Genomic DNA, 144,179 nt, shown 5'->3' on the forward strand with positions numbered 1-144,179 from the left:
TAAGGTTGTTTTCTGCCCTAATTTCAGGATGGACCTTGGAGGTAACAATGTGAACGCTAGAGATAGTGGCGACGTAGGGGCCTCCAGTATAGGTGGCAGTGACTCTGATCAAATGCTACACAGTGTGGCTTAGTAAGTTATGGCAGAAATAGCATGGAATTTTAAAGAACAGGACTGCCCACCAGATAATCAGGGCTGCACAATCAGAAAGTTTACTTGTATTAATCCCCCATCATTTTTAGGAGGAGCTAGCCCGTTCATGGTAGAGAATTGTGTCTAGGAAATTAAAAAAATACTGACAGTACTGCACTGCACTAATGAATAGTGAGTTCTTTATGCCACAGTCAAGTTGATAGGAGAGGCCGAGGAGTGGTGGACAACTGTGAAATTACTGGAGGAGCAGAGACCAGTACCAGTAACCATGACCTGGAGCCAATTTAAGGAAATATTCTTCGACCGATACTTTCCTGCCACCACTAGAAAAATGAAGGTGGAGGAGTTTCTGAATTTGACCCAAGGGCACCTTACGGTTTAACAGTATGCAATGAAGTTTATTGAGGTGTCTCGCTTTGCCTTGTACATGGTTCTAGATGAGGCTAAAAAGGCAAGAAAATTTAAGAGAGGTTTGAGACAGGAAATATATGAGCAGGTGGAAGTTTTAAAGGTGTAAGATTTCTCAGAATTAGTGGATAGGGCCACCGTGGTAGAAGAGAGCAAGTAGAGGAGTGTTAGGGTGCAAAGTCACAGGAAAATACCCACGCCTTCTAGATTTCAGGCAGGTACTAGTCGAGGTCCATGGAGGAGAGATAGATACAGGGGGGTCAAAGATAGAAGATAGGAAACCGTGGGTATCAGGGTGATCAGGCCTACCTTATTTGCCCTAGATATAGCATGAGGCAGGTGGGAGAGTGCCGATCGGGAAGGAATGTATGCTATTAGTATAGTAGACCAGGTCACATGGCACGATACTATCATGCGCAGCTAGGCAATGCTCCCACTCCTAGACAATTCTGAGAAAATAACCAAGCATCCCAAGGCGGCCAGTAGAGGAATACTGAGTAGGTGCAGGTTCATGCACTGACGTCAGGAGACGCAGAGGTGGCAGGTGAAGTGGTGATAGGTACTATTATTATGTATTCAATTAAAGATATTGTTTTATTTGATTCAGGGGCCACACATTCATTTATTTCTCAAGAGTATATTAAACTGTGTGGGATATAACCTCAAGTATTGGATGTCAAATTTCTTGTGGCCACACTGACAAGAGTAGTGGTGGTTTGTAGAAAGGTTCTTAAAGGCTATCCAGTGGATATTCAGGGAAGAGTGCTACCAGTCAATCTCATAGTGTCATATATGCATAGGTTCGACATGATTTTGGGAATGTATTGGCAAGCCGCCAATTATGCTAGCATCGATTTTCATTAGAAGAAGATGTTATTTAGACTTATTGGGGAGCAGGAGTATAGATTTGTGGGGTCATGTGTGCACTCCTCACCACAGCTAGTGTCAGCTATTCAAGCAAGGAGGTTACTTTTCGATGGATGTCAAAGATACATAGCTTGTATAAAGGAGGTGCTAGGGGGAGAATTGAAACATGCAGATATTCTAGTAGTCAAGGAATTTTTATATGTCTTTCCAAAGGATTTACCTGGACTACCTCCCAATCTTGAAATTGAATTTAACTTTGACTTACTTCCACGGATGGCACCGAAATCTAAAGCTCCTTATAGAATGGCTCCAACTGAATTGAAAGAATTAAAAGAGCAGTTGCAGGAACTACTGGATAAGGAATTTATCAGACCTAGAGTATCACCTTGGGCAGCACCAGTTATGTTTGTAAAGAAGAAAGATGGGATGATGAGGGTGTGTATTGACTGCAGGGAGATAAATAAAGTGACAATTAAAAATAAGTATCCTCTTCCCCATATTGATGATTTGTTCGATCAGTTTGAGGGAACATGAGTCTATTTCAAGATTGATCTTCGATTTGGATACCATCAGGTGAAAATTAAATTAGAAGATGTTCCAAATACGACTTTTCGAACTAGGTATGGCCACTATGAGTTATTGGTTATGCCTTTCAGACTGTCCAATACTCTTGTAGCATCTATGGATCTAATGAAAAAAATTTTCCATGAATACCTAGACAAGTTTGTTGTGGTTTTAATTGATGATATTCTGGTCTATTCGAAGAGTTTTGAGGAGCACGAAAATCATTTGAGGATGGTGTTACACGTGTTGAGGGAAAGGAAGTTGTACGCTAAATTCGGGAAGTGTGAATTCTGGTTAGAGAAAGTTACTTTCCTTGGACATGTGATATCCGGGGATGGTATCTCTGTAGATGCGAGTAAGGTAGAAGCGGTAGTGAATTGGGCAAAACCGAGGTAGTATCTCTGGTAGGATACTACCGGCGATTTGTGGAAGGTTTTTCTAGATTATCGGGTCCTCTAACACGGTTAATGAAGAAAAATGTGAAATTTAAGTGGACTGATAATTGTGAACAAAGTTTTCAGAAACTGAAACAACGACTCATCACTGCTCCAGTTTTGACCATTCCATCAGGAAATGATGGTTTTTTGATTTATAGTGACGGGTCTTAGAAAGGGTTGGGGTCTGTTCTGATGCAATAGGGAAAAGTTGTGGCTTACGCTTCTAGAATACTTAAAAGTTTAAAGTATTTTTTCACACAGAAGGAGTTGAATATGAGGCAGAGGAGGAGGCTGGAATTAATAAAGGATTACGACTGCACCATTAGTTACCACCTAGGAAGGGCTAATGTGGTAGGATGCCTTGAGCTAGAAATCAGGAAGTGTCTCAGTATCAGCAGTGGTTACGCAACATCATATTAGAAAGGATTTAGAAAAATTTGATGTGGAGCTTGTAGAGGGAAATCACTAGACATTTATTGCTAATCTGGTACTTCAGCCGACTTTGCTGGTGAGAATTAAGATTGCTCGGATGAAATATACAGAATTAGTAAAGATTGTAGATAAAGTACAAAATAACTTGGAGACATATTTTAATATCTTAGATAATGGAACTTTGAGGTATCGTACCAGACTGTGTGTACTTGATAATGCTGAAATTAAAAAGACCATTTTGGAAGAGGCGCATCATTCTCTATATACGGTACATCTAGGAAGTATAAAAATGTATAGAGATTTGCAAGTATCTTTCTAGTGGGGCAATATGAAAAGAGGAATTATCTTATAAGTAGAGTAGTGTTTGACCTGTCAGCAGATAAAGGCTGAACACCAAAGGCCAGTAGGATCATTGCAACCACTTCATATTCCAGAATGGAAGTAGGAGCATATTTCCATGGACTTTGTCATATGATTGCCACCAGCACAACATAGGCAAAATACCAAATGGGTAGTTATGGACCATTTGACAAAGACTCCCCATTTTCTTCCAATCAGGCTAACTACTCCATGAGTATATTGGAAGAGTTATATATCTAGGAGATAATTAGACTCTATGGAGTACCAGTGTCCATCGTATCAGACCGAGACCTACGATTCATGTCTTAGTTTTGGAAGAACTTAGAGAGAGATTTGGAATCCCAATTGACTTTTAGCATGACTTTTCACCCCCAGACTGATGGACAGATAGAAATGACCATTTAGATACTGGAAAATATGCTGCGAGTTTGTGTGTTAGATTTTGGAGGTAGCTGGATTTAGTATCTGCCACTAGTGAAGTTTGCTTATAATAATAGCTATCAAACGAGTATTGAAATGGCACCGTATGAAGCATTATATGGTAGGAGGTGTCAAACTCCAATATATTGGGATGAAATGGGTGAATGACAGATTTTGGGGCCAGAGATTGTACAGCAGACTTTTAAGAAAATCAAGCTTATCCAGGAAAGAATTAAAATAGCTTAGAGTCAATAGAAAAGCTATGCAGATACTCGCCAATGAGCGTTGGAATTTGGTGTAGGGGATCATGTGTTTTTTAGAGTTGCACCAATGAAAGGAGTGATAACATTTGGTAAGATAGGTAAGCTAAGCCCTAGGTATATTGGGCCGCTTAAGGTATTGGAAAGAATCGGTCCAATTGCCTATAGGTTAACATTACCGCCGACATTATCCAAAATCCATGACGTATTTCATGTGTCTATGTTGAATAAATGTATCCTAAATCCATCACATATAATAAGTTATGAGGCATCAAAGATTGGAGATACTCTGTCATATGATGAAGTGCCAGTTCAAATCCTAGATCGTAAAGAGCAAGAATTGCACACCAAAAAGATTCCACTGGTGAAAGTACTTTGGAGGAACCATGCAGTTGAGGAAGCCTCATGGGAGCTAGAAGAGGAAATGCGTTAGAAGTACCCACATTTATTTAGTGGCGCCCAGCATTACTGCGAAAAAAGTAAGGGTTCAGGTAAGGATTTGCTATATGTAAGCAAATTTTTATGCAGGTTAATTAATTGAATGTAATTATATGTAAATTAGAATGTAATGGTTTTTTTTTTATGTCAAGTGGTTTTGGGAGAGTTTTGATTTGATTATTGTAATCTCCTAGAACCGTATATGTAACCAAGGTATTCCTCCACCACAAGTGAGGGTGATTAATAAAGATTTAGTGGTTTGTTTTTCAGTTGATGGTGTAAGTGTCGATTAGCAAATTTTGAGAACGAAATTTTTATAAGGAGGAGAGAATGTAGAGATCCAGAAAATAGTGATAGTAAAAATAATAAAGAAAAGAGAAAATTTGGTTTAACACAGGCCAAACCATCGACGGTTTTGGATGAGCTTAGAAAACCGTTGATGGTTTTGAATTACCGCGGCCAGGTAAGGGTAAAACAGTGAAAAAGGATTTGGTTAAAAACTAAACTGTCAACGGTTTCATTCGGGTACAACCATCTATAAATAGTCATAAGCTCATTTTTCTTTTGTGAAATTTAGAATCCTCTCCTTCTCTCTCTCTCTAGGGTTGTGGCCTCCTCTCTCTCTCTCTCTCCTTAATTTTTGACCCAATTTCAGCTTGAATTGAAGGATAAACGTTATTATGGGATCCCGACGACGATTCTCTGTAGTTTAACTGGAGCAGTTCATAGTTTAAGCATTCCAAGCACCACTCCAAAACTAGGGTAAGGAAACTGTTTTTCAAGTTTAATTGGTTATTTGGAATGTGTGGGCCTAGAGAATGTTAAAATGGTTATTATTATGGGATTGAGCTGATTAAATTAGGGTTTATAGATATAGGGTTTTGTGTGAATGCCGCAGGCATGGTTTTAGGATCCCTGTAGGCATTTCTTCAGGAATCAAGTAAAGGGATAAATATGTCAAGAATTTTTAGAAAATTTACCAGTTAAAATGCATTATTTAATTACAGAAATTATATGTATGATTTTTGTGAATATTTAGGAATATGGGAATGAAATTTATGAATTAATGCATGTTTTTGGGAAATTAGATGTTTGAACTGAGTAAACATTAGAAGCGGTTTTAATATTATTTTTCAGCTATATATATGTTTTCTCGAGACAGTTAGTATATTATAGTGTAACCCTCACTTGCGTGGCATGAGTATGATTATTTTACAGTATGTATATACAGACCAGAATATTTTATGATTGTACACAACAAGAGTAGGTTGATAATGATTTTCTTAAATAATATAAACATTATAGAAAATATGATATTATACAGTATATTATCACAATTCAGTCGGCCTAGTGTCGTGACAGTTCAACCGACCTAGTTTCGTAACAGTTCAGTCGGCCTAGTATCGTGATATATCAATCGGCCTAGTACCGTGATATTTTAGCCGGCTTAGTACCGTGATAATTTAGCTAGCCCAGTACCGTGATAGTTCTGCCAGCCTCGTGTCGTGATCAGATATATATGTATATCAGTTTATTCAAAAATTATGATATGATAGATTTTACACAAAAACATGAAATGAGATATGTTACAGTTATATTATAAAATATACTATATGATAGCAGAACCCTGATGGATTAGTTTAGTTTCAGAGCACATTACCGTAGGTATTATATCAGATTAGTGCGACCACATGTCTTAGATAGAGTGTTGGTGCTTGGATAGTCGATTGAGCTCAGAGGAGAGTAATGTGCCCCCCTGGTAGTCTGAACTAGGCTGGGTAGGCCAATCGTATTTACAGACGAGTTAGTTTTGGCTTAACGTGGTAGGCCAACCATTGTTAGGTCCCGCCTACGGGCTGCACAACCCAATCATGTGAGGGTAATTATTAATTAATTAATATATATATAATATTATAATATCATATTATATTAATATATTATATTATATAATTAATTATTATTATTAATAAATTAATTAATAACAGTTACTTATTACAATCTGCGCTGGGAATTACTGAATTATTTACCCAACTCTAGGAAAAGTCGACGGCCACCCACATAGCGGCCCCATCCCAATTTGATTAATACCCTCACTTATGGCAGAGGAATACTGTGGTTACATATATGGGTTCTAGGAGATTACAAATAGTCAAATTAAAACTCCCCCAAAACTTCTCAAAACTTAACCAAAACAGAAGCATAAAAACTATACAACTAACTATATAAACTACAATAACCCAAAATTTTAACTGGACTATCATACTCATCTGGTTAATATTGTGCCCCACCAAACAAGTGTGGGTATCTCTGACGCATTTTATCCTTTAGCTCCCATGAAGACTCCTCAACTGCGTGGTTATGCAAGAGTATTTTTACCAATGGAATCTTTTTAGTGCGCAGTTCCTATTCCTTCCAATCTAAAATCCGCACTGGCACTTCTTCGTATGATAGGGTATCTCTAAGCTTCAGTGCCTCATAATTGATTACATGTGAAGGATTTGGGATGTATTTCCTCAACATTGATACATGGAATACGTCATGGATCTTAGACAACACCAAAGGTAATGCTAACCTATAGGCAACTGGACCCACTCTTTCCAAAATCTCAAATGATCCAATATACCTAGCGGTCAGTTTACCATTTTCCCCAAACCTCATAATTCCTTTCATTGGTGCAACTTTCAAGAATATTTGATCTCCCACACCAAACTCTAGCTCTCATCAACGAGTGTCTACATAACTTTTCAGTTGACTTTGAGCTGTTTTGATTCGGTTTCGGATGAGTATGATCTTCTCTGAAGTCTACTGAACCATCTCTGGCCCCAAAACCTATTTTTCACCAATTTCATCTCAATATAATGGTGATCGGTACCTCCTACCATATAATGCTTCATATGGTGTCATCCCAATATTGGCCTGGTAGTTGTTGTTACAAGCAAATTCAACTAATGACATAAATTGTATCCAACTACCCCCAAAGTTTAGCACACAAGCTCACAGCATATCCTCTAGTATCTGTATGGTCCTCTCTATTTTTCCATCAGTTTGAGGATGAAATGTTGTGCTAAACATCAATTGAGAACCCATGGCTCCTTGTAAACTCCTCTAGAAACGAGATGTGAACCGTGGGTCTTGGTCCAAAACCATGGACACTGGCATGCCATGCAATCTAACTATCTCCTGTGTGTAAAACTCTGACAATCTACTCATGGAGTAGTTAATTTTTATAGGAAGGAAATAGGTAGTCTTCGTCAATCAATCAACGACTACCTAGATGGCATCTTGTCCATGTAATGCCAATAGTAACCCTATGACAAAATCCATGGAAATATGTTCCCACTTCCATTCAAGGATGTGAAGTGGTTGTAACGTTCCCACCGGTCTCTGATGCTCGGCTTTCACCTGCTGCTGGCATGTCAAACACTGCTCTACAAATTTAGCGATTTCTTTCTTCATATTACTCCACCAAAAAGACTCCCGTAGATTCTTGTACATTTTGGTGCTTCTCAGGTGCACTGTATAAAGGGATCAGTGCGCCTCCTCCAAGATGGTCCTTTTAATCTTAGCATCTACTGGCACACAAAGTCTAGTATGGAACCTCAAAACTCCGTCATCTGAAATACTGAATTCTGCTCCCTAACCACTCAGCACTTTATCAATAATCTTCATTAACTCCATATCTTTCACCTGAGCAGCTTTAATTCTTTCTTGTAAAGTGAGCTGAAGTACCAGATTAGAAATGAGTGCTTGATGATTTCCCTCTACTAACTCCATACCAAGCCTTTCTAAATCCATCTTGATCGGATGCTGAGTCACTATTACTAAACTTGAAGCATTCCCTAATTTCCAGCTCAAAGCATCAGCGACCACATTAGCCTTTCTTGGGTGGTAACTGATGGAGCAGTCATAATCTTTGATTAACTCCAACCACCTCCTCTGCCTCATATTTAACTCTTTTTGTGTGAAGAAATACTTCAAACTCTTGTGACCGGTGAAGATCTCACACCTACCCCCATATAAATGATGTCTCCAAATTTTCAACGTGTAAACTGCTGCTGCTAACTCTAGATCATGGGTAGGGTAATGCTTTTCATATTATTTGAGCTATTGTGAAGCATATGCTACAACTCTCCCCCGCTGCATTAGAACACACCCGAACCCTTTATGTGACGCATCATTGAAAATTACAAAAACCTTCTTCTCCCGAAATAATCGTCAGAACCGGTGTAGTGAAGAGTCATTGCGTCAACTCCTAAAAACTTTATTCATATTCCTTAGTCCATTCAAACCTTGCATTCTTCCGGGTCAATCAATTCAAAAGGTCTGATAGTTTAGAGAATCCATCTACAAATTGGCGATAGTATCCTGAAAGTCCCAAGAAACTTCTAACTTCCTGCAAATTTTTTTGTCGTGGTTAGTCCACTGCCACCTCAATCTTGCTTAGATCCACATAAATACCATCCCTAGATATCATGTGCCCTAGGAATGCCACCTGTTCCAACCATAACTCACATTTCTTGAATTTGGCATATAGCCTCCTTTCCCTCAACACCTGAAGCACTATCCTTAGATGATCCTTGTGCTCTTCGGGGCTCTTTGAATACACCAATATGTCATCAATAAATACCACTACGAACTGATCCAGGTACTGATGAAAGACCCTATTCATCAAGTCCATGAATACAAGCGAAGCATTGGTTAGTATGAATGGCATAACTAGGAACTCATAATGGCCATACTGAGTTTGGAATGTTGTCTTTGGAACATCCTCTGCCTTGACCTTTACTTGATGGTACCCAGATCGTAGATCAATCTTCCAGAAAGTCTGTAACCCCTAAAGCTAGTTAAACAAATCATCAATGAGGGAAGCAGGTACTAATGAAAGACCCTATTCATCAAGTCCATGAATATAGCCAGAGCATTGGTTAGTCTGAATGGTATAACTAGGAACTCATAATGGCTATACCAAGTCTAGAATGCCATCTTTGGAACATCCTCCACCCTGACCTTTATTTGATGGTACCTAGATTGTAGATCAATCTTGGAGAAAGTCTGTGTCCCCTAAAGTTGGTCAAACAAATCATCAATGTGGGGAAGCAGGTATTTATTTTTAATTGTCACTTTATTTATCTTTCTATAATCAATACACATTTTCATCAACCCATCCTTCTTTTTCACAAACAATACTGGCACTCCCCAGGGTGACATGCTGAGCCTGATGAACCCCTTGTCCGGCAATTCCTATATCCACCCTTCCAACTTTTTCAATTCCGCTGGAGTCATTCTATATAGCGCTTTAGAAATCGGCACTGTTTTTGAAGATAGTTCGATAGTAAACTCGACCTCACGATCAAGAGGCAGTCTTGGCAAATCCTCCGAAAAGACATCAAGAAAATCTTTCACTGTCGGAATATCTTCCAACCTGGATTCCCCTTTTAGCGATTCCTTTACACAGGTCAGGTACCCTTGGCATCCCTCCAACAGCAACCTCTTTTCCTGAAAAGTTAATAATATCTATGGTGGGGAGCACAAGTATGTTCCCAAAAATTGGTACTCTTGCTCTCTTAGAGGTCTAAATACTACTTCTTTCTTATGGCAGTCGATACTGGCATAATTAGCAACTAGCCAATCCATTCCCAGAATTACCTCAAAATCGTGCATGTCTGGGGCTACCAAGTTAGCTGGCAAAAACCTCCCTTGAATATTGATTGGATTATCCCTAAGTATTCTACTACACACCACTACGACTCCTGTCGGTGTAGCTATTGACAAACCGACATCCATTGGCTGAACTTCTATCCCACATAACTTAATAAACTCCAGCGTTATGAACGAATGTGTAACCCCTAAATCAAACAAAATAACAGCTTTATATGACAGAATAAAAATGTTACCTGTCACGACATCGCCTGCCGCCTCTACATCTTCCGGTGTTAGTGCATAAACCCGTGTTGGGGTGATATTCCTCTGCAGATTGCCTCAGGGTGCTTGGTTGTTTCCCCAGTATGGTCTAGGATCAGGTGCATTGCTCAGATGCACACGACAGTCTCATGCCACATGGTCAGGTCTATTGCATCAATAACAAACCACCGCTCTCACCTAGCATTCCCTTAAATGTCTTCTATAGCATCGAGGGCAAGTAGGGGGAGCTAGATTACCCTATGGAACTTGGTGTCCCTCTAACTGTCGATGGCCCATGTCGTATCTCCTCCACTGCCCTTGACTGGTACTCGCCTGAAATCCAGGAGGCATAGGTCCTTAACTCTGTCCTCCTATACCCCTCTGCCGACTAGTCTCTACCATGATGGCTCTATTCACCAGTTCTGAAAATTTCTCCACCTTCAACACTGCCACCTGCTCATATAGTTCCTGTCTCAACCCTCTCTCAAACCTCTATGCCTTTTTGAATTCATCTAGTATCATGAAGGGGGCAAAACATGACAGCTCCACAAATCTAACAGCATACTGTGGCACTGTCAGATGTCCCTGATTCAGATTTAAAAATTCCTCCATATTTGCATCTCTGATGGAGGCGGGAAAGTAGAGGTTGTAAAAGATTTCCTTAAATAGTCCCCAAGTCAACGCTACAGGCACTGGTCTTTGCTCCTCTCCTTACCGCTGACCACCATCGTTTGGCCTCCCTTGTGAACTTAAAAGTGGCATACAATACTTTCTGTTCATTGGTGCAATGTAATACTGTCAAGATTTTCTCAATCTCTTGCAGCCAATTTTCTACTATAATCGAATCAGCACTCCCAGGAAAATTCAGGGGATTTATTCAAGTGAATTGCTCAATCGTGTAGCCTTGATCTACCAGCAAAGAACCCTGCTCCCTTGAACTTCAAGCTATCTCAGTCATAACCTATTGAGTAACACTGCGCAGGACTGCATCAGAATCGCTTTCGCTCCTATTAGAGGGCCCCACATCACCACCACCAACATGAGCATTGCTATTTCCAAGGTTCATCTTGAGAACAAAAACAATTTTAGAATCCTATCGTCATAACATGTCTAATGCGTTTATCTATCTAAGAACCAAAACATATCCTCCTATACCAATCATATTTACATCCTCATTCCTAATTTAAGATTCAGTCTTACCACTTAAAAACAAGAATCGACAATAGTTTACTATGACTTTCTAGAAATCGTCACCCCAAGAAAATCATGGAAACCACTATGGAATTTCCTGCCTCTAGACTGCGAGACATAACCCTAAATTCTAATCTTAATCCTTACCAAAATCTATTCCTATACTTTGGTATTGTTATCCGCTGTACCCTAGAGTCTGTAGAACCTAGCCACCTAGGCTCTGAGACCACAATTGCAACGCCTCGAAAGTTCTACCATATATTTTTTTTATTTTCATATTTCTCTGATACCATAACTCAAATAAACACATGCGGCAGAAACATAGACATAACCCCGAATACAATACTAGAGTTCTAGAACCATCATATCATACACACACACATGTCTTCACAAAAACCAGGTAATATTACAACCCAAGGTACTACTAAGCAAATCCATATACATATACTTACTAGTGTCTCACTAGCACTATCTTCCAACCCAACTACTAATCCTGTCCGGAGCTCTCTAAGCTCATCTCTCTAGATCTCCTGAAATGTTGAAATATTAAGAAGTGAGACACCTCCTAGTAAGATGGAATAAATTATTGTCATTGTTTGGCAACATGAGTTTAAATGAATCAAACACGTTCATTTAATAAATAATATAGCCGAGTAATGATGAAATCTATACCCATATCCATATATATATACACACACATTTGTAACCATATATTTATCTCAAAAATCTCTACATGCTCAATACGTTATCCACACACACACACACACACACACACATATATATATATATATATATATATATATACACATTTGCAACCATATATTTTTCTAAAAAATATGTATGTGCTCAATACGTTTTCCAGGGTTTGAAACCCAAGATGTCTGTAAACGTAGTTCCATCATGTCTATAATGAGGAACCAATCTGAATAGACATTCATATATCATCATCATGTAATCACCCCACATGACCGGGTTATGTGGCCTGAAGGCGGAACTTAGCCATGGTTGGCCTACTAGGCTAAGTCAAAATATACCTCGTCTGTAGTTTGATTGGCCCACTGCAGCCTAGTCTGAACCTAGGGGCAGTCGACATCTCTCCACAGGCCCAATCGACTTCCAATACAAACACTCTTACTAAGCAGTGTGGTTGCACTGACTCATTTCCTAGTAATGGTACCGTGCTCTCAAATACATCACCGGTCCATTAGGGTTCTTATTTCCACAATTTTCACAGTATTCTTAATATTAAAAGTATCTTATCTGTATATACCACATTTCTCAATATCAAAAAAATATCAAGTCTGTATATATCACATTTCTCCTAAGCCAGTATAAATCATATTTTATTATTTCACAATATCTGCCAGTATAAATTATATATCATCATAAAATATTTCCATATGTTAAATATACGGTAACAAAACCAATACTCATGCCACACAAATTTTAAATAATATTTCATAAATTAGTAATTGCTCAGATATATATATAATATTCCAAAGCCAGTATTTTCAAATAATGAATATATTAGCAAATCCTTCACAACATTATCATTTTCTCATGCTTTAAATTAATTAACTAATTCCCAAAATGCCTGACATAATTTATTCCACTTACCTGATTACTGAAAATATACCCGCAAGAAACCTAACATGATGCTTGCGGCGTTCATACAAAACCCTGTATTCATAAACCCTAGTTTAATCAATTCAACCCCAGAACAATAATAATATTCACATTTCCGAAGCCCACACACTCCCAATAATTTATTAAATTTTAAAAATAATTAACTAATATAATTTCATTATCCTTACCCTAACCTTGGAGTGGTGCCTAGGAAGCCCAAACTTAAAATCCGCTTTGGTTAAATTGACGAGGATCAACCTTAGAACGCTATGGTGGTGCTCGTTTTTCAACCCGGCTTACCGATGGAGAGAAATCAAAGAGAGAGAGTAAGGTGGTTGGAGGAGAGAGAGAGAGAGAGAGAGAGAGAGAGAGAGAGAGAGAGAGAGAGAGAGAGAGAGAGAGAGAGAGAGAGACGTTGCACAGCATGGGGGGTCTCTTCTGCTTTCAAGAAATAATCCTAACTCGAATCCTTCAAGAATGTATATATATTATAATATAATATAATATTAATATATTATATTATATTATTTAAATAATAATAATTAATTAATTAATTGTATTTTTTTATTCTTTTTTATTTTTTATTTTTATTTTTGGAATCAATACATAAGATGAGATCCCTTGGTGTATGTTATTTGCAGATAATATCGTGTTGATTGATGATAGTAGGAGTAGAGTGAAATCTAAGTTAGAACTTTGGAGAGTCACATTAGAGTCTAAAGAGTTAGGATAAGTAGAAAAAAGATAATATATAAAATGTAATTTCAGTAATGTAAGTAATAGTAGTGGAGAGAAAATTAAATTTGATAATCTAGAGATTAATATCATTAATAGATTTAGATATCTTGGATCTATTACGCAAGTGGAAGGGAAAATTGAAGAAGACGTAGTACATAGAGTTAAAACAGGTTAGATGAAATGAAAGAGTGCATCAAGTGTATTGTATGATCGTAGAATACCCTTAAAATAAAAAGAAAGTTTTATAAAACGACTATAAGACCCACTATGTTTTATGGTTCAAAATTTTGGGTAACTAAGAAACAACATATATAAAAAGTAAAAGTTTTGAAATGTAAATATTAAGGTGGATGAGTGGTATAATATTAAAAGATAAAAAAAAAAGTATATACGTAATAATTTAGGCATAATACCAACTGAAGATAAGATAAGGGGGGTGACTTAAATGTTTTGAGCATTTGAAACACCGGTCTAGTAAAGCACCTATGAGGATGAGTGAGTTAGTTATTATTTTTTACATGAAAACATGCAGGGGTAAGCCTAAAATAACTTGAATAAGATAGTGAGAACAGATTTAATAACCCTTCATCTAATATAAGAAAACACTCTCAACCAGGTTAATTGTTCGAAAAAGATTTATGTAATCGAGCCCATTTAGTGAGAACGAAGACTTGCAAATGTTGTTGTTTGTACATTTTACATTCTAGTTTTGATTATTATTTTTCTTTTCTTTTGTTAGGTGGTCTAGAGTCTTCTCAACCCCAAAAACTAACTCTTGTGGTGAGATTTTCTCTCATACTTATTAATTGACCACCAGCTCGTTCCACAACTGATGTGGGATAACCTAACAATCTCTCCCTCACACATCGAGATCTCTCTCAGCAGGGCAACCATCGAGGTCTCCCTCGACATGGCACACTAGACGGCATATTAGGGAGAATGTTGATAAACTATACTTTGATACTAGTATTAGGTGATTTAAGGTCTCCTTAACTTCAAAAACTAGCTCATAACTAAGTCTTTTCCTTATATTTAATAACTGACCACCGCCCCTCCCTTGTTGCAACACCTTTTCATCTTTTTAAAAGTGGGCTTAAAAACTCATTGGCCTAGGCACCCTCCCGGGGTGTTTTTGGGGTAGGTGCGGAGGCCGAGCGCTCTATTTGAGAAGTAAAGAAAATGGAAACCCTTGTATATAATTTTCATTCAGTGCTCACAAACTCATTATTTCCGAAAAATTACCCATTATCAGGATTTCTTCATCACCAGGTACGCATCCGCTCTTCACGCGACCTGAACATCAGAAGAACTTGGAAGATGGCTCTGTCGAGTTCAACCCATGATGCACAAAACCCAGGTGAGAAAATTGAGCTGCTCAAATTCTTTTTATTTCCAAGAAATTTTTTTCGGGGAAATCATTTTCCTGTGAAAAAAGATAGAGAGTGGGATCAGTGAACAGCTAGAAATGGATTATTATCAATGCATGATTCATGATGGCTTTTTTCTTGCAAGATGCAATAATTTATTACTTCATGTGATTTTTCTTTATTTTAATTGTAGTGGTCATTTGGTGAAGGTGGAATTCGGTTTCATGGATGTTATCTAAAAATTTACTCTATTTCCTATTTGGTGCGTGGGCCTTTTGATGCTTAGGAGTTATTTGATCAGTCAATATGTTCTGTTTTGGAGGCTTGTCAAGATGAATCATCCAAGAGTATTTCTTTTCTTCCCTTTAAAAGTTCAATGTATAATTTTTAATGTCTCAACAGTCAAGTACAGATTGAATGTTGTTTACTTGATTTGTATGCGGTCTCATGCTTATCTACATCCTCCCTCAATTGCATCCTTTCATTGGTGACCGTTAAGCTCCTTCTTAAATAGGTAAGCTGTGTCATTGATTGCCTAGCTACATAATTAAAGTTTCTTGTGGCACTAATCCATTTGTATACCATAACATATTTACAGAACCTTTACAGCATTAAAAATGCTGATTCATTAATGGTAAATGACATACAAGGACAGTTGACATTTGAAAATGGAAAACTGTACATAACAATGTAGGCAAAAGAATTTTGGCGTGGGGAAAGTTTGGAGTTTGTTGTGTATGTTTGTTCAGCTTAAGTCTTCAGGAATGTTTATCCTTATGCAATTTTTAATCTCTGAACAAATGTCTTTTTTTTTAAGAGGTTTAATTTCGTGTGAATTTTAATGCTGCAGCGATTCAGCAGCAGAAAATCATTATACTGAACAAGCATGGTGAGAAACTTGTGGGGGTTTTACATGAAACCAGATCGATGGAGATTGTAATATTGTGCCATGGTTTTCGATCCTCCAAGGTTCATAGTTACGATATTTGCAGTGCCCCCTTTCCCTTTTCATTTCAATTTTCTTGTGGGCTTATTGTTGTAATGATAACACTGTATGATTTGTTAGAAGCTTGAGAAATAATGGTAAGAAGAACATTCTTGGCCCACAGGGTAATTTATTTTAAAAGCAAATGACAAATATATGGTTACACAATATGACTGATTTTTAACAACCCCCCCCCCGCGGTCCCTCAGAAATGAAAATATTCTATAGAAATCCTCACGTAATTTCACTTCTGATTTTAAAATGGAGCCAGTATTTGATAACTTGAACCGAACGCTTGTCATGTATTATGCAATAATTCCCTTATACATAAAAAAAAAAACCATGCCACAATGGGCCCACTGTTGACTGGCTTTGGATAGTCATATGCTTAGACCATTTTAAAATTCTCTACACATGCCTAAGCATGTCAGTACTCATTTTGTTAGGTATAGTGTTTGTTTTAGATGATTCCTCGCTAGTTAGCTAATTGGCTATTCTCCTTCACTCTTGAACTACAAAATCTATGCATTTCTTTTGCGTTCACATCAATGAGATTTGCGTTATATTGTTCTTTCGCAGGTATAAAATTGCTATTTTTTGGACCAGTGGTTTTGGTCTCATTAATTGAGTACTTCTTTATTTCCAGGAAAACAATACTATGGTTAACCTTGCTGTTGCTTTGGAAAATGAAGGAATCAGTTCATTCCGCTTTGACTTTTCTGGAAATGGGTAAGCAACTAAAATTTGAAGATTGTCTCAAAAATATCTTGTAGATATCTTGTGTATGCTATGCTTTTTACTTGTTCGGAGATAGCATTACAAAATGCTAGTGGCTAACAGCTGTGGTAAACATGGTGGATAAATGTACAGGAAAAGGGTAGCCTAACTTTGTTAAGCTAAGCAAACAGAACCAAACTATTTATACAGGAGAAGGATAGCCTAGTAGTAAGGACAAGCTCCGGGGCAAGCTCTGAATTTGGATGTCTTGGGTTCAATAACTTCACAAGATCACCTGTATTTAAGTGGACACCTGGTGAGAGCTTGATGGTCTAGGAGTCCTGAAGTTAGCTGATCAATTTACGGCCAGGCACTGAAAAGACTGAATCATTGATATCCACTTAACAGACCACACTCAGAAACCTACTACTCCCTAACCAATTGAGCTAAACAGCCTAAAACCCCCAAATCCTCTCCCTAATTAAGTACCTAAACAGCTTAAAACCCCCAAATCCTTTATCTGATAAACCTGAAACACAAATGGCTTCCAAAGACCTAATATAAGTCAGCTACCTAAACCACCCCAATTTTTCTTGCAGCATCAATTTTCTGCACACTGAGAACCCTCACCAACTACACCTCTTGCCTGTTCCAACAACCAACAAAACCCCTTGCCAACTACAAGCTACTCCAACTCACCTTCTTTTCTCCTCCCTTGGAGGGTACAAGTGCTGCATCACCCGCTGTACAACCAAAGATCATTGGGCATTATTGTTCTCCTTGAATCCCACATTCTACAAGCTTCCGCATTTTTCTCTTCCTTTGCTCTCTTCCTTGCACAGGAAAGATTCAAATTTTCAATTCCTTTGTCTGATATGAATGTCCCCAACATCTGAGTCTACAGAACAAATTGATCTGGAGTAGATGCGTGCCCTTCCTTTTATAACCTCAGCTCTGTAGATTGTCTTGATAGACTTTGTCTTCCTTGCCGTAGCACACATAAACCTTTGTGGAGTACAAGCCCTAGGACAGCATTTGGTCTTGGTTGCACATTAATAAAATATCATTTTCATCCCTTGGCTGATACTACCTCTACCTTATGATCAATGCTTTCATCTCTTATTCAGTCTCTTCCAGGCAGGCCATCTTAATATCCTTACTTCAAATAGGCTTATTTTATAATCATATTTTGACTAGCAACACAGCAACCTGTTGTATGATACAACATGACTAGCTTTTAGTTGTCATGCTATATTCCTTTGTTTTTTGTTTTGTTTTTTTAATTTTTATTGTTTAGCAGTTAATCTCACAGAACTTTCTTGAAACATCTATCATCTTCATATTTTAAGGGATAGAAAAAGAATGTTTATTGAGAGAATAAGGATATATAAAGATAACAATAAGATAAAAAAAGAAAAAAAGAAAAAAAAAGAACTTAGAAGGAGAAAAAACCAAAACAACTACAACAAATCAAGCTGAAAAGCCCCTTCATTCTAGCTTAAGATTGGAGAAACCAATTCCATTGAAACTGCAAGATGAATATGCGCACAAAAAATTCTGTCTGAAAGCATATTCAAAGACAAAGAACCATCGTAAAAGATACACCACCCAAATCCTTTGAAAAAATTTAGATTAAAAAAAAAAACCTTCCATAGAGATGGGCACACCCATCACCCAACGTTCTCCACTTCATTTTTTTATTCCCCTTTTATGATTGATATCACCTTTAATCTCTTGCTCCTTTTGGATGATAAATCAAAGACAACAAAAACAATTATTTTAGGTATTTTCTTTCGAGCTCAAAACTTTTTGTCAATGCAAAACTAAGTTCAAGTTTACTACAGTTTTGACAGTTTTGTCACACTCGTCATACCAGAAGAATTTCTGTATTTCTTTTCTCTTGTTTCCCTATGTATTCTTGTGGAATTATCAAACATCTGCTCCAGAACATTCCTCATTTAACTGGTGGAGATTCCAAATTTGTAAATGTTATTCCAAAGGCAACCCAAGGGGGTAGGTGTGAATTGGGTTTGGGTCTAACTAAAATTTAGGTGCTTCATTAGGAATTTAAAGCAAAGAAGCCCAAGCAAATCCATAAAAATGAAAGCAATTAAAGAGAATAAGAGAATAAGAGGTGCAAACTCTTTATAGTGGCTTGTTTTTGAGGTTCCACTATCTCTAGGTCTCACCCCTTGGTTTTTACGGAGGCAAGGACACCAAATTCACCCTTGTTTTCTACGAAGGCAAGGGCACAAAATGCTTTGAATACAACAAGGAAAATCTTTGCAAGGACAGATGTACAACTCAAGATCAATTGCGAATAAAAAACTTTCAAGTAGAATATCAAGTTATATTTAGAGTTTTTGATATTTGCTTTTTTTGGAGGAATATGTGCAAAGTAAGATATTAGAGAGAGATTGAGATTAATATGATTAGGCAAAGTTTCATCAATAGACTGTCATCTTCCTTTGGGCTTAGAGGGCATGTAGACTTTGGAGTCAAATGAGTACATTTTTGTCTGTCAGAATGTGTTCAGTTTCTATGACCAGTCAACCTTTCCAAGGGTCTGGTCAACCTATCAATGTCGTTAGACACAATCTAAGCCCGATCAACCAACCTTGGGGCATAGAGCGCTTGGGAAGGTGGTCGAACAGTCTAGGTAGTATAGTCCATGTCAATCTGTTTCTTTTGTTTACATTTGTAGTGCCATATTATGATAATCCTATGGAGTTTAAGAACTCACAACATTACGACTAAGAGATTTACAATTGCAAGTAACAACTAAAAGGTTGTTCTAGTTCTCTCTAACTCCCATCTTGTATCACTTTTAAAACCTGTTGAATCACGACTCAACAACATTAGTTCAAGGAGTTTTTTATCATCAAAACTGAGTTAATGAACCCTTGAGGCAGACAATGAAATGCTCCAAAAGAGTTAGAAGAAGAAGTGCAACTTTTCTGCAGAAGATTGATACAAAAATTACACCTCTATATACAAAATGGTATCCATAACCCAGAACATAAAGAAACTCCAAAAGAGACCCTTGAGAAGGAAAATGAGGGATTAAGGACACTGAATGATAGAAAGATTGCAAGTTCATCTTCAGCCATTCCCAAGAATACTCACTGTCATTGAAAACATGACAAGGGGAATATATATACACACACACACCCACACACGCACATACCTACATGCATGCATACATGTGTGTGTGTACAGGCATGCGCATTTTTATTAAGTTTACCCAAAAAATTCAATATCAAGCTAATAAAGTGAAATCAACCCAACTTATTCCTGCTCCTTCCAAAATTTTTTCATGTTGTATCTCAAGGATGTCATAAGATCTAGCGTTGCCATTGGCTGTACTCAATGCTCTCCAAAAATAGAAATGATTCCTATTATTTTCTAGCCATGGAACAATGCTGTAGAAGATGATGCAGTTTTTTACCATCATTTTGCACGGACAACACCAACCAACAGCATACAACCCCCTTTTCAAGTTGTCTGTTGTTAAATAGAATTCAGGTAAACTGTTCAAACAAAAAAGGCAACTTTTGGATGGAACACAAGAATGCTGAATACTCCTCTTAGGATAAATTGGTGTCTGATTTTTACACAATTGCAATTTGCAATAAATAACTCTAAACGCTAATATCCCATCCTCATGAGGTACCTAACATGTTAAATCCTCCACTACCCAGTAGCAAACCTCCTTAACGACTTCCTCAGAAGAGCTAAATTAACATGGTTGGTTGGAATTAAAAATGGAATGGAATCTTGATTCCATGTTGTTGTTTCTTTACATAAAATGAGATCAGAATCATGATTCTGAATGAGCATTCCACCAATTTAGAGAGTGACCATCGCACCATCTCATTTATGGAATCACTATTCTATTCCTTGGTTTTCTTTTAAGGAAAAAAATGCCTATGATCAAGCGACTTTGTCCTAATTTGTTTGCTTCAACTCGAGCAATATTATTCCTCTCTCCCTCTCTCTCTCAGAACAGCTACTTGCCTACCTCCTATACTTGAACAGTTCATCAATTTTTTTTGTAGTGGGCGGCTGCGTCTTGGAGTTGTACAGATGTTATTTTGATGTGCTAAAAAAGAATAAAATGAAGAGAGCAAAGGCACCAAAAGAATGGAGATACCAATTGTTGGCAACCTCAAGAGCGCAAGCTTATTCGCTAATCTCTACCCATGTTGATCCCTTGATCATCTTCAAGTGATCAAAATAATAATGTTTATTGATTGGGCTGATCAGCCTTAGCACAGCCTACTGCAAGAACGAGCCAAGCTTCAATTGGGTGAGGCTCCTGTCCAAGTTCTTTGCCTCTCAAGTCAAGCTACTCCCCACCCCCTGGCACCCACCTCCCCCCTTCTTTTTCCCAAACACACATGCACACACGGTCACACACTTATTTTGTGGATAATTTTTTTGGTACATATTTTATGGATAATTCACTGAAAGGCTATGAGGTGTAAAAATAATAATGTTAATTGAAATTTTGAATTATAGTAGATGAGAATATGTTGTTAGAATTAACATAAACTTGATTCATTTCCCTTGCTTCACTGCAAGTAAGCAACTGTTGAATGGAATTGGTATTCCATTCTGAGTAAGATTTGGTGCTCCAACCAAATACTTGAACAGCTGTACTCATTCCATTCCATTCATGACTCAAGTTGATTCCTGCTTCAATTTCATTATTTTCTAGATTTTATTTTTGTATCAAACAAGTTATTGATCCCCTCAAGCTCCAAATACCCAAACCCCATTGCTTAATTGGATGACAATATCCTCCTCCGCAGTCCCTCTTTACTAAATGGCAAGAACTAAAATTTAAATTTCAATTTAATAGGAATTTTGAGGTCAATTTACAGAAATTTCAATTTTGACAGAAGTGTTATTTTCAATTTAAAGAAACAACAGAAACTTATATTACATTATGGAAATTATGAATGAAAATTTTGAAAATGTTAAAAAATAGATGTTCGTGGATAATTTAGAACCAAAATGAGAAGCTTCAAATTTTTGTTTTTTAAAGATTTTATTGAGAAGTTTGAAAAAAGATTGGCAGGATGGATAAGGAACTTCTTGTCTAAAGGTGGCTGACTCACTCTTATTAGAAGTACCTTGACAAACCTCCCTGTCTATTTCATGTCTCTCCTTCCTATACCGGCTTCAGTAGCCAAGAAACTTGGAGGAATTCAGAGGTCCTATGGGGGAGCATGAGGGTGGAACTCAAATTCCACCTTGTCAAATGGGGCATGGTTAAGTGACCTATTTGTTCAGGAGGTTTGGGGTTGAAGTCCCTGCATACTTTCAATAAAGCCTTCCATAGAAAATGGTTGTGGAGGTTCATGAAAGAGAAAGACCACCTTGGGCGGTGAATTGATGCTTCCAAATTTAGCTTAGAGCGTAATGAATGGACCACTAAGGCTGGTAGAGGACCATACAATGTAGGTGCGTGGAAATTCATCAGGAAAGGATGGGTTGACTTCTCCCTTTTTATCAGATTCCAAGTGGTGAATGGCAAGAACATATATTTTTGGCATAGTGCAACCAAGAGGCTCTTAGTGTTTTACTTCTTGCCATCTACAACTTGACCTGCGATGAGGAAAGCACTCATCAGTCATCATCTTCAAATTTCAGATCAGGGGATCTTCTGGAACATTTGCTTTTTCAGAAACATGGCAGATTGGAAACTCCACCATCTCATTGATTTACAGCAATCTCTACAACTTCAAGCACTGAAACATTCCCAATCAACCAGAGTGGACCTTGCATAAAAACAGGGTTTTCAGTCAGATTCTTCTACAGGAAACTCTCACCAATGGAATCAAACCACAACAATCCCCCTTGGACTCATATTTGGAAGACAGATGCCCCTACAAAGTTTGTTTTTCTTGCCTAAGAGGCAGCATGTGGAAAGATCCTAACCCTGGACAACTTATAGAAAAGAGGGCTGACTGTCACCAACAGGTGTTTTCTATGCATGCTTGATGCAGAATCAGTTGAGCATATCCTCCTTCATTGCCCCTATACCAGGAACATTTGGAATATGGATCTGACCTTGATCGGACAAAGTTGGGTTAATGCCAGCTCTGTGGGAGGGGAGCTCTGCGCTTGGAAAAGGATTCTGGCCACCAAGGAGAAGAGAAAGGCATTGTCTCTCATCCCTCTAGCAATTTTCTGGTGTGCTTGGAATGAAAGGAATAGGTGTGTTCAAAAATTCAATTATGCTGCTTCAGGCAATTTTAGATTTCTGTGACATTCAGCAAGATGGTTTACTTTAAATACTCTGGGTTGGCATCCCCTTGATGTGCTTTTAATTAAATTCTTTTACGGATAAAAGTTCTTCAGTGACATTTCAATTACAAAAGCTTGGGTGTGTTGGGTTGCTGCTTGAATGAACTCTTGAACTTTCAAGTTTCTAGTATGCCAAAATTAAATCTACTGGACATATGGACCTTGGATAAGATCATGAGATCTATGCATGTGACCATTTGTTATCTGATGCTTCTTCAACCATGATTATTTATGATTTAACACATGATTCTGAGAATTCTAACAATGTAATCTGTTTGCAATTTTGTTCAAGGCTATATACTTTATATTTTGGTATTGCAAGTGCTCTAGTATTTTCTTTACATCTTGCATTATAGATTACAGATTGCCTACTTTTTATCTCCGGTATGATGCAAAAGATAGTTCAGTTTGGTGAGTTTTGAAGTTATAAATTTTTTAAAGAAGAGAAATGCTATCTTCAATACACACACACACACACATTAATGACAGGTCCTCAAATGTCATCATTTTGACTTTTGAGTGATATAAAGTTGCGGTTAATATTAATTTGGCTTTATGTTGTCTATGAATCTGCTTTCCAGGGAAAGTGATGGTTCATTTCAGTATGGTAACTACTGGGGAGAAGCTGGTGATTTGCATGACGTAATCCAACACTTTCTTGGAGTGAATCGTATAATAGGTGCAGTTCTCGGCCATAGCAAAGGTGTGGTAGCTCGTATTACATACCCTTTTATAGACCTTTAACCACCAAAAAAAACTAGAAAGGAAAGTTCACTTTAGTGATTACCATGTGAGTTTGGTTTGAAATGAGAACAAAGCATCTGCACAGCACCTTTATTTACATTCCATCGCTGCAGGGAACACATTTTGGTCTGCACTGAGATGTCTGCGTGGAAATTTTTTTGTTTTTTGTGTTAGGTAGCTGAACGGTGAATTGAATAGCTGATCTAACATAACTGGGATGTGTTTCTGTTTAGTTTGAAATATATTGGTGGACATGTTAGAAACTCAAGTAGGACATCAAGGATGATTGTGGCACAGCCCTCAGCTACCTGTAGAAATATCAGCTTTGGAAGCTAAAAACCTCTGTTTAGGGCTGGGGACATATAATTATTTTTATATTGGTAGTGCCTGTGGTAGCTATTGAGTTAGTTATCTTTATTTGTTAGCTATTAATGGTTTTTTATTTTTAGTAAATTTATGAAGGTTAGGATTATTTCTATGTAATACATTGTTGAAACTAATTTCAAGAATTAATGAATAATTTGGAATTGAAATGAGAAATCATTCCCCCCCCCCCCCTGTCTCCATCAATTTAGTATTGTAGCTGTAAATATCAATTGTATGGTAATCTGAGACCAATTGAAGTAGATCGTGATATATATTTAGTAGTTTCAGATGTTCATGAAAACAGCAACACAGAAAACCCATTTAGATTGGGTGCAAAGAGTAGAAAGCATCAAGTGGTGTCGCCCCTAAGAAGCCAGTAAATTGTTGTTGCTGTTTGGTAAACTGGAGGGCTAGGGCCCTAGGGTGGGAGAGGGTGAGTTGAAGCAACGGGAAATTACTATTTGCAGAGGCTAACTCGAAAGATATGGCTTGTATCTTGTGGCAAAATACGATCTTACTAAGTTTTATTTTATTAGAATTTTTTAAAATAGACAGTCAACAACAACAACAACAAGAAGCCTTAAGTCTCACGAGGTGGTGTTGGTTACATGAATTCTTTTCCGCCAATTCACCCGATCCAGAGCATTTTCCTCTATTAGATTAAGGTCTATTAAATCCTTCCTCACCACCTTTGAAAAGTAAGGTGAACTCCCAAGAGGGGGGTGAATTGGGTTTTTAAAATTTCTTTGTTTACTTTGTATTTAAAAATTCCTTAGTTGAATTTTAATCTCAGCAATATATACTCTCAGCAATTTACTAACAATCACAATATTATTAAGTTTAACCAATATTCAATCTTAAGTTCAAATCTTTGATATTGACACTCAGCTGATTAAATTCCAAAAATCAGATTAGGATAGTTTAAAAAATGAAACTCAAATTTCAAATTTAAAAATTCAGATTTTATTCCTACTCCAAGCAAAACAATTTTCAGATATTTGATTTTTGAAAACTTTTAATTTAAAATACCTTGCAGCTGTTTTAATTTGCAAAATCAGGACTTTTGATGAATTTGTCAAGCCAACCAACTAACTAATGTATGCTGAATTTAAATATGCTTTCAAAACAAGATTCCAGCACTCCCCAAAGTTTAGTAAGATATAAAAATCATCCATGCAGATAATATACTTGCAGAAAATAAAGAGAGTAGGGAGAAGAGCTTAGAACCATATTTTTTACAAGGTTTGGCCTGCAGCCTACGTCCTTGCCCCAAGCAACTGCTGTGAGGATTTCAACTTTTTATCAGGCCAAGTTACCACCTCTCTCCTTCTTAGGTGGAGATCCCTCTCTAACAAGAATACCCCTTCTCGTGAGCCAACGATTCAACAACCCTGAATTGTCAAAAATCATAAGAAAAACAAACTTTGTTGCCGTACAAAGAACACTCTCAGTTAGAGCAGATTTGTACAAGTTAAAAGTACAATATACTTAAGTAAATAAACAATATAAAGAGATGAAGCTCAAAGTAAATATCACCAGGGTTCTTTCTTAGATTGTAAAACTCAGTTAGAGCACAAGAATCGTAAGCTATAATTCAACAAGTACTCAGCAATAGCTTTCAGCAAAGTATTCAGCAAAAACTCTTTGAAAGTATGAGAATTTGATCAATAGCTGCTTGTTGGTAATTGTTGGTGAATGTAATCCTTGGGTTTAGTATGTATTTATAGATAGAAAAAGTAATATTTTGTGTTCCCCAAGTTTACTTGCAGTATTCCCCAAGTTTTTACAAAGTTTGGGGACCAAGCAATCAGATTTGGAAACTTTCCTTTGTTGTTTTAAATTTAAAAAGTCGAAGTCAGTCGATTGTGATTCACAGGGTCAGTCGCCTGATCCTTTATAATTCAATGAATTTTCAAACACAGAATGGAGTCAGTCGTTTGGCCCTATAAGGTTAGTCATTTGATGCTATTATATTTGCTTAATTTATTCAGCATAAAAATATCAATCAACTGATCAAACATTGTCAGTCACCTGACGTTACAATTATTCCAAAAACTTGTTTTTCAACACTTTAAATCTTTGATTTTGTAATACTTAAATGAGACATTAAAAACATTTTCCAGGATTTTCAAAAACAGGTCTCTAAGTCCATAATAATTCCTAAGAGCTTCAACCATTTATATTGAAATTTAATGAAGTACTTAGATGAGACTTCCTAAGATTCTAATTTTCTATAATACTAAGTCTTCATGCTTTTGCTTCCATTCTTTGAGTCTATCTTGACTTCTTTCTTCAAAGGACTTTAAGTTTCATTTGATCTTCTATCTTTGAGTCCAAGTCTTTAATGAGCTTCATCAAGCACTTGATATCTTGAACCTTTTATAAAAAACAATTGAATCTCGAAACATCATCACTTAACCAAATATGTTAAGTTCCCTTGATTTGTTATCATCAAAATAAGATTCTTAAGCCTTTTTAGGCCAACAACCTCATTCCAAGTAATTTTAGGCCTACCCTTACCCTTTTTTATACTAGAAACCATAACTAATTCACTTCTCCTCACAAGTGCTCTACTAGGTCTGCGTTTTAAATGCCCAAAGCATCTAAGTCGCCCCTCCCTTACCGGTGCTATGCCTAAATTTTTGCATATATGTTCATTTATTACTTTATCTTTTAATGTTAAACCACTCATCCACCTTAACATACGCATTTCAACAACTTTCATTCTTTGTATATGTTGTATCTTAGTTGTCCAGAATTCTAAACCATAGAGCATAGCTGGCCTTATAGTCGTCTTATAAAATTTTCTTTCTAATTTTAATGGTTTCTATGATCACACAACACACCTGATGCACTCCTCCATTTTACCCAACTGTCTTAGTTTTATCTACTACATCTTCTTCAATTTCCCCTTCACTTTGCATAATTGATCCAAGATATGTAAATCTATCAGTGCTATTAATCCCTTGATTATCCAATTTAATCTTCTCTCTGTTGCTACTCTTTATATTACTAAAATTACATTTCATATATTCAGTTTTATTCCTACTTATCCTAAACCCTTTAGACTCGAATGTGGCTCTCCAAAGTTCTAGCTTAGATTCCACTCCGCTCCTACTATTATCAATCAACACGATATCATCTGCAAACAACATCTACCAAGGGATCTCATCTTGGATATTCCTAGTAATTTCATCAATTATTAAAGTGAAAAGATAAGGTCTCAAAGAAGAACCTTAATGAACACCTATTGAGATTGGGAATTCTCAAGACTCTCCTCATATGGTCCTGACGCTAGTCACTACTCTATCATACATATCCTTAATGACCTCCGTATATCTATTGCAAGCTCCCTTCTTTTCTAATACCCAGCAAAGCACTTCCCTAGGCACTCTATCATAAGCTTTCTCTAGATCAATAAAAACCATATGCAAGTCCTTCTTCTTTTCCCCAAACTTTTTTATTAAACTTCTTAAAAGATAAATAACTTCTATTGTTGATCTCCTAGGCATAAAATCAAATTGATTTTCTAAAATCTTTGTTTCTAATCTTATTCTATTTTCAATTACCCTTTCCAATAATTTCATCATATGGCTTATAATCTTAATTCCACGATGGTTATTATAGAATGTTGCCTTTGCTTTTATATAGAGGTACTAATGTACTTTTCCTCCATTCTTCTGACATTTTCTTGATTTTTATAATATTGTTGAATAGATTAGTTAACCAAATACTTCCTTTATCCCCTAAACATTTCCAAACTTCAATCAGTATTTTATCTGGTCCTATAGATTTTCCACTTTTCATCTTTTTTAATGCCATCTTAACTTCTAGACTCCAATTTTTCAAAGAAATCTCTTATTTTTAATCTTCTCTTCATTTGTCACTTCCAAGTTTAATCTTTCATTTTGGTTTTCATTGAACTACTTATCAAAGTATCTTTGCCACCTTTCTTTTGTCTTCTTCTCTAATTAAGACATTATCATTCTCGTCCTTTATAAATTTTACAAAACCTAAATCTTTGCATTTTCCTTCTCTAGCTCTAGCAAGTCTACAAATGTCTTTTTCTCCTTCTTTTGTATCTAGCTTAGTATATAAAGTATCATAAGCTCTATGTTTAGCTTCATTGATAGTTTATTTTTACATTTTTTCTCGCTTTTTTTTTATTTATCAGGATTTTCCATATTTCTAAAATTTTGTCATATCTTACACCAATTTCTTTTTGTCTTAACAACATTTTGGACTTCTTGATCCCACCACCAACTTTCTTTACTACCCAAGTATCTTTACTACCTAAGTATCTTCCTTTGAACTCACCTAAAACCTCTTTTGCTATCCTTATGATAGAATTCGCCATTTTATTCCAAATAGTGTCTGCATCAACCTTATCCCTTATTGTCCAATCACACTCTTTGTTCATTTTATCTATGAATTTTACTATATTATCTCCCTTCAAGTTCCGCCATCTAGTCCTCTTGTGTTGATTTATGCTACTCCTTCTCTTCCATTCTTTAATATATACATATATATATATATATATATCTCTAATGCTAAGTCTCTATGTTGTGTAGCCAAACTTTCACTTGGGATAACTTTACAATCCTTACAAGATAAGCGATCCCTGTTCTTAGTTAAAAAGAAATATATTTGACTTTTATTGTACCCACTCTTGAAAGTTATTAAGTGTTCTTCTCTTTTTATAAAGCAAAATATTCATTATAACCAAATCGTAAGACATGGAAAAATCTAAGATTGTATCACCGGATTCATTTTATCTCCATATCCATGGCCTCCATGTATCCTCTCATACCCTATATTATCCTTCCCAATGTGACCATTCAAATTAGCTCCTATGAATGTCTTTTCAGACATCGAAATCCCTTGTAAAATACTGTCCATATCTTTCCAAAATTGTCTTTTCAGATTTTTAGCTAAGCCTACTTGGGGAGCATATGCACAAAGGACGTTCGCTATCTCTAGGCCTAAAACTAACTTGATTGTAATGATCCTACCCCCTATTTTTTAACATCTACTATGTTATCTTTTAGGTCTCTATCTACAATAATACCCACCCTGTTTTTATGTTTCTCTTCGCCAATGTACCAAAGTTTAAATCCTAATTTTTCAATTTCCCTAGTTTTCTCTCCTACCCATTTTATCTCTTGAAGGCAAACTGAATTAATTTTCCTTCTAAACATTATCTCCGCTATTTCCATATTTTTTACCATAAGAGTCCCTATATTCAAAGTTGTTAATCTTATCTTAGTTTCTTATACTAACTTATTAACCCTTTCCCTTTTATATTGACCCTGTCTATTCCCTTGATCTAGGTGATTTTGATAAGAATTCATGATAAAAAGATCTGATAAAGTTTTACGTTGGCTGTCAGCTACCTAACACAACCCTACTCCTTTATCCGGGCTTGGGGCTTGTTTTGTGTACAAAGACTTTGTGTTACACAGGCGAAGTACACGTATGCGTTTTTTTTTTAGCAAACTTATTTCACAAAGACAGTTTTTTAAGTTACACCCTACAACTAGTAGAAACTACTCACACAATACAATGCATTTAATTTCTTTTTAGAGCATACAATTTTGAGTGTGCATCCAAGCTAGGCTAAAATGCACGCAATAGTACTTTTTGAAAAAAAAAAAAAAATGATAATAAATTTTGTTATATTCCAAGGCTTGCAAATGAGAACACAAAAAACAAATATTAAGCCTACAAATCCTAGACACACAATCGCCACAGCTAACCGACTTTTGAAATATATATATATATATATATATATATTTAATAACAATAATAAGAAAAGAATTAGCAAGAGAGGTGAAGATGTCACCGGTGGCTGAAACTAAAAAGGTGAAGAGAACTGCTTGAAAAATACCCTTTGATGCAGGAAAATTGATGTTGGTAACGAGAATCAATTGAAGAATATTTAAGCAATGAGGAATTGAAAGAATTCTTCAATCTGCCCAAATAGGAGTTGGGTCGGAAAATGAATATGAAGTTTTGAAAATAGACAGTGCCATGGAAAATTATTTGTGCCAATAGACTAAAAACAATGAATTTATCTGCAATTTATTCAGTTAATTCATTGTTGTTTGTTTTGAAGTAGGTGGGGAGGATCTAAGGTGTAGTTATATGACCAAAACTCCAAAAAAATGAAATTGATGATTTCTATGCATAAACTTGGCTTAAATTCTATCATTTTTGTTTAGTTTGGATGCTAGCATGTTTCATATTGCATATAAGTTCAAGTCAGAATTAAGGGGGTGTTTGGCTCAGGTTATCCAAGATTCCTAGGAATGTGGTCTCAAAGAATGTTGAATGCTAACATTTGGGAACTCCTAGGAATCCTACATGTTAAAAATCTTAGATTCCTAGTAATGCAAGATGGCATGGGTATTCCAAGACCCTCCTCTCCCTTAGATATTCTTGGCCATGGGAACCCAATTTTACATATGAGCATTACAAGAATTGTATGTAATAATATTGTCATTGCGGGTTAAGTGTATTATGATAATCTTATTGAAATAATTATACCCATGTTATGCCAAACACTATAATCTTATATTTTGGGGAATCCTAATGAACAAAACCAAACAAAAATATTCCCATGAGATGGCAATCCTATTTCCATGAATGAGATGCCCAAGAAAGTGATTCTAGGAAGGAATTTAGAATAACCCAAGCCTAATGAGTAATGTCTCCCTTGAAAAGAGAATTGCAACAAACTCTTTTGACTAGTTGATGTAGGATAGCAAATAAAGAAAGAAGAAGGACCGCACGACTAAACTGTTCTATTACACAATATGTAGTTCTTACCCTAAATTAAAAGCAAAACTAAAAAATACAAGCTAACCAAAAAGACTAAAATACCCAAAAATATACCTAAATTAACAAAAATAACAACAACTAACCAAGCCTTAAGTCCCACTACGTGGGGTTGGCTACATGTTATCCTTTTCCACCAATTTACACCATCATGGGCAATTTCCTCTAACAAATTCAGAGCTATTAAATCCTAACTATTTCATTCCAAGTTATTTTAGGTTTATCTCTCTTCTACTGCCCCTCATAGTAAACTAGCTCACTCCTCACTAGTGCACTATTTGGCCTATGTTGCAAATGCCCAAACCATTTGAGTTATTTCTCCCTTATCTTTTATAGTAGTTACAACTAACTCTGCCTGTGATGCACTTAATGTCCTAATTTTTTCACACACAGCCGGTCCCAAGCCCGGGTTAAGGAGGAGGGTTGCATTAGGTAGCTGATAGCCAGTGTAAAATTTGTCAGATCACTATGATATGAATCCTTACCAAATATTTGTTGGGGCGTCCCCTATGAGCGACGCGTTGCACTTGAACCACTCGGGTGTAGCGAAAAGTGGGTGAGGGTGGGCTAGGTCGTCGCCTCGAAGCGACGCGCCGTATCGACGCCTGGGTACGGTGTCAAATATGCGAGGGTTCCTGCATCATTCTGGACGTGGGCAGGTAAAGACGTTAGTTCAGGAAACTAGGATTAGATTAGCAACTTGGAATATAGGGACACTTACGGGTAAAAGCATGGAAATTGTGGATACAATGATTATAAGAAGAATTAATATAATTTGCCTTCAAGAAACTAAGTGGGTGGGGGAGAAAGCTAGAGAAATTGATAAATCAGGATTTAAACTTTGGTACACTGGAAAAGAAAAACATAAGAATGGAGTAGGCATTATTATAGACAAAAACTTAAAAGATAGCGTTGTGGATGTAACTAGAGTAAGGGATAGAATTATAAAAATCAAAATGGTATTAGGACAAGAGATAATAAATATCATTAGTGCTTATGCTCCTCAAGTTGGCTTAGCAGAAAATCTTAAGAGACAATTTTGGGAAGATATGGATAGTATTACACAAGGCATACCAGGGACTGAGAAAATATTTATAGGAGGAGATCTGAATGGACACGTTGGAAGAGATAATAAAAATTATGAAAGGATACATAGAGGATATGGATATGGAGACAAAAATGAGTCTGAGGAGATGATCTTAGACTTTGCTATGTCATATGATTTTAGTATAATGAATACTTGCTTTAAGAAGAGAGAAGAACACTTAATAACCTTTAAAAGTGGACAAAATAGAAGTCAAATAGATTTTTTTTTAACTAGGAGGGTAGATCGTTTATCATGCAAGGATTGTAAAGTTATTCCAGGTGAAAGTCTAACTACACAACATAGAGTCTTAGTGTTAGATATATGCATTAAAAAATGGAAGAAAAAGGATAAAATAAACTAGTGTAGGAGAACTAGATGGTGGAACCTAAAAGGAGAAAATATAATAAAATTTAAAGATAAAATGATCAAAGATGGGGATTGGACCTTAGAGGATGGGATAGATTCAAATACTCTTTGGAATAGATTAGCTAGCTCTATTAAAAAAATAGCAAAAGAGATTTTAGGCGAATCAAGGGGAAGATTCTCAAATAGCAAAGAAAGTTGGTGGTGGGATAAAGAGTACAAAAAATCATAAAGACAAAAAGAATTTGGTATAAAACGTGGCAAAAATGTAGAAATAGAGATAACTTTGAAAAATATAAGGAGACAAGAAAAGATGCAAAAAAGGCCGTTAGTGAAGCTAAACATAGATCATTTAATAGTTTGTATGATAGATTAGGTACAAAAGAAGGGGAAAGAGATATATTTAAACTTGCTAAAGCTAGAGAAAGGAAGAACAAGGACTTAGGAAATGTAAAATGTATAAAAAGTGAGGATGATATTGTCTTGGTTAAAGACGAAGATATTAAAGAAAGATGGGAAGTTACTTTAGTAAGTTGTTTAATGAAAACCAAATAGAAGGCTTAAATTTAGAATTGTCAAATGAGGAAAAGACTAAAAATATAAGATTTATTCGCAAAATTAGAGTTAACGAAGTTAAGTTTGCACTAAAAAAGATGAAAAATGGGAAAGCTATGGGACCAGATAACATCCCAATTGAAGTTTGGAAATGCTTGAGTGATAACGGAATTATATGGTTAACTAATTTATTTAATACAATTATAAAAACTAAGAAAATGGCAGATGAATGGAGAAAAAGCACTTTAATACCTATATACAAAAATAAAGGAGATATTCAAAATTGTAATAACTATCGTGGAATTAAACTTATGAATTATACGATGAAACTATGGGAAAGAGTAGTTGAACAAAGATTAAGGTTAGAAACGAAGATCTCAGAAAATCAATTTGGTTTTATGCCTGGGAGATCTACCACAGAAGCTATTTATCTTTTAAGAAGATTAATGGAAAAGTTTACGGAAAAGAAGAGGGACTTGCATATGATATTTATTGACCTTGAGAAAGCATATGATAGGATACCTAGGGAAGTTCTATGGTGGGTTTTAGAAAAAAAGGGTGTATGTTGTAGTTATACCCATTTCATTAAGGATATGTACGATGGAGTAATGACTATCGATGGAGAAACTAGAGAATTTCCAATTATCATAGGTGTACATCAAGGATCTACTTTGAGTCCTTATCTTTTTGCTTTAGTGATGGACCAATTGACTAAGAGTATTCAAAAGGAGGTTCCATGGTGTATGTTGTTTGCAGATGATATTGTATTAATTGACGAAACTAGGGATGGAGTAGAGGTTGAGTTAGAATTATGGAGAGAAGCTTTGGAATCTAGAGGCTTTAAGATAAGTAGAAATAAAACAGAATATATGAAATGTAATTTTAGTAATGATAGGAGGAATGTTGGAGACAAAGTTAAACTTAATGATGAAGAAATAAATAACACTTGTAGATTTCGATACCTTGGATCTATTGTGCAAGCTGAAGGAGAAATTGAAGATGATGTAATGCATAGAGTTAAAGCAGGTTGGGTAAAATGGAGAAGTGCTTCAAGTGTTCTATGTGATCGTAGAATACCCTTAAAATTGAAAGGGAAGTTTTATAGAACAGCTACAAGACCAGCTATGCTATATGGATCAGAATGTTGGGCGACGAAGAAACATAATATCCAAAAAGTAAAAGTTGCCGAGATGAGGATGCTTAGATGGATGAGTGGTATAACATTGAAAGATAAATTAAGGAATGAACATATTCGTAGTAAGTTAGGTGTAGCTCCTATAGAAGATAAGATAAGGGAGGGACGACTCAGATGGTATGGACACTTGCAACGTGGGCCTTATAGTGCACCTGTGAGGAAGAGTGACTTAGTTACTGTGGGGGGCAGTAGAAGGGATAGGGGTAGACCTAAAATAACTTGGGAGGAGATAGTGAGTAAGGATTTAATATCTTTGAATCTATCAAAAGAAATGGTCCATGATCGCATAAATTGGCGGAAAAGGATTCATATAGCCGACCCCACTTAGTGGGACTAAGGCTTGGTTTTGTTGTTGTTGTTGTAATTCTTTTAATGTTATACTCCTCATCAACCTTAGCATTCTCATCTCAGCAACTTTTATATTTTGTTTCTTAGTTGCCTAAAATTTTGATCCATATAGCATAGCTGGTCTTACAACTGTCTTTTAAAACTTTCCTTTTAATTTTAAGGGTATTCTATGATCACACAACTCACTCGAAGCACTTCTTCATTACATCTTCTTCAAATTCTCCTTTAGCTTGTATAATAGATCCAAAGTATCAAAATGTACTAGTGTTAGTGATTTGTCTACCATCAAGCTTAACCTTTTCTCCGATATTCCTCCTACTATGACTAAAATCACATTTCATGTATTCTTCTTAGTTCTACTTATCCTAAAACCTTTAGATTCTAAAGATTCTATCCATAATTCTAACTTGGATTCTACTCCATCTCTAGTTTCATCAATTAAGATAATATCATCTGCAAACAACATACACCATGAAACCTCATTTTGGATACTGCTAGTAAGTTCATCCATCATTAGAGCAAAAAGTCAAGGACTCAAAAGAAATATTTGACGTACACCTATTGTGTGTGTGGGAATTCCATAGCCTCTCCACTTGTACTCTTGTAGACCTAACTCTAGTCATTACTCCATTATAAATATACTCAGTGACATCAGTATACCTACTACATATGCCCTTTTTTTCTAAAACTGGTGGTAGAACTTCCCTAGGTATCCTATCATATGCTTTCTCTAAGTCAATAAAAACCATATGCAGGTCCATCTTCTTTTCCCTAAACGTTTTCATTAATCTTCTTAAAAGATATATAGCTTTTGTAGTAGATCTCATAGTCAAAAAACCACATTGATTTTTTGAGATCGTTGTTTCTAACCTTAATCGTTGTTCAACTACCCTTTCCCATGGTTTCATTGTATGATTCATAAGTTTAATTAGTTATTACAATTTGAATATCTCCTTTATTTAAGTATTAAAGTGTTTTTCCACCATTCATATGGAATTTTCTTAGTTTTTATAATTGTGTTAAATAAATTAGTCAACCATAAATTCCATTATCACCTAGGCATTTCCAAACTTCAATTGGGATGTTATCTGGTCCTATAGCTTTTCCATTTTTCATCTTTTTAATGCAAACTTAACTTCATTAATCGTAATTTTGTGAATAAATCTCATATTTTTTGTCTCTTCCTTATTTTTTAATTCTAAATTTAAGCTTTCTACTTTGTTTTTATTAAATAGCTTACTAAAGTTTATGTCTTCTTCCTTAACCAAAACAATATCATCCTCACCTTTTATATATTTTACATTACCTAAGTCTTTCCTCTTTCTTTCTCTAGCTCTAGCAAGTTTAAATGTCTCTTTCCCCTAAAATATCCAGATTTTCCAAAAATAAAAAATCTAATGTTTAAATCTGCGTAAGTGCCTAAAAAAATTATCTGTTGGAGCTCCTCCATCACTAGCACTAAGGGCAAGAGTTTAATGATCAATACTAGTTCTGAAATCTGATGAGGTAGCTCATTTCAATTCCACAAATTGTTTAACTTAAGGCAGAATTTCAGTGAGTGATTTGAATAATGACTCTTAAAAAGAGAGAAAATCCTGTGTTTTATCTGCCAAGGTTTTAGACACCTCCAGGCTTATTATCCTGACTGTTTATTTGTGATTGAGAAGAGACTAAAATTGCCGTGGGAAATGTAGTGGACAGCATGCCTAGAACTTGCATCATGAATCATTGACCCAACAACTTTGACAGAGGTGGTGAAAATCAACAAAGCCCTAAATGTCTTAATTGGAGTTGAGGTTTTCAAAGGCGGGGAGAATGGATAGTCCTAAGCTGCATGAAAAATTCCTACCAACTTTGGGAGTCCAGGCCTCAATCTTGGGCCAAGGTACTCATAATTGGTTTTGTATTCAGTATTGCTTCTACTTATTATTTAGTTGTTTATTTTTTTTTAATAATTATTTGTAATTTTTATTTTTAATAAGTTTATAGTGGATAGGAAGTGTCTCTCTTGTAATATGCTTTTAAAACTAATTTGGAGAATTAATGAAGAATTTAGAATTTAATTAAGAAAGCCTGTGCTCATTCTTTGTCCCATGCATTTCCCTCTCTTCCCATTTTGTCTCTTCCCTCTCCTCTTCCTGCATCAGAAGGCCTCAAATGAATGTGTAATGTTCACAGGCTTTCTGGCCCTCATTGTGGTGTGCAGTGTTACCACTTTTCTCCTACATACCCTTAGGTACCATTTGGGGGCAGGATTTCAGGCCTTAGATTTGGATTTGTGTGGATTTGGATAGAATTTAATACAATTTTGTGCTGCATTTTTTTCAGATCCACACAATTCCTAATAAGGCCTGAAATCCAAGCTACCAAATTCAGGGTTAAGAGATCTAACCCCTCACAGAGACCTCAATAGTACCATTTAGGCAGGTAGGTGATGTGTGGTGGCTGGGCCAGCTCTCTATGGCATGCTTTACTAGATTGCTTTTCGTGGCAGACTTGAATGCCAAGGCTTGTGCAATTTAGGTGGAGGTGGAGGTGGCAGCAGCGATGGTTATGACGATAAGGGTGCAAGTTGGTTTGACTAGGTAAATTTTTGCCTAACCTTTAACTGAATTATACAAAAAAAAAGTTTCAAGTATTATCTTTTATGTGAAGGGCTAACGTAAATTAAATGATTTGCTATGATTTCAGTATTTTTTATAGCCATGAGCTATGAAAAATTTTAGTTCTTTTTTGGGGATTACGTGCCCAAACAGAATAATGGAAGTTATTAAGATGGTGGCAGCGATGATGCTGGTGATTGCGAGGTAGCATAATGATGATAAAATGGTACTAGTACTAGTAGTATATGCAAAAATATGTAATGACATGCCCATTTAACCTAATGCCCATTCCACCAAAATTCTTCCTCAAGCAAATTTATGCAATGACAGTCTGTGCTAGGATCAAGTTAGGATTTGCAAAAAAGTCATTAAAATGAAAAATGGAAAGTAGTCTATGACTGGTTGTGAAATGGTGTGAACCCTAATACACTGCTTAGTTTCACGGGCTGAACACGTCACAGCTTGTGAAGGGCCATGTGACACTAGCTAAAACACTCTTGCTTATCTAGTCAACTGAAAGTATACTGGTTTACTAGAACGGACACATTCACTACCATCAATACAAAGTAAGCGGAAGCATTAAACAATTAATCAAGTAAACAAAAGTCACATGGTAAACAGTACGTGTGTTTAGCGAGGGAAGCAAATAGGCTAAACATGTTTACAAATGTTAGTGAGTTATGCAATGATTAATGAACACTCACCCCTCTCCAAAAGAGCTTTCTATGATATTCTAGCTTTCGCACTAGGAAACATAAAATTGATCGAGGAGTCATACTTCCATTTTACACGAAGGCATTGACGCACTTTATGAATAAAACCTATACTACTATTTACAATTTTATAAGATTGTTACCCATCCTATGTACACAAGACAAGCAGTCATAGACAAAAATAATGCCCTGAACAGGCTTGACTCCTAACATTCTACCCCACTTATGCAATCGACATTCTCGTGGACTTTGACCTTAAGTATTTTTCAGTTTTTTGTCTACAAACAATTCCATGTCATTTGCTAACATCTAGTTGATTTTTTTGGTCTCCAAGGCCTTACCACTTCACTAAGAACTTGGGCCGCTTCTTCCTTGATGATTTGAACTCTCTGCTTGCAAGGATGACTTCAACTTCTCCTTTATCAAGTTGTGTTGTCTTTAGTGATGCTCTGGTTGACTAACTTTTGCTTGGGTCTTCAATGTTGGCATTGAATGGCTTGAGGCAGCTGACGTAAAACATAGGGATGCACCTTTATCCAAGTTGGGTGATCAACCTTGTAAAAGGCCTTCCAAACTTTAGCCAAGATGAGACTAGTCCTTCATGCTTTCAAAGTAGTCTTCTAGTGACTTGATTTATTCTAGATGGAGCTTAACAAGCACCAAGACACCCACGTTAAGATGTATGCTCTCAGACTCTTTCCATTACGCGGCACATCCATGGTGTGTGGACAGCGGTTGCTAGTCTATAATAATCTCAAAAGGACTCTGGTTGGTTTTTGAGCTCATTTGGGCATTGAAACAAAATTGAGCCACGGTGAGTAGCTACACCCAATTCTTTTGGTTGGCAATGACGAAATGGCTAGATACTCCTTTAGTAGCTTGTTGAATCTCTTTGTTTGTCTATCTGTCTACAAGTGGTAGCTTAAAGAGATGTTAAGCTCTGAACTAAGGATTCTGAAAAGTTTTATCTTGTGAATCTCGAGTCTCGGTCACTAACAATGTCTCAGGGGACACCCCAATACTTTATGATATGCTTGAAGAACAATTATCTTGTCTCCTTTTCTGAACAATAATTTGGTGCAATTATAAAAGTATCATACTTCAAAAACTTGCCAATAACCACGAGTATAGACACTGGGTCTCAAACTCAGGGTAAATTGATGATAAAGTCAAGTGGGAAACTCTCTTATAGTCTCGTTAGTACTTGAAGAGGCTCCAACAGCCCTGCAATCTTCTTGCACTCCACCTTGTCATGCCTGCAGGTAAGACAAGTTTAGGTTTACTCAACCACCTCATTCTGCATGTGTGGCCAATAATACCTTTGTTCAACAATGCCAAAGTGCAAAGCCATCTGGAGTGGCTTCTTGTTAAACCATTAATTATCTTGACATTGTCAAGGCATGTGGTGTGGGCAACTCATGTGCCAAGGCAATAGTATGAGGTGGCTTATCATGGTTTATCTTGACATTCAGTGAATTGACAATTTATGTTGCTAAGTAGGGAGCACATAAATGCTAGGTTGCCTACTTGACATGGTCAGGGATGGACATGGTCGGGGTCATGGTCCTTGACAAGGTTGCTACGGTGGTTGGTTTCATTTGACATGGTCAGATGGTTAACTCGGGTCTGTCAAGTGCCTCGTTGACACATGGTGCATGGTGCTACTTGTACGTAGAGTAAGTCATGGTTACGGAGAAACCATGCATGACACAAGGTGTTGACTGATGAGTTGTGTGTAGTCTCAATTTCAAATGTTGCAGTGTTTACATGTTGATCAGGCAAGGCAATTACTTAGTAGTTTTCCTTGTAAGGTTGACATACATGCTTGTTTGAAGTGTTAATTCATGAGTTGACATTTGGACATGTTTACTAGCCACATAATTTTAAATAGTTGGTTATGCCTTTTTGGCAAATGCTTGTTGTGTCTAGCACAATCTAGGCAATTAGGGTTGTCAATTGCAAATCCTAGGCAATTAGGGGTGTCAATTGTGTAATAATATGAAATGTGGGTGGCATGGGACACTAAAAATGGAATTCATGCATGGTGTTCTTGCACATGTAATGGGTGCATAACCCTCGTCTTTGAATAAGGTTGGGAGGTGTTGCTACTATAAATTGTTAGAACCATTATAGTGTCAAGACGTGCAGTGTGAACTTAGACCCAATGACACCTGCCCACATGTTGTCATGACTCTCTCTCAGTGGTGTCTTCCTCAGGTCTCCAGCTTGAGGTATAAAGAGTCGGTTAGCATGTGTCATCAATAATCCATCTTTTAAGGAAAATTGATGTGCTTTGCCCTCTCCCACCAACTTCATGAGGTTTTGGGTTACTAAATCTTTGACAAGGTTCTCCTTAATGTGCTCCCACATTGTCGTGTTAATCTTCCTTACTAGCAAGTGTGTTACCATCGGAAAGGCTGCAAGCTTGGTCTTCTTGCTTAGTGCATCTGCTTCATCTGCCCGGCTTATGCTCAAATAAGAAATCAAACTCCACCAAGAATTCTTGTGAACAAGCTTTCTTGGGTGATAACTTAGGTTGTGTAAAGAAGTGATTGAGAGCCGAGTTTTCTATTTTCACCATGAACTGCGACCCAAGTGGGTAATGCCGCTACACACGAAGACTGCAACATCGCTAGAGGCTTCTTTTCTTGAGCTTTGTATTTTTGCTCTACTTTACTAATCTTTGGTCTCTTGAACCCACTAAGATACCCATTCTATAACAAGACTCTACCAAGGGCATAGTTCGATACATCTGTCTGTACCACAAAGGGTTTAATGATGCCAAAAAAACAAGTACCAAATCTTGCATCATGGCTTCCCTCAGCTTGTCAAAGGCTCCCTGGTACTCCTCCATCCAGTTCCAACTATAACTGTTCTTCAACGGTTTTGTCAATGGAGCAATTCTCCTCTGGTCTTCTCCACGAACTTGCAATAATAGTTAGCGATGCCACTGTAGTCGAGATCTTTCGGTCTTGAATAACTCTCACCTTCTCCATATCCATCCATATATGACCTTGTTCAACCACATGACCAAGGAATTTGATGCTCCTTTGAGCGAAAGAGCACTTCTCCCTCTTCAAGTAAAGGTTGTTCTCCTTCAGCTTGTTGAACACCTTCCGTAGATGTTCTTCATGTTCCTCCAGAATGGAGCTACAGACAACAATGTCATTTAGGTTTACCATGACAAACTTGTCGAGGTACTTATGAAACATTTGTTCATCTATGTGCAAAATGTTGCTGGCACATTTGTCAATCTGATGGGCATCACCAAAAATAAATATGCCCATACTGCATCACACAAGTAGTCTTTGACTCATCACCATCTACTATCCTCATTTGATAATAAGTTGATCACAAATCAAGTTTGGTGAAGTATTTGTTATGACTTAGATGTTCAAACAAATCAACAACTAGTAGAATGAGATACTTGTTGTGCACAATCAGCTTGTTGAGTGCATGTTACTCAATGCATATCGGCATGCTCCCATTATGTTTCCTATGAAACAACACCAATGTTTCGAATGATATATTGAAAGGACGTATATAGCCCGCTTCCAATATCTCATCAACTTGTTTCCTCAACTCTGCTAACTTTAGAGGCGCCGCCCGATAATTTTCCTTCAGTAGGAGGCTTCACCCCTAGTAACAACTCGATCTTATGCTCCACAACTCGTTGTGGAGGTAGTTGTAAGGTAGGCCTTCGACAGCCGCTCTTGGCCTGCCTCTTGATCCACCATTACGTGGTGAAATATATGTTCACCCCTTCTTTATTTCTTCTTAAGTTGCATGCCTGATAGGAACTTCTCACCGTCCCTTTTCTTCATAATGACTTACACAATGCAAAGGTGATCTCCCATCAAACAAAAGGGAACCAACAAATGGCACCGGTACCACCTTAGTCTCCCTCAAGAATTCCATTCCAAGTATCAATTGGAAATCATCCATTGGTACAACTATGAAATTTGCATGTCCTACCCACTGTCCAAGCTTCATAGTTGTTTGGCTACTCCCAAAGTAGGTTGAGCTGTGGAGTTAACCACTTTAATGGTCCTAAGTCCTTCACCAAGTTCAAGTCAAGTCTCTACACTTCCGCTTATGAGACAAAGTTATAGGTAGCCTCATTATCCACCATAGCATGGGCGCTCTTCCCATTAATCCACAAATCCACAAACATTTGCCCATTTGCTTGGGTAACTTTTGGTTCCTTTTCTCGTCTCTCAATGCATTAAGTAACCACATTGCACCCATCCTCGAGGGTTTTCTCTCATCCTTATCATCTCCTTGCCCCTCCGCTTTGGAAGCTTGCAAGGCATCAAGTGATTAGTTGTGAGGGCAATTAGCCATTCTGTAAGAGCCTCGAAATTAAAAGCATGACATTTTACCCTTACACTAGATTGGTTGAAAGACTAAGATGATGAAGCTTCCTTTGAAGTTGACGCCGCCTTGATGTCAATTCCCTCGCTTTTGGGTTTGCCCTTCTTGAAAGACTTTTTGTTGTCTCCACCCATACCACTCTCTTTAGACATTGTGAAACTCTCTCCAACATGGTCAATGAAGTCTTCCGTGGCAACTTGTGCAGTAGGCAAGTCTTGAACTCTTTGTTGATGAAGTTCTACCTTTGCCCAATTTTTAACTCCTTAAAAAAATATAACTTCATTTTTTTTTTGACATGTCCCGAATATTTAACATTAAAGTAGAGAATTGTTTCACATACTCCTTGACTATACTAGTGTGTTTAAGATCTCGTAGTTTGGGCAGAGCATTGTCCTCAATATTCTCAAGAAAGAACTACGTCCCGAGCTCTCTCTTCAAATCTACCCCACAATCAATTACACTCCCCATTCTACATTTCATTGTACTTGGTACGCCACCATAGCTTAGTGTCACCACTCAAGTATATTGTGGCCATGGATACTTTTATCTCCTCTAAGTCGATCCTCATTGTACGAAAGTATGTCAAATAAGAAGTTCTCCAACTCCTTAGCATCACAGGCACCTCCATATGCTCGAGGTTCTAGCAATTACGTTCTTCCATATTCTATCCCCATAGAGTTGAAATCCCCTATAGAATGAACCATCAAGTTCATCTGGGCATTAAGATCACTCATATGGATCTATATAGCTTCTACAAAAGCATAAGTGCTCTAACATTTCCACAATAAAACTCTATTGATGTTTTTATGATCCCTTTAATGCATCATCACATTCAGAAAATTTGGCCATCTCTATGGTCACATTGTTGGTTGTCTCAGTCTATGCCTCTAATGCCTCAATTCTCTCGATATTGGTTGGCATGGTCTCTTACCATTGTTCCATACAATCCCACAATGCGAAGGCAACTGAATTCTCAAAATAATTAACCAAGCTCTAATAGGAACTGTCACAAGCCGAACACTTCACACATTGTGAAGGGCCATGCAACATTTGCTAAAGCACTCTTGCTTAACTAGTTAGCAGGAAGTATACCATAGTTTACCACAAGAACACATTCAGATTCATCGAATGCAAAGTAAGCAGAAGCAATAAACAAGTAAGCAAGTAGACAAGAGTCGCATAGAAAAATGTAAAACAACGTAATTCATTCTTAACACCTCCATAGGTAACATGTGTTTAGTGAGGGAGACAACTAGGCTAAACACGTTTACAAATGCTAGTGAGTTTTGGAATGATTGATGAATAGTGAACACTCACCCTCTCCTAAAAAGCTTTTTATGCCATGCTAGCTCCGACATTAGGAAATATAAAATTGACCAAGAGTCATACTCCCATTTTACACAAAGGCATTGGCTCAATCAATGAATAAAACCTATACTACTATTTACTTGATGGTTACCCATCCCATGTACAGAAGACAAGTGGTCACAAGAAAGCATAACGCCCTGAACAAGCTCAGCTCGTGGTAGAATCTATGTGTTAGGATCAAGTTAGGATTTGCAAAAAAATTATTAAAATGAAAAATGAATGTAGTTCTAACCTGTTGTGGAAATGCTATGAACCCCAATACATTGCTTAGTGTTGCTCTACATAATTGGTTTTAGTATATTTTTCATGTGTTTTCTAATATGTTTAAATCATTTAAAATTTATGTTGCATTTTCCTAATAAATGTATTTAGTTATTCTCACTTAATACCTTATTCCTAAAGTAGTAGTTCTACAGGTGGCAATGTGGTGCTTCTTTATGCTTCTAAGTATAATGATGTACATACTATTGTCAATGTTTCTGGCCGTTATAATCTGGAAAAAGGTATTGAGGAGCGCTTGGGTAAAGAATTTTTGCATCGAATCGAGGAGAATGGATTTATTGAAGTTATGAATAAGACAGGTAATCTTGTAACTCGCCTCACTTGACATTTCCCACCTTAGTTTGGTCATGATGGATTTGATACCTTCTTCATTATTTACCTGCAATCACCATGTATGTATCTTTACCATTTTACCCCACATCATGTATTTATTTCTTATCTACTGATAGATTTCAATTTTTTTTTTTTTTTGTATAATAAAAATTCCACTAAAGAAGACAAGACAAAAGTACATTATGTGATAGGTCATCTTCTAAAAATCAACTAAAAGCAATTACAATAATGCTTCCCTCCAATCCCTTTGGAGATCAGACAACAAAATCGGCCCCTTCCCCTAACCCACAACAAAAAAACAAAAAAAAAAAAAAAAAAAAAAAAAAAACAAAACAAAAGAATGTGCCTAAAAAGAAATGAGGGAGACAGTTCTCTCCCGCGAGTGGGAAGAATTTGTTTGAGCATTGAAAATTGTTGCATTTCACGTGAGCTAGTAAGTCCAAAGAAGAGCATGCCGGACATGTCCATAAAAGCTTTCGCATTTTCACTGATCCAAAAAATCACCCCAAGAAATAATCCATATTTTGAGAGACCACTAAGAATCCACATTTTGAGAAGACCACCCACACATCACCAAAACAAGAGGAAAGACCATTGCAAAGTTGTTTAGCACTAGACAATTTAAAAAAGAGGTGTGCATTTGTCTCATTAGACTCTCGGCACATCATGCAAATATTTGGATTGATGGCCTTCTAGGGTTCTCCTTACATGTTACAAGTCATTCGTATTGATCCTATTAAGAGAATTTTAACTCAAGATGAAAGCCACAATCTTAAAGGAACTTAACCTTCCAAATGACATGATACAAAGGAAAAGAACAGGGGTTGAAGGTGTCAATAAATGAAGGAAGAAAGGCTAGGAAGAAAAAGAACTTGATGAATCCCCTAGCCAAAGCCTCACATCACTCTTCATTTGGGGAACAAAAGAATCCTAAATGTTAGATTACCACTATATATAAAAGCTTAAGCTATTAGGTTGTGGGTATATCAAACCTTAACACTCCCCCGCACAGCCTAATTGCATGTGGAGAGATAAAAATAGTGAATAACACCCATATTGGGAACACAGTAAATTTTTTAACAAACTTGTAATAAACACTTGCAACAAGACTAGACCCCAAGATCTCCTAGCAACCATGGCTTTGATATCGTGTTAGGTTTCCACTTTAGCAAAGTTGTTATGTTGTGGGCCAAAAATGTGTAGCACTAAAAGCTTAAGCTATTAGGTTGTCAACCAACAATGCATATCAGGCCTTAACACAAAACACTCGACAAAATAGTGAGCTTATTAACTTCTCTTTCGTTAAGAATTTTGAAGAAGTGGAAATCTTAAGAAAAAGAGCCTCCCTCCAAAGAACAAAAGGATGCAATTGGAGCATTATGAACGAAAGAAAATCTAAAAAGATGAGGCACCAAAATCTCCAACAAAACCTCCCTCGCCTGATGATCCTTCCCAAAATTGAATGTTATTACACATTACCTACTTTGAACCAAGTAAAAGGAGAGAACAAATTAACAACCTAGGAAACAAACTTCTAGAGGCTCGCATGAGAAACATTGCCACTACCTCTAGAATCCTACCCATTCCGATGAACTCCATGCTTCTCTAAACCGTGTGCCATAAGCAGTTATCTAAAGGGAACCTCATAACCATTTCCCAATTAGAGAGATGCTTTCTGTTATCAGATTACCAAGCCCCAAACCACCCTTAGAATTAGGTCTCCTAATGCTTCTTTTAAGGCAACATCAATCATGGAGCATTGTGTTCAAACCTCAAATTTCATGTTTTATCTCATGGGTAATCTTCATTTTTGTGTTTTTGGTTCGAACTTAATGGTTGTTGCACAAAATTTTCAGTCTTTGGAAGTGAAAGAACAACCAAATTGCAAGTTTTGTTTTTTTGTTATATCCAAAAAAGCATTGATCACCTTGAATTGTATCGCTTATAGGTGTTTCTTTATTATCATTATTATTATTATTATTATTATTATTATTTTTTTTTTTATTTATTTTTATTATTATTATTATTATTATTACTATTATTATTATTATTTTTGGGTGGAAAATAACTCTGCCTATAATGCATTCAATGCCTTAATTTTTGTACACAGCCAAACCTAAGCCTGGGTAAAGGAGGGTTGTGTTAGGTAGCTAATAGCCAGTGTAAAATTTTTCAAATCACTATTATATGAATCTTGACCAATTATTCACTAAAGGGTCCCCTACGAGCGATGCTTTGCACTTATACCACCCAAGTTTAGCATAGAGTAGGCAAGGGTGGGCTAGATTATAGCCCCAACGTGATGCGCCATGTCGGCTCCTGGGTACAGTGTCAAATATGCAACGGTTCCCGCATCATTCTGGATGTGAGAAGGGAAAGAAATTCAAGAGATTAGGATTAGATAACAACTTGGAATATAGGGGCACTTATGGGTAAAAGCATGGAGTTAGTAGCTACAATTATTAAAGGAAAATTTTAACGTAATCTGCCTTCAAGAAACTAATTGGAAAGGGGAAGAAGGTAGAGAAATTGAAAGATCGAGATTCAAGCTTTGATACACTGGAAAAGAAAAAAATAAGAATGGGGTAGGAATTATTGTAGACAAAAACTTATAACATAATGTTGTAGATATCAAAAGAATATGGGATAGAATCATAAAAATCAAGATTGTCTTAGGCCAAGAATTAAAAAATGTATGAGTGCATATGCTACTCAAATAGGCTTACCAAAAAACCTTAAGAAACAATTTTGGAAAGATATGAATAGTATTATTTAAGGAATATTGAGGACTGAGAAAATATTTATAGGAGCTTATTTGAATGGAGCATTGGAAAGGATAATAAAGGTTGTGAGAAGATACATGGAGGACCTAGATATGGTGATAAAAAATGAGTTTGGGGATATGATATTAGACTTTGTCATGTCATATGACTTTGTTACAATGGATACTTGCTTTAAGAGGAGAGAAAAACACTTAATAACCTTCATGAGTAGACAAAATAAAAGTCAAATAGTTTTTGTTCTTAACATGGAGGGTAGATAGTTCATCATGAAAGAATTGTAAAGTTATCTTGGGTGAAAACTTAACTACACAACATGGAATTTTAGTGTTAGATATACAACAACAAAACCAAGCCTTAGTCCCACTAAGTGGGGTCGGCTATATGAATCATTTTCCACCAATTTATGCGATCATGGACCATTTCTTTTGATAGATTCAAGGATATTAAATCCTTACTCACTATCTCCTCCTAAGTTATTTTAGGTCTACCCCTACCCCTTCTACTGCCCCCCACAGTAACTAAGTCACTCTTCCTCACAGGTGCACTATAAGGCCTACGTTGCAAGTGTCCATATCATCTGAGTCGTCCCTCCCTTATCTTATCTTCTGTAGGAGCTACACCTAACTTACCACAAATATGTTCATTCCTTAATTTATCTTTCAATGTTATACCACTCATCCATCTAAGCATCCTCATCTCGACAACTTTTACTTTTTGGATATTATGTTTCTTCGTCGCCCAACATTCCGATCCATATAGCATAGGTGGTCTTATAGCTGTCCTATAAAACTTCCCTTTCAATTTTAAGGGTATTCTACGATCACATAGCACACTTGAAGCACTTCTCCATTTTACCCAACCTGCTTTAACTCTATGCATTACATCATCTTCAATTTCTCCTTTAGCTTGCATAATAGATCCAAGGTATCGAAATATACAAGTGCTATTTATTTCTTCATCATCAAGTTTAACTTTGTCTCCAATATTCCTCCTATCATTACTAAAATTACATTTCATATATTCTGTTTTATTTCTACTTATCCTAAAGCCTCTAGATTCCAAAGCTTCTCTCCATAATTCTAACTCAGCCTCTATTCCATCCCTAGTTTCGTCAATTAATATAATATCATCTGCAAACAATATACACCATGGAACCTCCTTTTGAATACTCTTAGTCAATTGGTCCATCACTAAAGCAAAAAGATAAGGACTCAAAGCAGATCCTTGATGTACACCTATGGTAATTGGAAATTCTCTAGTTTCTCCATCTATAGTCCTTACACTAGTCATTAGTCCATCATACATATCCTTAATGACATTGGTATACCTACAATATATACCCTTTTTTTCTAAAACCTACCATAGAACTTCCCTAGGTATCCTATCATATGCTTTCTCAAGGTCAATAAATATCATATGCAAGTCCCTCTTCTTTTCCCTAAACTTTTCCATTAATCTTCTTAAAAGATATATAGCTTCTGTGGTAGATCTCCCAGGCATAAAACCAAATTGATTTTCTGAGATCTTCGTTTCTAACCTTAATCTTTGTTCAACAACTCTTTCCCATAGTTTCATCGTATGACTCATAAGTTTAATTCTACGATAGGTATTACAATTTTGAATATCTCCTTTATTTTTATATATAGGTATTAAAGTGCTTTTCCTCCATTCATCTGACATTTTCTTAGTTTTTATAATTGTATTAAATAAATTAGTTAACCATATAATTCCGTTATCACCCAAACATTTCCAAACTTCAGTTGGGATGTTATTCGGTCCCATAGCTTTCCCATTTTTCATCTTTTTTAGTAGAAACTTAACTTCATTAACTCTAATTTTGCCAATAAATCTTATATTTTTAGTCTTTTCCTCATTTGACAACTCTAAGTTTAAGCCTTCTATTTGGTTTTCGTTAAACAACTTACTAAAGTAACTTTGCCATCTTTCTTTAATATCTTCATCCTTAACCAAGACAATATCATCCTCACTTTTTATGCATTTTACATTTCCTAAGTCCTTGCTCTTCCTTTCTCTAGCTTTAACAAGTTTAAATATATCACTTTTCTCTTCTTTTGTACCTAATCTATCATACAAACTATTAAATGATCTATATTTAGCTTCACTAACGGTCTTTTTTGCATCTTTTCTTGCCTCCTTATATTTTTCAAAGTTATCTCTATTTCTATATTTTTTCCACATTTTATACCAAATTCTTTTTGTCTTTATGATTTTTTGTACGTCTTTATCCCACCACAAACTTTCTTTGCTATTCGAAAATCTTCCCCTTGATTCACCTAAAATCTCTTTTGCTATCTTTTTAATAGAACTAGCTAATCTATTCCAAAGAGTATTTGTATCTATCCTATCCTCTAAGGTCCAATCCCAATCTTTGATCATTTTATCTTTAAATTTTATTATGTTTTCTCCTTTTAGGTTCCACCATCTAGTTCTCCTACACTGGTTTATTTTATTCATTTTCTTCCATTTTTTAATACATATATCTAATGCTAAGACTCTATGTTATGTGGTTAGGCCTTCACCTGGAATAACTTTACAATCCTTGCATGATAAACGATCTACCCTCCTAGTTAAAAAAAAAATCTATTTGACTTCTATTTTGTCCACTTTTAAAGATTATTAAGTGTTATTCTCTCTTCTTAAAGCAAATATTCATTATACTAAAATCATATGACATAGCAAAGTTTAAGATCATCTCCCCTGACTCATTTTTGTCTCCATATTCATATCCTCTATGTATCCTCTCATAATTTTTATTATCACTTCCAACATGTCCATTCAGATCTCCTCCTATAAATATTTTCTTAATCCCTGGTATGCCTTGTATAATACTATCCATATCTTCCCAAAATTGTCTCTTAAAATTTTCTGCTAAGCCAACTTGAGGAGCATAAGCATTAATGATATTTATTATCTCTTGTTCTAATACCATCTTAATTTTTATAATTCTATCCCTTACTCTAGTTACATCCACAACGCTATCTTTTAAGCTTTTGTCTATAATAATGCCTACTCCATTCTTATGTTTTTTTTTTCCAGTGTACCAAAGTTTAAATCCTGATTTATCAATTTCTCTAGCTTTCTCCCCCACCCACTTAGTTTTTTGAAGGAAAATTATATTAATTCTTCTTTTAATCATTGTATCCACAATTTCCATGCTTTTACCCATAAGTGTCCCTATATTCCAAGTTGCTAATCTAATCCTAGTTTCCTGAACTAACGTCTTTACCTGCCCACGTCCAAAATGATGCAAGAGAACTAGGTGTGGAGCTTAAAAGGAAAATATATAATAAAATTTAAAGATAAAATGATAAAAAATGGTGATTGGGCAATAGAGGATGGTAGACACAAACACTCTTTGGAGTAGGATAGCTAGCTCTATTAAAAAGATAAGCAAAAGAGATTTTAGGTAAATCAAGAGGAAGATTTTCGGATAGCAAAGAAAGCTGATGGTGGGATCAAGAAGTCCAACAAGTTGTAAAGACAAAAATAACCTAGTATAAAACATCGCAAAAATGTAGAAACATGGAAAACTTTGAAAAGTATAAAGAGGCGAGAAAATATGCCAAAAAGGCCATTAATGAAGCTAAACATAAATCATTTGATAATTTATATGCTAGATTTGAAACAAAGAAGGGGAAGGAGACATTTAAATTTGCTAGAGTTAAAGAAAGAAAAAGCAAGGACTTAGGTAATGTAAAATGTATGAAACATGAGCATGATATTGTCTTGGTTTAGGAAGAAGACATTAAAGAAAGGTTGTGAAATTACTTTAGTAAGGTATTTAGTGAAAACCAAGTAGAAAGCTTAAATTTAGAACCGACAAATGAGGAAAAGGCTAAGGAGATTTGTTTGCAAAGTTAAAGAGTTAATGAAGTTAAGTTTGCATTAAAAAAGATGAAAAATAGAAAAGCTATAGAATTAGATAACATCCTAATTGAAGTTTGGAAATGTCTGGGTGAGAACAAAATTATATGATTATCTAATTAACTAACACAATTATAAAAAATAAGAAAATGTTAGACAAATGGAGGAAAAACACTTCAATACCTATATACAAAAATAGAGGAGATATTCAAAACTAAAAGAATTATCATGGAATTAAACTTATGAGTCATAAAATGAAACTGTGGGAAGTAATGACTAGTGTTAGGACTATATGCAGATAGGCTAGGGAATTTCTAATCACTATAGGTGAACATCAAGGATCTGCTTGAGCCCTTATACTTTTTGCTCTAGAGATGGATGAACTTAGTAAGAGTATCCAAAATGAGATTCTACGGTGTATGTTGTTTGCAAATGATACTGTCTTGATTGATGAAACTAGGGGAGGAATAGATCTAAGTTAGAATTATAGAGATAAGCTTTAGAATTTAAAGGTTTTAGGATAAGTAGAAATATGACAAAATATAATTTTAGTCATAGTAGGGGGAAATGGGGAATACTGGAGAAAGGATTGAACTTGATCGTCAAGAAATCAATGACACTAGTAGATTTTGATACCATTGATCTATTATGCAAGCTAAAGGAAAAATTGAAGAAGATGTAATGCATAGAGTTAAAGCTGGTTGGGTAAAATGGAGAAGTGCTTCAAGTGAGTTGGGTGATCATAAAGTAGCCGTAAAATTAATAGGAAAGTTTTATAGGATAGCTATAAGACAAGCTATGCTGGATGAACAGAATGTTGGGCAATTAAGAAACATATCCAAAAAGTAAAAAATGTCAAGATAAGAATGCAAAGGTGGATGAGTGGTATAACATTAAAAGATAAAATAAGGAATAAACATATTCACGGTAAGTTGGGTGTAACTCATGTAGAGGATAAGATAAAGGCAAGACGACTCAAATGGTTTGGACATCTGCAACGTAGGCCAAATAGTGTACCAGTGAGGAGTAAATTAGTTATTGTCAAGGGAAGCAGAAGAGGTAAGGGTAGACCTAAAATAACTTGGAATGAGATAGTAAGGATTTAATAAGCCTGAATTTTTTGAAGGAATTGCCCACGATTGTGTAAGTTGGTGGAAAATGATTCATGTAGCCAACCCCACCTAGAGGGACTTAGGCTTGGTTTTTTGTTGTTGTTTGGTGGAAAATGTGTAAAAACTCTGCTCAAAACTGGAAAATGTGTAAAAACTCTGCTCAAACTAAGTGACTCAATAAGTTATAAATTGATCTTAATGAATCTATACAAGCCTTTCTATGATTGACAGCAGGCCTCTGCAACTTATGCTGCCCATTATTTTTATAACTTTTTGAAGTTTTTTTTTTTTATATTTTTTTTATTGAGTTTCCATATGAGAAACTTGGGATATACCCCCCCCCCCCCCCCAATCCCCTTTTTGTTTAGAATGAATAGTTACTCACTTTTTTCTTGTTTTAGGACAAGTCAATTATCATGTGACTAAGGAAAGTTTGATGGATCGCCTAAACACAAATATGCATGAGGAATGCCTCAAGATTGGAAAAAAATGCAGGTCAGATAACATTTATTGTTTATGTATTTTTTTGTAGCTAGGTCTATCCCTTTGTTAAGGGTTATTTTGGTCATTTGCATTATTAGTATGTGCTAGTGTTATGTTGATGAGCACGAGTTAGTAATGGTATTATGCTCATTGGCATGTACTTGACATTTATTATAAATAGAGGGAGAGACCTATTGCTGCAATTAGGGCCTTCAATTCACCAAATACTTCAACATGGTATTAGAGTAAGATCCAATTTAAACCCTAAGTGCATACCAAAACCATAACCAAACCCTAAATGAAACTGAAAACCTCAAACCTGCAGCTGTGAGGGATTATTTGCACCACCAAAGACCAGAAGCAAAGTCCAGAAACTGCTGGAAAAAACTGTAGTCGCCAGAAAATCCTGGACACTGCTGCGCTCTCAGAAACTCAAAGCAACCCCTTCATATTTTGCAAAAATAACCACATAGATACAGAAAGAACCTGCCGATCTACTGATCCGTAAAATTCCATAGCGAAAGAGTGCTCCACATGCACCAGCGTGTGGGAGTATTTTGAGCAAGTTTTTGGCTCTAATTTTTTCCAGGATTCTTTGATTTCCTTCTTAGACAGTAATATCAAGTTGTTGGTCATGTTTTTTGTTCTAAGTTTCAACCTTTTCCGATCATTCATTCGTGGCAATGCTATGTCCAGTTGTTGGTGACTCATTCATGGTTGAATCAGTGGTTGGCTTGTTTGTGGTTGTTTCAATTGATCCGAAGTTCACTTTTTGATATCCAAGAGCATTTTGTTTGCTGTGTATTTCTGATTTGCTGCTGTATCTTGGCTTTGTGTGTGTGTTGGGATGGCGTCCCCTAATCCCTAAAGTGTGCTTCCCTCATTTAGCACTTGTTCAGGTGAACAACGTACTATAACTATCTCAGAGGAAGAGTATTCAAGATTCCGACAATATCTAGCATCCCAATAAGCATCTCATCACATTGCATCTTTTACTCAAACGGGTAATCCTGTGGTGTGTATGTCATTAGATATCTCTCCCACTAGTCCGTAGATTATCAACCCTGCTGCTATTGACCATATAATAGGTGTCACCGACTTCTTTTATACTCTCTAGTATTCTAAAAATCTACCAAAAGTTACCCTTGCTAATAGGTCCACAACTATAGTTAAGGGGGTAGGAATAGCAAATCCTACTCCCTCCATATCTCTTTCTTCTGTTTTATACATTCCTAAATCTCCCTTCAATCTCATGTCTATTAGTAAAATTACGAAGTCACTACATCGTTTTGTAACCTTTTTTCCTGATTCTGTCATTGTTTCAGGATTTAAAACAGGAAAGACAATCGGAACAAGATGTGAGGCCAGTGGGTTTTATGACTTTGAGTCGCTTTTTCCTCCTATTGCCTACACCATTGCTACTACACAACATCAAATCCACTGTCGCTTGGTTGTCCGTCATTGGGCAAGCTAAAATCGCTAGTTCCTACTTTGAGTTCTATATCTAATCTTGAGTGTGAGTCTTGTGAATTAGGAAAGCATCAGCGTGTTCCCTTTGCTTCCCGAGTCAACAAATGAGTAGTCAGCCCTTTCATGTTAGTTCATTCCGATGTTTGGGATCCTAGTCACGTCAAAGTTGGGGTTTTAGTACTTTTTGTTACATTTGTCGATGACTACTTCAGAATGAATTGGTTGTATTAAATGAGAGATGATTATGAATTGTTTAATATCTTTTGTGCCTTTTGTTCTCAAATAAGGACTTTGTTTGGTAGGCTAGCTAGGATACTTTGTATTGATAATGTTAAGGAGTACTTCAATACTCAATTCACTACCTATATGGCTAACTCTAGAATGATCAACCAGTCGTCTTGTGCCCACAGTCCACAACAAAATGGAGTTGCAGAGTTAAAAAATAAATATATTCTCAAAGTCACTCAAGCTCTATTGTATCAATTGAATGTCCCCATAGTTTTTTTTGGAGTGAAATTGTCCACCTAGTCCTACATCTTCATCCGAGTCCTTCTCATCGCTTGGATCGTCCCAATTTGTAGGTGTATGCACGATGACTCAAGGAAGGAGAGCCTCCTCTAGCTTCTACTTCTACGCCTTTAGTTCCCTCTTCAGACGATCCTATTTCCCTAGATGTTGACCCTCCTATTGTTGTTTAAAAAGGCAAATGCAGTTTTACTCAACATCCAATCTCCAATTTTTTGTTTGTTATGATTTCTCGTCACCTTGTTAGTATATTGTCTTCTTTTGCTCTTCCAAAATCCATTTATGAAGCCCTAGTCATTTTTGGTGGAGGAATACAATGATTGAAGAGATGCATGTACTACAAGATAGTGATACATGGGAGTTGGTACCTCTTCCTCCTAATAAGTCTATGGTTGCTTGTCATTAGGTGTGTATACATACCATGAAAGTCAATACAGATGGTTCCATGGCTCAATTGATGAATACTCTCAAGTTTATAGTTAGGATTATTCACACACATTCTCCCCAACAACCAAACTTGCCTCAATAGATTTGTTCATCTCCTTAGCCACCAATTGTCACTAGCCTCTACATTAGGTAGATGTTAAGAATGTTTTTGTACATGGTGATCTTTAGGACGAGGTTGATATGGAGCAACCACCTAGGTTTATTGCCCAGGGGATCTAGGCTTAGTGTGTTGACTAAAACAAATATGGTTTAAAACAGTCTTCCAAAGCATGGTTTGGTCAACTTAGTGTTGTAGTACATGTTTGGCATCCAATTGTGTGTAGTAGGTCAACTCTATATTTTAACGCCATACTCTATATGGCAAGATTTTTCTTATTTTGTATGTGAATTGTTTAAGTTTGATATATATTATTGGCCCAAAACCTAACAACTTAACGTTTAGGTAAAGTGTTAATCTAACGTGGTATCAGAGTTGGTTACTAGGAGGTCTTGGGTTCTAGTCTTGTACCCTACATTTATTGTGTGGTGTTTAAAAAATTATTATGTTCCCTATCATGGGTGTTGTTATTTATCGTTTATCTCTCCAGAAGCTATCAAGATGCATGTGTGGGGGAGTCTCCTTAGCCACCACTTGTCACTAGCGTCTTACATCACTTAGACATAAAGAATGCTTGCCTATATGGTGATCATCAGGAGAACGCCTATATGGTGATCTTCAAGAGGAGGTTTATATGGATCAACCATCTGGGTTTGTTGCTCAACGGGATCTAGGCTAAGTGTGTCGACTCAAGAAATCATTATATGATTTAAAACAGTCTCCTAGAGCATGGTTTGGTAGTTTCAGTGTTTTAGTACTTGAGTTTGGCTTCCAACAATGTGCAATAGATGACCTCTGTATTTTATTGTCAGTCTATCTGATAGGATTTTTCTTATTGTGTATTTGTATGCTATTGTGGTTACTAGTGATTATAATCAAAGCATCTAGGGCCAAAAGCTTTTCCTACAGACTAAGTTTCAAACCAAGAACTTGGGACTATTAAAGTACTTCTTGGGTATAGAAGTATCGATATCCTATATGGGAATAGTCTTTCACAAAGGAAATATGTTCTTGATCTCTTAGATGAGACATCCATGGATTCCAATAATAATTTAGTGTTAGATATGGGTGGTTTGTTGCCTAACCCATGACGGTACTAGAGACTTGTTGGAAAGTTGGATTATCCCACAATCACTCGACTATCTTTCGCAACAAGTGTTGTGAATCTGTTTATTGATTCTTCAAGAATAAGTCATTGGGATCTAGTGATTCATATCTTGAGATATCTCAAAGGTGCACCTAGGAGAGGTCTTTTATTTGAAGGTCAAGGTCACACTCATATTTAGGGATGTACAAATGAAAATTAGATCAAGTCATCTTCCGACAAAAGATCCACAATCGAGTATTATATCTTTGTTGATTATAATTTGGCTTCTTGGAAGAGTATGAAATAAACTGTGATGGCTAGGTCAAGTGTTAAGTAAGAGCATAGGGTCATGGCTCACACTACATATGAGCTTGTTTGGTTGAAGAACATGTTGGAAGAACTAGATTTTCCACATTCTCGATCTATAAGCTGATGTGTGATAATCGAGTTGGTATTCATATTGCCTCCAACCCGTTTATCTATGAGCAGATAAAGCACATTGAAGTTGATTGCCACTTTGTTCAGTAGAAACTTGTGTAGAAGCTCATTACAACCAGTTATGTGAGGTTTGATTTGCAGCTTGCTAATTTATTCACTAAAGCCTTGGGGGTGCTCATGTTAAATTCATTCATAACAAGCTAGGAGCATATGATATATATATGCTCCAGCTTGAGGGGGAGTGTTAATGGCTATTTTGGTCATTTAGCATTATTAGTATGTGCTAGTGTTATGTTGGTGAGCATGAATTAATAAGGTTGTTATGGTCGTTGGCTTGTACTTGACATTTATTATAAATAGAGCGAGACACCTATCACTGCGATTAGGGCCTTCAATTCACCAAATACTTCAACACGTGCAAAATCCTGAAAATCATCTTCCCTGGCCCCCATCCCTACCACAGCACCGGTGCAGGGGTTACTGTGTTAGTTGGCTTAGCTTACTTGAGCTTTAGCCTTTAAGAAAAAAGAGGCAGAAGAAAAAAAAAATTTTGAAGCATCATAATCTTTTTCAGCATTTTCGGGCAAAATGGATGCGTATGTATGAAAAAAACTGGTTTGGTATAAAATATTTTCTTCATGGCTCATAAATTTTCAAGTAATAATTTATTGCCACTCTCTCCAAGATTACAACACAATCCACTTTGGTTTGAAAAGAGTATTGAAAGAGATCAAGACCCTAGGCATTGTGAGGGTGAAGTGTGGCAGCGTGTCATTTCTGTACTTTGTCACACTTGTTAGGAATGTTTGTCATGATCAGTGAGAAATTGAGAAGGGAGAAGAATTTCATGGAGGTATTCATTCTTTGCATAAGGCCATCTCAAAATTAAGAATAAGCATATGAATATTTTAATTGACTGCCTGTAGTTTTTGCTGGTGTTCTGCTCTATCTTGGATATCTTTGTTTTGTGATACATGACCATTCCTATTTTCATTGCAACAACCAGTCAGCCAGGCACTGTTGGCTTCTCATCTTTATAGCACCGTATTTCAGAATATTCGCCATGCTAATGACGTTATCAGTTTTATTGCAAATGTCTAGGCCATCAGAGCAAAATCTCATCTCATCTGACCTTGACCTTCTATTGATAACTTCAACTTCTCATGAATGGAAGGAATGGCCGTCAAATATATTTTTTCTCATCCTACTGCTTATGCAGCTCAAATATCATTTTCTAAACATAGATTTCATAGGCATGTTGTTTCTTGATTGATGCCATTTCTAAAATCCTGAAAATGATCTTATGCATCATGTGAAGTAAACTGATTTCATACACTGTGAAAGATGAAATGGACACTTCAAATGCTGTCCCTAGGATATTGGAAGCCAGGTGACATTCTGACACCTATTTATTGAATAAGCTAGATTTAGAGTTCAAGCATGATCCACGTCCTGTGATATCATTTGAAATAAAGAATGTTGTGTCAAATTTATGCATTTAAAACTGGATATTCTTTCTTAACACCAAATTCACATGATTATCTATCCGTTTTCTGCGCTTTCGTTATCATTGATATCGTATATGCAGGGTCTTGACAGTCCACGGGTCTGCTGATGAAACAATCCCAGTTGCAGATGCTTTTGAGTTTGCAAAGATCATCCCTAACCACACTTTGCACATTATAGAAGGAGCTGATCATGGTTACACTTCCCACCAAGCTGAGTTGGCTTCTGTCGTCTTGAATTTCATCAAGGCAGACCAGCATGAAGACAATGAAACTCCTAGTCTGGTACTCCCCTGCCTCCTATCCTAGCATTTGCCTATTCGAGTGACATACAGTTTTTTTTTTCGTTTCCTATAGAGTCGAGCATTCTAACCTGCTTGGGATGTACAGGCGCCTGGTGGGACCAATGCTTGATCCAGTCCGTTTAAGCTCTGTCACTCCGGACTATAAAGTTGGAGATTCCCAAACTATTATGTTGTGCCGAAGTCAAGTTCAACGCACAAATGGCCCAATGCCATGGGTTTACAGCTGATGAGAAACTAATATGCTTGTATTTGGACTTAAAACATGCCCTCCGAATGCAACCCACTGCCTCATATTTTTGTGGGATTGTTCACTTGGCAATTTATTTTCCTACTTTACAATCAATTGGTTATCTTTGTGTGTGTGGCGCGACTCCCCATTGGGAAGACCAGGTTCAATTCCTGCAATGGAGGATTTCCTCCCAAATTTTAGGTGGTGGCAGGGCGTGGTTGCTGCACCTTCACCTTGGGTGCTGGTGATGGGGAAAAATGGACTTTTTGTCGTTTTATTATTAATTTAAAATAAAATATTAAATAATTTTCTATTTGGGAAAAAAAATTTCTCAATTTAATGCTTACGCTCGCAGTTTGGATTTAACATACGTCACAAACGTAGAAGTTCTGCTCAAGCAAGTCTTGCAGTTTCGTCTTGTGAGATTTAAACACGCGTCAGAAACTGGGCAGCCTTGTCAATTAAATTTCACAGGTTGGTCCTGCAAGATTTACTAAATGTTATTCATTGCAATAATCAAATTAAAAAATTTTATTTTTTATGAGAATGCAAATATATATTGTAGACACCAAATTTTATTCGGAGATCTAAGGTCTTGGGTTAGCCATGCACATATAGTTTTGGTGGTCCCTTTGGGGGGCATTAGTAGGATGCTGCAACCTCCAAGGAAGAGGGGGGGAAAATGGAGTTTTTTTTCGTTTTATTATTAATTTAAACTAAAATATTAAATAATATTCTATTTGGGAAAAATTTTCCCAGTTTAATGCTTATGTAATCTCGTAGTTTGGATTTAACACGCGTCACAAATGTAAAAGCTTTGGTCAAGCAAATATTGCAGTTTCTTCTTGCGAGATTTAAACACGCGTTGGGCAGCCTTGTCAATTAAATTTCGTAGGTTGGTCCTACAAGATTTATTAAACGTATATATGTATTGTGGATACCAAATTTTATTCGGAGATTTAAGGTCTTCGGTTAACCATGTTCTCTCCCTCACTTTTTGTGTACATTTCACATCTCATTTCAGTATATATAATTTACACGTGAAAGTGAGAAAATATCCTATAAACAAGAGTTCATGAAAGTCCATTAATACAGATAACTTTAAACCATAAGTACATTTCAGTTGCATTACAATGTAAGGATTTGTAACTTAAGATAAATATAAGTAGACATCATAGAACATATGATGGTGCAAATATATATATATATATATATATATATATATATATATATATATTATAAATTTCAACATGAAATAAACAAAAAGCAACTTTTTAAATTCTATAATGAAAATGTTGTGCTTATGTTGGATAAAATCATATAGTTTTTTTTTTTTTTTTTTTTTCTGTTTTTTTCATAATTTACTTTTCTTAAATGTCATTTTTGATAATATTATATGAAGTATGCACATGACATATGGCTATACAAATGAAATGAAAATAATCAAATGCTATACAAATGAAATAAAAATAATCAATGATATACAAATAAAATGAAAATAATGCTATACTACTCGGTACAGTAGCGAGGTCGTCTCCGGGGTCGTGATGGCGGCTGTCTACGTCTGCCCTCTCCCTACTGGTCATTTGCATCAGCTGTCCTGTCATGTCGTCCTGTATGTGGATCATCTCCGTCAAGAGGTACTGCGTAATCATCATCCATATGAAACGCACGTGGAGAGAACTGATATGATGTCTCTGGACGAGAACGAGGCAGCATAGCGGGTGCATCGATCTCTTCCCCATTGAAAATGTCGTTTAATAAAAATGACATCGATGGGATGGCAGCAGAGTCCAAATAGGGCGTCAGCCCGCAATATCAGCTGCACTGTAAGGCGCATACGGTGCTAACGAAGCAAACACGTACTCACTCCCAAGTTGGCAAGGAGTGGAAGGAACATCAGATGCGCATAGTTGCTTGGAACGTCACAAAATAACACCCCACATATCAAATGCAACAAGTGGGCTCGTGCGTGGCACACTATAGTCTGTGCATTTACATTTGCCGGAAGCTGAAGAAACACATCCCCTTCGAGGAACTACATACGGATACGTGCACTAACCAACTCGTTGTCAAGTGGCATGACTCATAACTAACACTCGCACAGAGTACATACGGCGAGTTGTCCTTGACGGTTTGTAGGTTCTTCTACTGGCCCGGCAGTACAACCAGTGATGGGGCGCCCATCAATCGGCAGCCTAAACAAAACGGCGACGTCCTAGAGTGTGACGGTTGCCTCCTCGTGAGGTAGGTGGAACATGTGCGTCTTGGGTCTCCATCGCTCTACCAAAGCAGTCATGAGATGTCAATCCAGTTGGATATGGGCAATCCGATAAATGCCATGAAACCTTGCATTGCATATCCAGCGGACGATGCGGTCGTCTGCCTCCAACCAGCGCTCCGCAAACTGCATGCCCCCTCGACAGAACAAGGTGTTGGCGTGCCCATCGGCCCACGCTCAGTTGGCTCGGTGATCATTGCCCATCATCAAGATGCTACGATCAGACGGCCCTAAATCGATCCTGCAAAATGTACCATTGCAATACAATAAATATATACAAAAGAAGAAGTGTACTAAAAGTCCTATAAGTGTGTACGAAGTCAATGTGACGATCCATATGTGTCACCGGGTTGGGTCCTTCTCAGACACTTTGTGCAGTTATATCCTTCTTGATGACATATGCTGCACATGCTCCTCTTCCTACCTTCCCTTGCGTTCATCTCATTGTGTATACGGGAGCTCCTAGGCCGACCTTTATGTCGAGCATATGTAGGATTTGCCTATATAGTAGGCAATGAGAATGCTGACCTGTACGCCTCGTGCATAATCGGATGAAAATCCGCAGCATATGTTGCATAGTGCTCGGCAGTGCACAAACATGACTCATCGTACTGTATAGCGTTCAGTCGTGTTTCTACACATGCAGTGAGAAGGTGGGAGCATAGAAAGTGTAACGCTTGTCACTTCCCACATGAGCATTCGTGTCTATTGTTGACCTTATAGGTCATATCCCTATTTTGATTATAACAAATACTCATGTATTTAATGTCTGCTGAGTTGATGTGCAGCTTTATCTTGGCGGTATCATATGATGGCACTCGGAGACCCTTGGAGGAAAATGAAGACCTTAGTTATAATTTAATTGTTGTATTTCTTTGATGTAAAGGGTCTGTAATAGTAATTAGGGGTCTGGTTTGTAATAAGCTCACACACACATCACCTGCTCGATTTATTACGTAAGCTCAAACAAACCGTAAACTGAATGTGACCTTAGAAAGACCTTAGGGTTTTACCTTCGGTTGACCGACCCCAGACTTTTTCGTTGTCTTAATTTTGGACCCTAAATGACCCTAGGAGACATACACCTGCACCTATGTTTGATAGGCACTTGAATAGGGTTTATATGTTGCAAGAAGGGACCGAAATGCACACTTGGTGCACTTTCGGTCGACCGGCCAACACAGTTCACTTTGGCCTAGTCGACCGAACCGGCCCTGGGTCAACATTTTGACCAAGGCCCGGTCGACCGAACTTCACAGTTTATTTCTTATTGGTCGATCAAACCCAGACCGGGTCAACGTTTTGACCTCCTGGTCGACCGAGAACTTTTGTACTCCAACTACCTGGTCAACCAGAGTGTCCTCGGGAGAATTCCCAGCGGTCTGGTCGACCGAACCAGGCAGTTCAAAATGCCCTGGTCGACCGAACCTCGAACATATGAAAAATCGCCTCATCCGGTCGACCGACAAGTTAGTTCATTTCAATCCTGGTTGACTGAACCATGAAAAAGGCTTCAGAATTAATGATACGGTCGACCGACCATTTAGTTCAAAACTCCCCTGGTCAACCTTACCATTTGAGACTTGGTCGACCAAAACATTTCTAGTCGACCGGACCTCTCGGGTTGCCCTGATTTTTTTACCGCAGTTAATATTTTTAAACAAGTTTAAAATGCTTTAAATATCATTAAACTTTTCTAATAATACCCAATAGGTCCCCAACGGTCATATTTTCTCCCTTGCCTATATATATGAGTTCATTTGAGAAAATTAAGGGTGATTAGCCACCTTGATTAGGGAAAATCCTTTGAAAAATCAAAACCCTATAATACTCATTTCCAAACTCCACACACTCAATCTTACCTTCCCATATTGCCTACATCATTTGTAAGTTGGTTTTTGAGTGTTTGTCTTGATTGGTTTGCTCTCCCATCTCTGGATTGTTTGACTTATTTTTGAGAGCTAAACTTTAAAGTATTCTTAGGGGACTTTGTTAATAAGTCTCTCCTAAGAAGACTTATATAAAACTTCTGAGTATTGCATATTCATTGCAATATCTTAAGAAGTTTGTATTTGTATTTTGGTTGCAAAAACATTTTCAAATATCTACTGTGTTTTTATCTTGAAAATATTTGATGAGATATTTGTTTATGTGATAAAATTTTTGTTGCAATATTCGTTAACTCATATATCCTTTGCTGAATACAAAGATTGAATATCCTTTTGCAAACCAAACATATACACTTTAAGAGCATCATACGAATGAGAAAACCACTCTTTGAATATATACACATATATTGCTTAGCTAGTATCTTTGTGTGAACATCTTACCTGAATTCTTGTGATACAAAGATCATACTGTTTGTCACTCTCACGTACGCATTACACTGATAGAAAATACCTTTGAGAGTTGAACCATCTAGACCACATTGAGCTTACATATTGAATCATATTGTGGTGTATGTTATTGCGCGCATCTGGGTACATATCTGCTTTACACGAAAGCACAATCACTGTACCATTTGATTATAATACACTTTGGTTGTATTTCCAGGCACGGGCCTGAAGAGGGAGACTAGCCCTGGAATAGTCCCGGATTGGCTTAGACCCGGTTAGGAAAGCTAGGTGCGACGTCCTGGTTAAGGCGTGTAGGTTGAGGTCAGCCCCGCTAATTGACCTGGTTAAGGTTGAGGTCAACCCTGTGATAATTTGACCTGGTTGTAAACGGTGTCGCTCCACCCTTAAGTGAGCTATTAGTGGAATCCTCAAGCTTGCAAGCTTGAGGCGGGGACGTAGGCACAGTTGGCCGAACCCCGATAACATATTGTGTGTTTGCTTATATTTCTGCATTTTATATTTACCGCACGTGTATGTTATGGGTGAATGATGCGTATGACTTAATTTCCACAGTATATTTATCTACGCATTTGGAAATTGTATAGACTGATCCTAGGTTGTGTACATACCGTTGTTGCATAGATCAACCTAGGTGAAAAAGTTTTAGAATTCCAATTCACCCCTCCCCCCTCTTGGGAATGCACCAATTCTAACATCTATCCTAAATGCTCAAAGTTTGCACGTTGTTTCCTTTATGAGGCCCCAACTGTGCGGTTGTGATGCTAAAACTGCCCCTAGACTGGTTGAACGTCATGACTAAATGTTTGGTCGCCTTCAACTTCCTTCTTTCCATCGCTAGCAATATATGGGGAGTAAATGCATTTCCTCCCGATATTGCGTTACGAGCAGCCTCCCGTCGGCTATTGAAACAATGTGCAATGGGATAAAATGTCAGTTGCACAAGGGCCATGATTGGAAGGCTACGAGCGCCTTTCAAGACGGCTTTGAAATATTCCATGAGATTAGTGGTCATGTTCCCATACATTCTTCTACCGTCGTGGCACTGAGTCCACACATTAGGAGGGATCTGATAAAAAAACGACTTCGCTGGTTCCCCACCCTCAACGAATATCCTCTCCATCCACATGTTAAATTTTCTTAACTGATGCTCCCTTCCCACTTGTTCAGTCATACACTTAAGATTGACACTGTGTACTTTCGTACTAAAGTTGCTGACCACGTGTCGAAGGCAGAATCGGTGGTAGACACGTGGTGGTTGCCAATCGGGATTGCGTTGTACTGCAGCGAGAATTCCTAGATGCCGATCTGATATAAGGCAAATGTCGTCCCTATCAATAATAGAACGAAGACAACACATAAACCAATTCCATGTGTCCAGACTTTCCTCTTGAACAATAGTAAATGCAAGGATAAATATTTTCCTATTTGCATCCGGACACGTCACAATTAAGAGTTTACCCTTGTACTTACCGTACAAGTGTGTTCCGTCCACACATACAAGTGTATCCCATCCAACACAATTATTAATTTTTTTTTTAATTTCTTTTTCAAATTTATTATTTATTTTTTGTTAGATTAAGAATTAAATAAGTTATATTAAAAATAAGTTGCTTGAAATTTTAATTTTTAAATGAAAGCTTTAAACTAAAAAACTAATTTTGACCCCTTCATTTTATAACCTAACTACCAACAATCTTGATACATAACTTAATATTGTGTCTTAAAATAGAATATCCAAGCAATTTTTTTTTTGTTATTCTGAATATGCATACATCTTGTAATTGGTGGGTTCCAATCTTATGTGTATGAATCATTTCTTCTGATTATTTTTCCTTATATGGATCTCATAACATTTTACCGAATCCAAATATTAATATTATTCTTAGAGTTAATTTAAATTTTTTGATTTTAAATAAAATATAATACATTAAACTTCATTAAAAGCTATAAAAATCTTATGTTGAGGCAAAAAGTTATTCATACATAAGCTAATTCCATAGTCAAAAAATAGTTTAAAAAATGAACTTTATCATTTTATTGTGTTAAAAAAAGAAATACGAGTAAATTAAATTTAATTAAGTTTGAAAAAATAAATTTAATTAAGTTTTCTACTAATTTTAGTATAATTATTTAATTAAATTTGCTCTTATTTTGTAAATTAAAAATTTTAACAAGGACAATGCAGCAACAAATGAAATAATTCACAATTTTTAATAACCACAATTTTTAACAGTAATAGTAATAAAATATTATTCACCAAAATTTAGAAAGGAATTTATTTGAACAACAAATGAAATGGAAAAACTAAAAAGAAGTAAAATACATACCTCCTAAAATTTGGGTGTTTCCAAGTATTACCTTCAATCAGAAAATTAAAGGTGATATAGACTAATTTATGCACACACCCACGATTTTATTAGTCACACTAACAATTCTACCAATCAAAAAATGCATATTTTCAATTCAAAAATAAATGAACTTAGGGTTTTCAAAGTAAACTTACCCCATCTCCCCCTTTATAAGCTTCCTCCTCAACCTTCACGAGCAACGGTAAACCAGCAACGTTCATGAGCAATGGTAACCTGCAATCGTCCGACCTCTTCTGCTCTGCTGCACACGTCTTGATCTCTGTGTCTCTATTCTCCTTGCTCTGCAACGCGAAGAAAATTGAAGGAGAAAGAGCATTTCAATGGGCGAAGCAAATTTCGCAGGACCAAACTGTAAGATTTGCCACGCGTCAGCTCACGGGTCATCTTCGAAGAAAATCTCGCAACTTGATCTTACGAGATTTGTTTCACCCACCTTGCCACGCGTCACTACCAGGAACGCTGCACATTTAAATCTCATAATTTAGTGCTGCGAGACTACGTAAGCACTAGATCGGAAAATTTTTTTCCAATCAGAGTATTATTTAATATTTTATTTTAAATTAATAATAAAATGGGAAAAACCTTGAAAAAAAATGCGTGGATTGTGATTGTCGGGGGTATGAACATACCCATATTGATTTGATGGGAGGCTGAGCATCCCATACTGCAACGGCAAGTCTGCAAGGACTAGACAGTAAACCATGCAACTTGGGACCAGTTAATAGAGTGATGGCATGGGATTTAGGGACTAATGATATAATTGCTGCGCCGTACTCCATCTAAAAAATAAATAAATAAATAAGCAAATAAAAAAACACACACACAGTGGGAGAAGAAGAAAAGAAGAAATTGTTGGCTCAAATGTTTGATAAACTTCATAACTAGTGGATTCGTCACTGTACCATTCAAGCGTTTAAGTGCAGCACTTAAATAACAGCATCCTCATGGGAACACTGTAAATGAGGCATCCTGATAAGCAGCTATCTTAAATAAAATTTGCAGCGCCTTAGCGGATCTGCAGGAAATATCATCACATCATCGAGGATAGAAGGAAATTTTTACTATCATGTTTGGTTTACGAAATAAAATAAAATGGAGTGCAAATGTAACGGAATAGAAAATTTGAATAGATACAATAATGAAATCAAGCATTTTTTTCATTTTTATTCCATTCTTATATACTAAATAGATCAAACTTAGATGAATGAAGTGGCTAATATGCTAGCCTCCTCCAAGGCAGCTATGAGGAAAATTAGAGAGTAAACCAATTTCTCCCACCGATCTTATACTCTGGTGATAAGTTTTGAATCTGCTACGAATAGCATGCTTAGTTTGGGGAATGAAAAGTGAAGAAAGGAATGTGACCAATATTTGAATGAAAGTATAATCAAATCAAATGATAAACTTTATTCTATTATGTCTCAATTTCATCCATTCTTACGTAACAAACGTGTGGTTAGTTCCTCTGTTGTTTTCAAGGATTTATGTTTTTGATTCATTTCAATTGTTCTATCCTTGCAAATAATAATAATAATAATAATAATAATAATAATAATGTGCCACAAAGGTGGTTTAGTTGGTAAACTCAAGACTCTTTCGGTTAAATGACTAGGGTTCGAGTCTTGGAGATTGCAGCTTTCCATTTGAGGCAATACCTTAGTATTTAAGTTGATAAGGGTAGAGCGACCGACTCATTATCTTGATGGACTAGTCAAGTGTCCAAAGGGTCTCAGACATCATCATTTCAAAATAATAATAAAAAAAAAAAAAATGAGATTCATTGCAGTAGATATGTTAAGATCATTAAGGATATCTATGATAGAAGAATGACTAGCGTTAGGACTATAGGAGTGAAGTCTAGAGAATTTTCCCAACAATAGGTATACATTAAGGATCTACTTTGAACTCTTGTTATTTTGCTTTAATGTTTGATGAACTCATTAGGAATATCCAAAACAAGATCCCTAGATATATGTTGTTTGCAGATAATATTGTCTTAATTGAGAAAGTAGGAGTGGAGTATAGAATCTAAATTAGAACAAGAGAACCAATTTAGAGTTTAAAGGTTTTAGGATAAATAAAAATAAGACAGAATATGTGAAATATAATTTCGATAATATAAGGAGTGTTTGAGATAAGATTAAACTTGATATCAAGAAATTAATAGCATTAGTAAATTTTGATATCTTAGATTTATTATGCAAGTAAAAGGAGAAGTTGAAGAGTATGTAATACAATGGTTAAAGCAAGATACATAAAATGGAAAAGTATGTTAGACATGTTGTATGATTGTAAAATACCCTTAAAAATTATAAGAAAGTGATATAAAATGTTGGGTAACTAAAAATATGTACAAAAAAGTAAAAGTTGTTGAAATACGAATGTTAAGGTAAATGAATGATATAATATTAAAAATATAAATCAAGGAACAAACATGTTCGTAGTAAATTAGGCATAGTACTAATAGAAGACAAGATAAGGGAATGACAATTTAGATGATTTGTACATTTGAAACGCAAACCAAATTGCACACTTATGAGAAGTAGTGAGTTATTGTTTCTAATATTAAAAGGGACAAGGGTAAACTTAAAATAACTTGAAATTAGATAGTATGATAAGACTTAATTGCCCTTAAGTTGATGATGAAAGTGCACTTGATAGTGAGTGAGTTACTGTTTTTGGTATTAAAAGGGGTAAGGGTAGACTTAAAATAACCTAGAAATAGATAGGAAGAAAGGACTAAAGAGTATTTAAAATAATGAATGAAAGTGCGTTTGGGTAAATTGACAAAAAAAAAAATTCATATAATCAACCCCACTTACTAGACTAATCTTCTTGTTATTGTTGTTGTTGTATGCATTGCAGCATTAAGTAATGATGGAAACTATAGAGATTTGATTCACGAGTTTTTTTAAATACATGTTATTTAACTAGTAGTTTGCCAACAACATTTATTGTTTATTTATTTTCAAGATTTTGGCTTTAAGATGAAAATTGTCAAGTTGAATGCCAATAATGGATCTCACAGCTTGAAAATCTATAGTTGCTCGGTGTTTTGTTTATATTCAAATTTGAGTGTTAAATCCCAAGCATGATTATCATTTTATAGATCTAAGAAAAAAAATTTATTTTTAAAAATTTTAGAAAAGCATTAGATTTTCAAGCAACTTGAAAACCATGTTGAAATTCTAAATGTGGGCATATCATTGATGTCACACAAGATCCTCCAAGGATAATTGATGAAAAATGGATCAAGATGGATGACAATGTTGTGGCTAATCTTTATCTAGCATTGGCAGATTTGGTGTTATCAAATACTGTAGAGAAGAAGTCAGAAAAAGAAATTTGGGATGCGCTAACAAAACTCTATGAGGTTAAGTCACTTCACAATAAGATATTCTTAAAGAGGCGACTCCACACTCTTCGAATGAGTGAATCCACATCGATGACAGATCATATCAACAACCTTAGTACGTTGTTTTCCTAACTTACAGCGTTAGGCCATAAGATTGAGCCAGCCGAACTAGCAGAGCTTCTACTCCAAAGTCTACCTGATTCGTATGATCAATTCATCATCAACTTAATAAATAATAATCATTCAGATCATCTAGTCTTCGATGATGTATGACATTACAATCCAAATTATTTAAGGAGTACGACATGTGAAGGGCTTGAAGAAAAATTTACTGTCTCTTGGACAGTTTGATAACCTCGGCTGCAAGACTCTTATTGAAAATGGGATCCTTAAGGTTGTCAAAGGCACGCTTGTAGTGATGAAGGTAGAAAAGATCGTGGCAAATCTATACATGCTGCTAGGAAATACGATACAATAGGGAGATACATCAGTTACATCAACCCAAGAAAAATCAACGATAATGTGGCATTGCAAACTTGGCCACATGTTTGAACGGGGTTTAAAGATTCTTTCATAACGTAATCATCTTATCGGGCTCAAATCAGTAAGTCTACCTTCTTGTGAGCATTGTATCACAAGTAAGCAACATAGATTAAAATTTGAAAGAGCTACTGTCAGAAGATTAATGACTACTCTAGAAAATTATAGGTGTATCCAATCAAGAAGTCAAAAGTGTTTTTAGTATTCAAATTATTCAAAGCACAGTTGGAACTTGAATCTGGAAAAAGGATCAAGTGTTTAAGGATGGATAATGGAGGAGAATATACAGACGTCAATTTTATTTTATTTTGCAAGTAAGAGTGTATTCAAAAGCAGTTCACTATTGCACATACACCTCAACAAAATGGCGTAACAGAGCGGATGAACAAAACCCTATTGGAGAGGACCATAGCGATGTAGAAGACTGCAGATCTAGCCAAGTCATTGTGGGTTGAAGCAGTTAAAACCGCTTGTTATGTGATAAATAGGTCACTGTCAACAACAATTGGTTTGAAGACATCGATAGAGATATGGACCGGTAAACGAGCCCAGTATTATTCTCTTCACATATTTGGATGTCTTGCATATGTGATGTATAATGCCCAAGAAAGAATTAAACTGACCCCAAAGTCCAGGAAATGCATATTCCTGGGTTATGCTAATGGTGTAGCACCCCGAACCCGACAAGGGTCTAGGGTGCGACTTTCTATAAATTTTTCACAGTAAAAGTAATAAAACCTTTAATACTTTTATACCAGAGTGCTAAATAACTTCATGACAAAACTATAACCAATAAAAAATTTAACACCCTTACAAATTTCAAATTATAAGAATATAACTAATTTAATATTTAATCTAAATTGCTCTTTTTAGTCCCACCCACACGCTTGCTACGCTTGATTTTCGTACGCTCTTCAAAGCTGTCTATAATGTAAAATAATATTTTGGGGTGAGACGACGCTCAGTATGTGAAAAAAAATTATTATCAGTGTGTAACTAATATAAACTTTACATTACCAAAATTCATCTAATAATTAATATTTAATATTGAAACTGTTAAAAATCGCATTTGAACAACTGTAAATCATTTATAAATTATTTTCATCCAAATAACCGTATGCATATATATATATATACTTCACTTTATACTTTTCCTTCACATGATCATTTAGGTCTACTAAACGGGGCACTGTTCACATATATAAATATATGTATACTTTGTTTTATTGTAAATCATCATGTAGACCCTTTAAATATGGTCTTGTATATATATATATGCATACTTTTCCTTTAAATCGTCATTTAAGCCTATTAAATGACCATAATCACGTAGAAATATAAATATGTATAAAAAACTATTTTTGGCATATAGTTGTATGTCATATTTACCCCCATGATTAGGATGTGCGATCCGAAGATTGGACTTAACTGGTTCGCCGACCAAACTAAATCAAACATCATCATTAAGAACGATTTTCCCTATTAAATCCTGGTACAATCCAGGTGTGCACTCAAGAGAAATCTACTGTCATATAAAATCACTCTATATATAGTGTGGGTGTACTCATGATCATCTGTAACATCATTTGTAAGTTACGGTACCGAGCATTGTAATCGTCGAGCCATCAGGATTCTTAAAACATACCATTATAATTTATGTAATAACATAATATTTCAAAAATCTCACCATTTCTCAAATATAAAACACATAATAAAATCACATCATTATTTATAAAATAAGTAATAAATATAACATCATAAAAAAAATTTCATTCTTGTTCATTTAATTAATATGTACTAAAATAAGCTCATTCACACGATTTGCGTGTTAATAATTATTTATTGTTAATAGAATATTATAACACTGTAATTTACCTGAGTGAATTAAAATACTTCCTTTAAAACAATAAACTCGTTTATATTTAATAAAATGTCGATATAATTAAATCCACGTATTTTAATTTAGCTTAGGTATATTTAAATAAAAATGGATATAATCCAATCCCCGTACATTAATTTAAATTAGATTTATTTAAATTAAAACGGATATAATCCAATCCCCGTACGTTAATTTAAATCAGGTATATTTGAATTAAAATGGATATAATCCAATCCCCGTACTTTTAATTTAAAAAAGGTATATTTAATAAAAACGGAAATAATCCAATCCTCGTACTTTAATTTAAATCAAGTATAATTAAATTAAAATAGATATAATTCAATCTTCATACTTTAATTTAAATAAGGTATATTTAAATAAAAGACTGACATAATCCAACTCACTTACAATAAATGCGGGTATATGTTTTATAAAAATCTAACATAATCAAGCTCACTTATATTAATCTGCTCCTCTAACACGGTTAAAGATGAATTTCTAAAATGAGTTTGGAAAGAGTGAAAGAATGAGAATTTTAAATGTATAAAAATTCTCCGCCCACTACTAAATATTTTTCCTCACTTTTTCTTTTACTGCCTTTTTGAAATTTCTTATGAAAATGAATTGGAAACTAATCCTATTTATAGGGAACTAAGGAGGGACATTTTTGTACTTTTGTAGGGAGGTTTACGTATGTGCATGCATGCGTAGAAGGGTGGGGAGAGATAAGGCAAATTGCTTGTTGTCCACATCCATCATACATATCCTTGTATATAAATATATAATATTATATTTTATTTATTTAATTTTTTTTCAAGTTGTCATATTCAAAATTGAATCTGAAATGGGTAAGGATGCCTCAATCCTCATATATTATATTATATTATTTATTTATTTATATTTTTTATTACTACACTAATCATGTATATATATTTTTGGGGTCATTACATTCTCCCCTCCTTATAAAAATTTTATCTTCAAAATTTTGCTAAATATAATTCTAAATAAAATCTATTGTTAAAACATAACACTATAATAGATTTAAAAGAAAACTTCCTGAACTACCCAGTCCTACCTTCATCATGATTCATGTCTATATTCTGGTAAAAATTATTGATTAAAATCTACTGAACCTATATCCTGCGCTCAGATACCATAATGTAGTGCTCTGAACTCGGCAGGCGTCTAGAGTGCGACTTTCTATAAATTTTTCGCATCGGAAGTAATAAAACCTTCAATACTTTTATATCATAGTGCTAAATAACTTCATTACAAAACTATCACCAATAAAAAATTTAACATCCTTAAAAATTTCAAGATATAAAAATATAACTAATTTAATATTTAATCTAAATTGTTATTTCTAATCACGCTCACGCGCTTGCTACGCTTTATTTTTTATATGCTCTTCAAAGCTATCTGTAATGTAGAATAATAATTTGGGGTGAGAGACGCTCAATAAGTGGAAAAAGATTATTATCATTGTATAAATAATATGAGCTTTACAGTATCAAAATTCATCTAATAATTAATATTTAATACTAAAACTGCTAAAAACTGCATTTGAACAATTGTAAATCATTTATAAATTATTTTCATCCAAATAATTGTATGTATATATACTTCCCTTTATACTTTTCCTTCACATCATCAATTAGCTCTACTAAATGGGGCCCTGTTCACATATATAAATGTGTGTATACTTTCCTTTATTATAAATCATCATGTAGGCTCTTTAAATATGGTCATGTATATGTATATATATAGGCACACTTTTCCTTCAAATCATCATTTAAGCTTATTAAATGACCTTGATCACATAAATATATAAATAAACATAAAAAAAACTCATTTTTGACCTATAGTTGAATTTTGAAAACAAGGCATCATGGGTTTTAAAAGCGGGCCGCCCCAATTTGGATTTTAAAAAGAGAGTCTCCTTTGATTTTAAAAACGGGCTGGCCTAATTTGGATTTTAAAAACAGGGCCTCATGGGTTTTAAAAGCAAGCTGGCCCAATTTGGATTTTAAAAACAGGGCCTTGGGGGTTTTAAAAACGAACTGACCCAATTTGGATTTTAAAAAGAAGGCCTCGTTTGATTTTAAAAATAGACCGGCCCAATTTGGATTTTAAAAACAGGGCCTCGTGGGCTAAAAACAACAACCCAACTTGGGTTTGGATCTTAGAGACAAAGCCCAAAGTCAAGGGGCTTAAAGAGGCAAACAGGTCTAAACCCGGGTTAGGGACCAATTCCGAGTCTGAGCTCAAGTCCAAGACCTGAGAATAGGGGGGTACCTGTGTTCACATTGCACACACAATTCATAGCATGACTTGAATTAAATAAAATAGAACACTAGAATTTTACCTTGACCTCCCCTTTCCTTCTCTCTTCTTTCTTCCTCTGAATCTGTTTGAGTGCTTTGGCTTTGCGCTCTGAATTCTTCTCCCTCTGCTTTCTATGCTTTGAACTTTTCAGATTTTATTTCTCTGCTCCTTGCATTGTGTAGTGCAGGGCTTCTTATCTACTGTCGACTCGGCAGAACCTTCCCCCCCTCTTTTGATTCACTCTCTATGTTGACAAAACCTCTCTACTCTTAATTGCTTTGTTTTCTCTCTCAATTTTTGCAAAGTAATTTTGTGCTCCCAAAGGTGTTCAACTATAGTGTGAGCCTTCCTATTTATAAGGAGGCTCAAGAGGTAAGCCAATTTCTCAACAAATTCCCCCACCAATAGCCTGTGTCAAGGAATAATTCCCTTAAGCAAACCCACACATGTAATTTATTTTATCATTTTTTTTTTGAATTTCTGTTAACCAATTGAACCATCTTTCTTTCTGTGCGTAGGTGAAGGTCCAAGTGGCAATTTAGGACTTGCGGGCTTTTTGAGTGCTTCCAAGTGGCAATTTAAGACTTGGGGGCTTTTTAGGTGCTTCCAGGTGGCAGCTTGGGAGTGGAGGGTTCAGAATCTGCTCTTTGCTTTTTGTATTTTGTTTTTTTTTTTTTTTTTTTTTTTTTTTTTTTTTTGGCATTTCGTATGCTGATCTATGTACCCCCGGCTTTCCTTTCCTACAACTTCAGTTTGTACATTCTGCCTTTATTTCCTTTATGATATGCCTGCACTTTGTTTTATTGTTTTTAAATTTTCCTGTTGTACTACACGTATTCCCTCTTCCTCTTCATAATGAAAAAAAATCCTCCTGCTTGTCCTTTTTCAATTTTGACTTGGAACAAAACTTGGGTTGACCAAATTGACCATATGAAGCAACCAACTAATCAAAATGTGACCTCAATAATTAAGAAAAATCGGTTCTAAAGTTAACACCAATCCCTGGACTCAAATTATAGAAAGGGATTAAGTTTTACTAAAATTGAAAAACTTAGTTTAAATGACTTCGTGAAACTCGACTGAAACTTATTGTTTTTGTATACATTTTTTTGTTTTGACAGAGATTAAAGACACCAACTCCTAAGTTCTAACAGTACTTAATTATGGGAACCAGTACTGATGAAACAACATTTGAGGGAAATCTAGCCTTACAGGGAACACATACGGGACTAAAGAAAATTGGTTTTAAAAAAATCAACTAAGTTAGAGACAGTTAGCTTAAAAGGACTCAACTTTTGGGCTCCTAAGATTCGAACCCCAATACCTAAGTGGAGTTGGTTTTGGAACTACGAGGTCCTAACACAGATTTAAAAGGACCTATGCTAAAAACAGGACTCAAGAAAACTCAATTTTTTTCTAAAATGATTTTGAGAGACTATTTTTTTTTTTTTTTTGGGGGGAAAATTTACAAAACTCAATTTCAAATCAATTTTTTTTTTTTTTAAATTTTTAAGGAACCTGACTAACCGAAATCAAAGAGACTCAATTTTTGAAAATGGGGACTCAGGGTCTTGATTTTAAAACTCAGGGTTATTCAGGACTTAAAGTCAAACTTTATTAAGTCAAGCCTTCTTGGGCGGGCCAAGTTAAAATTGGGGTGTTGACAACTACCTCTCTTTGTGGGTTTCGTTACTTCAATGTAAGAGTAGGAACTCTCCTACGTTATTTGTAGCAACGAACCAACAAAGATAGAAGGCACCTATTTTAACCAGGCCACGACTTTGGTCAATCAACTGCAACTTGCTTCTGCCAACTAGGGAGACGAACAGGGTATAGTGCAATGCCTTTATTTTTTTTTTAAGATTAGTAATTAGTGATTAGTGGTTAGAAGTTAGCGGGAATTAGTGATTGGTGGGAAGTATGAGGTCTCGAGGCATGGTAATGAATTTCATCGAATGTGATTAATTCGGGTTGCAACAAGTTTTCTAACCTGAGCCAAAAATTTCCTCTAATGGCTTACTACAAATATGATAATCCAAGCCACAGCGGGTTCAATGACCCGGGCCAAAACTTTCTTCAAATGGCTTACTACGGATATGATAATCCGAGCTACAGTGGGTTCAATGACCTGAGTCGAACCTTTCCTCAAATGGCTCGCTACAAATGTGATAATCCGAGCCACAACGGGTTTGATGACCCGAGTCAAAACTTTGCTCGAATAGCTTGCTACGAATATGATAATCTGAGCCACAGCAGGTTCGATGACCCGAGCCAAAATTTTCCTCAAATGGCTTTCTACGGATGTGATAATCCGAGCCACAGCAAGTTCAATGACCTGAGCCAAAACTTTCCTCAAATGGCTTGCTACAAATGTGATAATCCAAGCGACAACAGGTTTGATGACCCGAGCCGAAACTTTCCTCAAATGGCTTGCTACGGATGTGATAATCAGAGCCACAGCGGGTTCAATGACCCAAGCCTAAACTTTCCTCACATGGCTTGCTACGGATGTGATAATCTGGGCCACAGTGAGTTCGATGACCCGATCCGAAAATTTCCTCAAATGGCTTGCTACGGATTTGATAATCTAAGCCACAGCGGGTTCGATGACCCAAATTGAAACTTTCCCCAAATGGCTTGCTACGGATATGATAATCGAAGCCACAATGGATTCGATGACCCGAGCTGAACTTTCCTCAAATGACTTGCTATGGATGTGATAATCCGAGTCATAGTGGGTTCGATGACCTGAGCCAAAACTTTCCTCAAATGGCTTGCTATGAATGTGATAATCCGAGCCACAGCGGGTTCGATGACCAAAGCCAAAACTTTCCTCAAATGGCTTGCTACACATGTGATAATCCGAGCCACAGCGAGTACGATGCCCCGTTCATCTACGACCTATAAGGAGTTGAGTTATGATGCCTAACCCTGAACTGAGTACACAACTTGGTCATCACTTCATTATTTAGGTTTTTGGCATTATCCAAGATTATTCTCTCTGGTATCCCATACTCGCAAATTAGTTCTCTCTTTATGAAGCGGCTAATGACATTTTGAGTGACATTGGCGTATGACACTACTTCTACCTATTTGGTGAAATAGTCAATTGCCACAAAAATGAACGGATGCCCGTTACCAGCCTTTGGGGTTATTGGCCCAATCACATCCATCCCCCATGCTGAAAAGGGTTAGGGTGCAGATAGAACTTAAAGCGGGGCCGGTGGCACTTGTATGCGGTCTCCATAAATCTGGCACTTGTGGCATTTCCGAGCATATTATATGCAATCCCTTTCCATGGTCATCCAATAGTACCCACTTCTAAGGATATTCCGTGCTAGTGAGTGACCTCCAGCATGGGTGCGACAAATGCTTTCGTGGACTTCTTGCATAATTCGCTTTGCTTCGTATGCTTCCATACACCGTAGGAGGGTCATGTCATGGTTCCTCTTGTATAGAACTTCTCCATCCAAAAAGAACCCCATGGATAATCTCCTTATAGTCTTTTAATCATTACTAGAGGCTCCTTCGGGACATTCTTGCTTTTGGAGGTATGTCTTAATATCATAGAACCACGATTTTCCATCAACTTCTTCGTTTACTACATAGTAGGCCGGTTCCGACTGCATCCTTATACGAATGGGCACAATTTCTATCCCCAGTTCAACTTTCACCAAGGCGGCCAGCGTGGCCAAGGCGTCGGGGATCAAGTTGCTTTTCCTAGGTAAGTGGGAAAAGCTAATCTAGTCAAACTCCTTGATCAACTTTTGGATGTACTCTTGGTATGGTATCAACTTTGAATCTCGCATCTCCCACTCCCCAATCAACTGATGAATCACCAAAGTTGAATCCCCTTTAACGGTCAATTCTCTGATTCCTCGGTCTTTGGCAGCTTGCAAGCCCAATGCACATGCCTCATATTCAACGATGTTGTTGGTGCAAGGGAAAGTAAGTTTGGCAGAGACAGGGTAGTGTTTACCTTTTGGGGATATGAGCACTGCCCCTATTCCATGTCTCCATACATTAGCTACCCCATCGAACATCATGGTCCATCCCTCATGATCTTCCTCCACTTGGTTCACTGAATCAATATCCTTATCCGAGAAATCAAACTCCATGGGTTGGTAATCTTCCATGGCTCTTTATGCCAGATACTTAGCTATGGCACTCCATTTGATTGCCTTCCTTGTCACATACGTTATATCGTATTCGGTCAATAACATTTTCCAACGAGCTACTCGGCTATTTATTGCTAGTTTTTCAAAGACATACTTGATCGGGTCCATCTTGGAGATTAGCCACGTTGTGTAGCACAGCCTGACCACCCATACTAAAGCACAACGGGTTTTCTCCAACTTCGAGTATTTGAACTCACACTCTGTAAACTTCTTGCTTAGGTAATAGATGGATTGTTCCTTTCTTCCAGACTCATCATGTTGCCCCAGTACACAACCTATATAGTTTTTAGACACAGCCAGATATAGGATGAGTAGCCTCCCTGGCACCGGAGGAACCAACACTGGGGGACTCAAAAGATAATATTTTATCTTTTCAAATGCTTCCTAACACTTATCATTCCATTTTTTTTGGGTTATTTTTCCTCAGTAGCTTGAAAATGGGTTCGTAGTGGTGGTCAATTGGGATATGAACTGGGCAACGTAGTTGAGCCTGCTTAGGAAACTCCACACTTCCTTTTCGGTTTTTGGGCTAGGCATTTCTCAGATAGCCTTTATTTTGTCTGAATCAACCTCGATTCCCTTCTCGCTCACAATGAAACCCAACAACTTTCCTGAAGTGGCATCGAAGGTACATTTTTCTGGATTCAACTTTGATTGACATTTTTGTAGTTGTTTAAACAATTTTTCTAGATTTGCCACATGGTTTCCCTTGCTCTGTGACTTAACGATCATATCATCTACATACACTTCTATCTCCTTATGCATCAAGTTGTGAAATAGTGTCACCATGGGTAAGTGGCCCCTGCATTCTTCAAACCAAATGGCATGACCTTGTAACAGAAGGTCCCCCATAAGGTGATGAATGTGGTCTTTTCTTTGTCTTCCGAGGCCATCTTAATCTAATTATATCCTGAAAAGCCATCCATGAAGAAAAACAAGTCATGCCCTACTATGTTGTCTACCAACACATCAATGTGTGGGAGTGGGAAATTATATTTTTGGCTAGCTTTATTTAGATCCCGATAGTCAACACATACCTGTACTTTCCCATTCTTCTTTATTATTGGGACCACGTTGGCCATCCACTCGGGATACTGGGCTACTTCCAAAAATCCAACCTCAAACTGCTCTTTGACCTCCTCCTTTACCTTTATGAGCATATCGGGCTGCATCCTTGTTAGTTTTGGCTTTACAGTATTACACTCGGGATACGTCGGTATCTTATGGGTTACTAGATCAGTATCTAGGCCTAGCATGTCCTAGTATGACTATGCGAAAACATCCTAATATTCCTTCAAGAGGTCCACCATTTTATCTCTCTCTCCACCTCTCAATAGTGCTCCAATTTTCACTTGCTTTGGTTCCTCCTCGGCCCCTAAGTTGATGGTATCAGTGGGATCACAACTGGTTATAGTAGGTTTTTCGTCAGATTTTAGCATACTTTCCATTTCAGGGAATAGATTAGGTTCTCCTTCCTCCATTTCGGCCTTTTGAACTGTATTTTCAAAATAAACATCAACCCATGACTCATGTGTATTGGTGTTTTCTTTTTCCCTATCCCTACACGAAACTAAAGCAAAGACACCATTGACAATGGGTCTCAAGAAACAAGGGATGGCAAGCAATACATAATCCATTTCATTAAAACAAGAAACATTTCCTGGGACCAAATTGTCTCCGGGTTACAAATCAAAATAAAAAGTAAAAATAAGAAGATTTAAAACAAGATAAGATAAAAACATTTACATGATGAAGGTGGGATAGTCAACAGCATCCCAATTTCTCAATTTTGTTTCAGCGGGTAACGGGAAGACCCATTGGCTTGCAGCATTTACGAAATCCTCTGAATCAATCACCGATATGCTTGACTGCTTCATTTCTACTTCAAGGTTAGACTGACTGCTCTTAACAAAGGTCTAATCAATGGACATAACAATCAACTCCGAATGGGAATTTGCTTCCCTGGTAAGTTTCTCCATCCTCTTCATTTTCTTTTCCACGACTTTCTTCTTTCAATCTAAGGAAGTGGGTACATAGCCGAGGCCATACCTATCCTTTGCTTCCTTAAGAAGTAGTGGCCTTTGGGTCCCTTGCAAGTGCTTTCCAAGCCCTTTTCCCAAATAATATCCTTGCCTGATCATCTATGCCATCATATATGTTGCGGGGGGAAATTAGAGGTCGAGGAATGGGGAATCCCTCCATTATGGTTGTGGCATTTATAACCTCGAGTGCCTGGAATGAGTCTTCAAGCGCTTCTTCTGCAACTTCCACATAGGGGGTGGAAGAGTGCTTGGTGATTATTACATCAGTTTCGCCGTACACGCAGACCAGCTTGTTTTCCACAACAAATTTCACCCTCTGGTGTAATGACAATGTAACTGCCCCAGTATCATGAATCCGGAGCCTCCCCAGCAAGCAATTTTACGAGGGATTGATGTTTATAACTTGAAAAGTAACGTTGAAAACCACTGGCCCGATTTCCAGCAGCATCTCGATGGCCCCTACTGACTCACGACGGGTTCCATCAAAGGCTCTCACCACTAGATTGTTCTTTCTAACATATTAACAATCCACAAGCAATTTTCGTAATGTAACCATGAGTCCAACATTTATTGAGGACCCATTATCAATTAGAATTTGCACTATCATATGATCCTTGCACTTGGCAGATATATGCAGCGCTCTATTATGACCCCTCCCCTCTGGCGGGATTTCTTCATCGACAAAAGTCATGTAATTGGTCGTTGCTAAGCTTCCAATCACATGATTGAAGTTTTCAATACTAATGTCTTGGGGGATGTATGCCTGGTTTAATATTTTCAGAAGGGCCTCCTAGTGTACTTCAGAATTCAGCAACAAAGAGAGAACAGAGATATGTTCTGGCATTTTGTTTAGCTGATCGACAATATTATACTCGTTGTGCTTAATCAACTTTAGAATTTCTTCAGCCTCTTGTGGAAGCACGAGCGTCTTGAGGCTTCCACATGGTTCTCCTGCCTTTCTTGAGTTCGGCTTCTCTAGCTGTTCTAGCACATAGACTCTTCCACTGCGCGTTACTCCTTTTACCCCTACTATGTTGTTCGTGCCTCCCTAAATGTAGGCCTCTCAATCATATTTCCATGGCACCACTTTGTCACTATCGTATGGGAATGACCTAGGAGTGGAGATTATCAGTCGATCTGGTGCCTCCAGGGTATGGAGTGTCTTCTTTATAACCGGTATGAAGGGCCGACGTGTGTATTGGGGATGGTCTGACTCGTGTTCCTCGATAGATGATATTTCTCCACCTTTATGAATACAACTGATCTCTACCCATTTTCTTTCAATCAACATACTCAAGAAAGCCTGGAAAGTCCCACATCGCTGCATAGATCTATTTACTGAATTTAGGCACGCACAGAGGGTGCCTTCAGGACAAATGGATTTTTGTTCTACTAGGCCTGTTGATGTTAGCTCTCCATATACCCAGTCCAGTGTTATCCATTCCAAACCCTTTTCTGACTTTCCCCTAGCTCCTTCTTCAATCATCCCCACATTATCTCCTCCGTGATCTGGTAAAAGGTTTTCTTGAATCCCCAGATGCTTGTCGTTGAACACTAACCAACCTGCGTCGCTTAAAGGCCCAACATTGGTTAATAGCATGTCCAGGAGAATTAGCGTGGTATGCACAGTAGGCTCGGGATTATACCATTGTAGGGGAGGGTTAGTAATAGGAATCTCAAAAATGGTGGATATCATTCTTCTCTCCAATAATTGAGGGAACAATTCGACGTAAGTCATGGGAATTGGATCCACCCTCCAAAAGTTCCTAGGTGTATTCCTTGCATGTGTCTACAGGTTCGGGCATGTCAGCATGTTTTGTCGGGCAAGCGCGGGCGAGGGGGCCATAAATTGGGCCCTGGCACCTGTATACGTTGCTTGGTTTACGGCGGGCTCAACTACAAAGTTTCTTATAGGCCACTAGTCCCGGCCTTTTATGTACTGGTTTCTTTGATTGGGCTGTCCCTAGATCATTTGGGTTCTTCTTTTTTCTTAGTGGTCCACTTCCTACTTGGACCAACCTCAGTATTGCTGTCCTTGACACGACTTGCTTTGATATCGGCCTCAATCCTTCCTTCGGCGGCCACTATATCTATAAAATCATGGGGAGTTGCTCCCCGAAGATGTCCCTGGTAGGGGTCTTTTAGTAAACTTACAAACAAAGTAATAGCTTCCCGATCACCTACCAGGGGGTCTACTTGAACTGCCATATCTCACCATCTGTAGGCGTATTCCCTAAAGGTCTCAGTGTACTTCTTCCCCATTTCTAATAAGGCCATCCGATCTAGCATCCTCTCCATAACGTGGCGATACGGAGCTACAAAGGCGTTACCTAAATCTCCCCATGTTCAGATCCGTGCCCTATCTTGATGGATATAACACATGGCTGCAGTACTGGTTAAATTACTCTGAAAATAGTACATCATTAACCTTTCATTGTCAAAGTAAGTTGCCCTTGAGTGGCAGTACAACCATAGGTGGGTCTAAGGAAATCGGGTCCTGTTGAACTTTTCAAAATCTAGCACCTTGAACTTAGAAAGAAGCACCACCTTGAGCACCAAACAAAGGTCTATAGGGTTGACAGAGTTGGATGCATTGGTCCCTTTAATAGCCCTTAACCGTTCCTTGAGCTCGTCATAGCGGTATTTAGCTACGGACTTGCCTGCGCCTAACCCCACAGTTATTACTAAAGGCATTCCAACTCCTAGTATTGGCGCGGCTAGGATAAAGGTGGCCATATTCAGCGATGGACCCTCTAGGATGACTGGTGGTGGTCCAGATGATTGCCCATGGAGCAGTGTGAAACCTAGAGCGTGGATGGGATCCATGTCAGCTTCATTACCCTGCTCTGGCACTGTCTTTCCCTTGTCAAGTAGCAAATCCAGTATCCTTTTCATCTGACTACTTAACTCCTTCCGTCTTTGCTTTATGCCCAGGACGCGCCTTTCCAACTGTTTTGCCTTGACTTTAGCCTTTCTGCGGGTATTGTAAGGATGGTTATGTGCCTCAATTGTCACAGGCTGGTTTCGCCTCTTCACTTCTTTCCCCTAAACATGAAACCCATGCCTTTAAGACAATAAATGCATAAAATGAATGTCTATGCAAGCATGTAGTTAGTGTATGAACATATACAAACAACACAATCATGTATGCAGCCTATGCACCTTAACCAAGGTTTCGGGAAAAATCGCCATCATTTCATTACAATCTTTCCATACAACATTTTGGAAAAGATACAGGGAGTTTCTAAATGGAAAAAACAGATACAAAATTCTAATTCCCCTGCTTGCTCCAGTTGACGCGGCTCGAGCCTTCTTGAGCTGGCTCTGACCTTCTAAGTGCCAAACTATCTATTCTCTGCTTTAATGCTTGGTATTGGGCCTCCCGGGAACTTCTTAATTTCGAGCAAGGATGAGAGCAATATGAGGCACTTTCAGAATTTCAGAGTGAGAGGGAGTATTACAACAGATTGTGAGCTCTTAATAATCTTGGTGTATAATTCAATGAGTCATGGGGGTATTTATAGATGTATAAAACCTCTTTGCTTGTTCTTCAAAGGATACTTAGACTTGTTTCCATAAAATAAACTTATTTGAGTTTCCAAATTTTTGAATTTCAAAAATTATATCTATTGGAAAACAGAAAATTTCCGCGAGGCAGATGACTGTGAAGTCTTGACAGTCGTCTGTCCAATTAATATAACGATAAGATTCATAGGCAGAAACGTGGCAATCGTCTGTCCCTTGAGTGGTAGTCGTCTGTCATCAGAATATAAGGTGACAGTCGTCTGTCCATATGATGACAGTCGTCTGTCCATGTTAAATTTTGTGTCTTTTAGTAACATATAAGGCAGACAGTCGTCTGGTGAAACTTTCACAGACTTCTCACCTTTCACTGACAGTCATCTGTGGGAGCCTTGACAGTCGTCTGTGGGAGCCTTGACAGTCGTCTGTCAGGCTTCTATGTTTCAACTTTAAGTCTTTAATTTAGTCAGTCGTCTGCCTATAACCACACAGTCATCTGTCAACTGTACAAATTTCTCTTTTAGTCATTTTTTGATTTCTCTCTCATTTTTACTTGGAATATAAATTTGTTTTAACTTTGAAAACATGTTCCAAGTTTTTTTTTTTTTTGGTCTCAAAGTCTCTTTGTTTAATGAGCTTCAAAATGAAAACTTCATACTTGAATAAACTTAAAGTACTTAGAGAGACTTGTCCTAATTTCTCAAAAATTCTTCTTTGTTCTGAACCTTCTTTGTTGCTAATCTCTGATCTCGCAGAATATTCTGAACTTTGAGTTCTCATGTTGTTCTTCTTTAATCATCATGCTTTTGTGGTCTTCAAACTTTGATCCATGCTATCAATTATTGATTCATGCTACATGAGTACCTTCAATATGAATTCCTAAGAAAACACAACACTCAACTAAAGCATGTTAAGTCCTACTTGTTTGTTAGCATCAAAGTGGAGTATCAAACCCAGTAAGGCCAACAATCTCCCCCTTTTTGATGATGACAAATAAGACACAAAAATTTTGAGTGAGCCTTAAAAAGACTCCCCCTTTCAATAAGCTTCAATATCATTCATGCTTTTATCAATTTCAAGCAAAATTTTGGCTAAACACTTCTCCCCCTTTGAAATCATTCAAAAAATAAAGTTTGAGTATATAATGATCAAGAACAAATAGCAATTTGAATATGTGTGAAGCCAGTGTTAATGTATTAACATCAATTGATTTAGAATTATGCTCAAATGAGAACTCATAATACTCCCCCTGTCAAGCAGCATATTCAAAACAAAACTTGCAAAGTTTTCAAAATTATCATTAATATTAGAACTTATAATACATCAAGTGACTCACTCGAAAAATGAGCAGCTCGGAAGCTATCCCAAGTATAGGAGTTCTGTCGTGTAATATTAAGCCCAAGGGCTAGATCGTCTCCTCAGGGAATGCGTTTTAATCTCAGATTTAATGTTCTTCCAATCAAAATTAAAAAGGTACTGAACTTGGTTCAGATTCGGGGTTTTCAAGATTGTTCAATTTCATTTTTGATGAATTACATGACACGTAATTTAAAACTCTAAACTAACATTCACTAAATAAAAGAAAACAAGAATAGAAACCCTACGTCTGCTTAAAGAAACATTGGGACACGCGTTAATAAAAACTGGAAACCTAAAACATGGAACTAAAACATGCAAGAATGGAAACTCTAATCTACCTAAGGAAACATCGAAACATGCACTAATTAAAAATGGTAACATTAATCACAGAATTAAAGCACATAATGGAAACTCAATCACACACACACACATTAAAAATCGAAACTTTAACAAAAATCAAGAACTCGAACAAAAATAAAAAAACACAAACAAAAACCTAAATTTAAATGCTATCGAAACACAATAAAAATGCAAACTTTGACAAATCTGACCCTAATTAAGCTGAGCTTCAAAAAGAACCAAAAATTAACTACTGCGAGCTAAATATACCACTAATTTTTATCTAAGAAAATAAATGAATACTACCATAATAAAAACACTTTAAATAACATTCGCAATTCAAAATTTCAAATAATCCAAAGAAAATTAATACTTAACAATTATCCGACTAACACAATATTCAAATTCAAAACTTTAAATAATCTTCAAAAGATAACATTTAACACTTATTCAACTAACCAAAAATTATATAAAAAGAAAGAAAAGATGAGAGAAAGAGAAAAAGAAAAGCCATGAAAGCTTTAGGCCGTGGCAACAGGGTGCTGGCAGCATGTGGCTCGGCTAGTGTTGCTGTGTTGCTGGTATGGGGCTACTGCTATGGCAGCAGCAGAGTGCTCGGTGGTTGGAAGAAGCTACTGCTGCCGGAGAAGGTTGCAGAGGCTACAGAGAAGCTGCTGTGCTGTGCAGCAGACGGCTGCTATGGGTGGCTCTGCTGCAGCAGCTGTGGCTTCGGGAGGTTGCAGAGGGTAGATGGAGAATAGAAAATATAGAGAGCTGTAAGAGAGAAAGAAAAACATGGGAAGAAAGAAAGGGAAACAGAGAATGGCAACGCAGCAATTGAAAAAAAGCAAAACCAAAGAAGAAGAAGAAGAAGAAGAAGAAGAAGAAGAAGAAGAAGAGAAGAGAAGAGGAGAGCCGAGGAGAGCTTGGTGCACAGGGCACACGCTGGGAAAGAGGGGAAGAGAAGAATAAATAGAGATTGGGGAAGAAAGCCCTAGACCCGAATTAGAGATTTGACCCATTTAGAGGACCCGAATTATTATATTTTTTTGTTCTCTGTTCATTACAAATTCTGCTCTTTTGGAGCCTGTATCTCAAAAAACTCAAAACATAAAAGTTGTAGATGATCCTTTCCTCTTTCTTGATAAATTTGAATCGTCTCAATCGAAGCTCAGACGTAAAAGTTATGTATGAAATACGAACAGGTGTTGGTTTTGGTTCCTAGGAATTTTCCTGCGACAAAAAATTACCAAAACTTCATAAATAGTGCAATAAAGTTCAAGAATGATGATTTTGGCACTTTATTAAAATATTGGACAATTTTGGACATTTAATTAAAAATATAAACTGTAAAGCCTAGGTTAAGCGTCCAATTACGCAGTTTTGACGTGTAATCATCAAGCTAAGAGCAAAATATTGCAAAAAGTTCAGAGTTTCAGAGCTAGAATACATATAGAGACGCATAGTCTTTAGCTTACACATTTTCCCTTTTTTTTCAACAAACACAAAAATCCATCTATAATTTAAGCATACAAAGAGCTTAAAAAAAAAAAAAAAAACTAACATAAGTCTATATGTTAGAGTTAGTGTCACTATCTTAAGCAATTCCTTTCCCTTTGGTTTGTTTTGAACCTTCTTCTTCTTCCTCCTCCTCTTCTTCTTCTTCAGTTGCTGCTTCATTATCTCCTGCATCTTCTTCTGCTTCTTTTTCTTCTTCTTCTCCTTCACCTTCTTCAGATTTAGCTTCTTCCTCATCAGAATTTTTACTATCCTCATTATCTGAATCAGCGCCATGTTTAGTGACATGATGTTCTATCTTAGCAATACGAGTATCTAATAAGGTATACTTGTCATCAATGGTAGAGAGTTTATCTTGAAGAGAAGAAAAGTTGTCTCTCATTTCAGAACTGAAGCTAGTCTAATGTTGATAAAAAGGAACAAACCAAGGTGGCATATCAGCTTCTTCAGGAGCTGGACTCCTTACCTCAGGTGCAGGTCTTGCTGGTCTATTGACTCGGAACATCCAACCCTCAGTATACTTTTTGTAACCCATTCGTTTCAATGTAGTAGATGAGAAAACATGATAATGGGTTCTTTTTACTATTTTTGAAGCAGGAGAGAGGACCTGAAAATAGGCAAAGATTAAGGAAAGAATACCACCGTATGGAAGCCCAATTCTAGGTGATTCAAGCTTCATTGCCATCCACTTCAGTATGATACTTGATAAGTCTAGTTTCTTCCCTTTGACAAGCACCACATAACAAAACAATCAAAATACGACACATGATCAAAAGATCCAGACCTCGGAATGATATTGTATGCAATGATCTTATGTAGAATTTGTGCCTGAAGATTAAGCTGCTTGTATGGTGGAGGATGTCCAAAATACACAAGTGCATCATTCATCACAAGAGGCAGAAATTCTTGTGGTGTAAATCTTTGTTCCATGGTCCAATGCTTCTCAACTAGTGTACACTCAAAACTCCCATGCTTGATATAGAGAATTTTTTGTAATGAGTGTAGGGTAAGTATTATCCTTTGACCATAAATTTCATAAGTAATACCATCTTCCTTCTTAACCAAATTAGAGTAAAAAATCTTAATTTGATCTGGATAATACCCTTTTACTTGATGAAGGATAAACTTGTCCCATCCTATAGCTTTGAATATATCTAAAATTTTAGGAAAATTTTCTTCAAAGAAGGTAACATCTAAAATCTTACAGAACATAGGTTCAATAGCTGATAGATGATTCAGATACAACGATTTTGCATGTGAAGAGACCAGCCATTTTTCGATATCATCGTTGCTTGTAGGCTTTGAAGAAGATGAAGAAGCTTTGTCCTTCTTTCCCACAGTTTTGGTATGAACCATCTTGACAAGTAGAAACCCTAGATATGTATGGAGTAGGGTATAATGGATAATTGGTTTGTGAAGCTTGGAAGAGAAAGAACTAGAATGAAAGAGAAGATAAAATGTTTTAGAGGAAGGAAGACGAATGGTCAGTCGTCTGTAGGGTTTTAAAAAACATGTTTTTAGGTGAAAAGTACCTTACCCACCGCGAGACAGTCATCTGTCTCTAATTTGACAGTCTTCTGTCCACAGACAGTAGCCTGCCAGTCGACTGCGAGCTCACCAGCAGTCATCTTTCTACTGCCTTTTCTACAGACAATGGCCTGCCAGTCATCTGTCACCTCCCTGGCAGTCGTCTGTCCTAACCAAAATCAGCTTCTTCCCCTTTTTAGTTAACTTCTCTTATATGTAACATGCCTAATTCTCGTCGAATAAATATAAATTGATCCTCAGCTAATGGTTTGGTAAATATATCAGCTAATTGAGCATGAGTATTTATAAATTCAAGGACTATTTCTTTCTTGTCTACATTTTCTCTTAAAAAGTGGTGACGTATATCAATATGTTTAGTTCTTGAATGTGATACTGGATTCTTTGAAATATTTATTGCACTTGTATTATCGCATTTTATGGGGATTGTTTGATATTGAATTTTAAAGTCCTTTAATTGTTGTTTCATGTATAAAATTTGAGCATAACAGCTCCCAGCTGCTATGTATTCTGCTTCAGCTGTAAATAATGCTACAGAATTTTGTTTCTTTGAAAACCATGAAACTAATGAGTGTCCTAAAAAGTGGCAAGTCCCACTAGTGCTTTTTCTATCTATTTTGCATCTTGCATAATTTGCATCTAAATAACTCATCATTTCGAAATCAATTCCTTTTGGATACCATAACCCTAAATCAAGTGTGCCTAGCAAATATCTAAGAATTTGTTTTACTGTTGATTGATGTGATTCCTTAGGAGCTGATTGGAACCTAGCACACATACACACACTAAACATTATATTTGGTCTACTTGCTGTTAAGTAAATTAAACTTCCTATCATACCTCGATAATGTTTGGAATCAACTTGTTTCCCTTTTTCATCCTTATCTAGACTAGTTGAAGTGCTCATAGGAGTTCCTATGGGTTTACTTCCTTCCATATCAAACTTCTTTAGCATGTCTTTAATATACTTAGTTTGATTTGCAAACCTAGAAAGTAATTTAATTCTCCCATCATGCTCATTTCAAACTCTCTTTGTATAGTTTTAGCAAATTCATTACACAAATCTTCATGAGTAGCTCCAGATATAATATCATCAACATAAATTTGAACTATAAGCATATTATTATCTTTTTTTTTTATAAATAAAGTGTTGTCTATCTTTCCTCTTGAAAAATTATTTTGGAGTAGAAATTTGCTTAGTCTATCATACCAATCTCTAGGAGCTTGTTTCAATCCATATAGGGCTTTAGTTAACTTAAATACATGATTTGGATTTTTAGAATCTTCAAAACCTAGAGGTTTTTTAACATAGACTTCTTCATTTATATAGCCAATTAGAAATGCACTTTTTGCATCTATTTGGTATAATTTGAAATCTTTATAGGCTGCATAGGCAAGAAGCATCCTTATTGCTTCCATTCTTGATACAGGGGCAAAGGTTTCTTCATAATCAATGCCTTCTTCTTGATTGTAACCTTGTGCTACAAGCCTAGCTTTATTTCTTACAATTACCCTAGTTTCATCTTTTTTATTTCTAAACACCCATTTAGTTCCTATGATTGACTTGTCTTTAGGTTTAGGTATAAGTTTCCATACTCAACTTCTTTCAAATTGATTTAGTTCCTCCAACATAGCTATGATCCAAGAATCATCATTTAAGGTTTCTTCAATAATTTTGGGTTCATCTTGAGATAAAAAGGCATAATGATTGCAAATATTTTTTAATAAGGCTCTAGTAGTTATTCCTTTTGAAGTTTCACCAAGAATTTGTTCTTTTGGGTGATTTTTATCATATCTCCATTCTTTAGGAGGCTTCAGATTTTCTGTAAGGTTTTCATTTGAAGCATCATTATTGATTTCTTCTTTTATTTCAAGATTTTCTTCTTTTTGTGGAGTATCTTCTTTTTCATCATTCTCATGTTTATTGTCATGATTGTTTGATTCATCAAATGTTATGTGCATTGATTCCATAATAATAAAGGTTCTTTTATTATAAACCCTATAATCTTTACTATTTATAGAGTACCCTAGGAAGATACCTTTATCAGATTTTGCATCAAATTTTCCTAGATCATCTTTAGTATTAAGAACAAAACATTTGCATCCGAATACATGAAAGTAGGAAATATTAGGTTTTCTTCCTTTCCAAAATTCATATGGTGTTTTGTCTATTTTTGATCTTATTGATGCCCTATTTACAATGTAGCATGTTGTGTTTACAGCTTCTGCCCAAAATTATTTAGGTAGATTGTTTTCATTCAACATTGTTCTTGCTATTTCTTGTAGAGTTCTATTTTTACTTTCTACAACTCCATTTTGTTGTGGAGTCCAAGGTGCGGAAAAATTATTGTTTATTCCATATTCATTATAGAATTTTTCAATATTTTTGTTTCTAAATTCCCTACCTTGATCACTCCTAAAGTTTGTTATATTATAGCCCTTTTCATTTTATAATTTCTTACATAAATTAATAATCATGTCATAGGCTTCATCTTTGTTTGCTAGAAATAATATCCAAGTGAATCTTGAATAATCATCTACTATTACAAAAGTATATTATTTTCCTCCTAGACTTGAGGTTCTAGTTGGACCAAATAAGTCTAGATACAATAATTCTAGGGGTCTTTTTGTAGATATGTATTTTTTCTTTTTGAAACTTGTTTTAACTTGCTTTCCCTTTTGACGTGCATCACATACCTTGTATTTTATGAATTTTGTATTAGGTAGTCCTTTGACAAGATTTTTTTTTGATAATTTGGATAATAGGTCCATGCTAGCATGTCCTAGTTTCCTATGCCATAGCCAACTTATTTCATCCATCACTGCCAAACAAGTTATATTCTGATTTACTAAGTTCTCAAAATTTATACAATATACATTGTTTAACCTATGAACTATAAACAAAGTTTCATTGTTCTTAGGATTTTGAATAACACATTTTTCTTTTTTAAAGATTATTTCGAACCCTTTATCACTTAGTTGACTAATACTTAAAAGGTTATGTTTTAATCCTTCTACTAATAGCACATTATCTATTGTGAGTGAAGGTTCTTTACCAATTTTACCAATACCAATGATTTTACCTTTGGCATTGTCGCCGAAGGTGACGTATCCACCATCCTTTTGTTTTAATGTAGTGAACTTGGTCTTGTCACCGGTCATGTGCCTTGAGCACCCGCTATCCAAGTACCATTTATCTGTTGACGGTGTTGTCCTAAAGCATACCTACAATGGAGGATTTTTTGTGTTGGTTTTTGGAACCCAAATTCTTTTAATTTTCTTTGTTTTGTTGTTAGTTCCATTATTGACTTTCCATTCCCCTTGCACTTTAACATACTTTCTTTTTAGTGGGCAGTTAAACATTACATGACCTATAGTTTTGCACATATAGCAAGTTGTGTGTTCATGTTTGTTGTTTGATGAAGTACTAGCATAATACTTAGCTTCTTTAACAAAGTATCCCATGTATAGATTTTTGTTCCTTTTATTTGCTTTACCATTGTAGCCTATACCTTCTTTGTTCCCATGAAGCCTTTGTTGTCCAATCATCTTTTCAAAGTTTTCTTTTCCTTTGGTAAAGTCATAGATAATTTTTTGTTTGTCCTCTTCTGCCTTTTTAAGTTCATTTACTTCTAAATCCTTTTTATTCAAATTTTCTTTATGAGTTTTGCCCAACTCTTGGATTGCTATATTTATTTCTTCTTCCAACTTCTTAATACAAGAATTTTTTTCTTCTTCAATAGCTTTGAATGATTCAAGTTGCTTCACTAGTTCTTTATTTTGATCTTTCAAAGTTATATTTCTCTTAAAAATTTTTATGAATCTCTTATGCAAAGAAAACAACTCAGCTTGCAATTCCTTATAGGAAGGCATGCTGTCACATGGCTCATCGCATGACTCATTTTGAGATTTTGTAGAGGAATAGTAGGAGTTTACCTCTTCTTCATTCGCCATAAAACATATGTTTGTCATCTCTTGTATGCTTGACTCATTTTCTGTCTCGATGGAGATTGAATCATCCCACATAGCTTTCATAGCTTCCTTCTTTTTCTTCTTGTCTTTCTTGAGCAACGGACAATCTGGTTTGATATGCCCTGGTTTCTTGCAGTGATAACATATTGGAGGTTCATTCTTGCTTTTATTTTCCTTCCTACTTGTCTCTCCTTTTTTAGGTTTCTTTTTATTGAACTTCCTAGGAAATCTTTTAATTCTTCTATAGAACTTGCCTAGTCTCTTAGTGATGAATGCTAATTCATCTTGATCTAAGTCACTTGTCTCACTTTCCTCTTCACTAGAGCTGTGGCTAGATGCTTTTAATGCAATAGATCTTTTATGCTTTGGTTCAGGATTCCTTTCTTTTAGAGCCATTTCATAGGTAAGTAGTGAACCTATGAGTTCATCTAAAGAGGTAGTCTTAAGGTTTCTTCCTTCAGTGATAGTTGTAGCCTTTGGTTCCCATATTGAGGGAAGGCCTCTTTGGATTTTTCTAATCATTTTGTAGGTAGTATAAGTTTTCCCTAAGGCACTTAAGGAATTTATTATGTGGGTAAATCTAGTGTACATACTAGATATTGTTTCATCATAATTCATCTTGAATGCTTCATATTCCCTTGTTAAAATGTCTATCCTATTGTCTCTAACATCAATAGTTCCTTCATATGTGACTTCTAATTTGTCCCATATTTCTTTAGCCATCGTGCATGCCATGACCCTATTAAATTCGTTAGCATCTAAGGCACATTATAAAGCATTTATAGCGCTTGAATTGATTTGAAGCATTTTATAGTCTGAATCAATCATATCCCTTTTTTCTTTTGGAATCTGTTTTCCATCAACTATTTTAGTGGGAATAAGGTCTCCATCCATAACTACTTCCCATGCTCTCCAATCCATGTGTTGGAGATAGATTTGCATTCTCTTTTTCCAAAACATATAATTATGTCCACAAAAGATTGGTAGATGAGTTGAGGATTGGCCTTCACCGAAGGGTGCTACTCCTATATTTGCCATTAGATCTTTTTATAGTTTCTTGTTAGGATTTAATATAACCTGGCTCTAATACCAATTGAAATTAGGAATAGCTTCCCAAAATGGGGGGGTGAATTGGTTTAAAATTTTTTTTTAGAATTAGTTCTTTTAAGAAACAATCACAATCAATCACAACAAGATCAAACTCTCAGTGTTCTTCTTCCCAATGTTCAGTTTTAAAATAAACTTTTAGATTAATAGGTCAAGGATAATCAACCAACGTAGTCCCTTTCAGTTTCCGCAATCAATGTTGATTTATCCAAAACGAATTACCTTCCGGTTTATTTAACAACCAAACATTCAGGATTAAAATTTAAAAACAACCACGCAGATTATATCCTTGAAAAATAAAGAATAAAATATAGAGTAAAGAAAGAAGAACACAAGAATTTTTACAAGGTTCGGCTTCAACACAGCCTATGTCCTCGCCTTGGCCAAACCGCCAAAGGATTCACTATTACCGTTCCTTTATCAGTTGGAACAAAAATGATTACAAGCACTCCTTGGGTAAGGCTAGAGCCCGCCTGCTCCAAAAAATCTGCCCTTGTTTGGTCCAACGATTCAATACTCAAATTGTCAACAAGCCCTGTTACAATGATAGAGAAACAGCATGTACGAAAACTTGCTCCACAAAAAGCTGATTAGTACAAGTTTAAAACACTAATGCACTTTAGTAAATACAGAATATGAATTTTCAGAATGAAGCTCTTAGAAATTTATCACCGTGGATATCTTTTAATTGAAGAATCAGCAACTCGATAATCAAACACAGTGAAAATCAGCAGGAACTTCTTAATTTCAAGCAAGGATGAGAGCAATATGAGGCACTTTCAGAATTTCAGAGTGAGAGAGAGTATGACAGTAGATTGTGAGCTCGTAATAATATTGGTGTATAATTCAATGAGTCATGGGGGTATTTATAGATGTATAAAACCTCTTTACTTGTTCCCCAAAAGATACTTAGACTTGTTTCCATAAAATAAACTTATTTGAGTTTCCAAATTTTTGAGTTTCAAAAATTATATCCGTTGGAAAACAGAAGATTTCCGCGAGGCAGACAACTGTGAAGTCCTGATAGTCATCTATCCAATTAATATAACGGTAAGATTCATAGGCAGAAAGGTGGCAATCGTCTGTCCCTTGAGTGGCAGTCCTCTGTCATCAGAATATAAGGTGACATTCATCTGTTCATATGATGATAGTTGTCTGTCCATGTTAAATTTTGAGCCTTTTAGTAACATATAAGGTAGACAGTCACCTGGTGAAACTTTCACAGACTTCTCACCTTTCACTGACAATCGTCTGTGGGAGCCTTGACAGTCGTCTGTCAGGCTTCTGTATTTCAACTTTAAGTCTTTAATTTAGTCAGTCGTCTGCCTATAACCACACAGTCGTCTGTCAATTGTACAAATTTCTTTCTTAGTCATTTTTTGATTTCTCTCTCATTTTTACTTGGAATATAAATTTGTTTTAACTTTGAAAACATGTTCCAAGTTATTTTCTTATGGTCTCAAAGTCTCTTTTTTTAATAAGCTTCAAAATGAAAACTTCATACTTGAATAAACTTACAGTACTTACAGAGACTTGTCCTAATTTCTCAAAAATTCTTCTTTATTCTGAACTTTCTTTGTTGCTAATCTCTGATTTCGCAGAATTGGGGCATATCACACTCCAAAGAGTTCATGCCTCCCTTTGAAATCATCAGGATCAGAAAATCGATAAAAAAGGGTACAAGGTACACTCCTGGGGGTTTTGTAATCTTTATGAAATTTCTAAGTATGAAAATACTATTTCGAGAGGTTTTAGGACTTCTTCGGGACGAAACAAGGCTCGAGACCTCAAAAATATTTTTCATGGTTTTCCTAATATTTTCTTGGATTTTGTATGACTTTCTCAAGTGCAAAGATATTTTTGGAAATTTTTTACTTTTTGCAACTTTCAATATTCCTCCCGAAGTGATTTAAATAACAAAAAGGGAATTAAGGCAAAAACGATGGAAATTATACGTGAAGATGTATTATTATTTTTTGGATTTTTCTTTGTGATTTTTCTAAGTGCAAAGATATTCTCATTATTTTTGATAATTTTCAAATATGAGACAAGCTTTATGTAACACCCCGAACCCGAAAACCCAGTCCGGTGCGTAATATCTGAATAATTCGTGCTTCGTGGCGCCCTGAACCCGCCTGGTGGGACCTGAGTGCCACATAATCCATTCATTTACCTGATACTTGACATTCTATTATCATTTACATAACAAAAAACATAAATATAATCTTCCAAAAATAAAATACCAGAGTTTCTAACTATAACATCCCAAATAATCCATCCATCAACCTACATCTACATATATATATATATATATATATATATATATATATATATATATATATACATGTCTCCTACATCCAGTATTCACAACCAACCATAACTCAAAAAACTTAAAACATAAAACATAAAAACTTAATACAAATCAAAAATATCATCAAGCTTATACCCTTTCTTTCTAACTCAAAAATACTATAACAGCCTCGAGCTCTCCAAGCTCAATCACATGGAGATCCTGAAAAAGATGAATTTGTATTCGGGTGAGACACATCTCAGTAAGGGAAGAAATAATATATTAAATCAGCGTGTGGCCAACATGAGATTATAATCAACATTATATTCAAAATTTGCAGATCTTTAAAATAATTTCTGAAATCATTTTCTGAACCTAATCAATCACATGCAAGATATTTTACCCACGAGAAAAACCTAAGGATCAAGGTGATTACTCTACCATACAAGTAGCACTTCTCTACTCTAATACTTTAGGCAACCCAAAGGTCATAATTGAAGCATACCAGGGCACTCACCTTACTCAGTAAGCCCTTAAGTGAAGAAATAATCTCGTACTCACACAGTTCATCCAAAGGTTTACCAGCAAAGGCTCCCAAGAATAGGGAAATCTACCTGCCCATACAAGTAGTTTCCCTCTGTCCTAGTATGTTATGCAACCTACTACTACACCTGATACAACCAGGGCACTCGCCTTTCTCAGCAAGCCCTCGAGCGAAGAGTTTGCCCTGCCCAAACGTCACATGTTCTACAGGTATAAATAATGATACTATTGGAATACATTATTCTGTCTGTCATTTATCCTGCCTTTCATAACTGTTCACATTTTCATCTTTTACATTTCATTTCATTTCACTTCATGTGGCTTTTCTCATTTCACATTGTTCACATTTCATATTTCATTTCCATTTCATTCTCATTTTCATTTGATAATATACCCAGCATCTTTCAGTTGTTTTTATGTTAGTCCCAGCATCTTTCAGTTGTTTTTGTGTTAGTCCTAACATCTTTCAGCTGTCTTTGTATTAGTTCACATAGAAATGCGTTAGTCTGCTACCCAACATCTGTTAGTTGTTTTTATGTTAGTCACAGCATCTTTCAACTATTTTTGGTTCCACTGTTGCATTAATACTCACATGCAGCATATTTCATGCAAAATAAGGCAACCTACATTTAACATTCACATACTGGAAATATACCTTTAATTTCTTACATAATTATCTTGAAAAATATTTCACTTTCATCCATCCATTTTCACATATACATAACTAGTAAAACAACCCTAGGCTCAAAAATCATAATTTAAACAATTGACATTTTTAACCCATAAGAAAATGTATGCATATACATAATGAAATTAGGAATAGCTTCCCAAGAGGGGGGGTGAACTGGACTTTAAAATCTTCTTTTAATTCCTTTTTAGAATTCTTAAACTTCTTTTATTTCTTTTAACTAATTCGTGATTTGTTTGTTTAACTTGTTAAGCACTCAAGAACTTACTTTCTTTATTTAATCCTTAACCATACAAACATCCAATCATTCAACCAAACCAATCAACTATAATTAGAAAGAAAACAACCAAGCCAATACACAACACTTATTTAATATAAAAACTCAAGATGGTTGTTTGTTTATATTAGCCAAATTTGAACCAAGCCTTATATAAATGAATTAGCTTCTTCAATATGATGTGCAATATAAAATCCAATCACTCTTTCCAAATATTTAGAATTCAGATAAACTCTTAGTTAATTTCTCTTTGGGATGTTTAACCAAGTAACGTACTCCCGTATGGTTTCCGCAAGATATGGTTTAATACCCCCTTTCGGTTTCCGCAACCCAAATCAAAATAAAACTTTAAGTTTACTTAATTCCCAAATATATGTAGTATATATGATTTTCAATTTAAACCATCCACGCAATTTAAATATGTACTGAAAATAAAGAGCAGAGAAAGAGAGAGTAAGATGAAGATTTTTACGAGGTTCGGCCTATACCCAGCCTACGTCCTCGCCTTTGGAAAACCACTAAAGGATTCACTAAACCCGTTCCTTTAATGGGCGGAACAAACCTTTACAACACTCCTTGGGTAAGGGTAGAGCCCACCTTCCCCAAACGATATCCCCTTGTCCGGTCACTCCTTAACTAGGCTAAAGCCCGCCTCTCTAAGCAATATCCCCTTGCTTAGCCAACGATCCAAACAACCCTTGGAATTGTCAATCTACAAGATACAAATCAAATAGATGTGTACAAAGAACTTGCTCCTCAAAGAGCTGGTTAGTACAACAATTACAGCACAACTAATATACTTCAAAGTAAATCACAATATGGCATATAACTTGAAGCTCAATGAAGTATATCACCGATTAATTCTTTCAATGATTGAAAGATTTAGAATTTATAGCACAATTATGAGAGAAGAAGATCAACAACAACTCAATTGAATTCATGCACAATATGTGAGCTTGAGAGCAAGAGAGAACCTTGAGAATTTGAGAGTAATTTGAGAGAGACTTTGAATTTTTTCAGAATTTGAATTCTTGGTTGTGTTGATTTAATGATCTTTGAGGCTTATTTATAGACTTTAAAAGGTGTATAACTTGATCCTCAAGTGGTTTGAAGTATTCCCCAAGTTTCCATAAGTTTTGAGCCACAAACAACCCCATTTAAAAATTTGATCGTTATGAGAAAATTCATAACAGCCACATGACAGATGACTGTCCATTTTGGGCAGTCGTCTATCCAGTTAAAACAAAGGGGCAGTAGGGTTTCAATTTTCTGTTCAAACACGCACAGATGTCTCATTTTTCTCTGACAGACGTCTGTCAAGCTTTCAGTTTCGAGCACCCTTCAATCATTTGGTCATAACTTTTTCTGTATAACTCCAAATGTGATGATATTGGTGTCAAATGAAAGCTAAGATAAAATCCTAAAACTTTCATGTTGAAAACAATTTAAAATAATGATTTTTTGTGGATAAAAATGCACATCAATGCAGATGTATAAAAATTGACAACATTTGAGAAACCCTCTTTTTGGTGCTTTTCATTCCAAAACTAATTCTAACCTTTTTAAAACAATTTTTGACCTTATAAAAACACTTTCCAAGTATGTTCAAAGGTATCTAGGTCCAATAAATTTACCTTAGAGTTTCATGCATCCATATTGAAATTCTTTAAAGTACTTACATGAAATTTCCTAGACGCTTTCAAATTTCCAATCCTTGAATTCCTTGAGGTCTTTATGCTTGCTTCATCTTTCGTTGAGCTTTCCATGTTGATCACTTGGGATTTCATTATTTGAAGTTACTTCTTTAATATCAATGCTCTCATGATCTTCAGGCTTTAAACTTTAAATCCATGCTTCAAGCTTGATATAATCATCCTTATCTGAGGTACAAGCTCTCATGAACTCTTTAACCTTGCATTCTTCATTTAGTCCTGAAAATACATCACCTAACATAGCATGTTAAGATCCACTTGTTTGTTAGCATCAAAATAAGATGTTAAACCTTATAAGGCCAACACATAAATTATCCATTTTTTTTATCTACTTAATTCATAAAATTCTAGTTTAATATATGATATGCCCATAATAATCTAGCTAATGAGGGCAGGTCAACACCTATCTCGCACTTTCTCCGGATCTGACATTCTAACGAGTGATTAGCTCCAACCCAATAAAGAGGAGGAGAGATCCACGCCAACGCCTTTAATAACCGAGTAATAGGCACACGCACTTATTGTTGGAGAGCGATTCACGCCCCTGTGCAATAAATCCGAGCCAACCGGCGGTCAACTCAAGCCTCTATAAGAAGGGATTTGGGGAAAAGGCAAAGGGAAGTCATTCAACACAATTATACTGTTGCATTCAGCCTCTCTAAAAGTATTCCACTTACTTAGGCATCAGAGTCATCCCCCGGAGTACACCCTGGTCCTCCAAGCCTTTCTTTTCTTCCTCTTTCAAGTCAACGGCAGTCGAAGGAGCATCCCTTCTATTTTTACCCTGCAACAATATATATTCAACCTTACCTGGTTTCTTGAACTACGCCAATAGGGACCCCGAAAAGATAACTGCGGCGCTCACCTGAACCCTGAATCAAAAATTCTAGTTCTATTAAATAAATCCTAAATAAAATACTATTTTAACATTTTATAGGCCCAGAAATTCCAAATAAATACATATACTCTCAAGTATAATGAATTTACTTAATTCCCAAAATCCCACTCTCGCTTTGGAGTAGTGCCTAGGAAATCCAAATTGAAAATTTACTCCAGCCAAAACATCACCGATCGCAACTAAGACCCTGTGGTGGTGCTCGATCGTCTATTTAGCGGCAAATTTAAGGAAAAATAAGGAAATAGAGGGGGTATACCTTTCCCCAAGAGTGGTGCTTGCGCCGCTTCCATGACAAATTCCTTCCGATAGAAATGTCAATGGCAGAGATAGGAACCCAACGATATCTTCTATTTTATGATCGGCCAAATATTTGCCAAAAAAATGAGGAGAGAGAGGAGGAAGGTACTGGAGGGAGAAAGAGAGAGAGCATTGCTCTTTGTAAATTTTTTGTTTTTTTTTTCGTTGCTTCCCAATTCATAGCTTACACGTTAAGCTTTATATTTATATATATAGATATTATACGTTAACTTATATCTATTATATTAAACTTATATATATATATATATATATATATATACATATATATTTATTCCAATTAGTTTTTTTTTTGTTTCATACTATTCCTTTTTATTTGTTTATTTAATTAATTAATAATTACTCTTAATAATTTTTTTTCCAAGTTACTACACTTTAACTCTTTAGAATGTTTTTGTGAATTTTCTAAGATTTTTCCAAGATTTTTAGGATTTTTGTTGAATTTTTCTTAAGAAAAAAAGTTTGAAATTCAATATTTTTTTTTGAAATTTTTATGAAATTTTTGAGTGTAAAAATATTTTTCATTTCAAAAACACTTTGGAGATTTTTCTTCAAAATTTTCAAGTGCAAATAAATTTTAAAGCTTCAAAATATTTTTTTCTCAAATTTTTGGGAATTTTTCTGAATTTTGCGTGTTTTTTACGAATTTTTGGAGATTTATTAAATATTTAAACATGAAAACAAAAATAAATGAACTGGTTTTGCACTAGTTCAGCAAATTCGAGATGGTTCGGAGAAGGACCGGTCCAACAAGGGCCAACCGGTTTAAGGTCCCGGTTGAGACCAATGCCACGCGCCAGTGTTTGACTAGTAGATCGTGTGGGATCTAGATAGGCGACGTGGCAGCATCACATTCGTCGCTGGGAGATGCTGATCGAACGACTCCTGGTGAAGCACACATTCCTCTTCGTGCGTGTGGGACAGGTGCTCCACACGTATGCTGGCGAATGGGGAAGCGGAGATCGATGGGACATCTATTGTAGTGAGCATTGAAGACGGTTTTTGATTCGAGGTGATCACAGCCATTGACAAAGATTAGGGATCGAACAACTACGGTGAGGCATGTCAGGATTGCTGATGTGGGCAGAATCTTGGCCATCCACACGGATCCCCATCGAACAGTGATAGTTGAATGCATCGGAGATGTTGACGTTGATAAAATCGGGGCCGTCTAAACTGTTCTCGAAGTGTGAAAATCCAACGGTCCTCCGAGAGCCGATGCCAGCATTAATAGCGAGGAGTCATGAGGACGCCACGTGTCACTCAGTGTGCAGATAAGCATGCAAGCTTTCATGATGATCTCTGACCAAAGAGATCTCAACTGTTGATTGCCTAGGAAGATCAAACGGTGTTAGTTGGGCATGTCAGAGCCACTGGCATGGATGAATGTTGACCATCCGATGGATCCCGATCGAACGGTAATTAAGGAAATGCAACCTGATTGCTGACGTGGCCACATCTGAGGCATAGATGGGAAACACGAATCCAATGGCCGCAAAAAGGTCTTTCACAATTCTTGATCAAACGAGGGAAACAATGCCACGTGTCTTAATCCTGTGGTTTTTAGGTCTGAAATACTTAAACTGAAAATTTAGTTTTATCTCATTTTCATTCTCTCATCCAAAAACTCTCTCTCTCTCTCTCTCTCCTCTCTCCTCTCTCTCTCTCTATCTCTCTCTATCTCTCTCTCTCTCTCTCTCTCTCATTCTCTCTTTCTCTCATTCCCTTCTCTGTTCTTCTTTCTTCTCTCACCCTCTCTATTTTTCTCTCTTCTTTCGTTCACTTCTCTGTCCTTCTTTCTTCTCTCACCTTATGCTAACCAGAAAATCCTAAGACCTGTTGGAACCCTGCTTGCACTCTCCTCTCTTCTCTCCTTCTTTTTTTTCTCTGTCTTCTCCTCAGATGACCCAAAAAAGAAACGTGGCTCAGATGTTGCCACAGGAAATCCCTACCTTTCCGAGATCTAAAGAACCTTAACCCATGTTCATTGGTTTACCCTTTCAAGGATGGACAACTTGAACAGCCAATACTGTTCAAAGCGAAAAAATCAAAATTGGTCCTCATGGAATGCAAGATAAGTCTTTCTCTCCCTCTTTTATTTTCCTACTTGTTTTGTTAGTGAGATTCAATTCTACTTATGATCAATACTGTTGAGTGTTGTTCAAATCTGAGTGTATGTGCGTGAGTCTGTTGGGATTAGGGTTTCAAGATTAGGGTTGAAGACAAATGGGCTTGTCTTCACTCGGTGATTTGCATCAGAGTTGAATCATGCAAGTCAACTCAACGATCTGTATCTGAGTTGCATCAGAGTTGACTTGTGCGAGTCAACTCAGTGATCCGTATCCAAGTTGCCCCCTGTGGGTAGACTCGGGTGTGTATGTGGACTCTGGGGAGTTTTGGCCCATCTCAAGTCTAGGTCACGTCTGGGCCTTTAGTCTTATGAGAGTGGGCTTGAGTGAGTTGTTTTGGAATTGGGCCAGCCCAACTTGGGTTTTAAAACAGAGCCCACATTTGGAATTTTAAAAAAAGCAAACCAACCCACTTAGATTTAAAAAAAAAAAGGCCAGCCCACTTGAATTTTGAAAACAAGGCCTCATGGGTTTTAAAAGTGGGCCGGCCAAATTTGGATTATAAAAATAGGGCCTCGTTTGATTTTAAAAATAGGCTGGCCTAATTTGGATTTTAAAAACAAGGCCTCGTGGGTTCTAAAAGTAGGCCGGCCCAATTTGGATTTTAAAAAGAGGGCCTCGTTTGATTTTAAAAAAGGATCGACCCAATTGGGATTTTAAAAACAGTGCCTCGTGGGTTTTAAAAAATGGGTCAGCCCAACTTGGATTTTAAAAAGAGGGCCTCGTTTGATTTTAAAAACGGGCTGACCCAATTTGGATTTTAAAAACAGGGCCTCGTGGGTTTTAAAAGTGGACTAGCCCAAATTGGATTTTAAAAAAGGAACCTCGTTTTATTTTAAAAACAGGTCAGCCCAATTTGGATTTTGAAAACAGGGCCTTGTGGGTTAAAAACAACAGCCCAACTTGGGTTTGGATCTTAGAGACAAAGCCCAAAGTCAAGGGGCTTAAAAAGGCAAACGGGTCCAAACCCAGGTTAGGGACCAATTTCGGGTCTGAGCTCAGGTTCGAGACCTGAGAACAGGGGGGGTATCTGTGTTCACATTGCACACATAATTCGCACCATGACTTGAATTAAATAAAATAGAACACTACAATTTTACCTTGACCTCTCCTCTCCTTCTTTCTTCTTTCTTGCTCCAAATCTATTTGAGTGATCTGGGTTTGCGCTTTGAATTCTGCTTCCTCTGCTTTCTATGCTCTAAACTTTTCAGAGTTTTCTCCTCTACTCCTTGCACAGTGTAGTGCAGGGCTTCTTATGTGTCGTCAACTCAGAAGAACCTTCCCCCCTCTTTTGATTCACTCTCTGTGTTGACAAAACCTCTTTATTCTTAATTGCTCTCTTTTCTCTCTTAATTTTCACAGAGTAATTTTGTGCTCGCTGAGGTGTTCAGCTATAGTGTGAGCCTTCCTATTTATAGGGAGGCTCTGAAATGCTTTGGCACCAATTTCTCAACAAATTCTCCCACCAATGGCCTGTGTCAGGGAATAATTTCCTTTAGCAAACCTGCACATGAGATTTATTTTATCATTTTTTTTTTGAATTTCTATTAACCAATTGAGTCATCTTCCTTTTTGTGCACAAGTGAAGGTCCAAGTGGCAATTTAGGACTTGTAGGCTTTTTGAGTGCTTCCAGGTGGTAGTTTAGGACTTGCGGGCTTTTTGCGTGCTTCCAGGTGGCAACCCGGGAGTGGAGGGTTCAGAATCTGCTTTTTGCTTTTTGTATTTTTCATTTTTTATTTGTTTTATTTGTTTTATTTTGTTGTATTTTGTATGTTGATGTATGTACCCCCGGCTTTCCTTTCCTACAACTTCAATTTGTACATTCTACCTTTGTTCCCTTTATGATATGTCTGCACTTTGTTTTATTGTTTTTAAATTTTCCTATTGTAACCTCCCTACACGTATTCCCCCTTCCTCTTCATAATGAAAATAAATCCTCCTGCTTGTCCTTTTTCAACTTTGACTTGGAATAAAACTTGGGTTGACCAAATTAACCCTATGAAGCAACTGACTAATCAAAATGTGACCTTAATAATTAAGCAAAACCGGTTCTAAAATTAACACCAATCCCTAAACTCAAATTACATAAAGGGCTTAAGTTTTACTAAAATCGAAAAACTTTGTTTAAATGACTTAGTGAAACTCGATTGAAACTTATTGTTTTTGTATACATTTTCTGTTTTGACAGAGATTAAAGAAACCAACTCCTAAGTTCTAAGAGTACTTGATTATGGGAACCAGTACTGATGAAACAACATTTAAAGAAAATCTAGCCTTACAGGGAACACATACGGGACTCGAGAAAATTTGTTTTAAAAAATCAACTAAGTTAGAGACACTTAGCTTAAAAGGACTCAACTTTTGGGCTCCTAAGATTCAAACCCCAATACCTAAGTGGAGTTGGTTTTGGAACTACGGGATCCAAACAGAGATTAAAAAGGACCTATGCTAAAAACAAGACTCAAGAAAACTTAATTTTTTTCTAAAATGATTTTGAGAGACTATTTTTATTTTTATTTTTGGGGGAAAAATTTACAAAACTCAGCTTCAAATCAATTTTTTTGAAATTTTTAAGGAACCTAACTAACAGAAATCAAAGAGACTCAATTTTTGAAAATGGGGACTTAGGGTCTTGATTTTAAATCTCGGGATCATTCAGGACTTAAAGTCAAACTTTATTAAGTCGTGCCTTCTTGGGTAGGCCTAATTAAAATTGGGGTGTCAACGGGCCTCACAAGGCTTAGAATCTTATTTTGATGATTACAAATCAAAAGGACTTAACATATTTTTGTTAAGTTTCAAAACTCAAGTGTGTTGATAAAAGATCAAGATCAAGTGCTTGAAAAGTCTATTGAAAGCTTATACTTAAAGCTAGAAGAACTTGATGAAGTATGTACTTAAGTCAATGAGCTATGAAGGAAGTCAAAGAAAATATATAAAGACATTGAAAGCAAAGCAAATACATGAAGACATTGAGAGCAAAGCAAATACACGAAGACTTAGTGATTAGAAAGTCATAATCCTTAAGAAGTCTCATGTAAGTACTTCAAACAATTCAATATTGATGCATGAAGCTCTTAGGAATTAATATTGACTTAGAGATCTATGTTTGAAAATCTCGAAAAATATTTTTGAAAGTCTCAAATCAATATGACAAGTATAAAAGCCAAAAAGAGTTTTGGAAACAAAGTTTTTAAAAGCATATGTTTTGCACGATCAGACGACAGATGTTTCACCATCAGGCGACTGACATTTTAAGTTGATGAAAATTAAATAGAAAAATAGACTTAGGCAACTGATGTAACGCCCCGAACCCACCACGTGAGACCCGGAGTATTATGAGACCAATTATATGTCTCTAATACCATTCACATAACAGAATTAATTAACCTCAAACAAAATACCAGAGTTCTATATATATACATACGCAAATCCATAAAAGGTACATCCATATACTATATTACATAACCAGGTCAAAATATATATTATGCATACAACTAAACACATATCTGCTCTGGCATCCACTCACAAAAACTACCCCGCCCTGGAGCTATCTAAGCTTGATCACCTGGAAGACCTAAAAAGATTAAATAATCGACGGGGTGAGACACCTCTCAGTAAGGAAAAAATAACTTACAACAGTGTGTGGCTAAAGTGTTTAATATAATTACAAAATACAAAAATAATCATATTTCACTATCAATAGCAGCTGAGAGAAAATGGACCCTTAAATCACATCATTGTCGATTTCTTTGTCACCCAATCACATACACACATACATCATTATTTTTACTGATAATTCCTGAGAATAGGGAAGTCTATCTACCCATACAAGTAGATTCCCTCTGCTCTAGTGCTAACACCAGGGCACTCTCCTTTCTTAGTAAGCCCTCGGGTTATGTATCCAGTTAAAGTCTCCGAGAATAGGGAAGGTCACCCGCCCATACAAGTGACTTCCCTCTACTCTGGTATCCACAAATAATTACCAGAGTACTCGCCTCCTTAGCAAGCTCTCAGGTGGAGTATTCTACTTTACCATAAATACTTATGTAATTAAAGTCACGCGCAACCAATAATAACCATTTCAGAAAGTTTCACGTGTACACGCATATATCACAATCAATCCACACAAGATTTACACATTCCATATTCTCACCCACACAGGGTCCATATCCACACAGAATACAACGTCCACACAGGACTATCATACATACAACATACATGTCCACACAGGACTATCAACCACACAAGTTACATGGTCCACACAGGACTAATCATCACATAGATTACAACACAAACCACCCTGCTTATGGTAAATAGGTAAATCAAACACCTCATACCACTGCCAATGTTTTACCCCCCAATATAAACGCCTATATAACGACCTCCTCATACCACTGCCAACGTTATATGATGGTTATATTAGGTATGATATAATCACCTCCTCATACCATTGCCAACGTTATATCGCAATTTACATGAACCACAATGCAAATCAATATCAAAGCAACCACTCAAACACATCCACGCATCTACCACATTATACACAATCAGACAGTATTTTCAACCTAATAGAAATCACAACCTAAATAGTATTCACAATCACCCATAAGTCATAATTCCACCGTACTCGCAACCATTTAATTATCAAAGTTGTATTCAAACCATACAATCTTTCCTAGTATAATACATAATCAAAAACAGTATTTTCAATGTCTGCACTATTTAGAAAATTATACCTGAATATATAGAATTTATACCCAAATTAGCCAATTTAAAACTAATAAAAATATTGTTATAAATTATTTCCCATTACCTGCTCCTCAGGATTCTTGGCTAAACCAAACAAAATGAGACCTTGTATTTTAAAAATCCCAACTTACTCAAATCTTAGAAAAATACCCATTTAATACTTCCTAGGCTCCAAATAATTATATTTATTAAGAAAATTCCAAACCTGATTTTGAGATGATTCCCCAAAACCCCTAAATCAACAATACACTCCGGCAGCTTTGCAGAGAACGGTCCCACGAACCCCATGGTAGTTCCAAATCATCAAACCGAGTCAAATCCAACCCAGAATCGAAGAGAGAAGGAAGAGGGACTGTTTTCTAGAGAGAGAAAGTGAAGAACCCTAATTTTTCTCGCTGAAAATGAAAGCAAACTCTATTTATAGGAAGAGCCTCATCGACGAGACACATAGACTCATCGACGAGTCGTAGTACACCATTCGTGGACAAAACTGGAAGCTCGTTGATGAAATTCAGAATATCTCAAACCCCTCAACAACTCCTCATCGACAAGTCGTGTGCCCTCGTCGACAGATCAAGGAAGAACTCTCATCGATGAGACCAGTTGGTTCGTCGATGAGTTCTCATTGGCCTTTCTTTAAAAAAATTCCTTTTCGTTTTTTCTTCTATTTCCCCTTTTCCTTTTATTATCTTCCTTATTATTTTAAATAGTTAAAATTTTTCGGCTCATTACAACTGACCTCTCAAGATCAGGTGATTGACCTCATCCTGTGTTTGAAAATACGTTGTACTTAAAAGGCATAGGTGACTGACCCCAATATTTCAGTCGACAAACCTTTGTGATTTTAAATTTATAACAGCAAGGGAAAGTTTCCAAATTTGATTGCTTAGCCCCCAAACTTTCAGAAAACTTGGTAAATACTCCAAGTAACTTGGGCAACACAAAAATTCACTCTATTACCCTATAAGTACATGTTATTCACATGAATTAATCACAACTAGTAAACACATACGAATTGAAAATTTAGAATACTACTGCTAAAATTCTGCTGAAGCATTGTTGTGCTATTGCTAACAAAACCATGATTTTTTTTATTTATTTGTATTGAGAATTTCAATTCTAAATCAGAAATCTAGTAACAATCATCTGAGCTTCATCTTTCTATATTGATTTTGATTAAAGTATATTGTTATTCAATTATACTAATCTGCTCTTGTTGAGAGTTCTACTTGTACATAAGTTTCTTGTTTCTCTTGTTATTATTTGATGATTCAGGATTGTTGAACCGTTGGCTAACGAGAAGGGGTATTCTTGTTAGAGAGAGATTTGTTCTTGTTTTGACGATTAAGGGTTGTTGAATTCTTGGCTAACGAGAAGGGGTATTCTTGTTAGAGAGGGATCTCCACCTGGTAGGGAGTGTAACGACCCGGCCCTTTATACGGACCAGCACCGTTAACCCAAAAAAAAAATACCTGCACCTACTCAAGATACGTAAACAACCCGCCCTAACCATGGACATATGGGTATAAATCATACATAATTTCGATGTAAATGTCGCAGAAAAACATAAACATCCACTAAGATTTCATTTAATCTTATATGAGAGCTTAATAATACATCCACGATTACATAAATCCAAACATATAATAAATCCTATTATTTCAATCCTCCAAAATAGATCTTCATCTAAGTTTAATACAGGGTCCAAATACTTACGTAAGCTAAACCAAAAATAGTCTCCCCAGACCTTTTAGCTACTAGGACCTACGTTTTGATGGACCTAAAAACGAAGGTTGTATAATAGGGTGAGACACCTCTCAGTAAGGAAGAATGTGTTACAACAGTGTGTGACTACCTATATGCACATTTTCATACAACTCATACGTTTGGAACATTTATTTATAATGCTATAATATATGACATATATTTGCACATCAAGTATTTAAATCATGCATTTGATTATTTGAACACCTCCAGCTTGATATGACAATTTGCCTGTTTACCCCGTGGCATAGGTTGTGCACTGATTGCCTCTAACAGTGTCCTGTTCGTGCAGACAAAGCCAACCATATTTTATAGTCCGACCGCCCCCTAGTTTATTTTTACCAGCAGCTTACTAACTCCTCGTAGGTCGACCATCTAACCCACCCATACTGATTTCTCATGTATGGTTGCACTGTACTGCCAGCATCAGTACCTAGCCCTAAGAGTTTATTTCAACCCCCGAACTAGAGTATCTTTCAACCCCTTTTTACTGAAGTTTCTTTCAATTTCTTTTCATCCCAAGATGTGGTTCCAGTATCATATATACAATTTATAGAAAAATATAGTAACCTGTGCAATTCCAGTATTTTCACAATTTCAGATAATCACATTGGGTTCAAACTGGTGCCTATCCACTCAGTTTACCCCTTTTTGTTTCATTGATACAGCTCAGTGTACCACCGGCCTCTGTTTTCCACATACTCAGTATAACAAATTGGAACTCCATTCCCATAATTTATATCAATAGTATAGAAAATTCATACATTTCCATTTCAATATATATCACACGAGTTTAGTCCATAAATCCGCTAAATGATAAAGATCTAGTAAATACCATTTAAATGAAAAAGTAAAGGACTCAAGCATCTCCTACTACCGTATAAATGCAAATAAGTGATTTTCATAAAATTTGGAGATCATGCGCCAAAAATCCTTGTTTTTACCAAAAATCGTAAAAATCATAAAACCGGCATTTCTATTCGGTAGAATTTAGCAAATAAGTAGTTAAATCATACATATAAATATAAACTAGCTTTTTAGTGGTTTAGTTTTCCAAAAATGCTATTGTAATCAATTTCCCCTTACCTTAAACTTGAAACAAAACCTCGTACGAACACTGTCCAAATCGACAACCCGAGACCTCGAAACCTAAAAACCACAGAACATAACCTTACCATAACTTCGACTATTATCCAAATAACCAATAAAATTTGAGATAAGATCCTTACCTCGATTTTTGGGGAAAACCCAAAAATCCTCAAAATAACGATCAGATCCGCTAAAGTTGTAAAACTTCTCCTTATAATCCTCGTAGGAACCTCCATATTTAGAAACGGGCAATGAATAGCGAAGAATCTTAGAGAGAGAGAGAGAGAGAGAGAGTTTCCACTGGTTTAGAGAGAGAGAGAGAGCTTTGGAAGAAACTTAGCTTCTAAGCAACTCAAAATAGATATTTATAGGGCCTTTGACCAAGTCCAACTCGTCGACGAGGCGGTGTCTTCGTCGACGAATCCGCCAGACAGCTCGTCAACAAGGCCACCCCTTCATCGCCAAGTTCAAGTTCCGGATATTTCTCTGATTCACTCGGTATTTTCTCATCGATGAGGCTCTGAATTTCATCGACGAGGATCTGAAGGACTTCGTCGACGAACGTGACCCTTCATCGATGAACTCAACTTATATAGGTTTGGGTCTCTACAATCTCCCCTCCTTATAAGAATTTCGTCCTCGAAATTTACTAACAATTATTAACATAATCTTTTCTTATTATTTAGCTTTACCAAAAAGTCATTGTCACCTACTAAGTGACTTTGGCCTAATTTCATTACATACTCTCACATATGGCAGAGGAATACCGTGGTTACACAAAAGATATTTTGAAAGATTACATCTATAAACAAGACTCTCCCAAAGATCATACCATTTAATCTATACCATCTACACTACTATACCTACTTATGTACCATCAAATAATTGTGGGTACTTCTGGTGTATTTCAGATTTTAGTTCCTATGAAGCTTCTTCCACTGCATGGTTACGCCATAATACCTTCACGAGAGGTATTTTCTTAGTCCGTAACTGTTGCACCTTCCGATCCAATACCTGCACTGGTACTTCCTTATACAATAAGGCATCGCTGATCTCTAGAGGTTTGTAATTCAATACGTGTGATGGATCTGGTACGCACTCCCTCAGTACAGACATGTGAAATACATCATGGACTCTGGATAATGTTGGAGGTAAAGCTACTCGATAAGCACCCGAACCTATCCTTTCATGGATCTCAAAAGGCCCGATATACCGAGGACTTAGCTTCCCCTTCTTCCCAAACCTCATCACCCCTTTCATCAAAACGATTCTTAGGAATACCATATCTCCTTCCTCGAATTCCAACTCTTGTCGACAAGTATCAGCATAACTCTTTTGTCAACTCTGAGCTGCTTTTATTCTTTCCCTGATTAATCCGACCTTTGCAAACGTCTGCTGAATTAATTCTAGACCCAGTATCTGTCGCTCACCTACCTAATCCCAGTACAATGGGGATCGACACCAATAACCATACAAAGCCTTATAAGGTGCCATCTCTATGCTCACCTAGTAACTGTTGTTATATGAAAATTCAACAAGCGGTAAATATCGTATCCAATTATCACCAAAATCTAGTACACAAGCCCGCAACATATCCTCTAACATCTAAATAGTCCTCTCCGACTGTCCATCCGTCTGTGGGTGAAAAGACGTACAGAACGTCAGTCGCGAACCCAAGGCATCCTGTAAACTCTTCCAGAAACGAGATGTAAAATGCAGATCCCGATCTGAAACAATAGATATAGGGACACCATGGAGTCATATCACCTCTTGCACATAAAGTTCTGCCAGCCTATTCAGAGAGTAGCTGACTCTGATTGGAATGAAATGTGTAGTCTTCCTCAGCTGATCCACTATAACCCATATGGCATTCTACCCATGCACCACCACAGGTAAACCCGTCACAAAATCCATCGAGACGTGTTCCCACTTCCACTCAGGGACATCAAGTGGATGAAGTGGTCCTGCTGGCCTCTGATGTTCTGCTTTGATCCACTAACATGTCAGGCATTGCTCTACAAATCGGACTATCTCTCTTTTCATATTGGACCACCAGAAAGATTCCCTCAAATCCCGGTACATTTTCGTACTACCAGGATATACAGTGTAGAGTGAACGATGTGCCTCCTCCAGAATGACCCGTTTAATCACGGCATCATTCAATACACAAACCCTGCCACGAAATCTCAATATCCCATTGCCAGAGATACTGAATTCCGGCTTCAACCCCTTCTGAACTCCTTCCATAACCTCAACCAACTCAGGATCCTCCTTCTGTGCCACCTGGATCCTCTTCTGCAAAGTCGGTTGTACCACCAAGCTAGTAAGAACAACCTGATGGTTTGCTTCCACTACCTCCAAACTCAACCTTTCAACGTCCATACAGATCTGAGGCTGAACCTCCACTGCCAAAAAAGACGCATCCACAGACTTCTGACTCAGAGCATTGGCTACCACATTAGCCTTTCTTGGGTGATAGCTAATAACACAGTTGTAGTCTTTAATCAACTCAAGCCACCTACGCTATCTCATGTTGAGCCCCTTCTGGGTGAAAAATTATTTAAGACTTTTATGATCGGTAAAAATCTCACACCTTTCATCGTATAATTAGTGCCTCCAAATTTTCAGTGCAAACATTACTACTGCTAATTCTAAATCATGCGTCGGGTAGTTCTTCTCGTGTTCTTTGAGTTGACGAGAAGCGTAAGCAACGAATTTGCCTTGCTGCATTAAAACGCAGTCAAGACCCTTTTTTGAAGCATCACTATAAATAACTAAACCACCATCACTGTATGGAAGAGTCAGAACCGGAGCTGTGACCAGTCACTGTTTTAGCTCCTAGAAACTCAGCTCGTACTCATCCGTCTAATCATACCTCATGTTCTTTTGTGTGAGTTTCTTCAAAGGTCCTGCTAAACTGGAGAATCCTTCAAAAAACCGATGGTAGTAATCTGCAAGAACCAGAAAACTTCTGACCTCCTGAACATTCTTCGGTCTCGTCTAGTCCACTACTGCTTCTATCTTACTCGGGTCCACCGATACACCTTCTTTAGACACCACATGCCCCAAAAATGCAATCTGTTCTAGCTAAAACTCACACTTCTTTAGCTTAGCATACAACCTCCTATCCCTAAGCATTTTTAATACTAGCCTCAAATGAACTTCATGCTCTGCAGCACTCCTAGAATACACTAGGATATCATTGATAAATACCACAACGAACTGGTCTAAATATTTATCGAAGACCATGTTCATCAAATCCATAAATGCTGCAGGTGCATTAGTCAAACCAAAAGGCATAACCATAAATTCAAAATGGCCATATCGAGTTCAAAATGCAGTTTTCAAGACGTCCTCCACTTTCACCTTTAGTTGGTGATACCTAAATCGTAGGTCAATTTTGGAGAAGACCTACGTGCCCTGAAGTTGGTCAAATAAATCATCGATCCTGGGTGCAAATATTTATTATTTACTATCACTTTATTCAATTCTCGGTAGTCGATGCACATCCTCATCGACCCATCCTTCTTCTTCACAAATAACACTGGTGCTCCCTTGTCCAGTAGTTCCTAAAGTTGTTATTTCAACTCCCATAATTCGGCTGGAGCCATACGATACGGAGCTTTTGATATAGGTGTTGTACCTAGAGCTAATTCTATGGCAAATTCCACTTCACGATCTGGAGGTAAACCCGGCAAGTCCTCCGGAAATACATTAGGGAACTCGCGCACTACAGAAATCATCTCCAGTCTATGTTCTTTTGCTGGCAAGTATTTTAGAAACGCTAGATACCCTTGGCACCCTTTAAGGAGTAGCCTTCCAACTTGCATAGCAGAAAGGATACATGGTGTAGAATGCACACACAATCTAAGGAACTGAAATTCCTGCTTTCCTGGCGGTCTAAACAACACCTCCCTCCTGTGGAAATCAATACTGGCATAACTGGATGACAACCAGTACATCCCAAAGATGATATCAAAGCCAAACATGTCATACACCACAAGGTCATAGTATCCTTCCTCGTATTTCAACCGGAATGTTACGGACTACACTGCTACACCCGACCGCAAACCCGTACGGTGTAGCTACTACCAGTTCATAATCTAACCATTGCACCTCTGATCCACATAGCTTCACAAATCCACAAGAAATAAAAGAATGCATTGCCCCGAAATCAAATAATACAACAGTTTTATTAGAAAGCATGTAAATGATACCTATGACAACATCGCCTGCGTTCTCAGCATCGGCTGGAGTTAGAGAATACACCCTAGCCTGGGTCGTACCCCCTTGCTGACCACCACGCTGTGCCTAAGTATTACCCTTGTATGGCTGCTATGAGGTTCCACTATTCCTCTACATCTAAAAGTCTCTCATCTAATGTCCTTGCCTACCACACCGCATACAAGCCCCCGTAGACAACCAACACTGCCCATGGTATTTCTTACCACACAATGAGCAATGTTAAACACCTGCGGTATTCTGGGATGTACCACTACTGTTCTCCTTCCACTTACCCTATCCTGCTCCAAAACCTCTGTGTCCTCTAGCAAACACTCCTCTGCTACTGTGGCTTTATCAGCCAACGTGGTAAAGTCCTACAACTGCAACATCGCTGTCTGCTTATAGATCACGCTCCTCAGACCCCTCTGAAACTTCCAGGCCTTCTTTGCTTCATCAGGAATCACAAATGGAGCGAATCGGGACAACTCCTGGAATTTGGCAGCGTACTGCTACACTGTCAGCGACTCTTGCGTCAGATTCATGAATTCCTCCATCTTCGCATTTCTAACCATGGCCGAAAAATAACATTCAAAGAATAGCTCTTTGAATAGGGCCCACATCAACCCTATTGGTATCTGTCGGTGCTCTTCCATCTGCTTTACAGAGCCTCCCCTGCCAACTTGAATGTGGCGAAGGTGACTTTCTACCTCTCAGAGCAGTTCAACACGTCTAGGATCTTCTCAATCTCCTAGATCCAATTCTCAGCATCAACTGGATCTATTCTGCCAACAAAAGTCGAGGGCTTCAACCTAGTGAATTGCTCAATGGAGCAACCCAACTCAGTTATAGGACGATCCTGCCCCCTATTCGTCCACACTACCTCAGACATAAGCTGCTGTGCGAAGTCATGCAACAGACTAGTAGAGTCATTACCAGCCTTAGGGATGACACCCTTACTACTACTGCCTCCAACATTGGTAGTGATATCTCTAGATTCCATCCTAAAAACAATTACGAGAATCCATTAGAAAGGTAATATCCTAATAATCAACTAACACTACCATACTATAGACTCAGTTCCCTTAATCTACATCCTAAATATTGACGTGTTGACTCTACGAGTCCAATCTTATTTTGATAATGACAAATCACTTGATGTTTGATCTGTGCATTGAGTTTGTGAACAGGACTTACACTAAGCATGCACGGAAAGTTAATAAATCTTGGCAAGATCCATGGAACTCAAAGAGTACGAGAATCAAGATGCAAGCGGCAAAGTTCAAGAATATATTGGGAAAGGGTATTTAGAACTCATGTATTAACATTTTCATATGATTTAATTTGAGGCTCATTATAACTTAGAATGGTTTTAGGATTCATGCATTTCATGTGCATCATTAGGAAACTCTCATGGACCTTGAAATGTTTTCAAAATCATGAAAAATATATTTTATGAAAGACCCAAGAAAAGAAGTCAAACAGATTTTTTAGTTAGAAATGAAAATTTGAGAGAATGGGAGTTCGGTCGCCTGAACTCAAACCTCAGTAGCCTGAAGAATTTATTCAGTTGCCTAAAGATTAAGTTCAGTCACCTGAAGAATTAAATGGAAAAGACAGAACCTGGCAGAGGCTCTTCGGTTGCCTGACCTTGGAACCTCAGGCGCTTGAAGTCGAGTTCGGTTGCCTGAACTCGTGGGAAAGCCTAAAAATCAGCTCTTTATTAAAAAGACACGCGAAGTATTTTATTAATCCAACAGTTGAGATTAATTCTAAGGGTAATATAATATATATATTATGAATATCTAAACCCTTGAACATAAGCTAAGGGACACAACAAGAAAGATACACTTCTCATTGCAAGATTTGAACCCTAGAGCCGGTTTTCTGCACTTCAATCTTCGTCCATCTTCGTTTAGGAAAATCTCCACTGAAATCAAAAGGGCATTCATTCATCCAACTAAACTTTGATTCAGTATTAAGGTTTGATCTGTCAAGTTATTACTTTTCAAGAACCTCTCATCTCTTTACGTGTTTATCATTAGAAAGAGGTTTTGATCTTAAGTGTGTATTCACATATAAAAACTGATTTTCGGGAAGATCATGTTTTGAGAAAAACTTGTTAACTTGGTTGATTGATTTGAAATTCAAGAAGTACATAAACACATACTCATATATATTGTTCATTGGGCTTCTTATTGAAAAACCTACTTTGATTAAAATATAGGAACTTGAAGGAAAACTTTGTGATTTTTTGATTGAGTTGTATTCAAGTCAAATTTTTGTTAAATAACTCACTTCAAATATACTTGAGCATCTTTACAAAGTAAATCAAGAACCCTAGTAGACTCCAAAGCATTCCAAATATATTTTCACTAGGGAGTTTTGATTAAATACGAATTTGTGTGTTGACACATATCATACATCAAATGATTGTATCGTTCTTCATACATTCTTGAGCTTCAAGTTATATCATATGTTAATGTACTAGGAAATTGAATTGTACTAACAAGCTTTTGTTAGAAGCATTGTTTTAAGTGTTATTTTCAGATTTCATTGTAAACACGATTCGGGTTGTGAACCGGGTGTGAGGAGGAAGTTGTACCTCTTGTGAGCAGCGGATAAGGAGGGAGTTGTACCTCTTGTAAGCAGCGGTTTGTAAGGGAAGCTCCGTCCCACTTTAAGGAGCAGGGTTTTAGTGAATCCTTGAGTGGTTGCTCAAGGCGAGGACATAGGCCAAGTTGGCTGAACCTCGTAAAATCGCGTTTGTCTTCTCTCTTCCTTTTACTCTTTATTTTCCGCGTTATATTTAAATTGAGTATATTGCATGCATAGATAGGATTGCCACACTCACACATAATTGAGCAACTAGAAGTAGTTGGTAAACTTATAAGAAGTGTGTAAAATAAAATTAAGTGAATTATTTTTTAATATCCAATTCACCCCCCCCCCCCCTCTCTTGGGATTACACCTTAATCAACATGACGTACTCCATTAATTTAACATCATCATTCTAACTCAAGTTCTGCCCCTCCACTTGGAAACAACACCATCAATAGATTGCCATGATTTTTTGAACCCTTCGAATGATCCAGAAAAGCATAGAAGTCTGCCAATGGATTTCGTCTCCAGGTATACAAAACAAAACCCGAGATCGTGCCAATGTCCTATAGTCTGGTATATTCTAAACTACCTAAAAACTAGAAATTCCTAAGTTCTTTACATATACCTAACCAGGTAGTATGAATCAAATCATACTTCTGACTAGCTATGGCTCTGATACCAACTGTAACGACCTGGCCCTTTATACGGACTAGCACCACTAACCCAAATACAAAATACTTATACCTGCTCAAGATACATAAACAACTCGCCCTAACCAGGGACATACGGGTATAAATCATACATAATTTTGATATAAATGTCGCGAAAAAACATAAACATCCACTAAGATTTCTATTAGTCTTATACAAGAGCTTACTAAGACATCCATAATTACATAAATCCAAACATATAATAAATCATGTTATCACAATCCTCCAAAATAGAACTTCATCTAAGTTTCATACATTATTCAAATGTTTACGTAAGCTAAACCAAAAATAGTCTCCCTATACCCTTTAGCTACTAGGACCGACGTACTGATGGACCTGAAAACAAAGGTTGTATAATAGGGTGAGACACCTCTCAGTAAGGAAGAAAGTGTTACAACAGTGTGTGACTGCCTATATGCACATTTTCATACAACTCATACGTTTGGAACATTTATTTATAATGCTGTAATATATGACATATATTTGCACATCAAGTATTTAAATCATGCATATGATTATTAGAACACCTCCAGTTTGATATGACAATTTGCATGTTTATCCCGTGGCATAGGTTGTGCACTGATTGCCTCTCACAGTGCCCTGTTCGTGCAGACAAAGTCGACCATCTTTTATAGTCCGACCACCCCCTAGTTTATTTTTACCAGCAGCCTACTAACTCCTCGCAGGTCGACCATCTAACCTACCCATACTGATTTCTCATGTATAGTTGCACTATACTGCCAATATCGGTACCTAGCCCTAGGAGTTTATTTCAGCCCCCGAACTGAAGTATCTTTCAACCCCTTTTTACTGAAGTTTCTTTCAACTTCTTTTGGTCCCAAGATGTGGTTCCAGTATCATATATACAATTTATAGAAAAATATAGTAACCTGTGCAATTCCAGTATTTTCACAATTTCGAATAATCACATTGGGTTCAAATTGGTGCCTATCCACTCAGTTTACCCCTTTTTGTTGTACTGATACAGCTCGATGTACCACCGGCCTCTGTTTTCCACATACTCAGTATAACAAATTGGAACTCCATTCCCATAATCTATATCAATAGTATAGAAAATTCATACATTTCCATTTCAATATATATCACACGAGTTTGGTCCATAAATCTGCTAAATGATAAAGATCTAGTAAATACCATTTAAATGAAAAAGTAAAGGATTCAAGCATCTCCCACTACCATATAAATGCAAATAAGTGATTTTCGTAAAATTTGGAGATCATGCGTCAAAATCCTTATTTTTACCAAAAACTGTAAAAATCGTAAAACCGACATTTCTACTCGGTAGAATTTAGCAAATAAGTAGTTAAATCATACATATAAATATAAACTAGCTTTTTAGCGGTTTAGTTTTTCAAAAATGTTATTGTAATCAATTTCCCCTTACTTTAAACTCGAAACGAAACCTCGTACGAACACGGTCCAAATCGACAACCCGGGACCTCGAAACCTAAAAACCACAAAACATAACCTTACCATAACTTCAACTATTATCCAAATATCCAATAAAATTTGAGATCAGATCCTTACCTCGTTTTTGGGAAAAACCTAAAAATCCTCAAAATAACGATCTGATCCACTAAAGTTGTAAAACTTCTCCTTCTGATCCCCATAGGAACCTCCGTTTTTAGAAACGGGCAATGAATAGCGAAGAATCTTAGAGAGAGAGAGAGAGAGAGAGAGAGAGAGAGAGAGAGAGTTTCCACTGGTTGAGAGAGAAAGAGAGACCTTTGGAAGAAACTTAGCTTCTAAGCAACTCAAAATGGATATTTATAAGGCTTTTGACCAAGTCCAGCTCGTTGACGAGGCGGCGTCTTCGTCGACAAATCTGCCACATAGCTCGTCGACGAGGCCACCCCCTCGTCGCTGAGTTCAAGTTCCAGATATTTCTCTTATCTGCTCGATATTTGCTCGTCGATGAGGCTCTGAATTTCGTGGACAAGGATCTGAAGGACTTCATTGACGAACGTGACCCTTCGTCGACAAACCCAGCTTATATAGGTTAGGGTCTCTACAGGGAGAGGTTATAACTTGGCCTGTAAAGAAGTTGGAAAGGAAAATCCTCATAGCGTTTGCTTGAGGCAAGGACGTAGGCTGCTAGCCGAACCTTGTAAAAGTGTCTCTCTCCTCTTCACTAAATCTCTTTAAATTTCTGCAAACATATTAACTGCGTGGATGTTTTAATATTTGTTGGAAGTTTGGAGTTTATTGAACACCGATTTGAATCAAGGTTTTTGATTGGATTAAATCTTTGAAAGCTAAAATTATTGAAATAAACAGCTGACTTAAATTTTGTGCTTATCTCATCTATTTTACAAAGAATCTCTAGATAGATTTATTGGAACTAATCATTGAAGCTATCAATGTTCATTGTTTATTAGAAAAATTGATTCTGAAAATCTAATTATAAATTGAAGAATTAGAGTCAAATACTAAAGTGCTGAATACTAAAACTGAGTTTAACACATCATTCTATTAAAAAAAAAATTGCAAGGACACTTAAGATAATTTTTCTGAAATTAATATTGTCTTTGGTATATAAATCTGATCTGATATTTTATCTGTTGAAATTATAAAAGCTGAATAAGCAACATTATTTTTATTGATTAGAGAGTGTAGTTGCAAACCAACAAGGAGTAAACTAAAGTTCCAAAAGAAGTTTTAAAAATCGAATTCACCCTCCCCCTCTTGGGAGTTCACCTTACTTTTCAATTGGAATCAGAGCGTAGGTTGTAGTAAATCTTAAACTAGAAGCTACATAAAGATCTCTATGGCACACCAAGGTGTATCTCCCTTTGCTGAGGGCCATTCCTAATCTAGACCACCCATCTTCTGCGGTGTTAACTACACCTTTTGGAAACAACGAATGCGAATATACTTACAAACTATGGATTGGAAAGCTTGGAAAGTTGTCACACATGGTGACCACACCCCTACAAAAGTCGTAGACAGTAAATAAATACCAAATGAATAAAAAAAATGAAAAATAATGACTTAAAAATGCTACAAATAAAATCTAGTGCAATAAATGCACCATATTGCGCCCTTGATGTAAATGAGTTCAATACAATTATGGGATGCAAATTAGCTAAAGATAATTTCGGAAAAACTTGAAGTAACTTATGAAGGAACGGTTGATGTAAAAGATAGTAGAATTGATATGCTCACTAGTGAGTATAAAGCATTTAGGATGAACCCTAATGAGACCATTACTAGAATGTACACTAGGTTCACTCACATAATAAACTCTCTCAATGCCTTAAGGAAAAAAATACTCTACATATGAGATAATCCAAAAAATCCTTAGAGGACTTCCCCCAATTTGGGAACCTAAGGCCATTGCAATAACTGAAGGAAGAATTTTGAAAATACCTCCCTAGATGAATTGATAGGATCCCTACTCACATATGAGAAGGTAATAAATGAAAGAACTAGAGAAAAATCTAAAACCAAGCAATCCATCGCTTTTAAAACCTCAAATGAAAGTTCTAGTGATGAAAATGAAGAGACAATGGATGTAAATGATGTAGCCCTCATAACCAAGAGACTTGCAAAAATCCTTAGAAATAAGAATAAAAGAAAATTCCAAGACTCCATATCAAATAAAGAAAAAACAAATAAAAAGGAAACAAGGAATGAACCTCCTACATGCTATAATTGCAAAAAAGTGGGCCACATAAAATCGGACTGTCCACAGCTTAAGAAGGATTCTAAGAAGAAAAAGAAAAAAGCAATGAATGTCACTACATGGGATAATATAAGTTCCAGTAGTTCAGAAAGTGAATCAAGCGACCAAGAGGTTGCTAATGCTTGCCTTATGGCTTGGGATGATGATGAAGAACAAAGTTCTTCATCCAAATATTTTGATGATACATGCAAAGAATCTTGTGACTATTCATTTGATGAATCCAGTGATGAGAGTATGCCATCTTATGAAGAAACATAAAGTGAAATATTCAAGATTCATATGATTCTAGTTAATGTGACTAAACGATACACTTCATTGAAAAATAAGAATGAAACTATAATGAAAGAATAAGAATATTAAAATCTTACTGAAAGAGAAAAGGATTTAAAAATCAAGAGATTAGAAAGAATGAATGAAAAGGTGATGAAATAATTGGAAGATCTAAGATCCCAATCTTCTACGGAAAATGAAAAAGATCTGTATATATCAAAATTAGAAAGAAAAATCAACAAAATGTCTCAAGATCCAGTAATGTTGCAAGTAAAGGGTAGAAATATACAAGACCCAGAAATCTATGATCTTGAGAGTAAAATTGAGGATCAAGCCAAAATCATCTACAATTTTACTAGAGGAAAAGAAAACCTTGATAAAATGGTTGGAATACAAAAAATGTCTTTGGATAAGGAAGGCATAGGATTCAATGGAGTTGAGGACACAAGGAAATAGAACCTCCACATGGGGTACTTTGCAAAAGCCTCTAAATATTATACTAGCACCTCCTTAAATGCTTACACTCACACCACATGCTTCCTATGTAAGAAGAAGAGACATATAAAGTTTGAATGTCCATTAAAGAAAAAAAGTGTGAAAACTAAACAGGTTTGGAGAATAAAAGAAACATCTCTTGTTTAACCATTAAGGCTCAAGAAAGTATGGGTACCAAGCTAAAAGGCTAGTTCAAAAACCAAGGACTCCATAAATCTTAGGAATAGTCATTTCCTTTTTTAGAACTTAAGAAAGCTAAATCTATACTAATTTGAAAAGGGATACCTCCATAGCCTACAAGATTTAAGGTAGCCAATTCAAATATAAGAATAGATTTGGTGATGACTATAAGTGTGCTTTGATAGCAGATAATTCTTAAAACGTAAATTATTAATAGATATTTCTACTATATTATAGACCTTGAAGGTCTAATGCATAAACTGAAAGTCTATATTAACATAACATGGTAAATGGATTATAATATCAACTATAGCTAAAGGAATAAAATAGCATAACCTTAGTTGAATTGTTAAAGAAAGGTTATAAATACTTAAGGTTAAAACTCTAAAAGCACAGCATATGTTGCTCTTTGCATAAACTTGAGATTTGGAAGATTAAATTAAAAGAGTCTTAGTAATGTTGCAAATCCTAATTTATTTTGAGACCTTGTTATTTGATCAAGCATCAAAAGAAGTTAAAAATGAAAATCAGTTATACAGCGTAGTAGATATTGAATAAACCTACAAGATATTCATTCTTTAGTACAAGTGCAAGTGCAATGAAATTTTTTTTATGTACTTAAGTAGTCTTTCTGAGTTGATATAACTGAGTAACTAAATGATCATACCAGAAGCAATTACTAAGAAATCCAGAGAATTCTAAAATTCCAAGAAGAAAATTTATCCTTGTTCAATCTATGGAAAGTCACCTTAATACAAGGATATTGAACAAGTTGAAACGAGGTATGAAAATCTTAAAGATGAGCTTCTGAGCTTATTGTATGCTTATCATATTGAAACAAATGAAAACAAGAATGGCATTGTTGGCTGCAATCAAGAAAGCTTGGATTATACAAGGCTTAACTTAGAAAGTATTGAGATTTGGAAAGTAATATGAATTTTGGGTATTCATATGCAAAAGAATAATCTGAAATCAAAAGAGAGTAAATTTGAAGTAAATCAGGATTATTGCACAGTAGAGAAGTATTTTGAATAAGGAATAAGGATAAGTGCTTGAAGAAAGTAGGTAAGTCAAAAACACTAATGTACAGTCAACTGACATTTTACCCTTAGTCAATTGGTTGCTCTCTGACTTACTAAACTTTTCAAGATAAGACTCATTAGTCGACTGACTCCTTGAAGCATAGTCGACTGACTCGCCACTAACTTATGAAATTTTAGGGAAATATACAGGTCAGACAAATGCCCTTTCGAGCATAGTCGATTGACACACGGCTGTATAAATATCAACTATTCATAAAAGCCCTCATTTTTCCACCTCAGTCTACTGACCCTGTGTCTCAAGACAATTATGCATCTCTTCAGAAAATTATTCTTCTCTTGATCAAAGACTTGGTTGGATTACACAGCATAGAGCCGGATCTTCACACGAAAAGACTCAAATGGAGATAAGTTCTGGTGAAGATGACAATATAGACGATAATGCCACCGATGCTTAAATGACCTTCTTAGCTTAAACATAAGTTTGGCTTGAAATATGAGCTCTGATATACTTTGTTTCATACTCTTTTGTACTTTCTCATGCAATTTTGGGATTCTTGATTATCTTCTTAAGCATGATGAATAGTAATTTATCTATTTTGTGTTTATGTTGCTCCATGCATTAGACTGCATATGCTTATTGATAACCTTCTCTTTTTTATTGATGTCAAAAAAGGGGAGACATTTTAAGCAAAAACATAAAAGCTGAGCATGAAATTTTAATTCGCGTCATCTGACATATGACTCTGAGCATAAACTTTTGAAAAATGACTGAAGCATGCAAGCATGAGCATACAAATCTGATGGAACTGCAAATGCATGAATATTTTCTTAAAACCAAACACTAATCTGGGTTGTAATATTAGACATTGCTATTCAGTTTTGTCTAGCTCTTTTATCTGTTTCTTTTGACCATCTTAGTTCACATGCTGATGTTGGATTATGTTATATATCTTTTACATGTTGAATGATGGATGACTATGTTATGATTGAATTATATGCTGGCTTATGGACTTTGTTCTTGTGATCTAAATGTGAAATTTTTTGGTCCTTTGTATCTTTGCATAATATTCATTACGTTTTATTTTTTGATTTAAAAAGGGGGAGAAATTTAGCAAAACTAAATGCGAGCAAACTAAGAATGAGCATAGCATGATACAAATTTAAAATGATTGATAATGATGAATCTTCACATGATATTTACAACTTATACTATACATGTTTTTGGACTTATTACTTATACAGCATGCTCCATGATATTTATTTTTCACTTACGGTTGCTCATTGCCTTGATATTCATACTCTTTTTGATTGATGTCAAAAGGGGGAGAATTTTCGGGCAAAAATTAAGCATGACACTGCATACATAAGCAAGTATAATGCTAACTATCAACATGATATTGATCTTAAATTATGACACGACATGATATTGACATTAATTTTTTACATTGAGTTAATATGCATCCATGATATATGTACTTTTCAAATATTGTTAAGTTGATGCTTATTGTAAGGGGGAGCCTTTTTAAGGCTTACTCATTTTTACTCCTCGTTTGTCATCATCAAAAAGTGGGAGATTGTTGGACTTACAAGGCTTAGAATCTTATTTTTATGATAACAAATCAAATGGACTTAACATATGTGGTTAAGTGAAGTTTCAAGACTCAAGTGTGTTGATAAAAGATCAAGATCAAGTACTTGAAAAGTCTATTGAAAGCTTGTACTTAAAGTTAGAAGAACTTGATGAAGTATGTACTTAAGTCAATGAGTTATGAAGGAAGTCAAAGCAAATACATGAAGACTTAGTGATTAGAAAGTATTTTCAAATGTCTCAAATAAATATGACAAGTATAAAAGCTAAAAATAGTTTTGGAAACAAAGTTTTCAAAAGCATATGTTTTGCACGATCAGGAGACTCATGCTTCACCATCAAGCGACTAACATTTTATACTGATAAAAGTTAAACAAACAGAATAGAATTTGGCGACTGACCCCATTCTATATTTGAAAATACGTTGTACATAAAAGGCACAGGCGACTAACCCCAATATTTCAGTCGACTAACTTTTGTGGTTTTAAATTTATAACAGCAAAAGAAAGTTTCCAAATTTGATTGCTTAGCCCCCAAACTTTCAGAAAACTTCGTAAATACTCCAAGTAACTTAGGAAACACGAAAATTTACTTTATTACTCTATAAATACATGTTATTCACATGAATTAATCACAACTAGCAAACACATACGAATTGAACATTCAGAATACTACGGCTGAAATGCTGCTGAAGCATTATTATGCTATTGCTGACAAAGCCACGATTTTTCTGATTTGTTTGCATTAAGAATTTCAATTCTAAATCAGAAATCTGGTAACAATCATCTGAGCTTCATCTTTCTATATTGATTCTGATTGAAGTATACTGTTATTCAATTGTACTAATTTGCTCTTGTTAAGAGTTCTACTTGTACACAAGTTTCTTGTTTCTCTTGTTAGTATTTGACGATTCAGGATTGTTGAATCATTGGCTAACGAGAAGGGGTATTCTTATTAGAGAGAGATTTTTTCTTGTTTTGACGATTAAGGGTTGTTGAATCGTTGGCTAACGAGAAGGGGTATTCTTGTTAGATTGTAACTTGGCCTTTAAAGAAGTTGGAAAGGAAAATCCTCACAATGGTTGCTTGAGGCAAGGACGTAGGCTGCTGGTTGAACCTTGTTAAAATTCAGTGTCTCTCTCTTCTTCCCTAAATCTCTTTAAATTTCTACAAACATATTAACTACGTGGAGGTTTTAATATTTGCTAGAAGTTTGGAGTTTATTGAACACTGATTTGAATCAAGTTTTTTTATTGGATTAAATCTTTGAAAGCTGAAATTGTTGAAATACACAGCTAACTTAAATCTTGTGCTTATCTCATTTATTTTACAAAGAATCTCTAGATTGATTTATTAGAACTATTCATTGAAGCTATCATTGTTCATTGTTTATAAGAAAAATTGATTATGAAAATCTGATTATATATATTGAAGAATTAGATTCAAACACTAAAATGCTGAATTTTAAAACAGAGTTTAATACATCATTCTATTGAAATAAAATTGCAAAGAGACTTAAGATAATTTTTTGAAATTAATATTTTCTTTGGTATATAAATATGATTTGATATTTTATCTGTTGAAATTTTAAAAGTTGAATAAGCAACATTATTTTTATTGATTAGAGAGTGTAGTCGCAAACTAACAAGGAGTAAACTAAAGTTCCAAAAAAAGTTTTAAAAATCCAATTCACCCCCCCCCCCCCCCCTCTCTTGGGAGTTCACCTTACTTTTCAAAGTCCTGGTCCAATCCAAGTGTGCACTCAGGAGAAATCCACTGTCATATAAAACTACTCTATAAACTGTGTAGGTGCACTCATAATCATTTGTAACATCATTTGTAAGTTACAGTACCGAGCATCGTAATCGTCGAGCCATCGGGGTTCCTAAAACATACCATTATAGTTTATGCAATGACATAGTATTTCAAAAATTCCATTATTTCTCAATATAAAACATGTAATAAAATCTCATCATTATTTATAAAACAAGTAATAAATATAACATCATAAAAAAAATCTTATCATTGTTCATTTAATTAATATGTACTAAAATAAGCTTATCCCACACGATTTACGTGCTAATAATTATTTATTATTAATAGAATATTATAACGCTATAATTTACCCGAGTGGATTAAAATACTTCCTTTAAAACAATAAACTCAGCTATATTTAATAAAAAAAAAAACTGATATAATTAAATCCACACATTTTAATTTAACTTAGGTATATTTAAATAAAAATGGATGTAATCAAATCTACGTACTTTAATTTAAATTAGGTATATTTAAATTAAAACAGATATAATCCAATCCCCGTTAATTTAAATAAGGTATATTTGAATTAAAACGGATATAATCCAATCCCCGTACTTTTAATTTAAATCAGGTTTATTTAATAAAAACAAACATAATCCAATCTACGTACTTTAATTTAAATCAAGTATAATTAAATAAAAATAGATATGATCCAATTCTCATACTTTAATTTAAATCATGTATATTTAAATGAAAAACTGACATAATCCAACTCATTTTCAATAAACGTAGGTATATATTTTATAAAAATCTAACATAATCAAACCCACTTACATTGGTCTACTCCTCTAACACGGTTAAAGACGAATTCCTAAAATGAGTTTGGAAAGAGTGGAAGAGTGAGAATTTTAAGTGTATAAAAATTCTCTGTCAACCACTAAATCTTTTTGCTCACTTTTTCCGTCACTTCTTCTTTAAAATTTCTTATGAAAATGAATTCGGAACTGATCCTATTTCTAGGGAATTGGGGAGGGACATTCTTGTAATTTTGTAGGGAGGTTTATGTGTGTGTGTGTGTGTGTGTGTGTGTGGGCGCGTGCGTGCATGTGTAGAAGGGTGGGAGAGATAGGGCAAATTGCACGTTGTCAGAGATTGAGATTAAATTTGAAATTCAATCTCATCTCTCCACGTCCATCATACATATCATTTTAGATATATATATATATATATATATATATATATATATATATATATATATATATATATAATTTATTTATTTAATATTTATTTATTTATTTATTTATTTACATTTTTATCAAGTTGTCGTATTCAAAATTGAATCTGAAATGGGTAAGGATGCTTCCATCCTCATCCATCTTTATATATATTATATTATATTATATTTTATTATATTATTATTTTTTTTATTACACTAATCATGTATATATATTTTTGGAGTCATTACAAATGGAATCAAGGGGTACTGTCTGTGGGATCTCAATGCCCGCAAGGTCGTAGTTAGCAGGGATGTGATATTTGCAGAAAATGAACTAAAAAATGAAGAAAACAATAACATTTTAGAAAAGACTACTACTGTTCAGGAAGAAGAAAATATAGATTCTTCTGAAACCGCACTAGAACGCAAGGAACAAGAACCAAATGAGGCCAATGATACAGAAGTTCGATGTTTAGTACGTGAGACAAAGAAACCATCATGGCACTCAGATTATGTCATGGCAAGCAATACTACATATTGTCTTCTAACAGAAGATGGAGAGTCATTAACTTTCCATGAGGCTATTAGTAGCCCTGATGTTTCTCTGTGGATGATAGCAATGCGGGAAGAATTTGAAGCCTTGTACAATAATAAGACATGGAAGCTTGTTTCATTACCACACTAACATAAAGTCATTGGAAATAAATGGGTCTATAAGATCAAGCGTGATGGCAACGATTAGGTAGAGTGATATCGTGCAAGACTGGTGGTGAAAGAATATACTCAGAAAGAAGGCATTGACTTTAATGAGATATTTTCTCCAGTTGTTAGACTTACTACTATCATAATTGTATTGGCTATGTGTGTTGTGTTTGATTTATATCTAGAGCAGTTAGATGTGAAAATTGCTTTTCTTTATGGAGAACTTGAAGAAGAGATTTACATGTTCCAACTAGAAAGTTTTGAAGAAAAAGGAAAAGAAAATTTGGTTTTCAGGTTAACCAAATCTCTGTACAGCTTAAAGTAGGCGTCAAGATGTTGGTACAAGAAATTTGATTCCTTCATAATTAGTTCCAGATACCACAGACTTAGTTCAAACCATTGTACGTACTACAAGAGGTTTGGTAGTAATGATTTCATTATTTTACTGTTGTATAGGGATGATATGTTAATGGTAGGCCCTAACAAAGAAAGAGTCCAAGAATTAAAGGCACAATTATTGGCTAGGGAGTTTGATATAAAGGATTTGGGACCAGAAAACAAGATTTTAGGGATGCAAATTAACCAAGACATAAAAGACAAGAAAATTTGGCTTTCTCAAAAGAATTATTTGAAGAAAATATTGCGACGCTTCAACATGTAAGATTGTAAACCAATTTCTACCTCACTTCCTATCAATTATAAGTTATCCTCAAGTATGTTTCCTAGCAATGAAGCAGATAGGATGGAAATGTCTCAAGTCCCATACACATCAGCAGTAGGAAGCCTAATGTACACTATGATTTGTACAAGACTAGATATTACTCAGGCAATCAGTACGGTCAATCAGTTCATGGAGAATCTTGGTAGAAAGCATTGGAATGCTATGAAAAGGGTCCTAAGATACATCAAAGGGACCTCGAATGTTGCATTATGTTAAGGAGGATCAGAATTTATTGTCGGAGGATATGTTGATTCATATTTTTCAAGTGACTTTGACAAAATAAAATCCACTACAGTTTATGTGTTTACTCTTGCAAAAGGAGCAGTAAACTATGTATCAAAGTTGCAAACTATTATGGCATCGTCTACGACTGAAGCTAAATACATGGCAGCTATGCAAGCTTGCAAGGATGCAATTTGGATAAAAAGGTTAATCGAAGAACTCGAGCACACACAAAAGAGAATTCTTTTGTACTGTGATAGCCAAAGTGCCTTGCATATTGCAAGGAATCTGAAATTTCATTCCAAGACAAAACACATCGGAGTACAATGTCACTTCATTCGAGAAGTTATTGAGGACAGAATTGTGTACATGCGAAAGATTCACACCAAAGACAACCTAGCAGATGTTATGACAAAACCAATCAATGCTGACAAGTTCATATGGTGTAGATCCCCTTATGGCCTAATAGAAATGTAAGTGGCATGAAACTAGAAAGACTAGAAAGGATGAAAATATGTTTAAAATGACTTTAAGTGGGAGAATGTGAAAAGTAAAGTCCTTTTTCAACAAAGGTGGGCTACGGAAATCAACAAAAGTAGGCTGCAGAAGGAAGACTTCAACATAGGTGGGTTGTAGAAGGGAGGGTTCAACAAAGGTAGGCTAGAAATATCCAGTGCTCTCTACTCTAAATAGAGATTCCTACGAGGAGTTCCAAGATCCCAAGCATCTCCAACTCCAGCTTCAAAGAGAGAGAAATCAAGTACTCTTTTACAAAGTGTCCCTGTTGTAGCCTATTTTTCTAGTTTCTCTTATTTTTGAGAGATTTGTATACTCCTAATTCAAGAGAGAGTTATCATTGTTCTCCTCTTATAATTAGAAAGAATTTGTAACATCCTTTTACATGGTAGATTCCTTCTACTCTTGCCTGTGGTTTTTCCCTCGATTTGTTTGAGGGTTTTCCATGTAATTCTTGGTGTCGATTCCTATTTTCTCATTTCTTACTTTAGTTGTGCGATATTGTTCCTACCCATTCAATTTCCTATTAGATTATACATGTTGTCACCTTCCACGATGCCATGAAGAGGTTGTTCTATTGACCTAGACATATTCGCTTGTTAGCAGGAAAACCACCGATCTTGGTAGCAACGATGAGGATTTGCTATTATCCTCTAGTTGCTTCCATTACAGTACCCCTTCATAGGAAGTCTTTGTAGAGAGATGGAAAAAATTCTTTAAATCTACTTAACTGAATGCCTAAAGAAATATTCTTAAAGGGAATATGATTCCTCCTTGTTCAAAGAAAGCATCCTTAAGTGTTGCAGCTTTTGCAACTGCAAAATTTTCGGCAGCGATTCTAGTTTCTTGATTTCTTTTGATGTTTCATCAATGTTCCTGTATAAGTTTTCATTTGGGTCCGTCCATCTATAGTTGTAGTAGCAAAGAAATTTGACACCTTGGACTTCGTCCTCTGCCTTCCATTCTCTTGCCTCTCTCTCCATCGTTCTAATGTTCTTCAAGATGGTTTCTTTTACAAGTTTCTTTGTCATGTTACGGAGCTTCTCTCTCTCTCTTCTCTTCTTTTCTTCATCACTTGACTTGTATAATATGAAATCTTAAGTTACATACACACTTTCACTTCTGAATTTTATTTTCTTGGAAGTGAAGAAATCAAATCCTCAATTTTTTTTTGTGCTTATGTATTTTCGTCTCTCTAGAAACACCAAATTTAGAGCTCTTCCAAAGGATTAAGTTAATAGAATTTCAATTGAAAATACGCAAGATTGCATATTTTATCTCAAGACTGTGTCAAAAAAGAACAGTTAGCTTTGATCAAGGTTATATGGGAAGGGGCATGAGTCCAATGAGAGGTTATGTCGGCACCATATACTACTTAACTCCATTGCCAATCTTGAATTTGAATCTTAAACTTAAATTGAAATTTTCTTACAATCCCTCTTTGCTTCAATATTCTTAGGTTGATTTTTATTAGTAGTATCAAATTTCTAATGCCAAAAGGTACTTACTAGTATTTTCAGTTAGTTTTCATTACCTTTTAGTTTCAACCACCACTGAGAACTTCTCCTTTCTTGTTATTTCTTTTCTTATTACTATTAATATTTTTATTATTTTTCCAATAGTCAGTTAGTAGTAGAGATTTTATATTTATGCTTTGTAGGCTAAATATAGGCATTTTTGTGCTTTTGTCTTTCCATTTGCAAAATCTTGGAGTATACAAAATTTTCCAAGAAGTACTAATACATGGTATTTTTTTATTTTTTTTTTCAAAGCTTGGATTCACACCCAAAATTGTATGCTTTAGATTTTTAAATGCATTGTATTGTTTGTCTGGTTTCTACTAGTTATAGGGTGTGATTTAGAAAATTTTCTATATAAAATAAGTTTGCATAAAAAAAATACTCAAACATATACTTCGCAAGCATAACACAATTTATCTTTGTACACACAACCGGTCCCAAGCCCACATAAAGTAGCAAGGTTGTGTTAGGTAGCTGACAATCACCATAAAACTTTATCAAATCTTATTATCATGAATTCTCACCAAATTCACCTAGGTTAAGGGAATAAACTAAGTTAGTATAGAAGAGATAGGGCTAATACGTTAGCACAAGAAATTAAAATTAAATTAGCAACTTTGAATATAAGGACTCTTACGGACAAAAGTATGAAAATAATGGAAATAATGTTTAGAAAGAAAATTAACTTAATATGCCTTTAAGAGACGAAATGAGTATAAGAGAAAGTTAGAGAAATTGAAAAAATCAAAATTTAAACTTTGGTACACTAGAAAAAAAAAAGAAACAAAAAAAATAGAGTGAGAATTATTGTAGACAAAAACTTAAAAAATAATGTAGTAAATGTTAAAAGAATAGGGGATATCGTAACACCCCAAGGGTAATTATTACAGGAGGATGCAGGGATTTCAAAAAAAATTAATTAATTAACTAATTAAATTAAAATTGATTAAATAATTATTATTAATTAAATAATATAATATAATATAATATATTTATATATATATATATATATATATACATATATATAAATCTCCTATGAGTATTGAAATTTCATTTCAATTCACCCCCCCCCCTATATCTCTCAGCTCTTTCTCTGCACTCTCTCTGTCTCCCTCATGCCTTCTCTCTCTCTCTCACCTTGATTTTCTTGGCAAATAATTGGCCGATCAAAAAACAGAAGATACCGCTGGGTTCCTATCTCCGCCACTGACATTCCTATTAGAGTGTATTGGTCGTAGGCACCACTCCTGGGGTAAGGTATACTCCCTCTCTTTCCTCAATTTCTCCTTAAACCTTTAGCTAAATCGACGATCGAGCACCACCATAAGGTCCTAGTCTCGATCGTCGTCATTTTGGTCAGAGCCAATTTTCAATTTAGGGGTCCTACGCACCACTCCAAAGCGAGAGTGAGATTTAGGGAATTAATAAAATTGGTTATTTTGGGAGTTTAATTGGTTATTTTGAATTTATGGGCATAGGAAATGTTAAAATAGTATTTTATTTAGGGTTGATTTGATTAAATTAGGGTTATTGGATTCAGGGTTCGGGTGAGCGCTGCGAGTATAATTTAGGGATCCCTGCTGGCATAGTTTAGGAAATCAAGTAAGGGAAATAAATTATAAAAGTATTTATTGAGAATTATTGACTGAGAAATTATGTGAAAATGAAATATGATATTTTCCTAAAATTATTATGATATGATTATCATATCAAAATTTTGTGGCATATGAGTTATACTGAGAACACGTTTCAATTAGGTTGTGTGTTTCGCATAAAGAAAATGGGAATTTTATATAAATATATATACTAAAAGGTTTTATGCAGAGATGATTTAAAAGAAACCCATTGCTATGTATATATTGAGTTGAAACAAAATGAGAATTGTTTTATTAAGAAACAATAAAAATAATATATTTATATGTATATTGAAGAGTTTTCTGAGAAATGACGTAAAGAGAAACATGGATATGTATATCGGAGAAATAATGAAATGCTTTATTGAGAAATGTTGAAATGTGTGAAATGATATACATATATACTCGTATGAGATGAAATATGAATATTAAAATTGGGAATATTGTAATGTAAATTCTGTAATATGAATATTGAAATATGGAAATTGATATGTGATTTCTGAAATGTGAATACTGAATTGAGAATGAAGAATGAGAATACTGGGAAATGTGAACATTGCAAAGTGCGAAAGCTGCAATGGGATCATTGAAATGTTATTAATGAAATGTCAATACCACATAATGATTGCAGGTATGTGGTAATGATAACCCTGATTGATGGATATGGAAACCCTAATGAGGGGTAGTGATATTGAGCAAGGTATCGTTGCTAGTAGTGATAGTGCAACCACACGAACTCTTAGAGCGTGTGGCATGAAAGTCGAATGAGCCTTTTAGTAGAGTTGTTATGCCCTCTATGTCCAGATCAAGGCTATAGGTCGGCCAGTCGTACTACAAATGCGGGATATATGATATGATATTTTGATCTAACCGGGTCGGCCAACCGCCGTTAGATCCAGCCTTCAGGCCGCACAACCCTGATCATGAGGGGAAGCATGGCATGGAAAAGAGATCCTTGGGGCAGTCATGAGTTACAGACGCGATATTGATACTAAGTACTAAGGATACTTATGTGCTGGATAGTGAAATGGAAATGGAAATGGATATGTGTGAGTTAATAACATAAATAATTGAGGTGAAGTAAACTCTCCGCCCGTGGGCCTACTAAGTAAGGTGAGTGCCCTAATGAGCATCAATTGTAGTTGAACCTGAGTTAATCAGGTAAGGTTACAAACGAAATTAGAGCAGAGGGGAGCTGTATGTATAGGCGTGCAATTTCCCCTATCCTCAAAAACCTAGCTAGTAAATATGGGTTGTGTAAGAATGAATTTGAGCATTGGTTTTAAAGCTTATAAAAGCTTGTGTTTTATATCTATATGATTATGAGCATATATATTAGTGTATTTTTCTCAGATGAATTGATGATTTGAAAAGTAAAATGTGTTATAACTGAACTCATATTGCCACACACTGTAAATAATTTATTCCGTCCTACTGAGATTTGTCACATCCAAATTATCTAAACTTTTCAGGGAACAGAGATAGACCAGGTGATAGAGCTCTGTGTTAGTAGGAAGCTGAGACCCTAATATACAAGGTGAGTTTTTGGGCTAGGGAGGTGTGATTCCCCTAGGGTTGGATTGTTTTTGGGTATGAAATAGAAATGTATGTATATGGATATTGATACTCTAGGTATTGTATTTTGGATGGTATGTTCGTTATGTCTTCCATTGTTAGGTTAATAAAAATAAAATGTCTGTTTACTCGGTACTCAATGTGGATTGGGTCATGTGAGTTGCATCAAAGTTGTTGATGTGGTCAATGTGATTTTTGATGTGAATGATTTAATTTTTTTTTTTTTTTTTTTAAAAAGGTATGAAAATCGGGGCATCACAGTTTGGTATCACAACCTAGGTCCCTACATTTTGTAGACTTTAGTAAATAGTGGAATACAATACCAGAGTATAGGAATGGATTGTGATGAGAATAAAAGATGGGTGGTGTGAGATATGAATCAGTTATTGTTAGAGGATGAGATTAGGAATTTAGGGTTCTATCTTACGGCCTGGAGGTAGGAGTTCCGTGATTGTTTCTGTGTTTTTCCTAGGGTGACGATTTCAGGAAAACCATGGATACTATCACCGGTTCTTGTTTCTAAGTGGTAGGACTAAATCTTCAATTGGGATTGAGGATGTTAAGATAAATGGTTATGGAAGAATGTTTCATGAGTTATAGTTTGATAAGTGTATTGGTTGCGTGATACTAATTGAGGTATGTGGTTGTTCCCTTTTCAGGATAGACCCAGGGAATAACAATGTAAATACTGGAAGTAGTGGCAACGAGGGGACTTCCAGCATAAGTGACAGTGACCTTGAATAGGTGTTGTGTAATGCAGGACAGCAAGTCATGGTAGGGATTGTATGGAACTATGGGGGACAGAATTTCCCACCAGCTTACTCGAGCTGCACTGTCAAGCAATTTATCAACATGAATCCACAGACTTTTACGAGAAGAGCCAATCAAATCATTGCGAAGGAATGGATCCAAGAGATGGAATTTATATTAGCAAGTCTTCATTGTGCTGGCGAGCATAAATGTTGACCTTATAGGTCACGCCCGGTTTTGATAATGACAAATACTCCGGTATTTAATAAATGTCTAGTTCATGTGCAGGTCCATATTAGCAGATCATTAATGGCACATGAAAGCTCAAAGCTTGAAGACAAATTCATGCTCCTGATTGTAACATTTTTGTAGTGAAATTTGTCTGTAATAGTAATTAGGGTATTCGGTTTGTAATAAGCACACACATCACATGTATGGTTTATTTTGTGAGCTCAAACCAATCATAATGCAAAATGACCTTAGAGTGACCCTAGGGTTTTCCCTTCCGTTGACCGACACCAGACTTTTTCGGTGTCTTCAAATTGGACCTCAAATGACCCTAGGACACACACATTTACACATATGTTTGTTAGACACTTCATTAGGGTTTGTATGCTTCAAGATTAGACCGAAATCCACACATGGTGCACTTTCGGTCAACAAACACAGTCAGTTCATTTTGGCCTGGTCGACCGAAACCTCCCTAGGTCAAAAGTTTGACCATCTGGTCGACCGAACCAGGTAGTTCAAAAAGTCCTGGCCGACCGAAACCTCCCTAGGTCAAAAGTTTGACCATCTAGTCGACCGAACCAGGTAGTTCAAAAAGCCCTAGTCGACCGAAACCTCCCTGGGTCAAAAGTTTGACCATCTGGTCGACTGAGCCAGTTTTGTACTCCAACTACCTGGTCGACCAAGGGTCCTCAAGAAAAATCCCAGCGTTCTGGTCGACCGAACCAGCCAGTTCAAAATGGCCTGGTCAACCGAACCTCAGAAAATTGAGAAATCGCCCTCCCCTGGTCGGCCGAGCCCTCACCGAACCATATGAGACTTGGTTGACCGAACTTGTTCTGGTCAACCGGACCTCTCGGGTGGCACTTATGTTTTTACCGCAATTAAAAGTCTTAAACATGGTTAAAATGATTTAAATATCATTAAATTTTTCTAACAATCCCTAATAGGTCCCCAACGGTCAAATATTTTGGTGTGTCTATATATACTCTTTCATTTGGGAGAATTAAGCATCAATTAGAAAAAATAGAAAATCAAATTCTCTCTCAAGCAAAATATTTCTCATTGCTCATACTCTTCCAAATACACTCTAGCTGACCTTCAAAAGTTGTTAAATCATCTGTAAGTGTTGTTGAGTGTTTAGATTGAAAGGTTTGCTCTCTCTTTGCTGTGAGATTGTTTCATTTTGTTGAGAGCCAAACCCAAAAGGATTCTTAGGAGACTTTGCTGATAATTTCATCCTAAGAAGACTTTACTAGATCTTCTAAGATTGCATATTCGTTGCAACATCTTGAGAAGCTCGCATTTGCTTTTGGTTGCAAAATATTTTCAAAATCATTTACAAATATCTATTGCTCTTTATTTTAAAAATCATTTGAGGAGATATTTGTTTTTGAGGTAAAACATCTTTGTTGCAATATTTATTCACTCATATATTTTTGCTGAAAACAAAGATCATATATTTTGCAAGTCCAAGCATATACATATTTATGTGATTGAGATATTCTACTGATTGACATTCTTGAGGCTTGTTTGATATTCTATGTAAACACGTTTGATTGAATATTTTGAAATACACAGATTATTATTGACACTCTCACGTGCATACTACACTAATAGAAAATATATTTGAGAGTTGAACTATCTAGACCACACTGAACTTACATTTTAAATTATCTGTGGTGTTTGTGATTGTGCGCATTTGTGGTACAAATTTGCTTTACGTGAAAGCACCCCAATATTGTATCTTTTGATTGTATATCTGAGAGATTCCAGGCATGGCCTGAGGGGGTGGTAATCCAGCCCGGTATGGATTTGTTAAGGTTGAGGTCAGCCCTGTGTTAATTTGACCTGGTTGTATAGGTGCCGCTCCACCCGTTTAAGTGAGCAAGTTATTGTGATAATCCTTGTGCTGGTTAGCCAAGGCAGGGATGCAGGCAGTTGGCCGAACCTCGATAACATATCTGTGTGTTACCCTGTTCATTATTGCTTTTTGGTGCATGTGTAATTGATTAAACTGCTTTAATTAACTTCTGATATTACTTGCACTAGATTGACTATAGGGTTGTGAACATACTATTTTTAGGAGGAACACCTAGGGGATAGAAATTTAAAAATACCAATTCACCCCCCCCCCCCTCTTGGGATCACGGTAAAGTTAACAATTGGTATCAGAGCCACGTAGCATAGATTAGTTGTTATTTTGCAAAAAGATCACATACGGCTCATAGCTCCGTGACTTCTTTCCTTTGGAGACCATCTTCCACACGACCTCATGTTTTCAGTGGTGTTAATTACACCTTCTGGAAACAAAGGATGCGCATCTACCTTCAGAATACTGATTGGAAGGTGTGGAGGATTGTCTCTCAGGGAAACTATGTTCCTATGAAAACTGAGGGTGCAGTTAGGGTTCCTAAGACTGAGGATGAATTTGATGATGATGATGATATGAAAGCTATTAGTCTTAATGCCACTGCCATGAATATTTTATATTGTAGTCTTGATGTAAATGAATTTAATAGGATTATGGCATGCTCTACTGCAAAAGAAATATGGGATAAGTTAGAGGTCACATATGAGGGTACTAGAGATATGAAAGACAGTAGGATAGATATGTTGACTAGTGAGTATGAGGCCTTTAGAATGAATGTAGGTGAGTCCATTCAGAGCATGTACACTAGATTCACACACATCATAAACTCACTGCATGCATTAGGAAAGACCTATCCCACATATGAGATGATCAAGAAGATCCTTAGAGGCTTACCTCCTGTTTGGGAAGCCAAGGCTACGGCCATTGCTGAGGGTAGAGACCTTAAGGCCATGAGCTTAGATGAATTGATAGGATCCTTAATTACTTATGAATTGTCCATAAATGAAAGACTAAATGAGCATAATAGGGCTAAGAAGGTGACTGCACTAAAAGCATCTAATAACACATCTAGTGAGTGCAGTGAGTCTAACACTGATGATGAAATGGCTATGCTAACCAGAAAGTTTAGCAGATTTTTCAAGAAGAACAGGAAGCCATTTAAAAAATATAGAGACTCCACTAATGAGAAGGGAGAGTCCAGTAAAAGAAAGGAAAAATTAAATGCTCCTACGTGCTACAACTGCAACAAGGTGGAACACATCAAACCTAACTGCCCACTGCTGAAGAAGGAGGCTAAGAAAAGGAAGAAAGCCATGAAGGCTGAAACTTCATGGGACCAACTCAACAACAGTGAATCGGATTCAGATTATAGTGACACGGAGGTCGCTAATCTGTGTTTGATGGCACACGATGATAAGGTATTGTCTTCTTGTTCATGATCTTCTTATTATTCATCTAATGATTGTGATTCTGATAGCATGCCTACATTTAGAGAATTACAATTTGAATATATTCGTATTTCAAAATTGCTAGGCAAAATGACCAAAGAGAATAATAATTTGAAAAAGAAATGTCAAAATTGGTCAAAATTGTTTAATATGGCAAAAACCTCTCATGCCTCTATTTTAAAAGAAAAGGATACTACTATTATTGAGCTTGAGAGGAAATTAAAGGATAGCTCCAAAATTATTTTTAAATTCACCAAGGGCAAAGAAAATTTTGAAAAATTACTTGGTACTCAAAGAAACTCCTTAAGTAAAGAGGGTCTTGGTTCTAATGGTATTGAAAATGTTAGACGACCTAATCTTTACCTAGGACATTTTACACATGAGTCAAAATCTCATATTCCTCCTAAAGAACCTAAGTGTAGATTGAAATGTTTCAAATGTAAGCAGATTGGTCACATTCAATTTAATTGTCCACTTAGGAATAAGCATGCTAAAATTAGGAAGGTATGGGTAATTAAGGGAGATCCTGCTACTGACCCCCGTGGACCCAATAAAATTTGGGGACCAACATCAGTCACTTTGCTTATTTTGTAGGTATGCCTAAGATCATTCTCTTCTAAGGACCGGTGGTACTTAGATAGTGGATGCTCATGACACATGACCGGCGACAAGGGCAAATTTACTTCAATCTTTCCCAAGGATGGAGGCTATGTAACATTTGGCGACAATGCCAAAGGACGCATCATCGGGGTAGGTAAGGTTGGTAAAGATTTCTCTCCTACTATTGATAATGTGTTGTTTGTTGATGGACTGAAACATAATCTACTTAGCATAAGTCAATTGTGTGACATAGGATATAAAGTATCGTTTGAAAATGACAAATGCATAGTAGAAAATAAAACGGACCACAAAGTGCTTTTTACTGCTGATAGACATGAAAATGTCTATACTACCTCACTTAATAATTTAGCTTCACAACAAGTAACATGTTTCTCTGCTATAAATGAAGCTAGTTGGTTGTGGCATAGGCGTTTAGGACATGCTATCATGGATTTATTGTCTAAACTTGTTAGAAAAGAATTGGTTAAAGGTTTGCCTAAAATGTTTTTTGTAAAGGATAAAATCTGTGATGTATGTCAAATGGGCAAGCAAACAAAATCTTGTTTTAAGAAAAAGAAATTCATATCTACTACTAGACTCTTGGAGTTGCTTCACCTAGATTTATTTGGACCTAATTTTGTGCAAAGTCTTGATGGTAAATCTTATGCTTTTGTAATTGTGGACGACTTTTCTAGATTCACATGGGCATTGTTTCTTGCACATAAAAATAAATCATGTGAACAATTTACCAAACTTTGCAAGAGAATTCAAAATGAAAAAGGATACAAAATCACTCACATAAGAAGTGATAGAGGCACAGAATTCAAAAATGAAAGCATAGAAAAATACTGTGACTTAGAGGGCATATCACATAACTTCTCTGCACCTAGGACACCTCAACAAAATGGTGTAGTAGAAAGAAAGAATAGGTCACTGCAAGAAATGGGTAGAACTATGTTGAATGAGCATAACTTACCTAAATATTTTTGGGCTGAGGCTATTAATACTGCATGCTATGTTATGAATAAGGTGTTGATTAGACCATCAATTAATAAAACCCCTTATGAATTGTGGAACAACCATAAGCCTAATATTTCTTATTTTCATGTGTTTGGTTGTAAATGCTTTGTGCTTAGAGATAATGAGCATCTAGGAAAATTTGACTCAAAATCTGATGAAGGCATCTTCCTAGGCTATGCACTTAATAGTAAAGCATATAGGGTTTTCAATAAAAGAACTTTAACTGTGATTGAATCTATTCATGTTGTGTTTGATGAGTCTAATCCATTTTCTAATAAAGATGATGAAGATGATATTGATATTAGAAAATGCTTAGAGAAAATGTCTATTGAGAACAATGCAAGTGAAAATCAAGAAACAAATGAAAAATCACTTGAAGATAATGAAAATAGAAATCAGGAGTTGCCTAGAGATTGGAAATACATTAGAAGTCATCCTATAGATCAAATCATAGGCGAACCATCCCGTGGTGCAGCCACAAGATCCTCCTTGAGAAATATAGTGAATCATTCCGCTTTCTTATCCCAAGAAGAACCTAAAAATATTAAAGAAGCTATAGAAGATGAATCTTGGGTGATGTCCATGCAAGAAGAACTTAACCAATTTGAAAGAAGCAAAGTGTGGACCTTAGTTCCTAGGCCTAATAAGCACACCATCATTGGAACTAAATGGGTATATAGAAATAAGAAAGATGAGAATGGGGTAGTAACTAGGAATAAAGCTAGACTAGTTGCCCAAGGGTATAACCAACAGGAAGGGATTAACTTTGATGAAACATACGCTCCTGTTGCTAGATTAGAAGTCATTCGTATGCTACTTGCCTTTGCCACTTTTAAAAATTTTAAATTGTTTCAAATGGATGTTAAAAGCACTTTTCTAAATGGTTACATTAATGAAGAGGTATACGTAGAACAACCACCCGGTTTTGAGAATCATAAATATCCCAATCATGTTTACCCTTGTATGGATTGAAACAAGCTCCTAGAGCTTGGTATGAGAGGCTTAGTGGTTTTCTACCAGAAAATGGGTTTACCCGTGGCAAAATTGACACTACACTCTTCATCAAGTCCAAAAATGATGATATGCTCCTTGTTCAAATCTATGTGGACGATATCATTTTTGGAGTAACCAATGATGAGTTGTGTAATGAGTTTGCCAAATGCATGCAAAGTGAGTTTGAAATGAGCATGATGGGTGAACTTAGTTTCTTCTTAGGTCTACAAATCAAGCAAGCTAATCATGGAACTTTCATATGCCAATCTAAATACATTAGAGACTTGCTAAAGAAATTTAATATGGAAGATTGTAAAATTCTTGGCACACCTATAAACTCTTCCATTAAGCTTGATAAAGATGAGCAAGGCATCCCTATTGACGTAAAATTATATCGTGGCATATTGGAAGTCTCCTATATCTCACTGCTAGTAGGCCCAACATTATGTTTAGTGTATGTATGTGTGCTAGGTTTCAGGCTGCTCCTAAGGAATCTCATCTAAAAGTTGTTAAACGCATCCTTAGGTATCTAGTTGGGACTATAGAGTTAGGCTTGTGGTACCCTAAGCATACTACCTTTGAGATTGTTAGTCACACTAATGCTGACTTTTCTGGTAGTAAGGTTGATAGAAAAGGCACTAACGGCACTTGTCATTACTTAGGACAATCTCTTGTTTCTTGGTTCTCCAAGGAACAAAACTCAGTTGTCTTATCCACCGCCGAAGCTGAATATATTGCGGCTGGAAGTTGTTGTGCCCAAACTCTTTATATGAAACAACAACTTGTGGATTTTGGATTGCACTATGAAACGATACCGATTAAATGTGATAATATTAGTGCAATCAACATCTCTAAAAATCCTATCTCACATTCACGAACTAAACATATTGAGATTAGACATCATTTTCTTCGTGATCATGTGCAAAAAGGAGATGTGGCTCTTGAGTTTGTATGCACTAATGAATAGTGGGTCGATATATTCACTAAACCACTACCCGAGGATAGGTTTATACAAATTAGACATGAGTTAGGCTTAATGCATAGTAGAGAAGCTTCCTAAACTTAAATGTTTCATAACTTGCTTAATTTTAGGGGGAGCTCTCTCATGGGAACTTTCCAAGTCTTAACAACTAGCTCTATTGTTGACTTATCTTCTTGCTTGAGACTTTGTGAAAGTTGATTATTGATTGTGTGCACAGTTCATATTTCTATCACATGCTTATACTGCTTATCATCTCTGTTGCACATTTTGTCCAATTCATATTCATATTGATATTCTACGTGCTTGATTGGACCATACTGGACTGTTTGAGTAGTGGTGGATAAATTGCTAAAAAATATAAACTCAAACAAGTTACATCTTATACAGAATCTATTTTGGAAAGTCTGATTTACAAACGGCACTCTACCGAATTTTTTCAAAAATCTTTCCAAAATTCATCATGCATAAATGTAATAATCACCCCTTGCCTAGGATTTTAAATCATATTGCCCTTTTTGCTGTTGCCAAAAGGGGGAGATGGAAAGATGCAAAAATAATGGGTTTATGGTTTTATTTGAAAATACATTGGATGCATATTGTGAGGGGGAACCTTTTTGGGCTTAACCCTATATTTTTCCAATTGTATTTATCATCATCAAAAAGGGGGAGAATGTTGACCTTATAGGTCACGCCCGGTTTTGATAATGACAAATACTCCGGTATTTAATAAATATCTAGTCCATGTGCAGGTCCATATTAGCAGATCATTAATGGCACGTGAAAGCTCAAAGTTTGAAGATAAATTCATGCTCTTGATTGTAACATTTTTGTAGTGAAATTTGTCTGTAATAGTAATTAGGGTATTCGGTTTGTAATAAGCACACACATCACATGTATGGTTTATTTTGTGAACTCAAACCAATCATAATGCAAAATGACCTTAGAGTGACCCTAGGGTTTTCCCTTCGGTCGACCGATAACGGACTTTTTCGATGTCTTCAAATTGGACCTCAAATGACCCTAGGAGACACACATTTACACATATGTTTGTTAGACACTTCATTAGAGTTTGTATGCTTCAAGATTAGACTAAAATGCACACATGGTACACTTTCGGTCGACCAACACAGTCAGTTCATTTTGGCCTGGTCGACCGAAACCTCCTTGGGTCAAAAGTTTGACCATCTGGTCGACCGAACCAGGTAGTTCAAAAAGTCCTGGCCGACCGAAACCTCCCTAGGTCAAAAGTTTGACCATCTAGTCGACCGAACCAGGTAGTTCAAAAAGCCCTAGTCGACCGAAACCTCCCTGGGTCAAAAGTTTGACCATCTGGTCGACTGAGCCAGTTTTGTACTCCAACTACCTGGTCGACCGAGGGTCCTCAAGAAAAATCCCAGCGGTCTGGTCGACCGAACCAGCCAGTTCAAAATGGTATGGTCAACCGAACCTCAGAAAATTGAGAAATCGCCCTCCCCTGGTCGGCCGAGCCCTCAGTTCAAAAGTCCCGTGGTCAACCGAACCATATGAGACTTGGTTGACCGAACTTGTTCTGGTCAACCGGACCTCTCAGGTTGTACTTATTTTTTTACCGCAGTTAAAAGTCTTAAACATGGTTAAAATGCTTTAAATATCATTAAATTTTTCTAACAATCACTAATAGGTCCCCAACGGTCAAATATTTTGGTGTGTCTATCTATACTCTTTCATTTGGGAGAATTAAGCATCAATTAGAAAAAATAGAAAATC

At 36.2% G+C, this 144,179-nt stretch overlaps 2 protein-coding genes and 1 long non-coding RNA gene across 5 annotated transcripts; 2 read left to right on the forward strand and 1 right to left on the reverse strand.

The window, feature by feature from the left end:
* Positions 1 to 14,832: 14,832 nt before the first annotated feature.
* LOC131157472 (uncharacterized) lies at positions 14,833 to 58,827 on the forward strand. Of its 3 annotated transcripts, none has more exons than XM_058111658.1 (9): positions 14,842 to 14,965; positions 15,065 to 15,152; positions 16,013 to 16,131; positions 16,794 to 16,876; positions 23,761 to 23,882; positions 44,149 to 44,313; positions 52,529 to 52,622; positions 58,263 to 58,464; positions 58,570 to 58,827. In XM_058111658.1, exons 2-9 carry the CDS (start codon positions 15,113 to 15,115, stop codon positions 58,591 to 58,593), a joined length of 849 nt encoding a protein of 282 aa, XP_057967641.1. In that variant the 5' UTR covers positions 14,842 to 14,965; positions 15,065 to 15,112; the 3' UTR covers positions 58,594 to 58,827. The 3 variants fall into 3 exon arrangements, with proteins under 3 accessions (XP_057967642.1, XP_057967641.1, XP_057967643.1); XM_058111660.1 differs by having other exon boundaries at positions 14,858 to 14,965; positions 15,048 to 15,152; XM_058111659.1 differs by having other exon boundaries at positions 14,833 to 15,152.
* LOC131157473 (uncharacterized) lies at positions 36,433 to 37,230 on the forward strand. The gene is made up of 3 exons (XR_009137271.1): positions 36,433 to 36,559; positions 37,003 to 37,101; positions 37,198 to 37,230. It is a non-coding gene; the product is annotated as an uncharacterized LOC131157473 (long non-coding RNA).
* Positions 58,828 to 77,325: 18,498 nt separating the features above from the next.
* Positions 77,326 to 77,955, reverse strand: LOC131158675 (uncharacterized). The gene is made up of 2 exons (XM_058113542.1): positions 77,597 to 77,955; positions 77,326 to 77,539 (listed from the first exon to the last, which is right to left on the reverse strand). The coding sequence occupies exons 1-2, from the start codon at positions 77,953 to 77,955 to the stop codon at positions 77,326 to 77,328; spliced, it is 573 nt and encodes a 190-aa protein (XP_057969525.1).
* Between the last annotated feature and the right edge of the window lie 66,224 nt (positions 77,956 to 144,179).

This window comes from Malania oleifera, chromosome 6 (assembly GCF_029873635.1).
Source record: "Malania oleifera isolate guangnan ecotype guangnan chromosome 6, ASM2987363v1, whole genome shotgun sequence".
NCBI classification, from domain to species: Eukaryota; Viridiplantae; Streptophyta; class Magnoliopsida; order Santalales; family Ximeniaceae; genus Malania; species Malania oleifera.

Excerpts from the sequence above, each read along its gene's own strand:
- LOC131158675 (XM_058113542.1), bottom strand. The coding sequence starts at position 77,955 with ATGGAAGATTACCAACCCATGGAGTTTGATTTCTCGGATAAGGATATT. Across the intron at positions 77,540-77,596 it reads AAGTTGATACCATACCAAGA|GAAAAGCAACTTGATCCCCG; the intron begins GTACATCCAAAA and ends CCACTTACCTAG.
- LOC131157472 (XM_058111659.1), top strand. The coding sequence starts at position 14,975 with ATGGAAACCCTTGTATATAATTTTCATTCAGTGCTCACAAACTCATTA. Across the intron at positions 15,153-16,012 it reads CCATGATGCACAAAACCCAG|CGATTCAGCAGCAGAAAATC; the intron begins GTGAGAAAATTG and ends TTAATGCTGCAG. Across the intron at positions 16,877-23,760 it reads TTTGACTTTTCTGGAAATGG|GGAAAGTGATGGTTCATTTC; the intron begins GTAAGCAACTAA and ends TCTGCTTTCCAG.